General features: G+C 38.7%; 9 protein-coding genes across 26 annotated transcripts in view; 6 read left to right on the top strand and 3 right to left on the bottom strand.

Annotated features, from left to right (window-relative positions):
- Positions 1–25,851: 25,851 nt before the first annotated feature.
- On the top strand, positions 25,852–47,243 carry LOC125225617 (sodium/hydrogen exchanger 6). 9 transcript variants are annotated; one of them, XM_048129412.1, is made up of 17 exons: positions 25,852–26,326; positions 26,402–26,557; positions 26,781–26,941; positions 27,223–27,438; positions 27,876–27,949; positions 28,036–28,177; positions 29,200–29,305; positions 31,703–31,905; positions 32,588–32,699; positions 33,222–33,381; positions 34,178–34,229; positions 40,623–40,652; positions 41,999–42,073; positions 42,710–42,892; positions 43,648–43,707; positions 45,316–45,399; positions 45,713–47,243. In XM_048129412.1, exons 1-17 carry the CDS (start codon positions 26,101–26,103, stop codon positions 45,776–45,778), a joined length of 2,106 nt encoding a protein of 701 aa, XP_047985369.1. In that variant the 5' UTR covers positions 25,852–26,100; the 3' UTR covers positions 45,779–47,243. The 9 variants fall into 9 exon arrangements, with proteins under 9 accessions (XP_047985369.1, XP_047985371.1, XP_047985370.1 ...); XM_048129414.1 differs by having other exon boundaries at positions 45,571–47,243; XM_048129413.1 differs by lacking the exon at positions 41,999–42,073 and adding an exon at positions 41,371–41,439.
- A 2-nt stretch (positions 47,244–47,245) lies between these two features.
- LOC125225620 (metallo-beta-lactamase domain-containing protein 1) lies at positions 47,246–49,028 on the bottom strand. The gene is made up of 4 exons (XM_048129424.1): positions 48,799–49,028; positions 48,451–48,615; positions 48,216–48,329; positions 47,246–47,892 (listed from the first exon to the last, which is right to left on the bottom strand). The coding sequence occupies exons 1-4, from the start codon at positions 48,947–48,949 to the stop codon at positions 47,687–47,689; spliced, it is 636 nt and encodes a 211-aa protein (XP_047985381.1). The 5' UTR covers positions 48,950–49,028; the 3' UTR covers positions 47,246–47,686.
- Positions 49,029–49,301: 273 nt separating this feature from the next.
- LOC125225616 (aspartyl/asparaginyl beta-hydroxylase) lies at positions 49,302–69,063 on the top strand. Of its 9 annotated transcripts, none has more exons than XM_048129404.1 (20): positions 49,328–49,414; positions 49,541–49,646; positions 49,724–49,916; positions 51,543–51,652; positions 52,051–52,302; positions 52,602–52,967; positions 54,453–54,606; positions 54,942–55,126; positions 57,329–57,437; positions 59,748–59,825; positions 60,190–60,276; positions 60,358–60,467; positions 60,638–60,974; positions 62,563–62,660; positions 65,080–65,314; positions 65,600–65,705; positions 66,097–66,676; positions 66,958–67,088; positions 67,363–67,414; positions 67,550–69,063. In XM_048129404.1, exons 2-20 carry the CDS (start codon positions 49,599–49,601, stop codon positions 67,646–67,648), a joined length of 3,330 nt encoding a protein of 1,109 aa, XP_047985361.1. In that variant the 5' UTR covers positions 49,328–49,414; positions 49,541–49,598; the 3' UTR covers positions 67,649–69,063. The 9 variants fall into 9 exon arrangements, with proteins under 9 accessions (XP_047985360.1, XP_047985364.1, XP_047985361.1 ...); XM_048129408.1 differs by having other exon boundaries at positions 49,329–49,414; positions 52,602–52,722; positions 52,810–52,967; positions 67,363–69,063; XM_048129403.1 differs by having other exon boundaries at positions 49,302–49,410; positions 67,363–69,063.
- Positions 69,064–69,450: 387 nt separating this feature from the next.
- LOC125225619 lies at positions 69,451–73,779 on the bottom strand. Of its 2 annotated transcripts, XM_048129422.1 has the most exons (5): positions 73,534–73,779; positions 73,316–73,453; positions 72,948–73,028; positions 72,175–72,433; positions 69,451–71,965 (listed from the first exon to the last, which is right to left on the bottom strand). In XM_048129422.1, exons 1-5 carry the CDS (start codon positions 73,657–73,659, stop codon positions 71,307–71,309), a joined length of 1,263 nt encoding a protein of 420 aa, XP_047985379.1. In that variant the 5' UTR covers positions 73,660–73,779; the 3' UTR covers positions 69,451–71,306. The 2 variants fall into 2 exon arrangements, with proteins under 2 accessions (XP_047985379.1, XP_047985380.1); XM_048129423.1 differs by lacking the exons at positions 73,316–73,453; positions 73,534–73,779 and adding an exon at positions 73,123–73,238.
- A 1,386-nt stretch (positions 73,780–75,165) lies between these two features.
- LOC125225508 (ubiquitin carboxyl-terminal hydrolase isozyme L3) lies at positions 75,166–76,310 on the top strand. The gene is made up of 2 exons (XM_048129257.1): positions 75,166–75,322; positions 75,433–76,310. The coding sequence occupies exon 2, from the start codon at positions 75,444–75,446 to the stop codon at positions 76,134–76,136; it is 693 nt and encodes a 230-aa protein (XP_047985214.1). The 5' UTR covers positions 75,166–75,322; positions 75,433–75,443; the 3' UTR covers positions 76,137–76,310.
- A 1,263-nt stretch (positions 76,311–77,573) lies between these two features.
- LOC125225361 (major facilitator superfamily domain-containing protein 12-like) lies at positions 77,574–89,364 on the bottom strand. Its single transcript, XM_048129033.1, has 8 exons — positions 88,838–89,364; positions 88,542–88,749; positions 88,040–88,124; positions 87,564–87,764; positions 83,239–83,536; positions 82,260–82,410; positions 79,025–79,158; positions 77,574–77,744 (listed from the first exon to the last, which is right to left on the bottom strand). Exons 1-8 carry the CDS (start codon positions 89,115–89,117, stop codon positions 77,695–77,697), a joined length of 1,407 nt encoding a protein of 468 aa, XP_047984990.1. The 5' UTR covers positions 89,118–89,364; the 3' UTR covers positions 77,574–77,694.
- Positions 89,365–106,613: 17,249 nt separating this feature from the next.
- Positions 106,614–108,763, top strand: LOC125225377 (GPI transamidase component PIG-T). Its single transcript, XM_048129063.1, has 3 exons — positions 106,614–106,905; positions 106,995–108,284; positions 108,473–108,763. Exons 1-3 carry the CDS (start codon positions 106,740–106,742, stop codon positions 108,697–108,699), a joined length of 1,683 nt encoding a protein of 560 aa, XP_047985020.1. The 5' UTR covers positions 106,614–106,739; the 3' UTR covers positions 108,700–108,763.
- A 2,583-nt stretch (positions 108,764–111,346) lies between these two features.
- Positions 111,347–120,707, top strand: LOC125225235 (WD repeat-containing protein 87-like). Its single transcript, XM_048128843.1, has 6 exons — positions 111,347–111,370; positions 111,675–112,886; positions 118,326–118,433; positions 118,934–119,111; positions 119,531–119,669; positions 119,922–120,707. Exons 1-6 carry the CDS (start codon positions 111,347–111,349, stop codon positions 120,640–120,642), a joined length of 2,382 nt encoding a protein of 793 aa, XP_047984800.1. The 3' UTR covers positions 120,643–120,707.
- Positions 120,708–122,545: 1,838 nt separating this feature from the next.
- LOC125225805 (ras-related GTP-binding protein C) overlaps positions 122,546–124,763 on the top strand; it is a 6,373-nt gene continuing 4,155 nt past the window's right edge. Inside the window, exons 1-4 of the mRNA XM_048129658.1 lie at positions 122,546–122,707; positions 122,802–122,947; positions 123,026–123,254; positions 123,540–123,635. Coding sequence (XP_047985615.1) covers positions 122,705–122,707; positions 122,802–122,947; positions 123,026–123,254; positions 123,540–123,635 — 474 coding nt within the window. The 5' untranslated portion in view covers positions 122,546–122,704. The remainder of the gene's footprint in view (positions 122,708–122,801; positions 122,948–123,025; positions 123,255–123,539; positions 123,636–124,763) is intronic.

Here is a 124,763-nt window from a genome sequence, read left to right as displayed (position 1 = left end):
GGTTGCCACTCTGCCTACATACAACACTCACGACATCCGATGGTATGAGACGGGAAGTTTTCTCACGTTTACACTTGCTAATCACTGGATTCCACGAAGATGAAATCCCTTGCCCTTCATTTTTATTGAAATTACGATGTTTCCTGATTTCAATCGCTTCACGTACTTTCCTGCTATAGTAAAGACGTTCAGTTGAAAGGACTTTGGGATTATGCAGTTCAATCCAGTGGTTCGGTCCTGACTCTAGCAAATGCTCGGCAACCGCAGACTTATTTATTTGTCGTTTTTTGACCGCCGCGATATGTTCTTTGACCCTTTCCGCTATGGTGCGTTTGGTTTCTCCAATATAAGAACTAATAATATAAGGTGGCGGGGCAACTAAGGTCAGCAAAGGATGTTATTCCATATCAGACGCCAGGCGTTTATAAGATTGACTGTAGCTGTGGTAGTTCTTATATTGGAGAAACCAAACGCACCATAGCGGAAAGGGTCAAAGAACATATCGCGGCGGTCAAAAAACGACAAATAAATAAGTCTGCGGTTGCCGAGCATTTGCTAGAGTCAGGACCGAACCACTGGATTGAACTGCATAATCCCAAAGTCCTTTCAACTGAACGTCTTTACTATAGCAGGAAAGTACGTGAAGCGATTGAAATCAGGAAACATCGTAATTTCAATAAAAATGAAGGGCAAGGGATTTCATCTTCGTGGAATCCAGTGATTAGCAAGTGTAAACGTGAGAAAACTTCCCGTCTCATACCATCGGATGTCGTGAGTGTTGTATATAGGCAGAGTGGCAACCCTAGCGTAAAAGTAACTGATGACAATCAAGTGCGGGTAGTTCGAAAAACTCGTACAGCTAGAAGATGTTGATACAACTCCCAGCCAGTCTACCCGTGACCACGGACGTAATGTCATGTCCGAAACGTCGGGTTAAATATAAAACGTAAGTTTTACGCGATTAAGTCCCGTTTTAATTTAATAATATGAGTGAAGATCGTGTTAGTTTAAATCAATATATCATGGATTATCTTGTCAAAAAAGTGCAGGTTAATTTTTAGTCTTAGTTTCTATGGTAGCTATCTCTATCGTTCTTACGTATTGGCGCGACAGAGCCAGACAACCTTTCGCGGCGTTTCGTTTTCATTTCGCGTTACAGAAATGCCATTCGGCTACGGCACCTGTTATTTGTCATTTACAAGGTCGTGCAAAGTTCTTCAAAACCCTACATTAAATATGCCACGATAAGTCTATAGTTAATTTCCCAAATACGTATTGTGTTTTTGGATTTTAACGTACCTATGAAGGACATTACATTGTAAATTGTGATCAACTTATTTAGATAGTAGGAATGTACTATGTTAGCTACGCTTTATATAATTGTTCTGTTGTTGTCTGTTTCATTTTGGTGGTACAATAAAGTGTTTAATTCCATACTTATTTACTTAACAACCCAGGAACAAACATGTGAACCATAGACGTGTTTTTTCAAGCCGTCAAACTTTGTGTCAAAATGCAGGAGCAGTGTCGACTTCAAAGTTATTATAATCTAGTTTCCTAACCGGAGCTACAGTCCGGTGTGGCAGAAATAAACTAATTCGTGTTGCTATAATGGTCAATTATCTTATCTATTGATTAAAAAAGTAAAGATTACAATAAGTTTCATTTAGGTTCTTAATTTGTCAAATTGCATTAGGTACAGTTTGTTGGCAGCAAACAAGTTTACTCTCCCAAATACTCCTAAATACAATATCGGTAGTGGCAATTGGCGACTTTGATAGTGTGGGCCAAATGAGTACCTATATAATTATTTTGTTCGCCCTGCCTCTGCAATTTAAGGAATTGAATCGCATTTTGATGTTTAAATATCATTTTCATCGGCGAGGCTATCAAAATCGTTGCTAACTTACCTTGGACTGACTCTACCAACGCAGTTAAGTCAACAGCCAGCAAGAGTAGAAATTGAAAAATGGCAACATCGGTGTCGTCCCGTTTTCTTACTACTGATTTGAAATGGACGACACTATCATGTCGCCACATTTTAATATAACTTTTTTTGCCAACGTTTAATATCCATGCATGTTTGGATGTGATTCTTTCCTTCCTCAAACGTGACGTTAATTTTTGAAGAGAGAAGTCTACGAGTGGGTAGGTAATAAATACAATAAAATAAAGGCCCTCATTTTCAACAAACAGCGAACACAAGCAACAAACACGAACGTGTGGAATGTGTTTGTTGTTGTTTGTCGGTTTTTTTTTCATGAATGAAACTTGCACGTTCTCTAAGCGTGGAGAGTGAGGACGACGGTAATAAAATTATAAGGTAAAGTATTTACTTTACCTTATTAATTTTAATTGAATAGTGCAAGATTTTTTGTAAGTATTCAAAAAAATGCAGGTATCAAAACGAAATAGGTGTTATGGAACATAATGAGGAGGCACACTGACATTTTATCCCGCCAGGCGGCGCCTGTGCAAGTGTAGGCATGTCACTATCATTCATATGTGTAAGAGAGAAAAAACATAATATATCGTCTTATCGCTCTCTCGTATGGTACTATGGTGGTATGGTAGACAGAGACAGACATAGACTAAGGATTATTCTATTATTTTCGGACTAATACGGTGGCGCTATCTGTCATAAGGTAACTGTACCATATTACGGGAACTTAAGACGTTTCCTACTTTAAGTGAGGATTGAAACAAAAATGCGAGGTTTCTAGTGGTGTTAACTATTTTATTTTGACGATAAGTCTTCTACGGTTGATTTAAGACACTATTTTGCATCGTAACTTCTAATTTATAGAAATTACCGTTGTTTTACTAAACCCTTAGTTTGCCCATTATTCCGGGATACAATTTTGGTATGGCTTTAATTCCGGGAGTCGTTGTACATTATTACGGGATATCTTTAAAGTCCACTTTGTTGAAGCATAATGTAAAGAAACGAATTAAAAATATTGTTTACATAAATATATAATGCACATATCGTTTTGATAAATGCTTATACAGAGTGTATTTTTTATAATTGGCAATATTTTGGTGAGCTGGAATGGGAAGGGAAATATGATATTTTACGGTATAACGATTATATAATATAACGACAGGGTGTTATAAGTTTCACTGTCTGTCTGTCTAAGGCATCGCTTTCGAATGGATGAACCGATTTTGATTAGTTTTTTTCGTTTGAAAGAGCTGAATTAATCGAGAGTGTTCTTCTTAGCCATGTTTGATGAAATCGGTTTAAAGAGGTACTATTTTATATTTATATATGTCTATCCTATTATGTATTGTCCTCATGTAAATTTTAGCTTTCTAGTACTAATGATGATTGAGCTAAATCGTAGACGGACAGACTGACTGACGGACAAACCAATATGCGGTATAAAGATTTTTAGCTAACTAAGGAAGTTTAAAAACATAATATCCGGGTCTCTGTACCTTATTTTATGAGTTTATATATTTTAATATACTTTATATAAGTATACCAGAATAAGATACACTCATATAAAGTCGTGTACTTACTTAATTACGGCAGTCAAAAAAAACCGGCCAAGAGCGTGTCGGGCCACGCTCAGTGTAGGGTTCCGTAGTTTTCCGTATTTTTCTCAAAAACTACTGAACCTATCAAGTTCAAAACAATTTTCCTAGAAAGTCTTTATAAAGTTCTACTTTTGTGATTTTTTTCATATTTTTTAAACATATGGTTCAAAAGTTAGAGGGGGGACGCACTTTTTTTCCTTTAGGAGCGATTATTTCCGAAAATATTAATATTATCAAAAAATGATCTTAGTAAACCCTTATTCATTTTTAAATACCTATCCAACAATATATCACACGTTGGGGTTGGAATGAAAAAAATATCAGCCCCCACTTTACATGTAGGGGGTACCCTAATAAAACATTTTTTTCCATTTTTTATTTTTGCACTTTGTTGGCGTGATTGATATACATATTGGTACCAAATTTCAGCTTTCTAGTGCTTACGGTTACTGAGATTATCCGCGGACGGACGGACGGACGGACGGATGGACGGACGGACGGACGGACGGACGGACGGACGGACAGACAGACATGGCGAAACTATAAGGGTTCCTAGTTGACTACGGAACCCTAAAAAGGCTACATTAAAACAAACAAGATTTTTTTTCTTAGTATATGGGAAGATTATATAACAAATACACTCAAAACATTGAAATAAATAAACTTTGTGCTTTAATTTTATGAAATAAAACAAATTTAATGTTGATGCCACAGTCCAATATTTCGCACGTATTACTCATTGAGTATACATTTCGTATTCAATTATGAGATTAAAATCTAAAAAATATATGTACCGTAATTATGTCACTATAATCTGTAATCTTTACTTAATGTATTTACATCAAATATATAAATATACTTAACCGCAAATAGTAATAGGACACAAAAACATTACGGACTGTGTTTCCGTTATTCCGTGATACTCCCGCAATTATGTACACCTCGTCAAAATGGTGTACATTATTCCGGGAGCGGGCATTTTAATAAAAATATGTTTTAAATTAACTTGAAAAGATGATATAAATGTCTTTTAATAACTATAAGACAATTATGATACAAATTTAATATCAATAAACTTACCATCATCACAGCAAACCCTTACGAAGTTCCGCTGCCGCGTTAAGCTCACCGTCAAACACGCCCATAGAAACCACTGCGTGGTTGCGACTGACGCATTTGGAGGTACCTCATGGCTTCAAAAGATAAGATAGATATCCGAAAATCGACTTTTTCGGTTCTATTTGATCTATAGTTAATTAAATACTGCATTAACTTAAGATTTTACTGATAGTTTCCTTATTTTGCGACAAAAACCAAAGTATCCCGGAATAATGTACCACATTTTACTATCCCGGAATAGTGTACAGATACCTTAACCTTTGAGTGTGCCTCCTCATTGGCTAAACCTAAAGATTTTTGAAAATAGGCAAATCTGATATAATACGTTATAACGATTACGCAAAGGTGGCTCTTATATTTCGTATTATTTATTTATTATCTTTTTTAAGTAACTGAAATAAAATTAATAGCAGTTGAGGTGAAAATGCGTGAATGCCTTTGCTCGTGTTGAATTGTAACAAATTAGAAAAAAAAAAACACTAGTGACAAAGCTGTCAGTGATGTGATACTTAGCTCTAAGTGACACTGACAATTGACATCGCTTTTTTTTCTAATTTCATATAATATTGAGCACACGCAAAGGCATTGGTCACCTCATCTGCTATTAAATTTCGCAAAGGTCATTTCGGTCATGTAATAAGATAATAAATAAATGATACGAAATAATAATTTTATAAAAGAGCCACCTTTTCGTGATCGTTATAACGTTAAAAATATATTATTTGCCTATCTTCAAAAAAAATATCGGTAGTTAAATTTATAAACGTTAAAAAAACAGCTACATTTAAGTAGAGCTCTGATAGTTTGTCCCTTGTCTTAGTGCGTTTTCACATTATCCGTTTCAATATTGGATGTCGGACCAATATCCCATATATTTACGCCGCCATCTTTGATTTTTTTCCTTCGAAAACCTTCCTACATCCGATATCGGATCGGATAATGTAAAAACGCACTTACTCTCACCACTCAAAAATTCTAATTACATCGCTAACCTTTTTTCTGTTTTCATACTTTTTAAAGACCACGACAAGAAACAGGTTATATACCTATAATATACTGATTGATTTAATTGCCATCTATCGACATCTTAATAATTACCACGACAGAGTTGTGCATTTATACAATTTACTGCCATCTATTGACACGGGGTTATAACTTTTAGCACGGTATGTAACCTAAAAATTTAGGTCAAACCCATGGCCTTAAACTGACATGTTTTAAGTCTCAATCAGAGTCGCCATCTAGGTGAGCGCTCCCCAAAGGGTGTGGCGCCCTCTGGTTGAGCGTAGCTTTTAACCGGGGTACGTTTTTTTCTTAGACCTTGTACGTCTAGAAGCTATATAGGTCTTTGGTACAATCAACCAATTGGAACAAGCAGTAAGAGATTAATTTCACAATCTGATTTATAACATCACTATGACATAGTTCTGTTGACTGTACAGTCGCCATTAGATATACCAGGCCCCGTAGCCGAATGGCATTTCTCCGACGCGAAACGAAAACGAAACGCCGAGAAAGGTAGTCTGGCTCTTTCGCGCCAATACGCAAGAGCGATAGAGATAGATATCTACTAGCGTTTCGTTTCGTGAGCGTACACCCCTAACCACGGGACCACAGTCCACACACAAGCCAGCCAGCCTGGGCTGCCGGTCTCCAGTACCGCGGTACCGAGCCCGGTCCCGCTCAAACGGTATCGCCGAGCTCGGGATCGTAGGACTGGAACATGACCAGCAGTGGTAGGTCTGCGCCTCGCCTGGCACCCACCCCACTCGCGCCATCTACGACAAGGATGGCCCATCTCCGCACCCTTTTACGGGAGCGCGACCCACAGCCACCGCAGCGGAGACGCTTAAGTGGCCTTTCGCACCCAGATTCAAGCAGGCGGGTTCTGAGGTGTCGAACCATCCATTCTTTCTTCTTCGTAAGCGTTTCGTGGGCGTTTGTGCCATTCGGCTACGCACTCAGAGCGGGCAAGGTGCGTTTCTATGCATCTAACTCCACAATATTAGTACGATAAATGAGGAGTGTCTTTTCAAAAGGACTTATTTCTATAAATCAACAGAGGTTATTTTTATCTATGTCTTCCTAGAGAAATAAACCTTGTTGACTTATAGAAATAAGTCATTTTGAAAAGACACTCCTCAAATATTAAAGTAAGTAGAAAGAAATGGCACTACACCTACAGTTCCACTTTTTAATTTCTACTACACCGTTTTTTTCGCAAATAAATCACTTATGACTTCCTCTTTTTTTTTGGCAGGCGCTGTATGCAGACGTTGCAGACGTTGGTGAATATGTCAACTTGATACCTACCTAGGCCAAAATTACCTAACAAATGTACTTATATGATGGCTATTCACGTATACCACAATTTCCGTAGGATATCATGGAATGACAATATAATCACACATACATACGTGATAAATGTCTCGTATGATGTCTCACCTAGCTAGATTAACTGACCGCAAATAACTGGATTTTCCATAAGTAAGTATATTTTGTGAGAAATGTCAGTGGAGAAGGCAGTGTCATAAGAACCACGTTTTTGTAAGAAGCTCCTGCCACCCTTGATACATACATAGCTTTTAGAGTTCCGCAGTCAACTAGGAACCCGTATTTCACCATGTCCATCGGTTTTTCCGCGACTTTGCTTCGAGACCGAGACACGATTGTTTGCTTCGATTTGGACATACAAATACATACTAATTCAATTAAAAGCGTCTGAAAATAAGATAAAAACAAAACTAAACAGAAAAATAAAAAAAACATATTTTTCTTGTATGTATTGTACTTCCTGTGTGATAATCATACATATCGTAGTTTTTTGTTCTACTTCGTGTAACTTCGTCTTAGCAACAAGTTGGCCCTGTTCTTGAAAAGCTGCGGAAAACGCCTTGCACCATATTACGCAGTTTCAATAATAGTAAGGTCAGTAGTTCGACGGCTTTGACATACCTACCGTCTGCTGTTACTTTTAGGGTTCCGCATACATCAGAACTTCAAGGCAATTTTGATTAATTTATTTATCTCTGACATGCTCGGATGTGTTTATATTCGTGATGCTGTGAAACATTATGTCCAGGGTTCTCAATATTAAAGAATTGTTGTGCCAGCTGTATATTTTCGATTTGTACAGCATTTTTGCCTAGGCAGGGAAAGTGCCTTCAGTTCAGCGAACTGCTAGCCCTACAGCTACTTTATAGGTATATTTATTTATTAAATATTTCGGGTTATTTACTGTTATTCGGTTGGTAACAATAAGCTGCAATTGTTTCAGAGAGGCTCTACTCGTATTAATAGGTACCTCGCCCTCGGTGTAAATAACGGATTGCTACCCTTTTTCCCAGAAATCATCCGATTTTTAGGGAAAAGACAACTTCTGCGAAAATACTCAATAATTACCCGTGCCAGCATTGTCACCAGAAAATCCCTTTAGGAGTCCAATGTCAACTCCGTCAACTCGGTTCTCCATACAAATTTAATTATGCTCCACTTATTGACTGAATAAATATACCGTGTCCAATAAGTTCGAATACAGTACAAATATCGAATAAAACAAATAGTTACTACAGTTATAATTATATTTTATGAATGGTACGCTTATAAACTATATTCGCAACAAATGTTTTGTAATAACTCCAGCTTTAACTTTTTTACCAGCCTCAAACGCTTCTCGAACGGATCACACGCGGCACGCACCCTTTTTTAGGCATTTCGTCCCAAATGCCCTCGATAACCTTTTTGAAATGATCCAAGTTTATGATTTCATTCTCGATTGAAAATCAAGCATATATGACCAATAAAAAAAAATCTAATACACCTTATACGTATAAACCTGGCGAATTGGGTGGCCATTCATGTTTCGGCTAAAAAAACTGCCAAATTAGTCTGAAACCTCGCTGGAACGCCATTTGCCGTACCTATGTGCCGGAGCTGCGTCTTGTTGGAACACATTATATTCATTCCCAAGCATTCTTATTAACTTTGGGGCATTTTTTTCCTCCAAAACCTCAGTTTTATAGTAAGATACGTTAATTTTAAGGCTTTTATCTATAAGTACTGAAGATAGTCTACCTCGCTTACATACTGCATCCCACACCATGACCGATGGTGAGCTCTGGAACCTAGGAACACTTTTCTAGTTGCCCGGAATGTTTTCTATCTGTGGTGCCCACAACTGAACATTTTGGTTATTATGTGGCTGTTCTATCACACATAGTTTCTCGTTATAAAAAAAATAACTAGCAAATATTTTGTTGGCACTTTACACGGTACAATGGCATATTTAAAGTCTACCGAGTGTTGCTGTGAAGAACAATTAAGGGTGCTTTCGAGAAAAACGTCAAAATAATGTAAAATTGATAGTTTTAGTCGGTGAAATACTATACTTTCCGTTATCTAATAGATATATTTAATTCAAGTTTCAATTAGAGCATCTTATTATCTTGATACTTATAAGACTGGATTTTAGAAAACTAACTCTTCTTCTTCTTCCTCCTACCCTTATCCCACGTTATGTGGGGTCGGTACAACACGTCTTCCTCTTCCATTCTCCTCTATCTTTCGTCATCTCAACACTCACATCTTTCTTCCTCATATCCTCTTTCACACAATCCATCCAGCGTTGTTTGGGTTTACCCCTCCCTCTCCATCCATCAACCTTCATCTCCAACATTCTTTTGCCTATATGACATTCATCCCTCCTCATTACATGACCGAACCACGCCAACCTGCCACTCCTCATCTTTTCCGTTATAGGCGCAACTTTCAAACTTCCCCTAATATACTCATTCCTGATCCGATCCATTCTGGTCACTCCACACATCCATCTCAACATTCTCATTTCCGCTACGTGCACTCTCCTTTCATCCTCCACCTTTGTTGCCCAGCATTCAGATCCATACAATACAACAGGCCTCACAATCGTCTTGTAGATTTTCCCCTTAAGTTTAAGGGGCATCCGTCGATCGCATGTTGTCCCTGAGACCTGTCGCCATTTCATCCATCCCGCATTTATTCTATTTTTCACGTCACGGTCGATGCTTCCGTCATTTTGGAATAATGACCCAAGGTACCGGAAGTCGGAGCAGACTGGTAGGTATACACCATCTAAGGCAATAGGGGAAAAACTGGATAGACCACCGAAATCGCAGAACATATGTTCAGTTTTGGTTCTACTGATTTTCAGTCCCACACTTTCCAGTCTTTCTTGCCATTTTCCCAGTCTGCTCTGGACCTCAAGTGCATTTTCCCCAACAAGAACAATGTCATCGGCGAACAGCATACACCAGGGTGCTTCCTCCTGTATGTCCGATGTCAGAGCATCCATAACCAGGAGGAACAAATAAGGACTTAAAGCCGACCCCTGGTGTAGACCTACCGCCACATTGAACTTGTCGGTGACTCCAGCTTCAGACCTGACGTGAGTACTAGCTCTATCATACATCGCCTGAACAAGCCGCACATACTTCTCTGGCACTCCCTTCTCTCTCATACACCACCACAGAACCTTACGAGGAACTCTATCGTATGCCTTTTCCAGATCCACGAACACCATGTGCAAGTTCTTTTTTGCTTTTCTGTATTTTTCGCATAGTTGGCGAAGTGCAAATATGGCGTCCGTGGTTCCCCGGCCCGGCATAAACCCAAATTGGTTCTGTGTTATTTCACTCTCTTCTCTTATTCGTCTCGCTACCACTCTTTCCCATATCTTCATACTATGTGACATGAGCTTTATTCCCCGGTAGTTGTTGCAATCCTGTACATCACCCTTATTCTTAAAAATGGGCACAGAAAACTAACTCATTAAATTAATTATGAATTTTTCTCTGATGCACGTTTAGGAAAACCCGCGTATAGAGCTGGATTAGTCGATCTTATTTGTAAAATTTGGACAATTTGGAATACTGAAACTGGTAAATTTATAATACGTATATCCTGTACTACAAACTTCTCAGACTTCATTTTTATTATAAGTTTTTTAAAAAGAGTAAACAAGGCTAAGACGAATTCAATTTTTTTCAGAAATTACTAAAAATTATGTGACAATTTCTTTGAAAATCTACATCACATCGGAGTTATTTTCATACAAAATTAATCTACAACGTTTACTAAAATTACTCTTATGCCTTAGTGATTATAAATTTCTATTATATATTTTTGGCAATTTTTTGAAAACGAGCCTTCCCCGTCACAATTATTGCCACTTTTGGACATTTTCTCATATTTTGTTAGACCAAGTAGAAAAAGTCCTATAAATGTTATATTTGTAAACTACTCGGAAAGCTCTTTAATATGATACCACACACGGTATGAGTAAGCGCTTGGTTGCGATTTCACTATTTTTCCCATGAAAGCCCTCTTAAGTGTTGCTGTTAGTATGATAAAGTCCAGATATTGGGTCTTTGGGACCCAGCAAACTGAGCCTGAAAATATGTATGTACACCACTGGAACGGATCTCATGGAAAACGCTAAAAATCTAGCGAAAATGCTAAAATGGAAAGGAGCCCCGCCTTTCAATTTGGGAATTTTAGTTAAATATACTAGTGTTATTAACTAGATTTATCGAAAAAAAATTGTTCATTCAGAACAACTCAGTTAAAAGATTCGAGTCGAGGTTCCGCTCTCGACTGTTTCCTCCTTCAAAACTTAATCAATCGTAACGAAATTTGAGAATCCCAATAACAATTAAATTATCTGTGTCGGACCGTTTAGTTTTATTATTGGGTAATTGTTACCCATTTTGAATACCATGTCTTTTTTACGCCATAATCAATAAGGCCGTTTTTGGAATTTTTTAATGGGCTCTAGCGTCTTTAAAAATAAGAATATCAAAAAAATCTAAACGGTCCGACACAGATAAAAATAATAATAATCTGTGTTAAAAAAATCTGTGCTCTATCTTTAAAAACCAGGGAGGAAATAGTCGAGAGCGTTTGTATAGAGAATTGACCCCTCCTGTATCGTGTATGGTGGGTCACATGCGTCTTTTGAAGATATCTTCTAAATGGAAGAATTTAGAATTATTGCAACCCTGTACGTTCGTAGTTCTAATACTTATATTGCGTTTAGGAAATATCTTCAAAAGACACATTTATGTAAGTATCCCACCAGGAAATGTCTTCATGTATTGTATTACTGTAGACATATTGTGTTCAGGGTGGCTAGCCGAATGGCACAATCGCTCACGAAACGCTCACGAAACGAAGCGCTAGTAGATATCTATCTCTATCGCGCTTGCGTATTGGCGCGACAGAGCCAGCGGCGTATCGCTTTCGTTTGGCGTCGGAGAAATGCCATTCGGCTACGGGGCCTGTATGTTAGATGTGTCGCGGAACTTCAAACTCGGGTAAATCCATTCTACTATAAGGTTGATTCTTTTTCAGATTATATATATTTCTATACATAATCAACCTTAAAGCAGAATGGATTTACCAGAGTTTGAAGTTGACACAAATATAGTGCATAGTGTGCCAGTCTGTCTTTTTTAGGGTTCCGTAGTCAACTAGGAACCCTTATAGTTTCACCATGTCTAGACAGACATGGTGAAACTCCGTCCGTCCGTCCGTCCGTCCGTCCGTCCGAGGATAATCTCAGTAACCGTAAGCACTACAAAGCTGAAATTTAGTACCAATATGTATATCAGTCACGCCAACAAAGTGCAAAAATAAAAAATGTAAAAAAATGTTTTATTAGGGTACCCTCCCTACATGTAAAGTGGGGGCTGATTTTTTTTTTCATTCTAACCCCAACGTGTGATATATTGTTGGATAGGTATTTAAAAATGAATACGGGTTTACTAAGATCGTTTTTTGGTAATATTAATATTTTCGGAAATAATCGCTCCTAAAGGAAAAATAAGTCCCCCCCCCCCCTAACTTTTGAACCATATGTTTAAAAAACATGAAAAAAATCACAAAAGTAGAACTTTATAAAGACTTTCTGGGAAAATTGTTTTAAACTTGATAGGTTCAGTAGTTTTTGAGAAAAATACGGAAAACTACGGAACCCTATACTGAGCGTGGCCCGACACGCTCTTGGCCGGTTTTTTATATTTTTGTATAGAAATCTGGTAACAAAAAAAGTAAGTTTCATAGAACCTGCCTTGGATATTTTGGTAAAACTGGTAGATCTTGCTCAGCATCATATACTCCCAGCCTACAAATTTTTTGTCAATAACGAAGATATGACCCCAATACACAAACTTTTGGGAAATTGTCAAATTTAGTGGCTAGTTAGATTGCGATTGAATGCCATATATATTAACGACTTCCAGAGCGCATTTTTATTTAAACAGATTATATGATTACAAATACGTCGTGAGTCACGCAGAGATCAAAATCGATTATAGATGCCTACAATACCTATATCGGAAGGGAGCCTCTACCGTATGTTTTGGACGTTCTAGAAGACGTTACTCGATAGCGTAACGTTTAGAGTTGAGTTAGTAGAGTAGAATCGTAAAGAAAAAGTGAAAAGCTTCTCCCACAGATTTAAAGCTCGGCCACACATGCGCGTTTCGAGAGCGTAAGCGGAGCGTTAGCGGAGCGCAATGATAGCGGTGTTCCGGGCGAACGCAGCGCTGGCGTTGCGCCCAGCGGACGCCGGCGGGAACTAACGAGCGCGGATTGCGAGCGGAATGCGCGCGGATTGCGAGCGGAAAGCGCGCGGATTGCGAGCGGAAAGCGCGCGGATTGCGAGCGGAAAGCGCGCGGATTGCGAGCGGAACGCCAGCGTTCGTCCGGCGCACCGCTATCATTGCGCTCCGCTAACGCTATCAAAACGCTTTATGTGTGGCGGAGGCTTTAAGAAATGGTATAGTATTTTATGCTCTGAGGCTTCTCCACACGGTTCCAAAAATGCATAGGTGCGTTTTCCGTGACATTTAGACAATCGAATAACGCATAACAAAGAAAAAAAATACATAAAAGGAAAGTTTTAAGCAATCTAAAAATAACCTTAAGTATATAAATATCATCCTTTAAAGCCTGTACTGGGCAGAAATATATGACAACGCGCCATGTTGCGGAATTTCATTAGAACTATTTTCTTCATACTAAACTGAACCCCATACATCAGAACATTCAGAACAGCGCCCTCCTGACAAATAATCATATATTTCTGGTCTAAGTCTCATCTCATGTAGCATACCATATACCTACTGAAAGGGACAGATATAGCTAATAGCTACTGTATCTACTCAATCTCCGCACCGTGGACCCGATTTTTCTCTCAACAACAACAGAATATCATAATCATCGTCCATGCGTTATCCCGGCATTTGTCACGGCTCATGGGAGCCTGGGATCCGCTGTGACAACTAATCCCAAGATTTGGCGTAGGCACTAGTTATACGAAAGCGACTGCCATCTGACCTTCCAACCCAAAGTGTTAACTAGGCCTAGTCCGGTTACCTCACGATGTTTTCCATCGCCGAATATATTTATGATAATTTTTAAGAAAAAAAAACCGTCGCCTTTCGGGTTCTGGTGAAAGTTACTTGCGAATGTTGGATTATGTAGAAATGTGTAGGTATTTTTTAAAACTGCTTTTAATGCTTTAATTATTAGATGGCAACATAAATGAATATACGTATAACGTTAAGGTTTGAGGAGTTTCCTCAATTCCTCATGAATCCGATATTATATTATAAGAAATCGAAGCTTGACAAACTTTGACTTGAAAACTCAATATGCTTAACAAACATAACTAAATAAATAAATGTCACTGTTCTGAACTTAAATGCATGCTTTTCTTGCAAAAATAGTAAAAATACCAAAGTCACTTATGAGTGTGCCGTTCAGATTTGAGGAGTACGGTTCTGACTATCATCAGCAGTTCCACTGCACCAAATGTCACTGTTCTGGACGCAAGTGCATGCTGTTCTTATAAAAATACCAAAGTCACTATAAGCGTGCCGTTCAGATTTGAGGAGTTCGGTTCTGACCATCAGCAGTTCCACTGTACCAAATGTCACTGTTCTAGACGTAAGCGCATGCTGTTCTTATAAAAATGGCAAAGTCACTATAAGCGTGCCGTTCAGATTTGAGGAGTTCGGTTCTGACCATCATCAGCAATTCCGCTGCACCAAATGTCACTGTTCTGGATGAAAGTGCATGCTGTTCTTATAAAAATACCAAAGTCACTTTAAGCGTGCCGTTCAGATTTGAAGAGTTCTATTCTGGCCATCATCAGCAGTTCCACTGCACCAAATGTCACTGTTCCGTACCTAAATGCATGCTGTTCCTTTAAAAACACAAAAATCACTATATGTATGCCTTTCAGATTCGAGGAGTTCCCTCGATTTCTCCAGGATCCCATCATCAGAACTGGGTTCTGAGAAAAATGGGACCAATCTGTATGCATATACATTCAATTAAAAAAAAAAATTTCAAAATCGGTCCAGTAACGACGGAGATATCGAGGAACAAACATTAAAAAAAATAAAAAATAAAAAAAAAAAACATACAGACGACTTGATAACCGTCCTTCTTGAGATATGAGGCGACGGTTAAAAATTATAGGTACCGATGTTTGTTCACCAGCTGGACATGTACACCGGTCAAATCTTACATGAAAATCGGCTAAAAAAACAAAGTGTGATGTAAAGCTGGATTTTTGGTATGTTATTTAGAGTCCTTGGGGGAATGTAAGACTACATTTTGCAAGCAAAAAAAAGTGTGCTAACTTCGTAATTTAAAAAAAAAAGGAAAAAAATCGGACATTTTTTGATCTTTATTTTTTTATTAAAAAACTATGCGTTTTTGGTCAAAAGTTGCTTTGTAATGTTGAAAGCGCATTAAATTTCAAACAGTTTGACATCTTTTTTATCAATGTCCGTCAAATAGTTTTCGAGATATGAAGCGTCAAAAAAGGTTAATTTTTGACGCATTTATAAAATGTAGCGTTTTGCCAATATTTTTAAACAAATATCTGCAAAATACTTCATGATAATGATATATATTGCAATATAACATTGTATAAAATTTATTTTGCTTTAGTTTTAGTGCAAATAAAGGTCAGTAAGACGAATAGTTACTTTGGTAAACAAAAAAAAATCTATAAATAGAGAAGCCAAGAGTCTGGTAGATTGGTTAAGGTAAAATAGTTTACGCTAAAAGTTTTAGGTTGAAAGTGCTATCTATTCGATCTTACTTTCTTTGATATCCGTTTATCTGAAAAAATTGTCTAAGCTAACTTTGCATCGATTTGACTATTACTAATGAAGAAATAAAATACAGTAAAATTTTGAAGTTTAGTAAATTAGAAAAATAAAACAGAATTAGTTACATTTTACTTTTCCTTTTTGAGGGTCCTGGTTCTGCATCTTGATGGCACAACTCCTGTAGTGATAGAAAGTCCACTTGAGTTGTATTTGACCACCAATTGCTGTGGAATAAACTACGGGAACGGAAAGCGCCCACGCCAATTATTAAGATACTGGAGAAGTGGTATTCCCAGCAGAAGAACGTAGTAAGATGGAAGTCAACTCTGTCCACAGCCAGCGGGCTAAACTGTGGCGTGAGACAAGGAGGCAGTATGTCTCCGGCTCTCTTCAGCGTGTACATGGATGGGCTGTCGCAGGCTTTGACCAGTACCGAGGTTGGCTGCTCCATCAATGGACAAATGATAAATCACATCGCATATGCAGACGATATGGTCCTACTAGCACCATCTGTGGGAGCTATGCGTAAGTTACTTGCAGAATGCGAGAGATACGCCAGCCAGCATAACATGAGATACAATCCGGACAAGTCTGAATTTATGCTCATGGAGGCAGCACATATGCCCACACATGTACCACCTCTTTTGCTTGATGGAGTTCAATTGCGGAGAGTACACGAAGTCAAATATCTTGGCCACATCTTGTTGTCCAGTTTAAAAGACCAGGAGGACATAGAAAGGCAGAGGCGAGCCACCGCAGTAAGGGCAAACATGTTGGCTAGAAGATTCGCCAAATGTAGTGACAGCGTTAAAAGACAGCTGTTCCTCAGTTTTTGTACAAGCGTGTATACTGTCGAGTTATGGTCCGACTACACCTGCGCGGCTGTGAGAGATCTGCGCGTGCAATACAACACATACTATGTACTGATATTTCGTTAAACGGAGAATACTATGATTCGGGCACGTCCACGACAACGCTCGTGAGATTACATCGATGTTATTGACCCTCAGTGATATGCTTTAAAAACCAGTCCGTACAAGAACAATTTCGGAACAATCTGATTCAATTACTTAATGAGGGTTTTCTACTCGTAAATATTTTTTTCCGCCAAGCGGCGATCCTGAGGTCTTTCTGACCGTAAACTTAACTTACTAAATAAATGTTGATTTGATATACGCAAATATGTGTCCGAGTAATACTTGAACAGCTCCCAAATAATAATAATTCGTTCTCCGCTACGCCTCCTGTAAATATATGTAAACTATCCCATTTGGCCATTACCATCCACCGATTATTTCTGATCCAGTTATACTAGACTTATGATATAATCCTATTTTTTTAAATAACTGGCACTCTTTTGGTCTTAAATGAAAGCTAGTGAAATTTTCTACATCTTTATTTTACAATTTATGTAATAGACTGAGTTGTTTTGCTGATATCTGTCTCAAAATATTAGCAAAACGAATATTTTCATAGAAAGGGGAAAAATGCTCTTTTTTTGACGCTTCATATCTCAAAAAATTATTGACGGACATTGATAAAAAAGATGTCAAACTGTTTGGAATTTAATGCGCTTTCAACATTACACAGCAACTTTTGACCAAAAATGCATATTTTTTTAATAAAACGGCAAAAACCAAAAAAAGTCTGATTTTTTTACTTTTTTTTTTTAAATTACGAAGTTAGCACATCATTTTTTTGCTTGCAAAATATAGTCCTACATTCCCCCAAGGACCCCAAATAACATACCAAAAATGCAGCTTTACATCACACTTTGTTTTTTTATTTCTCTTTTTGACCAGTGTAATTAGATTTGTTTAGGGATTTGATAAAATCCCTGAACCACGTCAGTAAGTTGACGAAACGAGCTTATAAAGTCAACTAGTTTTATCATTTCGCTAAACAAGTTCAGTGAAAAGACAAAATGTTTTAATAAATATGAAAATAATTTAAAATGAAACATTTTTAGCTTTGTTTCTTCACTTATTCTATTTTTTTCTTATTTATAGAAAACCAAAAACTCTCAAAAAACCACTTCACTAATCTAGTTAAGGATTCAATCAAATCAAGTGACAAAGGCAAGAGTCTAATAAATCTAATTATTATATTAGATTATTGGTTTTGTCATTTCACGAAACCAGTTCAGACATTTGATCAAATCACCAGTTGAGACTTTATCATTTCCCTAAATTTGTTTAGGGAAATGTTAAAACTAGTTGACTTTTTGAGTTCGTTTCGTCAACTCACTGTCGTTGTTCAGGGATTTTATCAAATCCCTAAACAAATCTAGTGAAATGACAAAACGTGGCGTGTCTATTAGCCGATTTTGTGATATCACTAAACAGAGTCAGGGATTTAGTCAAATGACTGAAATTTTCTAGAGAAATGATGAAATGGATTCGCCATTTTGACATCCTGCGTGATTTGATCAAATCCCTTAGAGATTTGATCAAATCTCGGTTTTGGCCATTTCCCTGCGACATATACACTGATATATCATATATTATATATTATTTAGTATTTATGTAGTTTATTTACTTGTGGACATTATTTTGGTTTATTTCTGACCTTTATTGTACTTCTGTAAGTTTGTCTATCTTGCCTACTTTAATGTTCCTCTCATCTAATCTAAGGTTAGCTGGAAGAGATCCCTTATAGGGATAACTTCGCCTTTGTACCTCTGTTCCTGTAAACTGTATATGAATCTGTTGTACACAATAAAGTGATTACTACTACTATTATTGCAATGAGAAATCGACCTTGTTATCTCATGACGTTCAAACGAACCTCAACCGTAGGGTGGTAAACCACATTTTTGGTCGACTGTACCATAATGTCGCCTGTCTTTTTTTGTCTTCTAGGAGTTTCTAAAATATGTGGATTAAAGTATTTTTCAACTCATGGTAGCGGCTCTAATTGTCTTGTGATGCTGTTAATTGCTATTAACGCAGTTAAACAACAATAATGTAATTGTTACATAACTAAAACCAGTTAACATAATAGTCTAACTAATTAATATTTCAATGTAGAGCACCTAATGTTACGGTTGTTTACGCTGTATACTCCTATTAACTTGGAATCTAACAATAGATAAAGCACTTAGCTAAGTTCCCTCTTGCATTTAAGTTGTTTATTAATTGTATTATACATGGCAAGGATGATTTATTTATAGGACTGACTGACATACTAAGAATCGTACCTCAATAATTTTTTAGCACCACCTATTAAATGTGAGTGTGTTTAGTAAAACGTCCCACTTTGTCGGTTACCATTAAGGCGAGATTTACTTGTATCTTTATGTGAATAACCTGACAAAACGGCTTTATAGCAATCGACAAAGTGGGACGTTTTCCAGTGCACACTCACAAATACTGCCATAACTACACTGATGATGCCTACAAATTTCTTTTTTTCAAGATGTGTATTGACGAGGTTTCATGATAGGTATTAAAATAAAGAAATATGTCATTTGTTTATTTATTATTGAAATAATATTTATATATTATTTGTTTGTCCTTTCCAGTACTCGGTAGCGGGACCATGGGGTCCCGGACATTTGGGTTGGGAGGCATGTGTGGGGCCGAAGCCAATAGCACAGAGGCCCTTTCAGACAATTTACTCTAAATGTAATGTGACACTGACATATTTATTATTATCATTTATTTATCTTTTCTCTTGACATATTTATTTTTTATTATTTGAAGAACCGAGCGAACCGTTTTAAGGGCACTAACTAACTAGAAGCACTTCGTCCTTTATTTAATACTGGCAATATACTTATTTGCTTCCATCCCTCGAATATACAAGAGCGATAGAGAAAGCATAAAGTGGTTCGCGGTTAACCCTCTCATGCCACCGCATAAATGCATTATGCGGCGTGCCGGCCATGCGGTAAGTATGCGGATCGCCGTGACTCGCCGATCATGTGAACGCACTACCATAGCTGGGCATTAACTCGTTAATCCGTTAATTGTTAATTAACGAAGTTAACATTTCGATTAACGGATTAACTTTTAAGTTAACTTTAAAAAATGTTAACGGATTCGTTAACTTCCGTTAAATTTCATGGAGTCCGTTAATCGTTAATCCAGCACCCCAAGCGGCTCGCTGCGCCGCGAAAACCACGTTCTTACTGTTACTGTAAAAGCCCGTAGTACGGCAAAACCTAGGTTTTATCGGTAAAAGCAGATCCGTCGGTTATAAACAGTCTAAAGACCAATTGGCGACTTTGGATCACTTATTCGAGATCCTCTAAATCTTATTAGGCGTGCTAGATCGATCACTAACCTGGGAATAGAGTGCAATCATCAGGCATGACAGACAAATCGCGCAACCGACGCATCGAGTTAGAGTCCGGCGTGGACCTTAGATTACTTTACCAGCATGCTGTATTGTGCTGCATCGAGATGTCATCTCAAAACTCAATCTGAAGAACCGACGCACCACGATCGTGACCGCATGAATGACCCAATAATTACCACCCCGAAATAAAACCTAGGAATAAGGCAACCAACGGCGGTAAAAGCCCGAAGAGACCGTAATTATTACATTTCGGTTTTTTATCGATTGGCGTCACAGGTTTTAATGGTTTTTGGTGGATACTTAGTAAATAAAAATACATAATACCTAAAGTGGAGTCCTATTTTTATGACGTGTTAACGGATTATCGATTAACTTCAACTTCCGTTAAATCTACCGAAATGTATCGCTTTAACGATTAACGAAGTTAACTTTTTAAGTAACGGATTAACGATTATCGAAGTTAACTATCTGATTAACGGTGCCCAGCTATGCGCACTACATTAATTATAAACATTTTACAACTTTACGCCACCTTGGTAAATTTACAACACTGAGTAGATACAGATAGATAATGTTTAATTAAACTTTAATGCAAAACTGCTATTATCGATTCGTGACCTCCTCATTTGTATTAAATTAATTCACGTTTATTCAAGCTTTGCCAGAGACAGGTAAATATGAAAGACTTGATAGTATCAAAGACTGCATCTCTTCTAGTCCTAATCGTTTGGTACTGTGGCTGTGGCAGATATGTCGCTACCACAAACCTTTGTTGTGAATAACCTCGTATGCCTGTTTGCCACAGACGTGGTATAAAAAACCTATCCGTATGTATGAACGCTTTGATCTACAATGAAACGCTATTTTTAGTCTGTGGAGACTTCATAAAGTTTTGCAGAAAATATATGTACAGTCAAGTTCATAAATATGTGTACATTTCTTCACCTTAACTCTGTGCAATAAGGTGAAAAAATGTACACATATTTATGAACTCGACTGTACATAAAAAATAGACATTTGAATTGCTACTGTCACGTCAACAGCACGGGAGATATCACCATCAACTTCTTTATAAAATAAATCACGAATTTAGAGTCCTAGATAAAGGATTCGTGGATATGGATCGAGCATGTATAAACCGCTAAATATGTCAATAAATTATTAAGTTTATACCTCCAGTGTAGCCTACAAACACAAAGGCAGAACATAAATTAGTTAATTTGAGTTATTTTTAATGTTTAAAAAATTGCTACACCATCAGTAGGTAACTTACATTAGACAGCAGCTTTTACTGAGATATGTACTATCAGCTGCAAAAGTGCATGGCGAATTTATCAATGAATTCATTCATAATTTCTCCATACAATTTTGCAGCTGATAGTACATATATTTCAGGAGTTACCTTTACAGAGACGTTAATAGTAGGTAAAGCGTGAATGTAATTAGTTAATTACATTTGGATTTCGTCCTAGTAATGGTGAGAAATGCAACTTTATATTGATTGCTATTAGTCTTTATTAATTTTATTATATACTTGTCTCTGTTCCAAACGGATGTATAAATAAACACTTATTGCGAATATCACGGTGATTCAGTTCGTTAGCATGGTTCCGTAAACCTATTATTATACTCATACTCATACTCATACTCATATTTATTAATAATATCAATTACAGGTCAATCTTACATATTATATTACAATCACAGAACAATTCGTAAATTTACATAGGTATACATTTATTTATTTTGTTAATTATATTTCATATTATACATTCATATTTCGAGTTAAGTATTCCTCGACATTATAAAACGGCCGCTCAATGAGCCAATTTTTGAGTTTCACTTTGAAACTGACAAGAGAAGGTGCATCAGTTATAGATGCTGGTAAATTGTTGTATATAGCGGGGCCCATGACATGTATAGATTTGGCTGCCTTGGCCAGAGTACGTGGTACCGCCGCTAATTTATGTCCGTAGCGTGTAACGCGATCGCTTTTATCACCGCGCTTGGGATATTTATCCAAGTTCTCCCTCACGTAAACTGCTGTCTGCAGTATTAGGAGACCCGGCAATGTGATGACTCCTAGGGCGGTGAAATGCGGCTTCGCCGACTCATGCCATGGTACTCGAGCCATGGATCTTACAGCTCGTTTCTGAAGCCTGAAAACACGCTGCCAATCAGCTGCGCGTCCCCATAGTTCAAGTCCATATTGTAAGATGGACTGTACACTGGCGTAATAGCAGCTGCGAACTGCCTGACGCGTCAGGATTGTCGTTAGTCTGCCCAAGGCGAAACAAGCACTGCCCAGTTTTCCGCATATGGACTCAATGTGATTCTCCCACGTTAGGCTTTGGTCGATTTGAAAGCCTAAGAACGAGGTGCTTTTGACTTGTTCGACGACACCGCTGGCGAGTTCCACGTGCAGCGGGCGGCGCTTTCATCCGGACAAATCGAACTGGATGAACTGGGTTTTGGTCAAATTTAAAATGAGACCGTTATGTTCAAACCAGTCCGACAGTTCCCCCGCAACCGTATTCAGTTTCGTTTCCAGTTGGTCAATGTTTGGAGCGGTTACAACCGCCGCGACATCGTCCGCATACATGTAGACCTCGCCCCCATTCACCGCCATGGGTAGGTCGTTGAGCAGGATGGAGAAGGCCACATTAGATAGGGACGATCCCTGTGGGACACCGACGGTGGTCGACACTCCATCCGAGTTCAACCTGCCTCTTTGGCCAGTCACGTACTGTATCCGTTCGCTCATAAAATCCGACATAAGGTCTTTCGCTGGTCCGCGAACACCATAGTGGTAGAACTTTGAACAGAGCAAGTTGTGGTCTACTACGTCAAAAGCTTTCGATAGGTCGCAGAAAAGAACTGCGACCTCGTGCTTTCGTTCCCGCGCTTGAAGAATAAGACGCACCACTTCACGAGCCATCATCGTGGTAGATCGTCCGGACCTGTAAGCGTACTGACGTTCTGATACACAGTTATTGTTGAAAAGGAACCGAGTTAGCCTTGAGGTTAGTCCATTCTCAAAAACCTTCGCTACTACTGGTATAATACATATCGGACGATAACAACCAGGGTCTTCCTGCTTCCCCTTCCCTTTATACAGCGGGCTTACTCTTATTTCCTTAAGGGATTTCGGATATCTCCCAGTTCGTAAGCATTCGTTAAAGAGAGTAGCTAATGGATGACCGAGAGGAGCGGCCGAAAGTCTAATCATTTCTACCGATATACCATATAAATCTTGAGTTGGTTTATTTGCAATATGTTTTACTATAATTTTATAAACTTCTGCCGGTGTGAAATGCTCGAAGCGTAGCGAGCGGTCGGCAGCGGTATATGCGTGCGCGAGTGCGGCGAGGGCGCGCGCGGGCTGCGCGGGCGGGGCTCCGCAACGAGTCGCGGCCGACGCAAACTGTTCGTTCATAGCGTTTAATAAATCTAATTTGCTAGCATATTCGGAACCATCGGGTTTTTTTATTATATCTGTATAGTCAACAGTAGAAGATTTCGTTTTGTTTGTTTCTGTATTCACTATAAGCCACATAGCTTTAATTTTATTGTCGCTATTATTTATTTTAGTGGTGTAGAAATTCGATTTAATATCGCGCGTAAGCTTGTTGTACTTAGTATTAAGTTCGTCTATTTTATCATCTAACACTACTTCTTCGGGGAATTTATCTTTGAGGTCTACAAGGTCAAACAGCAATCGTTTCATGTTATGTACTTCCTCAGTGATCCAGGTAGTTTTTTTTGAGACGTTTGGTTTGATCTTGAACGGGAAGCAGATTTCTATTTTGTTAGTAATGGTATTCATTATGGCTAACGCGAGATCGTCAACGGTGGTTTTATTCTGATATAATTTGCCCCAATCCACACTGTCAACGGCACTAGTACACTAGTTTTGTCAATGGTGGCAAATCACCTAATTACTGATTTTTATTTCACTGGGCATGTCCAGATAGGTTTAAGGTGTAAATACTTACCGAGCATATTTCCCCATTTTCCCCCTGCCGTCCCCCCGTGTGGTGGTGGGTGAGCAATTTCAGCACCTCCTCCTGTAGATGCCATAGAAGTCGACTATGGGATATGGGTTCCATTTTCCATTGTGGCGTGGGCGATGGGCTGTCAACCTTTCACTGCAATATCATAATTTCGTTTGGGAACCCCGTTTGGGAATACAGGCTTACAACCGTGAATTTACTTATGTAGGTGAATCAACTTTTTCTTGCCTGTTATTGCCATGGGTACGGTCCCCTGAGTCACGCTGGTTTTATGCAAAATTATGCTACTGAAATTATGCTAGCCTGCATGTAGTCCATGTTTGTAGGTGGCAAATTAAGGAAAGGGCTTGTTAACACCAGAAAAATGCATGTTTGCATGCTTTAAATAGCGTAATTTTGCATAAAACCAGCGTGACTCAGGGGACCGTAACCATAGCAATAACAAGCAAGAAAAAGTTGATTCACCCTGTATGTATGTATGCGTATCTATAAAAGTCAAGAAAATTGTCTTCTAGCCTCAAATCCTTCACCTCGTCTGTCTAGGAGGCATTAAACTTTACTACCATGAGTACCATGTAATTCAATGTTTACTACCGATGTAGGTATACATTAGGTATATAATTATATTACGTATGAAAATCGGACATACAAAATCCGGCAGATGTCTCAGTTGGCAGAATTTCGGGGGTGCCCTGACCGCTTATAATTAGGTAATGTACCTACTTACTTAGGTACCTGATATATAGTACATTACATCAGAGGCCGGGAAAATGAGGATTTCCGGCCAAGTGGGTATATACGGCCGAGCGAGCGTGCGAGCGAGGCCGGATAGGGATACGAGGCCGGGAATCCGTTTTCACGCCGAGGCATGTATAGTGCTTTTCTCAAACATACAATGAAATAAATAAAAAATGCTCTAAAGGACAATATTTTATAAAAAAAAGATACTTTGTTGCGCCCAAAAAGCGATACTTCCCAGCCCATTTTAAGGAACGTAAAGACAATATTTCATTGCATGTTTGAGAAAAGATACATTGCATCAATTACATGTACCTTGTACCTACGCATAACATAATTAAAGCTCCTACAACGTGATGTTTCGAAGCCTTTTCAATATTCATGGATTAGAGATAGCCCCGATCCAGAACAGTTACGCGCATCATTGAAAAAATATAATGACGGTACCAACCCATTAGCATCTAAAACTGAGCCTCAGACCCCACATTTTACCCCGACTAGCTTCACTCTAATTGTTGGCAACTTGGCATTCAATAAAACGTATGTTTGCAACTTAGCATATCATAATAGCCATTACTTAATTCCTAACAAGCGACTTTGTTTCAATTAGATTCAAAAATATGATATTTTATTACATTTGTGCAAAACCTGACAATATCTAGCGACAACGACAAGCTTCAAATGTTGGCGCTACGGTCTACGGTAAATCAATAAAGCCCGTATTACACGTTCGCCGCCACGTCGCGTCGCTACCAAACACTACCAAAGCTAGAAGCCGGAGTGAACTTGCTCGTTTTGAAAACATGAAAACCTGTAAAAAGCTATCAAATTTTATATCTTAATAAAGAACATTTAATATTTGTTTAATATCGTTGAATAATGATCAAAATAATGATCAATCATTATCTGACATTCGTTTTATAAGCTAGCAACACTGTTAATTACTGCCGTCACTTCAGTCAACTGAAAAACGTCAGTTGGACGGACGAGTGAATTTTGCATAACAGACAAAAACAATATTTTTTTCTGATATCTGTAATTATAGTTTAGTGCATAGCATTAATTTAAACATCCGTAGTGAAATAGTGATCGGTTACTATATTTGTGTGTACAAATTCTATTTATAATCTTAGTGACACTTAGATACGTCGTGTAAAGTATTTAAGTTGCCATCGATTTCTGTAATCTGATATTTTTATAATAGTGCGTACTATCGCAACATGAATCTACTCGGTTGTTTGAGTTTCTTATTTTACCTGGTGGTGATATGCCGCGCTTCAGGCACCGACATCGCCTTGGACGCGAAGGCTACACTGCTTCACCGTATAGACAGCTTAAACTTGCTGATCTATACCTGTCTTTTGACTCTGACGGTGCTTACTATATGGGTGTTTAAGCATCGCCGAGTTAGCTGGCTGCACGAGACGGGGCTGGCCGTAATATACGGTAATAAGAGTGTGCTGATGAAATCAAGTCACATGATCAAACAAACATGACTAATCAGAGTATTTATTTACACAGGTCTAATTGTAGGCGCTATAATACGCTATGCGGGCAGTACCAATGCTGTTACATATCTGGATGCCCACCCTGAGCCTGATGCAAAGTACAACCTGTCTGTGCCACCAGACATGATACGATTTCACTTTCCAGATACTATACACATACCATCAGGAGGTTTGTTTCAACTTGTTTATAGGCCTCCAATTCTATCATATATAAGTAGGTACAATCCTCTTGATACAAGTACCCAGTAGTATTAAAATGTTAAGGTCAGTATACAAATAGTACCAGATTTAAAATATTTTACAAAAGTGTATTTGAATGTTTGACACAATTTATTCTAATGCTAACCTCATTTTCAGTATTATTAAATTACATACCCCTTATGTATTTTCAGATGTTCCAATACAAAATAAAACATATGCATATAGCTTTAGAGGTGAAATTGTAAATGTGGAACAAAACGAAATAGACTTAAAGGCAACATTTGACCCGGAAATCTTTTTTAACATTATTCTACCACCAATAATATTCCATGCAGGATATTGTTTAAAAAGGGTAAGTGTAACAATTAATTAATTAATTAAAATAACATTTATTAAAGTAAAGCAATGTAATTTTTTTACTAGCATTTGATATTATTATGTTGTAGTTTCGTTTTCATTCTACCCCTTTTTGCCAAGAGTGGCACTGAAACTTGAGTAGTTCATGTGCTTTGTCTACTCCTTTATGGGATACAGTTGTGATTGTATGTATGTAGTTTAAACATTTACCTAAAATTCAGATATACACATTTTGGTTAAGTCACAGTAATTCTAATCTATATTGATTTATTTCAGAAATATTTCTTCCGAAACTTGGGAGCCATATTGACATTTGCTATGGTGGGCACCGCCCTGTCAGCTCTAGTCATTGGTGCGCTGATGTACGGCTGTGTGCAACTGATGCCAGCATCTCTCGCTTCAAGCTTCACTTTTCTTGACACCCTGTACTTCGGTGCATTGATCTCTCCTACGGATCCTCTTACAGTGCTAGCTATATTTTCACAGTTGAAAGTAAGTTTAGTTTTAAATGTGAAGATAAAATATATTGCCTCATAATATTGTGATAGAAAATTACTGGTGTGAAACCTTTTAGGGTTACCATTCTGACATTTAAATTTGTATTATAAATATCAAAATCAGATTTAATGAGCATATTTTAAATAAATGCCCTATTTCAACTTGTTGTATTTTTAGGTAAATATTCATAGTTCAAATGCAAAGTCCCCAAATGAACTGAACTGTGGGCATTATTACCCAAGTCCTCTCATGCATGAGAGGAGGCCTGAGCCCAGCAGTGGAATGTATATATATAGTCTCAATTATTTTTATAATAGAAGCTCACATTGTAGACTGATAAACCTGTTCAATGTTTATTATTAGACATATTTGTAATTACTTTTGTGCCATCAGTAAATGAGGAAACTATTATATTTTCCTATTTGTTCTAGGTGGATGTGAACCTTTATGCTATGATATTTGGTGAGAGTGTCCTCAATGATGCGGTGGCTTTAGTACTTAGCGGGTAATTGTTTCATTTACTAATTATATAATTTATGTCTGGTGGATACAATGAATTTGGACAACTAAACTGAGCGTATTTTATTACAGAGCCATTCAAAATTACGAGAAGAGGTACTCAAATGATGGAGGATTTGAAATCACAGCATTTTTGGCGGCGATTGGTGACTTCATTGGGATCTTCAGTTTGTCTCTACTCGTCGGTGCTTTCATAGGATGCTTGACTGCATTGATATCCTTTTTAAATTATAACCAATTTTTCAGCACTGAGGTACGCCCGCGAGCCCCGCGAGACTACTTAAATACATATTGCGTTCAAAATAATATATTAACGTATTTGTTTTACCGCTGCCGCTCCGCGGGACGCTTGCGTCCAGGCCATGGTCTAGCTACCATGAGTCGCATATACGTACGAATATATCAGACCCCTCTCCCAAAATACTAATACAAGACTCATCTCATCTAACATCTCATGCGTATTCCGCGGACTTCGGCCTCCTTGAGTCATTCGCTAGAAACCGTGATATGCGACTCCACAGAGGCTCCACACTACATTTTAATTCATCCAGGTATTTACTCTCGTGAGTAGGTACTGGCTAAATCAGTTTTGTTTTTCGATGGAATGCAGTAGTGCGTGGCAGATAAGCGCAACTACAATCAATACATAATGTACCGTGTGCGTATGCTTTAATCTGAACTCGGTTGTTGAACAACATTTAGACACGATTTCTGACCGTTTGCTTTGTTGATACAACAACAAAAGCCGACGCGACGTCTAGAAAAAGAACTTTCTCTTTCGCCTGCGATTCAATGCGCGTAACCGTTTGTTTAAATTATACTTACCTAGTCTCCACTAGTGACCTCAAATTACATCGGTAAACATATCTAGATGTTTTTATAAATAATTTAATCACAATCAGGTACTTACTTATCAACCTATGATCTATATAAGTCCATGGCAAGCCATTATCGAAATATGGAATACACCCAAAGGTGTAAAGAGTTAAAAGTCCTACCTATGTTATGTATCCTAAAAATGTGCTATTAAGCATTAAGCACCATCATTCCCAAGGCACTGGAGGCCTTGGTCACTTTTTCTTTCGTAGGTATGCGTAATTTATTCGAAATTTGAATTATCAGTGTGACGTCAAACTTTACTACTGACTAAAAAGGTGTGCCATGTTGTGCCAAATGGTATTTTACTCTTTGTAATAATAAAATAACCAAGTAGCTATTTCCTTAACTCCCGCGCACATGACTAAGTTCACCCACGTGCGCGAGTGGCCGCTGCTGGAGTCTGCGCTGTTTGTCCTCATGTCCTACGCCGCTTTCCTCATCGCCGAAGTATGCGAGCTTACTGGTAAGTAGCTTTTATTTTATTTGCACTAAGATTTTAAAAATGATATTTATGAAAATTGGTATAATATAGTTTTCACTACCCCAACTGGTAAAGGCTCTCTTTGATATTCGAAAACAGATAGCAAAATTGCATTTTATCCACAAGAGTGCAAAGTAATTTCATACAAATTTTAACTTGATGTCTTAAGCAGGCTGGTAGATTTTGCTTATAAAATAAATGATGATTTTGAATCATAAATATTCAATAAATTGATGGATTTGATTTAGTCTGATGTTTTATAGTTAGTATTTTGTTCGTGTTGGTGTGGTGAAAAATGTTGTGTTTCACTCGGTGGCAAAGTTTGTTTAACCTTCGTGCCTTGAAACCCTCGCAACGCTCAAGATTCCACTTTTTAATATTGGCATCTTTCGCTTGCTCGGGTACCAATATTGGCACGTGCGGTTAAACAACAACTTTACCCCTGACTTCTGATTATATATTGTATAGATCCCAGACATCCTAAAACAGATAAACAGATGTTGTCAACCAGTTTTGTGGTCCCCCTTCCCCCACCCCGGCAATTAAAGATAGCATATAAAGATTTATAAAAAAATATCAAACCATGCCGTGTGGGGTACCAAATGAAAAGGCGTATTGAGTAGTTCACGAATATATAGCATACTATAAACATTTCTTACTTTTTCTCTAAAAAAATTTTAGAAAGTTTACGAAAATGCTTCATTTTTAGGGTTCCGTAGTCAACTAGGAACCCTTATAGTTTCGCCATGTCTGTCTGTCCGTCCGTCCGTCCGTCCGTCCGTCCGTCCGTCCGCGGATAATCTCAGTAACCGTTAGCACTAGAAAGCTGAAATTTGGTACCAATATGTACACCGTGTCCAATAAGTTTGAATACAGCACAAATAGCCAATAAAACAAAATGAACAAATAGTTACATTATTATTATATTTTATGAATGGCACTCTTATTTACTACATTCACAACAAATGTTTTGGAATAACTCCAGCATTAACTTGTTTACCAGCCTCAAACGCTTCTCAAACGGATCACACGCGGCACGCACCGTTTTCTTCACATTTCATCCCAAACACTCTCGATAACCTTTTTGAAATGATCTAGGTTTATGATTTTTTAGTCTTCAAAGCATGTATGACCATACAAAATAGTCTAATACGCTTAAACCTGGAGGCCTGGGTGGCCACTCATATTTCGGATAAAAAACTGCCAAATTAGTCTGAAACTACGCTAGAATACCATTTGCCGAATGTATTGGAGGTGCGTCTTGTTGGGACACATGATACTCATTCCCAAGCATTCTTTTTAACTTTAAGGCATTTTTTTCTCCAAAACCTTGGTTTTAAAGAAAAAAACGTTGATTTTAACGCTTTTATCTGTAAGTACTGAAGGTAGTTTACCTCGCTTACATACTGCATCCCACACCTGGGCCGATGGCGAGCTCTGGAACCTAGGCACATTTTTCTAGTTGCCCGGAACGTTATCTATCCTCGGTACCCATAATAGTTTATTTTGGACACGTGGCGTCTGTTTTATCACATACAGATTCTCCTTATAAAAAATAACTCGTCACCTGCGTGCCGAGCAAGTATTTTGTTGGCACTTTACCTCTTTGTTTTTCTTAGACACTTCGGAAATTTCATGTACTTTGTGCTTGTATTTTATTAAGAGGAATATACTCTTTAGTTTAAATAAGAATTTGATGGCCTGTGATCCCTATATCTTTAGAACTGAGGTAAAATGTGAGTATTCGGACTTATTGGACACGGTGTATGTCAATCACGCCAACAAAGTGCAAAAATAAAAAATGGAAAAAAATGTTTTATTAGGGTACCCCCCCTACATGTAAAGTGGGGGCTGACATTTTTTTTTCATTCCAACCCCAACGTGTGATATATTGTTGGATAGGTATTTAAAAATGAATAAGGGTTTACTAAGATCGTTTTTTGATAATATTAATATTTTTGGAAATAATCGCTCCTAAAGGAAAAAAAAGTGCGTGGCCCCCTCTAACTTTTGAACCATAAGTTTAAAAAATATGAAAAAAATCACAAATGTAGAACTTTATAAAGACTTCATAGGAAAATTGTTTTGAACTTGATAGGTTCGGTAGTTTTTGAGAAAAATACGGAAAACTACGGAACCCTACACTGAGCGTGGCCCGACACGCTCCTGGCCGGTTTTTTTGAGTTAACTTTAAGCCACCACCACATTTTTGGGTTATTTTTGCAAACGAACATCCCCCTGGAGCCTGCTCTATTACCACATTACGAAGTTCCACTTCTTCTGCGCGGAGGGACTCTACGCACTATTTTTATTGTGACATTGCTTAGTATTCAATTTTAAAAGTCAGTAGTTTTAATGTCATTCATAAATCCCCTACAGGTGTGGTGGCAGTATTATTCTGCGGCATTTGCCAAGCGCACTACACGTACAACAACCTGTCGTCTGACTCCCGCAACCGGACCAAACAGCTGTTCGAGCTGCTCAACTTCCTGGCTGAGAACTTCATATTCACGTACATCGGAGTCTCCATGTTTACCTTCCCGAAACACCACTTCGATCCGTGGTTTATTATTGCGGGATTTGTATCCTTTTTACGAATTTGACAAGTTTCAAGTGGACAGAAAAAAAGTAAGGCGGTTCCGCCAGGCAGTGTAGCAAGAGTTTCGTTCTCGAGCGCGATACCTTATTAAAGAAGTAGATAAAATACCTATGCTGGAGACGCGCGTGATAAACGCAACTCATACTAGCAGGTCAAAGGCGTATGGACGCGTCAATAGATGGAGGTACGATGAGTGAGAATGAATAAACAAAGTATTAGGTATTGGTTCTTATTAATGCACTCACGTAATTATTCTGGTGGTAACGAAGTCAACTTTCTCCAGTTGCCTATGTCAATGACTTTTGGCTACAGAAAGGATTAATTTAGGTAAGCTATCCTAAATCTGTGTTTGACCAATAAACTTTACAAAAACATGCCAAAAGTTGGTAGAAATTAACTAAGCGAATACTCCGTTAACCGTTATCGTACCCAGCCTATTTGTCGAGGGGGAAGATTCTACGCAACATATATACAAATAGATACGTACCTCGTATCGTATTTAATTTTATCGTTGTCGGGGAAAGTTTTTCTCCAAGTAATTAATGTAAATATGTTGGTTATAATATCTCGCAAGATAGTATTTATTCACGTATTAAATATCAGGTTGTTACAGACGTCAAAATATCAAAGAAAATGTGTTTATTTTCCTTAAACGTAATAATCAGATAACATCAACGCTGGGCCGAGCCGTGAACATTTACCCACTGTCCTTCATGCTGAATCTGGGCAGGAAGCCGCCCATACCCATGAACTTTCAACACATGCTGTTTTTCTCAGGTTGGTACATAATTAAAACCCATCTAGACTAAGTTTGCTCCGAATACATAAATATGACATTATTGACGCCCTGCAGAGCTTGGCCCAATCTAAGAATTAAAAAGTTATTTTTAAACATTAAAGCTCTCTGAAACGGAATAAAAATATATTTGACCTATACATATGACCTGACAATGAAACCGGCCATGATGCTCGTAATATCGATCGGAAAAGCCCAAGAGAATAATGTCAACGTAATATCTGGTTTAAATTGTCGTTTGGGATTATCCCCAGAAAGTCTTTATGGGGAAATTATATTCAATTTGAATGAATTGAAACTATTTAAAAGGTTTTACGATTTTGGTAATTTTGGTATAGCTCGAATCCTATCTTAGCAAAGATACCTGATTCCTATTTATACTTAAATAAAAATGTATTTTTTGTACCTATTTACTATATATAGATACGCAAGCGACGGCACGGCTCGGTATCAAACCTCACTTACAATCAAGCTTTTCCTTATACCCCTTTGTTTGCACCCAGGACTCCGTGGAGCGATGTCATTCGCTCTCGCCATCCGCAACACGGTGTCAGAGGCTCGACAAGCCATGCTGACGACTACGTCTCTGATCGTCATCGCTACAGTAGTTTTGCAAGGTGGAGCTGCTACACACGCCCTCGCCTACCTTAGGATACCTACCGGGTAACATAATCTACCTCAATAACGCTATGTAATTATCATGCAATAACACTGTGTCACAGGCTCGACTAGCCATGCTGACGACTACGTCTCTGATCGTCATCCCTACTGTAATGTAGTCTTGCAAGGTGAAGTTGCCACACGCGCTCTGGGCTACGTTATCCTACAATCTACCTCAGTACCTAAACGCAAGCCAGGGCGCCTAATACTTCAACCCTTTGCGTACATTTCTGTTCTGAGACAACACTCTCTCTGATCAACAACATAGAGGCTGACGACTGTGTCTCTCATCGTCATGGGTAAAGTATAGTCCTTCAGGGCGCGCTCTCGCCTACCTCAGGTCAGGATACCAACTTACTCAACTACTGCAGGATAGCTAATGAATAGTGATGTAATTACTAACACTAACCCCCTTATTCATAAACATCCACTAAAGTTATCAAGCCGATAAAGTTCGTTTGTCGAACTCCTATCACACCAATACGTCGGAAAGAGACAAACGAACTTTATTGGCTTGATAACTTTAGTGAACGTTTATGAATAAAGGGGTAACACTGTGTCAGACACTGTATCGATGACCGACTACGAGATAGATAGAGCTCAACGAGGGCACGAAATGTTACGGTGGGCATTCTTCTTACCATCAGGCGGGCCGTATACTTGTTTTCCACCGACGCAGTATAGAAAAATATAATGGCTAAAACCTGACATCTAATCCAACCAAATAATCGACAATTACGTTTGTGAAAAAACAGGATGTTATACCTCATTGCACAGCTATTTCATTATTTGCTTGCAGAGAAGGCCAGAATGACGAAAACGAAGCGCTGCCGTACCGCGACGTTAGAAGTGTAAGTATATTTTTTTGTATGTTGACTGAAGAAGGTTAATTTTAATCGCAAATTAATTCGAACAACAGCTTTTTTTTTAATAAACTAATGAATGTAATAAGCTCGTTCATAAATATCTATTAGTGCCACCCAGAAGGGCGCGCTCCACTTCTTGTCTTTCTACTAATTGCTCGAAAACGTAGTTAAAGATATTGTTGTTATGGGCGCGCCTTCGAAAATGGCACTATTACCTTTGAAAGGGTACATATTTTAAATAATGACTTATCCATGGACAAAAGAATACTAAAACGCGTGAAATAGTGCAAAATGTTGTTCCTGTAAATTGACCGCAGATGCTGTTTTGATAGATACGGCAATATTACAGCTTACAGACATACTAACATACACAATTGCTGTCAAACTTATGGTGCCGCACAGCCTTATATACATCAGGCCCCGTAGCCGAATGGCATTTCTGCGATGCGAAACGCCGCAGAAATGTAGTCTGGCTCTGTCGCGCTAATACGCAAGAGTGATAGAGATAGATAGCTACGAAAAAGATATTATCGTGAGCATTTGTGCATTCGGCTACGCACACTGGCTGACTTATTTGCGACTGCGATGTTTTGCGCTACTTTACGTCTAATGTATTTTTTTGCCTATGCTTAAAAATAAATAGTACCTGTGCGATACAAGCTTATTTAGCTATTATTATTATCATATCATGAAATTGACGCTTACATACATTTTGTATGATAGCCCCCCATTATTACTACAAAGCTATCACTATTTGTATTATAATCAAGATAATGTTCTGAATTGTACCATTGTCAATACACGTAGAGGATTAGGGCTATATCTCATCGTATAGATAAGCACTGCACATATTATTTGATATAAAAGTCGCTTAGATTAGCAATACACTTAGTATTATCATCCACATCCGTTGCAGTTTACATTAGATAGTATATGTACAGTTTAATTACCTACGCTTATTGACATCTTGCATTTGTGTTAATCCTAACATACTGGTTTAGGTAAAGCTAGGTATAGGGGCTTTTACAACCACTCTAGTGTAAGGGACCATCCACACACAGACGACGAATGTCCTGAAACGCGGAACGGACGTCAGCGCCGCGCCGCCCGAATGTAAATTTAAAAAACGTCTCCTCAGTATATTTTGTATAGGAAGGACTTAAGACCCCTTACTCCTTAGAGCGCTCATCAATTTCACGAAACGGCCATCGATAGATGGCGTTGGCGCTCGGTACGCGAGCACCGGCAACTCAACGCGCGTTTCAACGCAGACACGAATAATCTTGATAGTTTTGAATTAAATTGGTAATAACATAATTTTCAATTTTATATGGGCTCTTTATTTAATTTCATATTCATGGTATGGTAGTAGTAAATAAGGTATATGAATGTAGTAAAAGTATAGTATTAGTCTACATGTACATATATAAATTCAGGTTTCCTAATTGATTGATTCAACAACCAACACCGCTGAGCCGAAACTACGAAAGCTAGAAAGTCGAAATTTATATAGATTGCATTAACAAAATTTCGAAGAGATAAGAATCGATTATGAAAATTTACACCCCTAGTAGAGGGAAAAAGGGGGTGAAAGTTTGTAGCGGGATCAATTTGTTTTTTTTTTATTAGGAAAATTTTAGTTAGGAACTTGAAATTAGAGAATAGTTTAATAGTGATTTCTGTTTTTTAGGGTTCCGTAGTCAACTAGGAACTCTTATAGTTTCGCCATGTCTGTCTGTCCATCCGTCCGTCCGTCCGTCCGTCCGTCCGTCCGTCCGCGGATAATCTCAGTAACCGTAAGCACTAGAAAGCTGAAATTTAGTAACAATATGTATATCAATCACGTCAATAAAGTGCAAAAATAAAAAATAGAAAAAAATGTTTTATTAGGGTACCCCCCCCCCCCCCCCCCCTACATGTAAAGTGGAGCTGATTTTTTTTTCATTCCAACCCCAACGTGTGATATATTTTTGGATAGGTATTTAAAAATGAATAAGGGTTTACTAAGATCGTTTTTTGATAATATTAATATTTTCGGAAATTATCACAGTTATAGTGACTTTCATATTTTTATAAGAACAGCATGCACTTACGTCCAGAACAGTGACATTTGGTGCATTGGAACTGCTCATGATGTGTCACTTTTTAACCGTCGCCTCAAATCTGAGAGATTTGAGGCGAGGTTCTCAATTCGTCTGTATGTTTATTTATTTTTTTCATTTTATGTTTGTTCCTCGATATCTCCGTTGTTACTGGACCGATTAAAAAAAAAAATATTGAATGTATATGAATACAGATAAAAAAAAAGTAGTAGATAAAAAAAAATATCTGCCCCCTCTTTACATGTAGGGGTACCCTAATAAAACATTTATTACATATTATTAACGACCTTCCACATATTTATAATGAGCCCAAACATGATGGGGTTATGATGAGGAGAATAGCAGTTCTGTTGACCACCTCCTGACTCCATCATGAGAACTTGGACCTCGTCTAGTTCGATGGTGCTCGTCAGCCCAAATCTAATGAGCCCGAACATGATGGGGTTATGATGAGGAGAATAGCAGTTCTGTTGGCCACCTCCTGACTCCATCATGAGACCCTGGACCTCATCTAGTTCGATGGTGCTCGTCAGCCCAAATCTAATGAGCCCAAACATGATGGGGTTATGATGAGGAGAATAGCAGTTCTGTTGACCACCTCCTGACTCCATCATGAGACCTTGGACCTCATCTAGTTCGATGGTGCTCGTCAGCCCAAATCTAATGAGCCCGAACATGATGGGGTTATGATGAGGAGAATAGCAGTTCTGTTGGCCACCTCCTGACCCCGTCATGAGACCTTGGACCTCATCTAGTTCGATGGTGCTCGTCAGCCCAAATCTATTGAGCCCAAACATGATGGGGTTATGATGAGGAGAATAGCAGCAGTTCTGTTGACCACCTCCTGACTCCATCATGAGACCCTGGACCTCATCTAGTTCGATAGTGCTCGTCAGCCCAAATCTAATTAGCCCAAACATGATGGGGTTATGATGAGGAGAATAGCAGTCTGTTGACCACCTCCTGACTCCATCATGAGACCTTGGACCTCATCTAGTTCGATGGTGCTCGTCAGCCCAAATCTAATGAGCCCGAACATGATGGGGTTATGATGAGGAGAATAGCAGTTCTGTTGGCCACCTCCTGACCCCGTCATGAGACCTTGGACCTCATCTAGTTCGATGGTGCTCGTCAGCCCAAATCTAATGAGCCCAAACATGATGGGGTTATGATGAGGAGAATAGCAGTTCTGTTGACCACCTCCTGACTCCATCATGAGACCTTGGACCTCATCTAGATCGATGGTGCTCATCAGCCCAAATCTAATGAGCCCAAACATGGTGGAGTTATGATAAGTAGAATAGCAGTTCTGTTGAACATCTTCTGCCTGACTCCATCATCATGAGAACCAGAACCTCATCCTGGTCCCAAAATATAATAATAATTCAAACTCTCAACAAACTTCACGTATAACTTAAAATCCAAAATCATATGAAAAGCATGTCGAATGCTAAAATTGCATAAGGTGTAAAAAGGATCAAGATTTGTTTAGTCGCAGTTTACGGCACTTCTCGGAACTATCGCGCTGCTTACGAAAGCCAGGTGCGCCGGACGATCAAACGCAGGTCCGTTGTCTTCGAGCGCTCGGCGCAGACTGAGCGGGCTCGCGTTAGCACAGTGTCTTTTATTCGAATTTTAGGTGTTTTAAAAACATATCTATCGACAGAAAGGTATGTCTTATATGTATGATTTTTTTCTTATAGGTCAATAAGAAGTTCTAGTTTAGGATAATATTATTTAAGAGTTACAAAAAATGCAGGAATCGCAGGAAAAATACATAATGTAAACCTCTTTTTATCGAAAAAATGGGGAGGATACGGAAGGTTATTTATCCACCATTTCAAGTAAATCTTAAAATGTCAAAGTATTAGCTACCTCGTACAGGATATAACAAATAGGATTGTGATCATTTATTACCCCAAATAACATTTTTAACAGCACAATCACGATTCTAAACGAGCTATTCCACTACGAAATTTGAAAACGTCTTCCGAAAAAACTGATTTTTCGGAAGTATAAAAAGACATATTTTAAAGTAGTACCAATTGACTTTCTAGCTTAAGATATGTACTTTTAGGAACATTATCATTTTTTTAATAATCATTTAAAGTTTCTTTATAATTTTGAATGAAAAAGGTTCTATTTTGCAAAAAACGCTCGTCTTTAGGAATAAGGCCTCTTAAGATGCGCCCCCCAGGCGACGCGCCCCAACACAGAGAACCTCCTATACACCGTGTTTCACTTAACACTAAAAACCTGAAAACAGTTTGTTCAGAATCGAGAGTAGAATCGATTGAGCTATATCTTGATGGGGGTAATATTTTTATTTAAATTAGTATTATTAGTTATTTTTTACGTGCCCATTCTATTGTACTCGTAATACAACATTGTGTATATCGCACTGCTAGAGGTTGTTTGCCTTTTTTCAGTATTTAGGGGTATTAATACTGGCCGGTTACTTGGACGATTATTTTTTCCGCTACTAGTTTGACGTTGTTTGTCAGTTTAATCTTAATGTTTATCATAAGTCATAACAAATTGAACTCGTACCTAATTACAACCTTGTCATTTTGAATATTGAGTTCATTTGCTTACTGCGATTACCTGTCCAATTTGAAGTTTACTGTGACAAAGATTTAAAGTGTTTTACAGTGACATCTTAGCTGTCTATTGGTAAACCTTATGTCGTTGCAGTAACGTACACAAATAAATAGTCTTATGGTTTATGATGGTAGTTAGCAATTATTTTATTAAGTGTAGAGCTAAAAGTCAAGTAGAGCTGTACAGAAAATTAAAAATTCAATTAAAAAAAAAGTAACGATCAGATTAAAAGATGAATACTCTAGATGAGTTTAAAAAAATAAAAATCAGTTGGGGTGTCTGAGGTTTTGAGTGATACCGGAAACACCGTGTAGAGTGGCAGTCTTGTATATTTGGTTCGCGATACGAGTCACCAGTGTTTGGGGTGCGAGGAGCGGGCGGGGAATGTGTTAAGCGCGCTGTGATTGGCCGTTTCAAGGACGGCGGGCAGTCGCGCCAGATGAAAAGGGACAGAAGTATGACTGTCCCTCTACTGACGCGTAAGTGGCCAATGTAAGTTGACCTATGCCGGCTCTGAATAAATTATAAATATGACTTATTTGTGGAATGTAATGCCGTCTGTTTTTAAATTTGAGCTTCTTGTTACCTTTCCACACCATTTCACACTACAGGTGGACATCTTTAAGGCATCAAAATACCCTTTTCCAATTTTTTTGTGCGAAAAACACGCGCTGCTTTCGGGTCTGTTACTTGGTCGATACTGATCGGGCACGGCGAGCGCCCGCGCTTATATCAGTGCAAATACTAGGAAGGCTGGCCACCGCGAGTCGTCTTGTAATAGATGTCTATAGGGGTTGGTCTGTGCGCCCCAAGCGACGTCCCTTGCGCGTCCTTCCTATACAAAATGTACTGAGGAGACGTGTTTTAAATTACATTCAGGTGGCGCGGCGCTGACGTCCGTTTCGCGTCTCAGGACATGCGTCGCCTGTGTGTGGATGGCCCCTAAGACAATACCTTACTCCTGCCTCTAATAATAGTTCATTTTCCACCACATAGTATGGGTAGTTCTTGGATAGCACGCGATTTATTACGATTTTTTCATAGTAGATAGCTATTTCATTTTCTAGATCATGGCCATCATAAATGAGACTTATTGTTTGATAATGAGTTAATGACAATAATGACACTGATGTTTTATAAATAATATGATAATCAGTGGGATTAATCTTTCCTACGATTATGATAATAGAACGATTATGTTTCGTCTCGCCCGTTATGTGAGCACGAGTCAACAAATATTACTAGTATGAAGTTAAATTTTAACCTTTTACATAAAGAATAATTGACCCTGCTAGGTGTCTACCCTTTTACCTACTAGCTAGGTAGATTCGAGTAATGTACTCGTAAAAATATCCTGCTGTAGTCAGACAACCCACAGCGTAATAGCTACTTACATACTTAATAATGTCGGCATTCTAAAAATGCTGCCGTTATTTCATACAGTGGTATTTCTTTGTGACGTCAAAGCATATGATATAGGATGCCACATTTTTAAATTGTATAATAAAGTTGCTAGTGCCGATTGTGCAAACGATCACATACCTACAAGAATAACCAAAAAACAACTCAATCTAGTATTCCCCAAAAGACTCATCATCACTCATACCGCCATCAAAGCGGCACTAGACAAGCCTATACGGCCGGTGCTCTCATTAATAAGTCATTATTGTGGCAGCTGTACCAGGCCACGGAAACCGGAGGCTCGGTACGTATTATCATGTAGTTACATGGAGCCTACACAGTATATGAAGCCTTATATCTGCATTCGTAATACATATCTAACCTTCATCTGTTGATTGCAAAGTTACCTCAACTATTTGTAACCTTTGCGGGGGGATACCAGAGTCAAGAATAGAAATAACTATCGCGCACTGGTTATTATGAAATTACTTAATATCTGTAACAGTTGGTATCGGTACTATATTGTATTTCATTATTTTACTATAGGTACTACAAGTACCTAAACAATCGTACATATTACCTACCATACCAACTCTGGACATATACGTTGCAAACAAATGAGGTAAATTTGTAACGTATTTCATTGTTTAACTGTTGTCTATAATTCTAAGGTATTGTATTTATTTTTAAACGTCGTTAATTTGTTGGAAAATTTAAAGAAAATATTGTTGAAAATAATTCGTGAATGTTAAATAGCAATAACTTATATGTTGGGCGCCAGTTGACATACTTAGATCTTATTTAAAAAAATTGATAACTTAAAACAAATACAATACCTTTACAGATACTCGTACGAGTAGGTATTTACCACGTCAAGTAACATAAATGGTACACTTAAAAGTTCTTTGAGAAACCATTTGTTAACTTGCGCGTCACAATACATGTGTTCCCCTGGGGGTGTCCAAATCATAGCCTCCTCTGTACTGGCCCGGCGTCCTTCCTAAATGACATTTGTTATCCAGCCGGCGGACATAGGCTTCGGCCTTCGAAATCTGGACCCGACGCAACCGGCCAGTAGCGACCGGGCATCAGTAAGATTAATAGATACCTGCACGCTTTATCACTGCACTGCCAATGTTTACTAACCTTTACTAACGATGTATGTGCATGTTTCACGCTACAGATTATTTTTATGTTGTAGGTACATAAACAGATATTATACTAAATTGAGCAACGATGCGCGGATCGAAATAATAAACTTTACTAAATTACGACGTCTATGTTATGATTTTCAAACGTAAAAATTGGCACGAAGGTCTTATGATGATACTGTACTGTAAAACAGCTGTCTACATGAATAAAGCTACTTATGTAAAACAAATATCTTTGACTCAATGAAAGATCTGTTTTAAAATTATAAAAATAGTCTGAAGTCGTCTTTATCTTGAACTCGACACAAGATATAGTGACAATAATAATATACTTAATGTATACTCTCCGATTAAGAAGTAGGAATAACTTTACTAAATATAACTTATCAGTTGCATGTATCCCTTGCGTCTTACCTATATCTTGTATCGCGTTTCTTTATTTTATACAATGGCATGTTATAATTTCCATTTCATTTGGTTTGATTTCGTTCGTCTCTAGAGAGGCCGCATGGTAGTTAAGTGGGGCAATGGAGACAAAGGAGTGGTTATGCCTTGGCAACTTAACTATTACGAAGTATGTGGACTTATTTATTTTTATTTCTTTAAACATGCCGTTCTCAGCGAAATTATACCCATTACATTAAAAAACATTTAGAAGATACCGTTCTAAAAAGCCTCAGGTACATTTCACTGAGAATGTCACTTAATTTTTATTAAAAACTTTACATACAAATTAACAAACTCTTTACAATCTTATAGATTTTGGATTTATATTTACAATCATACAATTGCACTCAGTTTTTAAAGGTGGATGGAATGCTCACTGATCACTGACAAGGTACCTTTGTAATTACCTGTCTTATTAAATTTAGATGTTGTATGCAATGCAATCTTCATATCTTATATCCCTATACTTTATATTTGTTTCTATTAGATTGATATGCTGCAATATTTCAGTCATTGTTAGTGTTGGATCAAAGAGGGTGACATAGTCGTCTTTTAGCACTTTGAACCAATGCTAAAGACTATTCGGGCCCGAAAAATTTCAACACCAAAAACGCCTAAGTGCATTGGAATGTCATAAGTCATAACTCTTATTTTACTTGTAATAAAACTTGTGAGTTTGGATTTCGAATATGTTGAATGGCGTAGCACGTCATAGTCCATATAGCTTCTACCATAATTACTTAACGTATTATATGTGAATCAGGAAACATCTCGCGTCGAAGGTGGCAGCGAAAAGGCTCGCTTGGCCAAGATGTGGGGCGCGGTGGACTCACGGCTGCTCAAGCCACTGCTGACCCACGCTCGTCCGCCGCTGACTGAGACCTTGCCGACGTTCATGAGCCCCGTGGCGCGTTGGCTGACCACCACACACCAGTACACGCAGGGGGTAAGTTAGAACATACCTAGCGGTCTGTGGGGCCTGGTAACGGCTGCTCAAGCCTTTACCGAGACCAGAATCCTGAACCGCACAGGCCCGCCACTGACTGAGACATCGAAGTTCAAGAGTCATGTAATTCAAACATATAACTATCGGTCTGTGAGGCGTGGTGAAGTGACAGCTGCTAAAAGCCTTTACTGAGACAGGAATCCTGAACCACACAGGCCCGCCACCGACTGAGACTTTACTGATGTTCATGAGCCCTGGGGCCCGTTGACTCACTACTTCACACCTGTACACGTAGGGGGTAAGTCAAACACAAGACTATCCGTCTGTGGGGCACGCTTGTCAAGCCACTTCTGACTCGAGAGTTCTGATGATGTGGCGTGATAGCTCACCACTACATGCAGTGCAGATAGGTGAGTTATAGACCGCAAACATACGCGCGTACGCTCACTGATAATTTACTAACATTCTTAAGCTCTTTGGCGCGTTGACCACTACGTAAAAGTAGGTATACGCAAGGCGTGAGTATTACCTTTATACTTGGTGAACTCATATGGCTCAAAGTCATCAAAACATGCTTAAATGGTCCCACGTATGAGATGTCTATAATGATATTCGTAATTTCAATCAATTATAGAGATTCTAAAAAAATTATTATTCTCCCGGCATTTTTGAACCCCTCGTAACAATTCTGATTTTTATGTAAAGTAGTGTTGTGTGCTGACCCAGTTGTGTAGAACGTTTCTTTTTAATTGCAGTGTCTGTACAATTACAAATTTGTTGTACCCGAAGCGGATTCTGGTTTGGCTCGAAACCAGGTACTTAGTGCGCTTTATTAGCTCAACTTTCGTCACACGTATCAGACACGAACGAGAGTGGGTACTCATAGTAGATAGACTGTTACTAGGAAACAAAATAAAGTGGAAGTAAACCTTAAACGGAACTAAGGAATCGAGCGTATCTTAATGGGGCACTTTCGCGAGAAGAATCGCCAAAAAAATTTTTCTAAGGTAGGTAAATTTTATTTTTTTCCTATTTAGAATCACGAGCCCTTTCAACCTAGGACAAAAACCAAGAGACAAACAAAATGTCCCAAAATAAATTTTCTATTATTTTGCATACTTTCCACTTTGTAACCGCTGAACAAAGTGTTTGAAAAATGGTAACAAAGTGGAAAAATTAAATTTGGGACGCTTTTTTCCGCCTAGTAGAATGGAAAGGGCTCGTCGACGGTGAAGTACCATGAACTCCCAACTACTTAGTAGTTAAGGAGTTCATGGCATGGCACTTCGCCATCGTCGTGATTCTGAGTAGGAAAAACATTAAATTTACCTATATGAGAAAAAAAAGTTTTTGAATCTTTTTTCGCGAAAATGCCCAGTGTTGACTATTCGTTATATCACTATCAAACTGTTTTTCACATTTTTTTTTTTTTAATTCTGAAGCTGACGTTCATCCAAAGTTTTCAATTCTAACCTGTTCAGAATTCCGTCTGTCTAGATAACGTTTCTAAATAATATTAATATGAACAAGAAAATAACTGATAGGCCAGTGATAGCTTACTATTGCATACCTACATATCTAATAAAGGTCAATTGCGGCAAAAACCCGCCCATTTATCTTCTGCATTGTAGGGCCGTCATAAGACAAATTTCGTCTTTGTAAATGAACGTTAAGCGATTCGAGAGCTTGTTTATATGAACATTGTGAAGGGCATTTTCGTTCGTTGTTTGATACGTCTGACGAGATTTATCACTCATGGTCAATTTGTCTGATGTGAATCATTTTGAAGTCCCGTCCATTCTACTTGAACTAAAATAATTCCACACCCTCATTTGAGCCGTTTGACCTTTGTGTTTTATAGCAATTTAACCCATAGGGTGTTTTTCACTGCTGCCTTCACCCTTGCCCACAATGGTTTGAAAATAATTTTTGTGTTTGCGTGTTATGGATTAGGTTTTATTGTTCCTATTACCAGCTAATCATGTCTCCATTATATTTAAACGTAATATGACTCATATTGTAAAAACAGTGGGCACCACATTGGTCAGTCGACAACCAAAAGTCACTCATTGCAAAATGTAATAAAAATCAGCCCGGTTTCAATACCTACTACTACGGTTCACGGCGGCTCTGATTAGTGAATTTTGGCTGTCACCTAACCGTGTCCATTTTGGTAATGATGAAATAAACGAATATTTCTGTCTTAGCATTCTTAGCAGAACATTTTGACGTATTTACAAAACTTTCCTTTCATAAAAGTGGTTCCGTTATCACGTTATCAAGCTCAAAACGAAATTTTCGCATATGACATGATTGTTTCGCATATGATAATATACATACAACAAATTGCTGGATACCGGCGGCCTGATGGCTGATGCGTGATGAGATTACTGTCAACTACATTTTAGTCTAAAATTTTACAGGACAGTTCCCTGCGTCGAGCGGACTCTGACTCTGACTTGTGTATTGATGAACCGCAACCCGTGCCTACCACGATTGATCCCCAGGTAAAAAATAACTCATTCTTCTATTTATATATATTAAATTTTATATTTTATAAACCACAAATGGGTACTTAACTTTGTGGCCTTTTAAGTTTTATCGATTTATATTTATGTACATCTATGAATAAGCAATGAATATGATATGTATTAAGTTTTATTTCCTTTTGGTTGCAGCTATCAATTAATGTTCGGAACGGATTTGGGCATGTCTAAGCTTTGTTGCGTTCGTTAGTGACCTTCGGCTGTGATATAAAATGGTCTAGATTTAATAAAAATTTAAGTTAATAGGAAAAAAATGTTTAATTATTGCACGCAGCAAATGTGGCCCGGACTCGTCGAAACTCGGATCTCGGTGGAAGGTATCACGGGAAGCAACATTTGAGCAGGTTGATTATGTACAAGAATGTAAATGAGTGCCACAAGTGTAATTAATGTGATATCACTTTCAAGTTAAGATGAATTTTACTATTCGAAACTTTTTGCATGTATGAACCAATATGTATCAAACTGCTTAAGTTTGCTTAGTGTAATTGTAGTTTTCTATTTTACATTTATAAAATTTCTCGATAAGCGTAACAGAACTGAAGCCATGTATCGAAATCAATGCAAATGTTGTCTAAATGAATCCTCTCGCTAAATATTCTTGATTGTCGACCTTGCTTTCGCTAGCCACCTGCTGTGATGTTTCCGTTAGATATATAGGATTTTCTTGCAGGGTGCAATCTTATAGCTAGTTCAAATTTTAATTATAATTATATCGCCAGAATCTCGTAATGTTTGTAGTTTTTTCTGGCACTATTTCTTAGTGTAATCATGTGTTGACATTTGACTGATGTAAACCTTTGGACGATAAAACTACAGTGCAGAGAACATTAAAGCTTTTGCTCGAATCAGAGAAGCAGAGCTTTATTAACGTACCTTTGGGTTCTTAGTTTGCGTAGAAGGTAAACACATGCTTATTCCAGTTGCATTAACGACTGGTGTTTATGAAAAAGACCAAGCTCATGTATATGACAAAAAGCAAAGTTTTTTTTGTAATCTTGCCTGATCCGGACTATTGGTTTGAGGGATTTGCGACCAGGATACAGGTTTATTTTTTTGACGCAGGTATTTATGAACCCTAAAATGAATATGTTATTTTTGTTATTGGTTTCAACTGTTTAAAGGCATAGTTTGAAACAAATCCTTGTATTTTTAGATTCTTCTAACGATTCGCGTAACTACCTATGTATGTTGTATTGTAAATATTTTCTACTTAATAAACTTCTTGTTACGGTTTAAAAAACCAGTCTTAAAATATATAATTATTCTTTTTATACACTTTGAATTATTTTTATTGTGTTTTGTTTTCTGCTTGCAAGTGTGCAGTTCCGGTGTTAGGTATTAAAAATATCGTTTCTTGTAATTAAGGCATTTAAAGCTATCTGTAAGATGAATGTCATAACATTATGCAAATGGTAGTTTGATCAGTTGCACAGACATTACACCAATGGTATTATGAACACTTCATTATGATTAATTGATTAGTCATACAACGTAATTTTTGCTACTTTGTAAAATGTATATTTATTGTAATTATGTTCCCAATGCTTAAACCCACCAAATTGTATTACACTCACACATAGTGAGCTATATACAGTTTTATATCTAATTGTTTTTTTTTTTATATGTTATTTTATCTGGAATCAACCCTTTCACTGTCACATATTTGTGACAGTATAAAATAAACCTGAATGTATTGCTAAGATAAAATTGTAAAGACAGATAGATATTTGTGTCAGCTAAAGGGTATAAAAGTATTTCACTCCTTTATCATATTTATAGGTGTAATAAAAAGTGACTTGAGATTTGTTTGTTTTATTTATTGTCGTGATTTTTTCCAAACTTATTTACAATCATACACTGCTAAGAGTGACATCAATGAGGGGTAATATGAGATTTGTGTGTGGGAGGTGTTATGTAACCCCCTTATTCAATAACATACACTAAAGTTATCAAGCTGATAAAGTTTGTTTGTCCCTCTATCACACCAATACGTCGGAAAGGGACAAACAAACTTTATAGGCTTGATAACTTTAGTAAATGTTTATGAATAAGGGGGTAAGACTTGTGTATATGATGTGCTCCAGAATATTGACAATATTGTTACTAAGACTTATGTGTATGCAATGTTAGGCCAGATAACTCTAAGGACTCAAGGTTTTTTTATCATTCTGGCCAGTAAATGAGATTATTCCCCCACATAGCCACTGTAATTCCTACTTAATAGTAGCCAGGGTGAACATAAACTTTACACAGGTGCATTACCTGCCTGTTTTCGCAAAGAGTTCCTAATTTGATCAGTAATTTGAAACTTGGCCCCATGTCCAGGAATGATCCAATTGGCAACCTCAACAACTTTTAGCCTGTTCTTCATTTGTTGCACAGGGTCATCGCTGCCAGCCTCCAACCAAACATTTGGATTATCTATGTCCTCATAATTTTCAAACAGGTCACCTAAAAATTAAATCAGTTTTTAAACACTTATTTATTTTCATTATAACAAAATCTGAATCAGACTGCTCTCTAACAATTCAAAATAGGCCTCAAGATTTTAGCATAATAAAAACCTTCCTTGTGAATTATCTGAATGAATATAATAAAGTTCTCTGGAGTCCAAGAGAATACATTATTGAATACAAATCACAAGTGTAATATAAGGGATGTTTGAGATGCACAACTCTTTTTTGTATGTATCATAAATAACATGCATAACATAATTAGTATTTTCATATTACACACATATTTAGGACACAAGATAACAAATTAATATTACATACCACTGATTGCTATAACTCTTCCCTCGGCAGTTGTAACAAGGACTGTGACACATGACAATGTATGTCCAGGGGTGGGAATGACCTTCACACAATCATTTATAACATACTCTACCCCTGAAAACATCAAAATATTTAAGTTTCAATAGCAAAATAGTAGTAAAGCTCTTAAACAATCTTTAATCTGTAAACTAAAAAGCTCAAGGTAATAAACAAACGTTATTTTGTCTAACATTACCTTTATCAAAAGGATGCATATAGTATTGTTCTCTGAAAGACACACTGAAGCCAACTATGTGTTTTGCGTTCAGGAACAAATTGTTATTCCCTATGTGATCTGAGTGACCATGGGTGCTCACAACATAGTTTATATTCTCTGGAGACATGTTGTGTTTCTGTAAGGCTAAGGAAAACAAGAAACATAAGGTTTGAGTATGTTTGTTCAAAATTAAATTAATAGCAATAATCTTTCTATTCACTATCTGTATGTAGTAAAATAATCCAAGTAAGTAGTAATAGTTTTAGAAATGGTTAGGAATGGTACTAACGGGTATTATAAATAACAAGCATGAAATAATTAAATAACCAATGATAATTTTCTGAGTGTCCCAAGCGGTCATGGTATCAACAATAACATTGTGTGTGCCTGTGATTAATGTGCAGCTACAGTTGGCCGTCATTTGATCTTTGCCGGTCATTTTTGAATATCCTTCGTATAAAACAGTAACTTCACTCATTTTTCATAGAAATTACTTAATAAACAAATAAGATCTATTACCAACACTGATCAAGACAAGTGTAAATGAAATTTCTAAAATGTAACAAAACGAAATGTCATTCCTAGAACATTCATAGATATCCACATAAACAATAACATTATTAGATATTAATCATATTAATACCACCACCTAGTATTAGACATTAATACCATTTTATCTCAAAAACATAATTGGAGTAGCTATATTTAAAATAATTAACAGATATTTCAAATATTTTTATAATATTAGTGGAAACAAATATTAAGCAATAAATATTGCTTCTGAGCGCCCGTGACAGCCGTCATCAAATGTCAGTGTCAGTAGTCCGCCCGCCCCCCTTCCTGTACTGTATCCACCCGCGGCATATTCAGCTGTCTCCGCCGGTTATTTTTAGGTTAAATTCTAAAATAAATTCAAGAAAGCAGCGGAGGTACTCACATGTATGTAGGTTATTTTAAAATTTTCAACGTGCGCATATTATCTTTATTTAAGAAAATTGCGCATTTGGTAGTGTTATACGACTCGTGCCCCAAATTTATTTGTATGTATAAGTGTTCTTTGTTTACTCAGGGTTATGAAACAATAAGAGAGATTCTGTCGCCTGCTGAGCGCCAGATTAAACTGAACCATGTCAGGCGACGTACAACCAAGGAAGCGTAAGGATAAGAAGAGGAAAAAGGTGAGATTAAGGACACTTTAATCATATTGATGTTATACTGGCATCTTCTTGTTAATAGTTGTTTTATTTATATTAAAGATGATTTGGGAGTAGATGAGCCGCGCGGGACGGCGGCGGCGCTCGGCGAGGGGGACGTGTTTATTCACTCGCAGCATGACCACGGCACCGGAGGCCACTGGTGTGCCAAAATCATATTCTTCTCTCTCCTATTTGTGCTGATTGGGCTCATTGGACTTATTATACTCGAAAACCGTGGCCTATCTGAATGTAAGTAATATGATTCAAGTTGTATTCTTAAGTTTATTGTTTCTACTAAACTAATAAACCTGACAGGAATTTATTCCATTTAATATTTTCCTCTGCCAAATTCTTGTAAAATGTAGAAATTGGATAGTGTCTAAGGTGCTCACAACCATTGAAAGTTCACTGTATATTGACTAAAGAATTTTACACTTTTACTTTTGCAAGATTATTTGTTTAATCTTCATAATTTATGTTACATGTTATACATGTAATTTTTCAAAATTACATTTAAGTGCATTATTTAAATTATAAATTGGCATAATAAATATTGCAAAACTGTACAAAGTATGCTCAATAATTCATTCTTAGCCTGGATTTAAAACCTGTTTAGCGACTGTACAGTCAAGGTATTAAAATATAGATGCGGACAAAGTGGCAAAACTATGTATATGTCGCAGTAAGATAGATAAAACCGTTATATCGTTATAACCCTAGGAATATAATTATATGTCGTAACATAGTTAAACGAAAGCGATTAATTGCTATCTTACTAGGAATATAACTATAATACGTTACTAGTTTAGTCATATAGTTATATGACTGGATTCAGTCTAGTGAAATGATTGTAGGTAGGAGTGCGACGGTGCGACAGAGGTATAGTTATAACCCTAGGGATATAATTATATGCCGTAACATAGCTAAACAAAAGCGATTCATCACCATCTTACTAGGAATATAATTATAATACGGTAGGTACTAGTTTAGTTATATAATTATATCACTGGATTAAACTTAATTTAGGGATATAATTATAATACGTCTCTAAGTGGGACTGGAACCGGAAGTCCCGGTTCTTTATAGTTCTATACCAAAAAAAATCAAAAGGAACCCTTATGTTGCGACTCTGTCCATCCGTCTGTGTGTTTAGAGAGAATAAGCACATTGAATTGAAAATAATTAACAAATTCTTGCCCTAAACAATTCTTCACTGTGGTTTGTTTGTTTAACTCATATAATTATATCCCTAGGGTTATAACTATACCTCCGCCGCACCGCCACACTCCTGTCTACAATCATTTCACTAAACTGAATCCAGTCATATAATTATTTGACTAAACTAGTAACGTATTATAGTTATATTCCTAGTAAGATAGCAATAAATCGCTTTCGTTTAACTATGTTACGACATATAATTATATCCCTAGGGTTATAACTATATAACGGCTTTATCTATCTTACTGCGACATATACACGACTTTATTACATTTGCCCGTGTGGTGACGGGTTAAGAATTTCACCACCCCCTTTTTCCCATGGGTGTCATAGAAGGCGACTGTGGGATACCTATGGGTTAAATTGTGGCATAGGAGAGAGGCTGGCAACCTGTCACTGCAATGTCACAGTTTCGTTTTCTTTCAATCCCTTATTTGCCAAGAGTGGCACTGAAACGAGTAGTTTCATGTGCTCTGCCTACCCCTTCATGGGATACAGGCGTGATTGTATGTATGTATGTACATTAAGGTTGTAGATACATATTTTTGGCACTTTGTTCTCAACTTTAGTACATAAGTGATGTGTGGTGGAAGACAGTAGTATATCACCGGTTTTGTTACTTGTGTTGGTAATCAAGTAATACTTTATTTGATGCAGTGGAAGCAAACTCAGTACAGTCCCAATACTCTGGAGTGCTAGAGGGGTGGCTGGAAGACGCTCCAGACGATGATCACCATGATGAGCACACACTGGAACTGAAGCATCACGTAAGTATTGTAGTCATAAGATAAAAGTATTTAATGCAAGGGGCTCCTTATTTGTAGATTTTATAGATTAATGTAGTCTCATTTCAATATTATTTTTCTTGCATTTATCCTCATAAGACCCGGGTAAAATTTTCCGAATTTGAATTTGGAGCTTTTATTTCCGTAAGAGTTCAAACTCGAATATAATTTGTACAAGTAAGCCATTAATAAGATTTATAGTTTCCTGGGTTATATTTTATTTTAATGCAAATTAATCATTCATATGCAAACCCACGTTATATGTCATCAATACACCCAATTACGATCCAAAAAGGTAGTAACAACTTTAGACATACGAAACAGCTCAAACCATTTTAAGTTTCACAGTATTGTAATGTTTTGTATAAAAAATCAATTAGGATGATCATGACGAGGCAGAGCACAGTGAAGAAGCAGGTGATGATGAACATGACGATGATCACGATGATGATGAAGACCGTGGTGATGACGATGATGATGATGAAGATGAAAATCATGATGATAATGATGATGAAGGAAATGAGGAGGAACTTCAAGAGGATGAGAACGATGATGATCAAGGAAATCAAGATGACGATGAAGATCAAGACGATAACGACAGTGCTGAACAGGGTTTAGAAGATAATGATGAGGTGATTTGTTATTGATAATATGTCATATCATCACTACTTTTAAAAAAACTTGTATCTTCGTCTGCCAATGAAAAGAAAATTGTAGTAAGTATGTATGGAATGCACATAGACTTACTGCGTTTTAACTTTGAGGAACAGCGTGGAGATACGAGATTTTTTAAAAGTAGTGACGATATGTCATTTTTGAGTCTAAATCGTGTTTAAAAAATTGTAATCAACCATATTTTCTAAAAGTGATTGATGAAATTTTAGTCTTATGTGTCTCAAATAACTATCTCAAAATTAATCATAAACAACAGGATGAAGATCTCGTATATAGGAATTATTATCAAGAAGATGCGGCCGAACCTGATGACGATGATGATGACGATGATAACGCAGATGATGACAATGATGATGATGATGATTTAAAGAACGAAGATAATGATGAAGATGAACTACTTAGCAATGAAATCGAACAAAATGACGAAAATGACGATGGTGATGATGATGATTTAAAGAACGAAGATAATGATGAAGATGAACTACTTAGCAATGAAATCGAACAAAATGATGAAAATGACGATGGTGATGATGAAAATAATCAGAGTATCGAACAGGATGATGATAATGATGACCAGGACGAAAATCGTGATAACGGAGAAAGCAATGAACAAAACAATGAGGTGCAAAATGATTGCGAGTGGAAATTCTAGTTTGATATCTGTAACGTTTTTCGATTGGCACTAACAAAACTCAATGCTTTTTCTAAAACCGTAACTTTAAATACTTGTAATAAAAGTGTTACAGTATGTTTTGTGATACTGATCTATATTAAAATATAGAAATTAATGGTTTAACAGTCAGGCACTGCTTCTTTTGTAAAACTTCTGCTCCTACAATACAAAGTAGTGAACTTGTAATCTTTGTTTTTGAGCTTAATGTGTTTGGCTTTTTTTGTAAACGTAACTATGTATTATTTTAGCCTCAAAAATGTCTTGTGGATATTGATATTCATTTTTTTGTCCATGAAATGTCAATAGATATATTAATTTTTACGATTAAGCTTTGTGTCAGATTTCGTGAAAAAATGGTGGTGCTAAAGAGCTCATTCTGGTCGGAATTAATATGAAAACCAAATTTGGAATAGATTGGGACCCAAAGATATTGTAGAACGCACACTGTAAAATAGCGTTTTGTGTGAACAGAATACAGATGTGTAACCTGGCCCTTTAGCACAACTTGCCTTGTCGCGCGCGAGTCCATACATCAAGCGCGACTTCAAGTATGGACTCGCGCGCGACAAGGCAAGTTATGCTAGAGGGGCTGGTCTATCCACAAATAAATGAATTATTTTCTCCACACATTACTTCCGCCTGCAGGCATTTTGGCACCATATCTTTTGTAGCTTAATTTTTTTAACGGGTGTTTAGCTTTGAGCAAACCCGAGGTTTAACTTATATTTACCTACCCATAGTAAAGCCTCCCGGTAACAATAATTATTACCAAATACAAAAAAAAACATGTCGATAAAAACATGAAAAGAAATAAATAATAAATAAATATTGGGGGACACCTTAATACACAGATCAACCTAGCCCCAAACTAAGCAAAGCTTGTACTATGGGTGCTAGGCGATGATATACTTACTTACTTATATAGATAAATACATAAATATACATAGAAATCATCCATGACTCAGGAACAAATATCTGTGCTCATCACACAAATGTCCTTACCGGGATTCGTACCCGGGACCGCGGCTTAGCAGGCAGGGTCACTACGCGCTAGGCCAGACCGATCGTCATACAGACGATATATTTTTACAAGCTTTTATTCAACTTGCCTTGTTATTAGATGTTAGTTTAGTCAAAACGTAGAAGCTAAATTTGACCCACTTCTCGGTTTCCGATTGAGCTGAAATTTTGCACAGATATATATAAATCACGTGACGATGCAATATTTGGTATCATGGAGCTGATGATGATGGAGCAGAAAGGTGGTCATAGGAACTCTGTTATGAAACGTCGTATCCCCATCGAGTAAGGGGTTTTTAGAAACGTCTCGGAGAGCAGTAGATGACTGTTGAAAGAAAGGTACAGTCGGTGATAAAGCTTGTGACAAAAATGAATTTTTTGCAAAAAAACTTATTCAATTTATTAAAATTTTAGGATGAAGAAGAGCACGAGGAAGAAGAAGAAGAAGACCAGTCTCTAGAAGTAGAAAAGATAGAGAAGGAAGCTCCTGAGGACGAGGAGCCCATCGACGTGGAGCTGCCCGCCTTGCCCGAGGAGGATGATGATGATGATGATGATAAGGACCAAGGTACGTTGCCATATTATTGCACTATTAATATATATTCGAGCCACTTTCTTCGTAAATATCACCCTCGCTCGCGTTAAATTCAAAAATTGCGGAATATTTCATACAAACTTCCACCCCCCGCCCCCCTTTTAGTGAAGTGGGGGTTAGAGACAAAAAATAGCCTATGTCACTCTCCAAGTCTCCATCCCTTCAACTATCTCCACTTAAAAAATCACGTCAATTCGTCGCTCCGTTTTGCCTTGAAAGACGGACAAACAAACAGACACATACATGTTGTCATATTTATAATTAGTTCATGAGGAAAATTTTAGTTAAATAACAATTAATGATTACAGGATCCGTCGAAGACGCAGGCCAAGACGCCGACGACGGCAATGATGATGATGATGGCGATGATGTTGACAACGACGATAATGGTGATGACAACGCCAGCGAGCCCGACGATGACTTCCTAGAGGCTGATGATGATGAACCACCGGTGGAACGGATAACAGCACCGTCTGGGAAGCCTTTCGATGAGGTAAGTCACTGTAGTATAAAGTGTGAATGGAATTATACTGGTGACAACGATGATAATGACGATAAAGATGCCAGCGAGCCTGACGATGACTTCCTAGAGGCTGATGATGATGAACCACCGGTGGAACGGATAACAGCACCGTCTGGGAAGCCTTTCGATGAGGTAAGTCACTTTAGTATAAAGTGTGAATGGAATTATACTGGTGACAACGATGATAATGACGATAAAGATGCCAACGAGCCCGACGATGACTTCCTAGAGGCTGACGATGATGAACCACCGGTGGAACGGATAACAGCACCGTCTGGGAAGTGTAAGTAACTTTAGTATTTATACTAAAGTTACTTAGACTTCCAATTCCATAATACAATTCCATTCACTCTTTAGAGTGAATGGAATTATACTGGTGACAACGATGATAATGACGATAAAGATGCCAGCGAGCCTGACGATGATGAACCACCGGTGGAACGGATAACAGCACCGTCTGGGAAGCCTTTCGATGAGGTAAGTCACTTTAGTATAAAGTGTGAATGGAATTATACTAGTGACAACGATGATAATGACGATAAAGATGCCAGCGAGCCCGACGATGACTTCCTAGAGGCTGACGAGTGACGATAATGATCCACCGGTGGAACGGATAACAGCACCGTCTGGGAAGTCTAAGTAACTTTAGTATAAAGAGTGAATGGAATTATACTGGTGACAACGATGATAATGACGATAAAGATACCAGCGAGCCTGACGATGATGAACCACCGGTGGAACGGATAACAGCACCGTCTGGAAAGCCTTTCGATGAGGTAAGTCACTTTAGTATAAAGTGTGAATGGAATTATACTAGTGACAACGATGATAATGACGATAAAGATGCCAACGAGCCCGACGATGACTTCCTAGAAGCTGACGATGATGAACCACCGGTGGAACGGATAACAGCACCGTCTGGGAAGTCTAAGTAACTTTAGTATAAAGAGTGAATGGAATTATACTGGTGACAACGATGATAATGACGATAAAGATGCCAGCGAGCCTGACGATGATGAACCACCGGTGGAACGGATAACAGCACCGTCTGGGAAGCCTTTCGATGAGGTAAGTCACTTTAGTATAAAGTGTGAATGGAATTATACTAGTGACAACGATGATAATGACGATAAAGATGCCAGCGAGCCTGACGATGACTTTCTAGAGGCTGATGATGACGAACCACTGGTGGAAAAGATAACAGCACCGTCTGGGAAGCCTTTCAATGAGGTATGTCACAATTTAAAATGTGAATGATTAAATTCGGTCCACAGGGAGATTGCGAACAGTGCCGCGTCGCATGGCGCTTTCAGTAAAGAACCCGAGAGTGATTGGACCGACATACTACGAACGACTACCCGCGAAATTGCGAACAGAAACATCTGACGAAACTTTTGAACGCGAATTGAAAATCTTTTTATTGGAAAATCCATTATATTCTGTAAATGAGTATATGGAAATGACATGTAATATAAATTGACTGTAATCCACTACTACAACCATTATTGTATTTTAATTTTAGTTTGACGATCACTATGAGATACCTTGTTTTTTATTTTTTCCTTTTTATGTAAAAAATGACATTGTAATTACTTATAAATCATTATTGTTACTTTTTTTTTTATTTAAATATTAGTACAAATTATAAATTGTAATTGACTTTTCATTAAAAATCATACTCGACGATCATAATATAAATTCGTATAGATTAAGGTAGAATAATTTATAATGTAATTTTATATTATGAAATAAATAAATCTAAATCTAATCTAAATCTATATATGGTGATGATGATTACTGTGACAATGACGATGACGACGCCAACGAGCCTGACGATGACTTTCTAGAGTCTGACGATGACGAACCACCGGTGAAATGGATATCAGCACCTTTTGGGCAGCCTTTTGATAAGGTATGTAAAATTACGAGTACCTCTCGCCACGCTCATCTTTAGCGCTCAAACAACAGTCAATCAGATACAGTCGGTCAAACAAATTAGTGAATAGAAAAAAGGTGTGAAATTCAAATGTTCTATGGAGCAATTTTTTTTTTAAATTGTAATAAAATGCCTTGACAGGCGATACATACCTGCGAAAATTAAGTTAAAGAAAGCGACGAAATTAAACCTAGTTTCTGATGCTCGGTCCATTAACCACGTGTTTTCTGACACAGGTGGAGGACGAACCTTCCACTGAGAAGCCGACCGACACGCTAGAAGAGGAGGAAGAGTACGAGAAGCGCCAGGAGCAGCTTCGCAAGGAGGAAGCGGAGGCCTCGCATAGTGAGTTACTTTTTCTTTATGTTTTGTTCATGCTTTACTACCTCAGGCTTCGGAACACCACACGAGCTGTTTTTAGAAAATGAGCATTGTATCTATGGTGTCGAGATCAGCAAGTATTCCGAAACCATAGAGATGTGGCCTGTGACCATAAAACGTCCCTGAATTTTGTATACATTTAAATATATTTCTTATGTGGTGTTCCTTAGTTGGTTTGGCTGGATCTGTGGCCATTTAAACGTTGTGAGATTTTGCATTTCGTTACTTTACAGTACAAATATTAAATCGTTTTCGTTTCGTTTCCGACACTGTAACGATATTCTCATACAAGTTCTCACATCGTTTACCTGATAACACAATAAAGCTTGGTCGTTTTAATAAATTATCTAATATTTTCTAACCGATCTAGCTGCGTAGACAAGATGACAATCGTTAAAACACCGTAGCGAACTAGCGCACTAATGCGGAACAGAGACAGCTATGATAAACTACGGACCATGAAAGTCTCTTGTCTACGCGTCCCGATCTGATCAATGATAATTCCTCGAGTTACGATGAGCATGATAGGAATAGTTTTCACTTACCACTAACATTACATGTAATAAAATTAATGTAGTTACATCAATGCTACTAGAATTACGTAAAAAATAAATAAATGTTCATTATATTCTCATCTTTTATTTTGCCCCTTGCGCTTGTAAAACTGCAATATTAAAACTAGTTTGTAATACCAAACCACAAGTTTTTATACATAATTTGTAGGTATGCATAATGTGTAGCTTAAATAAAACGAAATATCAAAATCAAAAAGATTACTTTGCTAGTCTGCGAATTTACATAGCATTTCGCAAAGTAACACCTGATTCCATTGATTATTTTCCAAGGAAAATAATCAAAAAATGTATCTTTAATATTAGAACTATATTTCGTGTTTACAGATTTAATGCGATATTATGATTCATAATTTTTTTTTTGTATAAATTAAGTGCGTAAAAAGGTCTTCAAACTGACAAATTAGGGTTTTTGTTTCGAATAACGGAAACTTTGGACTCCACGGCGTTGCCGCCATATTTGATATTTAGGGTGCCAAGGAGCTGTAATTAAAATACTTTATCTATTTCAGTGTATTTTCGTTCACCGATAACACCTGTTGTATCTTTTTATTAAATGTTTAGACGTAATATAATATAAAAAATTAGATCTATGCTTTTCTAATCGAATGTATCACAAATGATAGAAATAAATAGGGGACCTCTTACACAGAGCAACCTAGCCAGAAACGGCCCAAACTAAACTTAGCTTTTACTATGGGTACATTGGGTACTATGACCTAATATCATACATATTCTTTGGTTGTGTATAGACTGTCGTAATGGGGTAGGATAAAAATGGATGTTTTCGGATTATTCGCATCTTGATGTTACTAAGTCAGTGTATGCTTATGATTGGCTTAATATTGCTCTAGTACTCTATCTGTTATACCGATTGCCGACTATTAACATCTAAAAAATGGCTTTTGTTTCATTGAAAGTGTAAGACATTCTTTTTATCTCTTATATTTTTCGTAGAATTTGTAAGACACCCTCTCTATCTGACTGTGAATTCCGCTTATAATCTTATTTCACATTTACACTGTATCAACAATTGACCGTATTAACTCAGTTATCAAAGATATAAATTGCCCCCTTTAGAGGAATGTTTTTGATCAGAATCGTATTTAATCTTCTTCATTGAATAATTATTCAACAACAAATATAGTAAACTGTCTCAAACGACTCTTGGTTTTTTAAGAATTGTACCTATGAACGCTAAATCATTTTTAGACATAGACATAGACATTTTATTAATAATATTATAAATATTACACGTTCATCAATAAAATTATTTAACAGCAATTAAATTAAGATTATTACAATTTCAGTCTAGTTATAATTTCGAATATTTAATATAAAGATGCATTCATTGATTATATTACATATGATATGTCATTTAGATTTGTTAATTACGGACTGTACTACTTTTTCCCGCGTTGGTCCTTATGGTCCGTACTGTCGAAAGTATTATCGTATGTTAAGCTTTCAACGGCCGAGCCGAGTGGGTAGCACCAAACTATCTGTCACCGTCAAAGCATCAGCATTGTATGGGTAATTTGAAATTGAGATTTCTTTATTGCCACAGAAAACGAATTAACAAGTACAGAAAAACTAAATTAAATTTGATAGTAAACCGCCGAGCCGCGCAGTGACGTAGATCATAGCGATCATACTGTCTAGTGCTGATAATACGGGCACTAAGTGTGGGGCGTTGTTGCAGTGTGGCTGAAGCTGAGCATTGGGGGCGCCCTGCTGGTGGCCACGCACGCGATCGTACGCCGCGCTACCGCTTCCAGTGGTGCGTACACATTTTAACTTACTACCACTAAATAGCTTTCTTTTTTGAACTCACTTTTGGATTCAAAATATTCTAATTTGATTCACATCTTGAAGTTTTTACTCTTGCACAATCATGCTACATAGACCTTACGATCGAACCTGCTTGAGGTCTTTAAATAGATCTCTTTTTAAAAATATTTTTCTCAATATTTAGTGCTAGGAATAAAAAAGTCGGAAAATGACCTTTTGGCCTATTTGGAGCATATATTTTTGAAGCTTGAGCATAACCCACTCGATCCTTCCAATTTGCTCTGAAGCATTCTCTAAACAGCATATTGGAATAGCTTATTTTTGTCCTGCTAAGACAACGTTTTGTACAACAGATGTGGCACCATCTGAAGACGCTAGAGAAGCGACGCCGTCTATAGACCGACGCATGACCCTCATTCCAGAGGAACCTTCTGAACCTGGTAGCCCAAATACGAATACTTTTTTAATTAAATAACTTTAATTACATCTATAAAGTTTTCAACTGTATTCTCTTTATGCAGTTCCGATAAAAAAGGTGTCGCAAGAAAGTTCTCGACCGATACCTTCTATAACAAGAAAATCGCCTACGTTTGAAGAAAGTGAGGAAGAGGAAGAACCTGTCACCTCTAAAGTAAGTTAATTTCTAAATGACATAACAAATTAGGAAAAAATTATTATATTTATCCATCTACGTCACGGCTCTAAAAGTATTACCTATTAAAAATGCTCTAAATGTCAGGATTCGTTTGAATCAGTGGTAATTTCGAAGCCAGAAGATTTTTGAACATAAACTATCTACAGGTTCAAACAATTAAAGAAGAAGAAAGAAGGGAACTTTACAGCGACGAAGAAGAAGAGGAGGAAGAAGAAGAACCAATCATTCAAAAGAAAGTAGCTCCCGCTGCTTCTAAACCAAAAGAACCAACCCGACCATCTAAAGAACCAACCCCACCATCTAAAGAGGCAACCCCAGAAGAAGACGTCCCAGACGACGTGGAGATAATCGACGACGAGCAAATCGAGGAGGAAGAGGAAGTGGACGAGGAGGAAATATCGGACGTGGACGACGAGGAGCTGCTGACGCGGCTCGAGGCCAAATACGGACGGCTGCCGGAGCCCGAGCGGCCCGCGAGACGCAGTAAACACGTTGTGACGTGGTTGATCTGTAACGGAATGGTGTTAACTTGTCTAACTGCATGACTAACCTTATGTGAGTGCATCTTTGTGAATTTTAACATAGTAGAGTGCATTGGGGTAATTTCGAAAGTCAGATAAAAATCACCATTATTTCCATCACATCAAGATTCCCCTTTCGAAATTACCCGAGTATTTCTGTGCTTTGAAATTACCTCAAAGCGCCCTAATTGTTTAAAAATAATGTATCGTCTAATGATTTGTAAGCAACTGTCAAAAGATCGCCGATCAAATTTTTAGGACATAAATAATTTACAAGTAACATTACTTGTATATTTTTTGCTAATAATTTTATACAGTAAATTAAAAACCGGCCAAGAGCGTGTCGGGCCATGCTCAGTGTAGGGTTCCGTAGTTTTCCGTATTTTTCTCAAAAACTACTAAACCTATCAAGTTGAAAATAATTTTCCTAGAAAGTCTTTATAAAGTTCTACTTTTGTGATTTTTTTCATATTTTTTAAACATATGGTTCAAAAGTTAGGGGGGGGGGACCCACTTTTTTTTCCTTTAGGAGCGATTATTTCCGAAAATATTAATATTATTAAAAAACGATTTTAGTAAACCCTTATTCATTTTTAAATACCTATCCAACAATATATCACACGTTAGGGTTGGAATGAAAAAAAAATCAATCCCCACTTTACATGTAGGGGGGTACCCTAACAAAACATTTTTTTTCACTTTTTGTTTTACCACTTTGCCGGCGTGATTGATATATATATTGGTACCAAATTTCAGCTTTCTAGTGCTAACGGTCACTGAGATTATCCGCGGACGGACGGACAGACAGACATGGCGAAACTATAAGGGTTCCTAGTTGACTACGGAACCCTAAAAACTCTATACCTAAATTAATTTTAAACTAAACTAGAATAACGTTTATTTTTATAAAATTTATTCCGAGTCACTCCAGATGCAAAGGTCAAATCTTGTTAACCAACTACACTTATTCATAAACCTTAGCATCAGGAACGGCCCGGATCATTTGCTTGACTAAAGATATTTTAAAAACAAATTAGATAGTTCTTGATCACTAAGCTAGAGCGCTAAGCTAGAGACGCAATGTTGGCCCTTCTCTCAATTCCCCTTATCGTTCATTATCTTTTGAGTTTTGCTCTCTTAAGTCCTTACGAACCAGAATACGCATCTTCGCAAATGAAAAGAAATATATCATGTGATAATCGCGACCATGTAACGGCTAAACTAGCCCTTACCGGGATTCGAACTCAGAAGCATCATACATACATACATACATACAATCACGCCTGTATCCCATGAAGGGGTAGGCAGAGCACATGAAACTACTCAAGTTTCAGTGCCACTCTTGGCAAATAATGGGTTGAAAGAAAACGAAACTGTGACATTGCAGTGACATGTTGCCAGCCTCTCGCCTACGCCACAATTTAACCCATCCCACAGTCGCCTTCTACGACACCCACGGGAAGAAAGGGGGTGGTGAAATTCTTAACCAGAAGCATCAACATATAAATATGCTTGTTACTTGTGTTATATTACAATGTTTTATTTTTCAGAGGACGGTGGGAACAGTTTAGAGGAGGGATGGCCGGGCGAGCCCGCCGACGCCTACTGGCGCCAGCACCTCGAGGACGCTGAGCGAGAGTTCAACCAGGTACGATGACTAAACGGACTCTTGTGTACCTACCTGGGGGGTTACCATGACGTACTAAAGACGTTCAGTTTAGGTTGAGAGAAAGGGACACAGCTATAGCAGTTACATAGCTCCGTCCCTCTCTCTCAACCTAAATTGAACGGCTTTAGCACTTCATGGTAGCCCCCCTGCACTGGTCCCACCGCGAGCTAGTAAGCTATGAGCTATCGGCTATAAAAACGAACAAAAGATAAGCACCCCCGTGCAAATAAAAGAGACACGGCGATTTTAATAGCTCACCGCTGGGCGAATAACTATAAACATCGCCGTGTCTCTTTTATTTGCACGAGAGTGATTATCTTTTGTTCGTTCTTATAGCCGATAGCTCATAGCTTACTAGCTCGCGGTGAGACCAGTGCCTTAACTTATAGCATGTCAAAAAACAGTGGAAATTAAAAAGTAGCAACATCGTCGTGTCATGCCTTCAATAAATGTGTCTGAGAAAAAGGGACGACACTACATTGCGTTGTTGCCTCTTTTTAATTTCTACTCTTTTTTGCCAGACTATATAGGTAGAATAACAGCTCAGCCACGACATTGGTCTAAGCGCGACAGCGGTGAGCGGTGGCCATACATCGGAGCGATACACAGCGATGGGACTTTTCATTCGCACATATGGCTGCCGCTCACCGCTGTCGCGCTTAGACCAATGTCGTGGCTGGGCCGTAAGGTGCACGAACGGTTAATACAATTTTAAGCGATGCATCTACTGGGCGACGTTACAAAAGTGCAATTAGGATCATTTTATCTCAAATTCTAACAACTCTGATACTATCCTTATTGATCTTGAACCACTTGACCATTTTGTGTCATAAATGCAAACAACAAAACAGCAAAGGGAATGTACAAGTTTCTAATGGGGTGGCAACGCGCATGTGACACTGTTTGAGTTGCAGGCGTCCATAGGTTACGGTGACCGCTTTACATCAGGCGGGCCGTATACTTGTTTGCCACCGACGTAGTATATAAAAAAAATGTAACGATACTTCGTAAAATCGCTTGCCATGTATGTAATGTATGTATGTTGGATCAAACCTTGTTAGATCTACTTTCCAATATTCGAATGAGCTGAAACTCCACTTGCATAATGTAAGTTAGTTGATAGTGCATTAATCCACATTAACCCATCGAGCTGATATGATGTTGGACACAGGAAATGTTCAAAGGAACTTGTGGTAAAACAATACAGGCTAATAACTGTTTAGGTATGTCGATTAAAAATATATTATTCGTTTTCTGATAAAAGAAAATTACAACACGAAATGCAATTTTTAAAACCTATGGAATATATTAAAATTATGGTTGGTGTATACCTTTGAAATAGTAGGTAGTCTAACTGTTTTTGCGCATGGAGTATGACCACTTACAATTTGTTACTTCATTAGTTGCATGAAATCACAAGGATACACCAACTTAGTCAACACATATGGCAAAAACCGGCCAAGAGCGTGTCGGGCCACGCTCAGTGTAGGGTTCCGTAGTTTTCCGTATTTTTCTCAAAAACTACTGAACCTATCAAGTTCAAAACAATTTTCCTAGAAAGTCTTTATAAAGTTCTACATTTGTGATTTTTTTCATATTTTTTAAACATATGGTTCAAAAGTTAGAGGGGGGGGGACGCACTTTTTTTTCCTTTAGGAGCGATTATTTCCGAAAATATTAACATTATCAAAAAACGATCTTAGGAAACCCTTATTCATTTTTAAATACCAATCTAACAATATATCACACGTTGGGGTTATAATGAAAAAAAATATCAGCCCCCACTTTACATGTAGGAATAAAACATTTTTTTCCATTTTATATTTTTGCACTTTGTTGGCGTGATTGATATACATATTGGTACCAAATTTCAGCTTTCTAGTGCTAACGGTTACTGAGATTATCCGCGGACGGACGGACGGACAGACAGACATGGCGAAACTATAAGGGTTCCTAGTTGACTACGGAACCCTAAAAAAGGCCAAAAAGCCCGTCTCCTTGAGGGGTACAACATAAAGCCCCCACAAAAAAAATACAATTATGCTCATGAAAAACTCAATTAAATTCCAGGACTGGCTGGACTAACTGAATGCATCTTTAACTTAAACTTTGTTCGTTGTGCCATTTACCCACGCTCCCTGCGAGCGACCCGGGACCACCGCGCCCGCACCCCGCGCGACCCCCGGCTCGCAAGCAGGGACCTAACCATAGATTATAGAGTTTGAGTGTTAGTGTTGCCAGCATATAATGTACCCGATAAAATGTCAGGCTATATAGCCTTGATTAAAAATAAAGGTTTCTCTGGACACAAAAAGAAACGAAACCTTACATGGCGACCCTGAGTGTGAACAATTAATATTACTAGTCCCCTTAAGTGTGTTGTGTTACTAATATGGAGGGCGCTCTGATGGCGGCGGCGGATCGTGCAAGCTCGGCGCAACTCAAAACTAGCGCCCGCGCCCGTTGGATAGTGGCCAAATCCTTGGATGCCGCGGCGGAGAGGAAAAGAGACAACGCGCTACTTGGACGAGCGATAGCAGCGTACCTTGAGTTGCTTAAGATGAATGAACGGCTATCGGATAAGAAATTAATTGAGATTGCAGAGAGAACTATTAACAGGATACAGTTTAGAGGTAAGGACTACGGATGAATAATTATTATTTTATCAACCTACCTTGATATAAAAGACAAGAGAAATATTGCGACGGCTCCATGCAATTCTGTATTCACTGCTAAGCCGAATTTAGTAAATTAGTAAACACCTACTTTTTCCAAAATCACGTAATATGAAATTAAGTCCTAACTAATTATTTTCATATGTATTTGATTTAATTTATTGTGTATTTATATCATTTTTCCTTTTCCATCCGGTACATGTCTAACCTAACACCTAAATACTAATCAGTTATTTCCGTTAGGTACCTACCTCAGTGCGGAGCCGGTCTATCGCCTGCTCATCCGCCGGTTCCCGGATGAGCCTTCCCACAGGACCAATTTAACTGTCATGTTCCTGATGGCCAATAGGTAAGACATTTTCTATTCATTGTATTAGGATTTAGGACACTTTTCACATTATACCCTGAACCCTGATAGTAACTCCAGAGATTACTCGCGCGTTTTGTGTCCCAGCACTCCGCAGCACCGCACCCTCGACACACCTCGGACACTGGCGATCAAATATATGAAAGAGGCGCGTTCCTAGCACACATTCTAAGCTCGTGTAGGTGCTTGTATGAGTGAGATATGACAGGTCGACTGTTTGCGTTTTTGACAGGCGGTAACTGTGAGGTAACCGAGAGGGGGTGGGCGGCACTTTCAGCGGGGAGCTATACTGTACGATAAGTACTCTTTATTATCTCTTCGACGAACTCTTGAGCTCAAATGATAAATTAAGTTTTTTTTTTTCTTCTTTCAGAGGCGACCTAGCCGAAGAAGTGCTCAAAGAGACCCTCAAACGCTGGCCCAATGACCGCCTCGCCCTCGCCCAATACGGCTTCATCCTCAAAACCCAGCACAACCGCCTCGAGGAAGCCTTACACCACTTACAAAAGGCTTTAGAAGGTGACACCGGCCCCGCCACCGAACCTAGATTCTACTACCATTTGGGAGATACCTTATTATTGCTAGGGCGGTTCGAAGAAGCCCACGAGGTTCACAAAAGAGGCGCAGCACACGGGCATTTCCTTTCACCCGCACAGCGCTCTCTATATAACGTCCCTAGGCTAAAAGGCCGACCCTGGTGGAACATAGAAGACACACCTTACATCAAACTAGCGCGCGACTTAGAGAAACACTGGAAGGAGATCTTAAAAGAAGGAGAAGCCGCGAAAGCTTTATATGAGCAGGAGAAGGAAGGTCTGAAAGAGAGGGGAGAGTGGTCGCAGTTAGATTTGTTCGTGAGAGGGAGGGAGATAGACGGTCGGTGCGCGCGCGCGCCTGTTACGTGCGCAGTGGTGCGGCGGGAGGTAGCGGCGGCTGGCTGTCGGCGCGGACAGGTGAGTCCTACGTGTATTTTCTTCAGATTATTTTGTATCATTACATCAGAGCAATTCTTTGTCAGATAATTATTAAATAATGATTATCAGAAGATACTGTAATGTTTACAGCGAAAAAGTTTATTTCTCATATAATCCTTTAGTTTTTTATAATTTTTCTTTTATTGTTCTTATATGACCACGAGTGCTGTAAAGAGTTCGAATCGTCGGGATGAATTGTAAATTCATTATACGCGACATAATCCGTTTCCATAGTTTTCAATTTTTCTTTTACTTGACAGATAAAATTCAGCTCTATGCGCGCCGGCACGCACGTGAGGCCTCACGTCGGTCCCACCAACTGCCGGCTCAGGATGCACCTGGGCCTCAGCAATACCAAAGATACCTTTATACGCGTTCATAAGGAGACAAGGTAATAAAGAATGCTGTATGTAACAATCCAACTGCAAAATATTGAAATTGTATGTATGTTATGTAATGGATTACCTCTAACCAGGATATACCGAGTATTTCTAAAACCAACGCCAAAACGAAAAGGGGAATAGGACATCTCAATATAGCTATCACATTATGCGAATTCGACCTTAATGAAAATGACACATGATTTTCGAGATATTATCACTTTTTTTTTCTTTACGTTTTATAAATTAAACGGCCAAAATAATGTTATTTTTCTCTTTTCACAGGCAGTGGCAGACAGGCAAGGTGTTCATGTTCGACGACAGCTTCGAGCATGAGGTGTGGCACAACGGCACCGGCTCGCGACTTGTACTCATAGTCGACGTGTGGCACCCCGAGCTCACAGCCGCCGAGCGGAGACAACTGCCGGCCATATAGACTCAACCTAGCCGAGTATGAGACTGTGAGCACGAGGTGTGGCACAACGGCACCGGCTCGCGACTTGTACTCATAGTGGACGTGTGGCACCCCGAGCTCACAGCCGCCGAGCGGAGACAACTGCCGGCCATATAGACTCAACCTAGCTAAGTACGAGACTGTGAGCATGAGGTGTGACACAACGGCACCGGCTCGCGACTTGTACTCATAGTGGACGTGTGGCACCCCGAGCTCACAGCCGCCGAGCGGAGACAACTGCCGGCCATATAGACTCTACCTAGCTAAGTATGAGACTGTGAGCACGAGGTGTGACACAACGGCACCGGCTCGCGACTTGTACTCATAGTGGACGTGTGGCACCCCGAGCTCACAGCCGCCGAGCGGAGACAACTGCCGGCCATATAGACTCAACCTAGCCGAGTACGAGACTGTGAGCACGAGGTGTGGCACAACGGCACCGGCTCGCGACTTGTACTCATAGTCGATGTGTGGCACCCCGAGCTCACAGCCACCGAGCGGAGACAACTGCCGGCCATATAGACTCAACCTAGCCGAGTATGAGACTGTGAGCACGAGGTGTGGCACAACGGCACCGGCTCGCGACTTGTACTCATAGTCGACGTGTGGCACCCCGAGCTCACAGCCGCCGAGCGGAGACAACTGCCGGCCATATAGACTCAACCTAGCTAAGTACGAGACTGTGAGCACGAGGTGTGGCACAACGGCACCGGGTCGCGACTTGTACTCATAGTGGACGTGTGGCACCCCGAGCTCACAGCCGCCGAGCGGAGACAACTGCCGGCCATATAGACTCAACCTAGCCGAGTATGAGACTGTGAGCACGAGGTGTGGCACAACGGCACCGGCTCGCGACTTGTACTCATAGTCGACGTGTGGCACCCCGAGCTCACAGCCGCCGAGCGGAGACAACTGCCGGCCATATAGACTCAACCTAGCTAAGTACGAGACTGTGAGCATGAGGTGTGACACAACGGCACCGGCTCGCGACTTGTACTCATAGTGGACGTGTGGCACCCCGAGCTCACAGCCGCCGAGCGGAGACAACTGCCGGCCATATAGACTCTACCTAGCTAAGTATGAGACTGTGAGCACGAGGTGTGACACAACGGCACCGGCTCGCGACTTGTACTCATAGTGGACGTGTGGCACCCCGAGCTCACAGCCGCCGAGCGGAGACAACTGCCGGCCATATAGACTCAACCTAGCCGAGTACGAGACTGTGAGCACGAGGTGTGGCACAACGGCACCGGCTCGCGACTTGTACTCATAGTCGATGTGTGGCACCCCGAGCTCACAGCCACCGAGCGGAGACAACTGCCGGCCATATAGACTCAACCTAGCCGAGTATGAGACTGTGAGCACGAGGTGTGGCACAACGGCACCGGCTCGCGACTTGTACTCATAGTCGACGTGTGGCACCCCGAGCTCACAGCCGCCGAGCGGAGACAACTGCCGGCCATATAGACTCAACCTAGCCGAGTACGAGACTGTGAGCACGAGGTGTGGCACAACGGCACCGGCTCGCGACTTTGCGACAAGGTTTTCTATTTATTTGAAATAACTCATAAAATTGAATCTGAGATTAAACATTGAAATTAGAAGGACCAACTGCGAATAAACTCAAATTATTATTAGAAAACAATTGATATGATGTGTTGGGCCGGTTTGTATTATTTAGGTACTCCTTCAGAGCTAGTATTTCTAATATAGCGCTCAATCGCACTTGTGAGTGAAAATATTTGTTGTAAAAGTACACACTCCAGCACGGGAAGCATGGTCGCGCGATAGACGATAAAATATCAGGCCGTCCCTATCGCACTATTAGTAAGTGCGATAGGGACGGCCAGATGTTTTATCATTTATCGCGCGACCATGCTTCCCGTGCTGTTCTAAAGAACCAATGGGTTCTAATTATAAGTTGGCCTAATGTTGATGATTGTGTGGTTGAATGTAAAAAAATAGATTGTGTAAGTTCCCTGTATAAGTATTTTTTAAATCTCTAAAACCAAATCTCATTTGTTATGGTTAGCAATATTTGCATTTGTCTTTGAAAGACGTCGATTGTATGGAATGTAATGTGATATGATTGTTGCGCAGCCTTGTTAGTATATTTTAAGGTAATTTAAGATTTATTTATTAATAAAAGTGAATAAATTTCAATGCTCGATTACAAATTGTATTTAATTGAAATCTCGACCCATCTCAAGATTGATAGATTTCTATCGGGCTATCAATGTAACCTGTAATGTGTATGGCAAGGCTTACACGTAAGCGAGTGTGACATGAATCTCATGCTTTACGTAAGCGACGTTTTACCCATGTGAAAGCATATAATATAATATATTAGCTCCATAGCTGTACCCCGGTCCCGGTACAAAAAAGAATAGACATTAAAGTGACAATATCGTGGTATCGTCTCTTTTATAACATAACAATCAATCAATGTATCATGTGGCTGCCTCCTACACCTAGGCACCTACCTACAGATCGTACACATTGTAGTGATTAATTATTTTTGAACAGGTAGAACATAATTATTAAATTTATAGGTTTCTAAATAAATAACATCATTTTTATCCATAAGTGTGTATTTGGTATAAAATTACCTGGAAAGTTTTCTTTAAAATAAACTAAAAAATAATTACTTGACTTAAAACTAATAAAGCTCATTTTTCTAGTAATTAAATATTGGACCACATTTAACATGTCGATTCACAACAATAGGACGCTTAGAGTAAAATTACCTTAGTTGTTTGAACTACGAACTTGCAATACAGATCTAACATTTATATCTTGTCATATATATTGCTTTAATGTTACTTGGACGGACAACATTACAATACAAAGGACACTTGGCAAGATTACATTAACTATTATTTGTATTGGTAAAGATATGTAAGAGATTAACCCCCTTATTCATAAACGTACTCTAAAGTTATCTTACCGACTTCCGACGTATTGGTGTGATAGAAAAGGACAAACGAACTTTATCGGCTTGATAAGTTTAGAGTACGTACGTTTATGAATAAGGGGGTAAGAATGTATACGAATATTGAGATTCAATCAGCGATACAGCGCAAAAAATAAGATTCGATCTGTAGATTTATCTTACTTTTTAAAGTGTGTACAAAATGTAACTTACAATTGTATGTAAGTTACATTTTGTTACGGTTGGAATGATTTTGATACACTAGGTATTATTCTATTCATGGCAGCAATATCGTTGTTGATTTTGCTATTACGAGTATAACAGTGAGAACATTAGAACGGAATGTAATATAACTTGTAACACATATTGATAAAATGTATTGTGTACTCTGTCAAATGTTTAAATCTGTGTATTTTTTATAAAATAACATTTAACTCGTGCTAAGTACAAATTCGATCATTAAAACACTTCTTACATTCAACAGTAAAAATAACAGGCGTCACAATCTTAAACCTAACAAAGAATAAAGGGAATGTATTTTATACATCACAACAAAGAGATTCTTATTAGTACAGAAAGTCTTAAGTAAACAATACTTTAGGAAAATGCAAATACGTCTAAGAAGCATCAGACGATCACAACGGACGCATCGCCGACATCACAAAAAGACAATAAAATTGAGCTAGAGAACAGTCACTGGAAAAAGGCACATAGTAATCATTACAAGTCAGCCGCATCTACCTGTACGTGAGCAACTTTAAGGTAAAATTATCACTTTTTGAAGCAAAAAGTATCGCAACCGTGTGAGATTAGTAGGCGTAAATACAAATAGAAAAGTAGTAACTAGGGCATCATGTTGTAGTCGTTCTGCTGGTAGGCGGGCGGGCCGGGCGCCTGCGGCGTGGCGCGCGCGCTGTAGGGCGGCGCGGGCGGCGGCAGCGCCTCCCAGCCGTCCGCCGAGTGCCCGCCTCCGCGCCCGTACGGCGACTCGCACGGCATCTCCGCCCGGCCCTCGTAGTGCGCAGAGTACTGCACGTTGCCGTACGTCGGGTTCGACTCGTAGTGGCGGTGGTCGTACTGGGCCCGGTCGTAGGGTCCGGCGACGTCGTAGCCGGCGCCGGGCCCGCGGATCGTGTCGTACCGCTGCGTGACGGTGACCGCCTCGGTCGGGGGCGGCGGCTCGTACACGTCGCGGGGGCGGCTCGCCTCCGGCTCGGGCGCGTGGTAGGACGCCGGACGCGCGGCGTGGAAATTAGAATAGGAGGAATGCGCTGACGTGGGGCGAGAACGCGGTTCGCGGGGCAGCGAGGCGGTGGACGCGAGGTAGCCGTTGTTCCGGTACGATCGTCGGGATCTTCGGACGGACGAGTTGGTGCCCCGCGAGCCGGACCTGCGCTTGACTCGACGCGGCGTCATCGGTTTTAGAGAACTTTCGCTTACGTTCGTTTCGGTGGGGCTGAGCTCTATCGTGTAGACTGGCCGCCGCGGTAGGGTGCCTTTTACTGTAACGAAATAACATGACACATCACCTAAGAAACCTTTTCAAAAACTTTTGGGGAAAATAAACTAAGAAAAAGGACCTCATCAGGAATCATGTTAAATTAAGAGAAATGCAGGTTCGCCTTAACTTTTAAAACAAAAGGAGTCTTTTGTGACTCAGAAGTAAACATAGTAATTGCCATATGCAATTTGTTATAAGTATACCATTTACCTGATGTCCCTGATGGTTTTCTTCTCTTATATGACTGAATAGTCAAAAGGATGGAGAGTGGCAATGCAGCAATTGTGAGAACAGCTGCTACAGCGGACTGTGTAAGCTCCACATGGTGCCACGGGAGGAAACAGCCGTCCACACGAGTGGGCCTCAGTGAGCCAGGGCCATCTTCCTCGCTCCATACTGTCTGGCAGCCCCAGCCGTTTCCTTCCCACCAGCTAACACTGCCGGTCCCAAAGGATAGAAGGCCACTTTCCTGGATAAAAAGAAACCGACTGTAAAGAAGTGGCTAGTTTGATGTGCTTGGGCGCACTGCCTTGGCTGAGGCATGTCTGGATTATCCAACTGCTGCACTAGGACACGGGCATGCTCTGTTTGGACATTCCTATTTAATATGTCATAACATAACCTGTTAATAGCACTGATGGTGCCACACAGCATGATCCCTATCAATTGTTAAGGACCATAAGCCAAATGATACTGCCCCCAGCAAACATTTCATTTCATTATAAAATCATCCCGTAAACTCTCACATAGTTAAAAGAAAAATAATACAAAATATGATATTGAATATCAGTCCCAATCCCTGCTTCACTCCCTATGCTTTATAGGTATCTGGTTACTTGGTAATTCCTATAAGATTATTTAATTAGAAATTTACTCATTCACACTTTGGCACTTCACATTCACACAAATAAGGGAGATATAATCATTTTATTACAAATATAAATATTTTGTGTAAGTAATAATTATGTGTTTGAAAAACATACCCTATTCAATGATCCAAGATTAAGATAGTAGCATATTAAAAATATATTCCATGTTAGCCACATGAAACTCCATATTGCATACTGAAAAAGACAAACAGTACCTTAGTAGAATAGCAATAGCATAACAAATTTTTTACATCCAAACGTAACATGATGATAAAGTGGACCTACTAACATTATCAATATTATCATATAAATGATTTTGCAGCAATGTATAAATACAAGCAATATGTGCTGCACAATAGCAAATTAATAATATTTAAATAACAGTGCAGTTAAAATAGGTCAGCACAGTCACAGCAATTATTTATGAATCATTATAATTATGTACATAAACAATAGTCAAGAAAATGAGTCATGTTACTTACCGCTACGAGGTACTTCGTGATGTACTGAACTGCTCCAAAAGAACCAAATATTATTAGCAGAATATTCACGAAGTTAGCAATTATGGGTACCCACATGAAACCTAAGAAGTCAAACACTTGTCGTTGTACGGTGATGATCTGCAAAGGTAAAATAATGTTATAAATTTAAATAAAATTACAACTTATCATATCAATGTTGAATTACAAAATATACATACCAATTCGATAATACAAACGGTCAATAACAACCCTCTCAATTCGCAAATAGCCATTGTATATAAAATCAGGTACGCTTTTACTATTTTCCATAAAAGTTTAGTTGTTCTTTGTTGTAATATATACATGTAAAAATAAACGAAGCCATACTCTGTTCAAAACAATTTCAGTAAAGGACAAATTATACATAGAAATAAATTAAAACAAGAATTATGAATAGGTAACATAACGAAACTAGCAAAGTAGTAGAAATCATAGATTGCGCAGGTTTTTTTTTAAAGAAAGTGACAGTTATTACATAGACAAAAATAGACACATTTGTTTTCTTTTTTGTCAAATAGTATTAATAGACGGGCGTACCGCCTCCATAGATTTACATATTGACGTGATAACGTCTAATAACTCGTTACTACGGGCAGCACGCACGAAAAAGATGACGTCATTGTCCCGTTTCCCAAGAGAGCGAGAGCGCCATCTATTGGCGCGCGTAGGAACTAAGCGGCTGATCGATGCGCTCGGTATGGTTGTAACGGCGCGGGGTGCGCGCTGCGCGCGAGCGTGTGACCTGAGTAAAGCACCACAGCTGCGACAGATGGCGCGCCCGTGGTCGTTCGGTGTTGTTCTCGTTACAAAATTAATTATTTTAATTTATACGACTTTTTGACAGAACATATCCCGTCTGAACTCATCATAGATTTAGAATTATTAAACTAAATTGTGTAGTTAGGTCAAAAAGTGTGTCCACGTGTGTTAAGTTCGAAACGAGTGGCGATAAATTAAAACACGACCTACGAATTTCCTTTTCGCACGTGTATCGTACTTTGGAGGGCCATCTGTACTGAAAAACGTCGTTCGATACACGTGCGATAAGGAAATTCGTAACTCGTGTCGATTTAAAACACTCCCTTCGGTCGTGTTTTAATTTATCGCCACTCGTTTCGAACTTCCTTTTTTACGCACTTGTATCGTAATGTACTATAATGCCTCAATAAGTGTAGTACGGCCTTTATAACTTCTTAAGGGCTCATCCATAAATTACGTCACATGTTAAGGGGGAGAGAAGGGTGGAGAAGGGGTCGACGAAGTGTGACAAGGGGGCGGGTTCAGTTCCGATGATTCAGGAAACCATGTAATTTTTATTTTATTTTATTCCCTGTTTATTGGAACATCTTTAACTTAGTTTTTTTCTAACTCGTCACTACGGGCTGCATGCCCGAAAAAGATGACGTCATTGTCCCGTTCCGCAAGCGAGAGCGCGGCACGAACGAGAGAGAGGCATGATCGGCTCATTTCGGTTCGTGCTGCATCTATCTCCCTTCCACTCGATCAGCCTAGCATAAAAGATACACGTGAACTTAAATATTTATAAAGTGAAGTGAAATGTTATTGTGATTTTCATGTGTGTTCAATACAATTGCGGCAATATAGAGGTAGGTAAGTAATTCTTGCATTTGAAAATCTCATCTTTTAATCTATATTGAATCTATACTACGGTAATGTTTGACGTTATCACGTCAAACCACGTCAAACTACCGTCCGTAAACGGACTTTACAGACAACCAATTTTTTGGTTTAATCATTTGCCAGGTGTGGAGCTTCCTTTATCGTTCTGATACCATAGACCATGACTAAGCTCAAAATTTGACAGATTTACGTATATTATCATCTGTGGCTTTAGCATTGACAAAATAAAGTTACTTTGAGGGTGTATTTTATTGATCCATCTTCTTTTATAGCATTAGAGAAGAATCTTACGGGAGAACGGACTCGCTGTTGAGTAAATTATAATCGGTATGTGTTTTTGTTACACTTTTGGATTAAATACACCAAAATACATAAGATTCAAATCGTTATTTTAGAACAAACAAAAGACGCCGGTAACCTTACATATGTATTTTCAGAATAAGAGAAAATGGCAACCGAAGCTCTCATTCCGTTGGAATCTAACCCGGAGGTTATGAACAAATTCCTTCAGAAACTGGGTGTGCCGAGCAGCTGGTCGATTGTTGATGTTATGGGGCTGGACTCCGAAATGCTCTCCTGGGTGCCTCGCCCTGTACTTGCCGTGATGCTGCTTTTCCCGATATCTGAGAAATACGAGCAGCACAAACAGGATGAGGAAAGTGATATTTTATCTAAAGGGCAGGAAGTTTCTAGCAATATTTTTTATATGAAGCAGAATCTAAGCAATGCTTGTGGTACTATTGCCTTGGTACATAGCGTTGCTAATAATACTGATAAGATCCAGCTGAACGATGGTGTAATGAAAAAGTTCCTAGATGAATCTAAAGGACTGGATGCAGCGGCTCGTGGTGCTTTGCTGGAGAAGACTGAAGGTATTATCAATGCTCATAAGGAATTGGCACAGGAGGGACAAACAAACACTCCTGGTGCTGAAGATCCTGTCAATCATCATTTTATTACATTTGTACACAAAGATGGTGCATTATATGAACTGGATGGGCGTAAGGCTTTCCCAGTTAACCATGGACCAACAACTGCTGATAGTCTACTAGATGATGCAGCTAAAGTTTGCAAGGAGTTCATTGCCAGAGACCCTGAAGAGGTCCGCTTTACGGTGGTTGCTTTAACTGCTACTGACTGAACATTTTTAACTTTTTACCTAATTTCTACCAAAATTGTAAAGACTGTAGGTCATTTTCAAGCAATGTGCTTCAAATGTTAAGCTTATAAAGTATTCTTGTAATAGATTTAATAAAAAAAACTGCAATGCAAGGCAAGGCAAGCTTTTGTGATACCAATTAAATATTTATTTAGACATTATTGTTTCATTTCTTCCTCCTGACCTGACTGTTACTAGTAAAAAATAGTAGTACCAAGTTAATAGTAAAAGGATCAATTATCTTGAAATCATCAGACAAATAAGACCTCAATATAAATTACATACAAGCAATAATTTCAATTACATTTATTTAAAATTCTTAATTTTACACTTTTCATTCTGTACTATTTTACAAATATATATTTTTCTATACACAAACATGAATTCAACATTAATATCCAGTCATTTTAGAGTATATATTAAAATGGTGAAATTGATATAATTTATTTGTATACTTACTAATTAATGTATTGGATAAATAATTCCTATTTTGACCGATTGACTGCAGTATATTTGGGACTCCACAATCTGAATACAGATGGACGTCCAGCAAATCGAGAACTAATCACAGTATCAGTAGCTACCTGATAGTAACAGAATTATTTTTCCATGTTACCAAATTTTAATAGAAAATAACAATGATTAAAATATACATACTATAACAACACATTTTATTTAAATCATTTTGTAATAGTGGGTAATTATTAATGCTATGGAATGTATGAATTAAAACTCTATAATTCATAATTCGCTTGCACTTATCCCATTCAAGACATTGGTCTAAGATGTTAACAACAAGCTGCTGCCATAGGTACGAATGAAAGATCCCATCCCATAGCTGTGTCTCGCTCTAACATATAGCCGTCAATCTCTGTTGTCACCTTAGACCTATGTTTGTGACTGGGCTGTCACGTGGGTTCAGTACAGCATTTCTCTCCCATGCTCTCTGTCACCCATCATCCCATCACTCACTGGCATTCATTTTATATCAGCTCTCACACAGTCCAAGTCATCCATGTCACTTGCATCACATCACTTTTATAAAAATCTTAACTACCTATTTAGGTATTTCATCGAATGGTAATAATGGAACTTACCCTACTGCGGTAAACTTAACATTTTGAACGCCAGATGGCGTAGTAAGTAATACGCAGTGCCACAGTCGATTGCGACCTCCTGACCATAAGAAAACATCACATAAGTACTTAAACATAAATTTGATTGTAATTAAATATTATATAGATGAATTTAAATTAATTGTACTAAGAGTTTTGAATGATTCACGGTTATTTTCATTAGACTTATATTGACCGGGATATAGACCGTGATTACCTTTTTGATTTTTGTCGAGCTCCCGATATTTCGACGCAGTCAAAAAGGTAATCACGGTCTATATCCCGGTCAATATAAGTTTAATTGTACTGTTTATAAGGAGCGTAGGACATTGTTAAATTATATCACATGATGAGATTATTGTGCTATAAAATTTGCTAGACATAATTGTGCTAAATACTGGTATAAGGTACACTAGATCATATCTTCACTCTAATGGTGCTGTGGTTGAATCTTCTGACACATTTTCAATGTTTTCTGAAAAAAGGAAAAATATCTCAAATAAATGTCTTGTATCTTAATTTATTTTTGTAATTTCTTTAGGGCGGTTTCCTATTTTTTGTTCACCTATACAAGACTAATTGGCAATGGGGGGTCAACGTGACCCCCTCCCTGGAGCTTGGACTGGGCACACACACTGACCACGTGATCCCCTGCCCCCTGAGTACGAAGCTGGATCCGCCCTTCCCCACCGCACCGCACACCTACGTAATTTTGTAGCAGTAGCCTCAACTCCTTCCATTATCTAGTTATAAGAGACCTACACAAGTACACACCATACAGTCTAGTTGTAAGAGAGTATCGACACCTACCGCAGGCCCCCGTCACTCGCTCGCGGTCGCTCGTTAAGTACCTACACGCTAGCCGTTCCGCCGGCGTAACAAGTGGCAGAGGGCCACGAAACGCCCGCCTGTGTAGTCGCGCGGCGCGTATTACTTTTCTGAGTATTACGTAGTAATTTATTTATTAGTACTAGTGATCTTTTTTTTTCTGTTTTATAATATAGGTAGCGGTGGATATTAGTGAAAACATACATACTACATATAATCGCGCCTATATCCCTTGCGGGGTAGACAGAGCTTGCATTGATATGAATACAAAGTACGTTCACGTATATGTAGACAAATAGATACTTATTAATTTGAATAAAAATAATTGTACTTGTACGTAAAAAGTAACTGAATAAACAATCTGCATATTACTTCCAAGCCTACACATAAATACAAAGAATATACCTATGATTAGAATTAGAATACGTTGCAGATTATTCTGATTCTTACTTTGCAAATTGCAATAAGTTAATTTTATAATTAAGGTTCTATATATTTACCTATGCTAGAAACTGTGAAGTATCTGTTACGTTAGTAACTTATTATTAATCTGTGCCTACCGTCACTAGTTAGCTAGAGGCGTCAAGTCGGCCGTGAGCCGCGACAGCAGCAGTGTGAGCGTCAAGCCGGTGAGCGCAGCCCCGCCGCACACCGTAGTATGACGAGTCTGTTCCTTCCGTCATATTATTTATAATATAAGTGACTTACACACCATATAGTCTAGTTGTAAGAGAGTAGCGACACCTACCGTCACTAGCTAGAGGCGTCAAGTCGGCCGTGAGCCGCGGCAGCAGCAGTGTGAGCGTCAAGCCGGTGAGCGCAGCCCCGCCGCACACCGTAGTATGACGAGTCTGTTCCTTCCGTCATATTATTTTTAAGTGACTTACACACCATATAGTCTAGTTGTAAGAGAGTAGCGACACCTACCGTCACTAGCTAGAGGCGTCAAGTCGGCCGTGAGCCGCGGCAGCAGCAGTGTGAGCGTCAAGCCCGTGAGCGCTGCCCCGCCGCACACCCACGCCATTACGTAGCGATAGTAGGACGAGTCGGCGCCTTCCGCGCTGAAAATAATAATCTAATTAAGTTCGCTCAATTGTTAATCAACCTTTTACTCGTAGCAAAGAGGATCGAGTATTATAGACAGTTACTGTCAAAGTAATGTGTAATCACAGTGCATAGACAGCCATCTCTCGACACAAGCTTAAAACTTTTGAACCTCAGTTTTGACAAATGGCCCATATTCTTAGCTTGATATGTGTTAAAATGTCAAATATTAATATTAGCGCCATCTAGCCGAGCGTTCCCCAAAGGTGTAACGCCATCTAGGCCACCGTACCTATTTCTATATGGTTCTGAGGTACGTTTTTTTCTTAGACTGTAGCTGTCTGTGTCTATACAGAGTTACATGTCTTTGACTCGTAGAAACATTAAAGTTAGTACTAATACTTTGATACCTACTGTATTCGTGTGTTGTCTGTATTTTTGACGAATTAAATTTTGATTGTAAATGATAAATAAATACATTTAAGATTATTAGATTAGATTTCTACTAGATACTCCAGTTAATTCATTTGCTACGACAGTGGTTGTTCATAGTTTTATGATACTAATTTGTAAAAAAATTAAAATTTTGAAAAAACCCCCGACCGCGACATAGTGGACCGATTTTCATAAAACATGGCTAAGAACACTCCCGACTAACTCAGCTTTCCAACAAAAAAAACTAAATCGAAATCGGTTCATCCGTTCGGGAGCTACGATGCCACAGACAGACACACACACAGACAGACAGACAGACGGACAGACAGACAGACAGACACACACACAGACAGACACGTCAAACTTATAACACTCCGTCGTTTTTGCGTCGGGGGTTAAAAAATGACAACAATGAGTGGGTTGTGACAATCTAACGACATGTAGTGTAGCATTAGTTTACTATACAGGGTGGAAAAATCGAATGCCACATTGATGGCAACTACCTTAAATATTGTAAATAGCACATTTTGTGTAAGGGAGACTTTTTTTTGTTTTTAATAACCTAACCACAAAATTAAAATTTTGAAAAAACCTCCGACCGCGACCTAGTGGACCGATTTTCATGAAACATGGCTAAGAACACTCCCGACTAACTCAGCTTTCAGATAAAAAAAACTAAATCAAAATCGGTTCATCCGTTCGAGCGCTACGATGCCACAGACAGACACACACACAAACAGACAGACAAACAGACAGACATACACACAGACAGACACGTCAAACTTATAACACCCCTTCGTTTTTGCGTCGGGGGTTAAAAACAAAAGAAAGTCTCCCTTACACAAAATGTGCTATTTACAATATTTAAGGTAGTTGCCATCCATGTGGCATTCGATTTTTCCACCCTGTATATTTAGTGAAGTATTTTAGAGGCTAAAATATTTTTTTACTATAACAGTAGGTCCCTACATAGGTACTTACGTAGATAAGTTTGTAGGTAATTCAATTCAAGGTAAAATACGTTAATGTTATGTTGATGTTGTTATGATTAGCAGTCCTATTTCTTATCTATTTACTATTATGTAATAGATATCTACCTGATAATACAATAACCTTCAGATAGGTACCTACTTATTGCAGTCACATTCCATAGAAGTGTTACAGCCACAGTAACATTTATAGATCACATACATAATACTTTCGCATTGTAAAGAATATGTGTCACAGCAACAATTCTGAACATGTGCGTACTGATAACGTGGAGTAGATACCTACTTGCATATCTAGAGTATCTAGAGCATAATGTATACCTCCTAACTTAATCATATGTATTTGTACAAGTGTTAGTACTTGTGGGGCACACGACCTCTTTGTAGTCTTTGTGTCTAAGTAACATAAGAAGAGAAAAGAGTAAAATAATAGACGACGGGAAACAAAGGGTTAGCAATCCTAGATTGCAGGCTGGTTTTACGATTGCCAGCAACCTCGTTTCTATAATCTGTATCTTTAGGTATTTAAATAAATTTAAACAAAATCTACCCTCAAAAGGCTCCTTATTCCTTATGCCAGTTGAGGGTAAATGAAAAAATAGTCACTCAGTGACAGATCCACTTGGGATTTACATTTGGTTGGTTATTTTTAGGGTTCCGTAGTCAACTAGGAACCGTTATAGTTTCGCCATGTCTGTCTGTCCGTCCGTCCGTCCGTCCGTCCGCGGATAATCTCAGTAACCGTTAGCACTAGAAAGCTGAAATTTGGTACCAATATGTATATCAATCACGCCAACAAAGTGCAAAAATAAAAAATGGAAAAAAATGTTTTATTAGGGTACCCCCCCTATATGTAAAGTGGGGGCTGATATTTTTTTTTCATTCCAACCCCAACGTGTGATATATTGTTGGATAGGTAATAAAAAATGAATAAGGGTTTACTAAGATCGTTTTTTGATAATATTAATATTTTCGGAAATAATCGCTCCTAAAGGAAAAAAAAGTGCGTCCCCCCCCCCTCTAACTTTTGAACCATATGTTTAAAAAATATGAAAAAATCACAAAAGTAGAACTTTATAAAGACTTTCTAGGAAAATTGTTTTGAACTTGATAGGTTCAGTAGTTTTTGAGAAAAATACGGAAAACTACGGAACCCTACACTGAGCGTGGCCCGAAACGCTCTTGGCCGGTTTTTTATTTATTTATTCAGAGCATTGGCAACACGGCCATCAGCTCAAACAGAGACATACAACGATACAAAAAATACATAAACAACAACAAACAAATTAGTAATTTACAATAGGCCGAAGGTATGCTTGGCAAACTCAAAAATTACTCTATACAAATCATAATGCTTTAGAAGTTCCTGTACGGAAGTATTTAAGTATTTGGTTGGTTAACCGATAAATGTTGTAACTACCCGAAAATGTCCAAATTACCTATTTGTTTACATTCTTTTAAATGCCTTTCAAGCTACCATCCACACTCATAAGACGCATGTCTCGCGGTGCGCAACGGACGTCTCCGCCACACCGCCGAATTACATTCAGGCGGCGTGGCGGAGACGTCCGTTGCGCGCCGCGAGACACGCGACGCCTAAGTGGGGACGCTGCCTAAAAGAACAGAGTATAGGCGATATTGGTATGCTTCTCTCAATCATAAAATTGTAGTTAGCTCAGATTGTTGTAACTCACAAGTTTTGTATGAGGACGATGGCGAGGCCGCAGGCCAGCTTGTCCGTGAAGCTCATGAGGCCGTACACGAAGGCCGAGGCCTCCGTCTGAGCGCCCACCAGGTCCGCCGTTAGCGCTAGACTGGTCACAAGCATGATAGCACCGCCGAACCCTGGAAAAAGTGTTCAAGTTAGGGTTTAGAAATAATAATCATTCGAGCTACAGAGTTACCTAATTTAAATTAGAGATGGTCTTAAATGTACACTCCCCCCCGAACCCGCGTGTCCTCTCGCCGCGATCCCGGGTTCGAATTCTGGTAAGGGCATTTAAGGTATTTGTGTGATGAGCACAGATATTTGTTCCTGAGTCATGGATGTTTTCTATGTATATAAGTATTTGTATATTAAATATATCGTTGTCTGAGTACCCACAACACAAGCCTTCTTGAGCTTACCGTGGGACTCAGTCCATCTTTGTAAGAATGTCTTATAATATTTATTTATTTATTTTACACTCTTTGCGTATAGTAAGGAAGCGTAGGATTTATTGATATCGAGATTGTTGAGATACTGTTGTCGGATAAGGTAAGGGTCATGGCAGTGTACAGTGGTGGTAGTTGTATAGTCATAACCGGTTCTATAGCCATAACAGTTTCCAACCTGATCGCAGGTATCGTAAAACTGAGATGTGTCCAAAAATTCGTTTCGTAGATGTTTTTCCTATAAGGTAAATGGTAAAATGATGCAAACAAATTAAATATGCAAACTTAAACCGAGAAGTATAACGGCAGGTTTTCCTTATAAATACAACAATTCCTCCACCTTAGCTCATTCCACACAATAACAGCCTGGTAAAAAAAAAAAGTGGCAATATCATCGTTTCGTCTCGTTTACTCACACATATTGAAAGGGATGACAGGACAATGTTGGTACTCTTTAATCTTTACTTTTTTGCAAGCTGTACTTATTTAAAGGATTTTTTAAATAAATAGTTAACTCACCTATTAAAACAGCCACTACATAAATAAAGTAAGTCTTAAAATCTTCATCAAGCTCAAAGTATATCCACAAAAATCCAGTCATAGCACACGCCGTCCCAAAAACATAGTACATTTTTCTAGTAATGGATCTTGGCGCTATCCTTTGGACGCCCGCAGCCGCCAAGCTACCCAGGTACATGGCTAAAGGTATCACGGCTAGCGCCCTGGCCGCCAGGCCTAGTGTTAGGTGGAGATACAAAGGCACTAAAACTTGAGCTACGTTTACCACTAGTCTAGTGCTCATGTATATGCCAGCTACCTGAAAAAAAAGGTAATTAGGTTAGGGACCGTCCCCACTCAAGAGACGCATGTCCCGAGGCGGTGCGGCGCTACGTCCTTCCTATACAAAATGTACTGAGGAGATGTTTTTTGAATTACATTCAGGCGGCGTGGCGGAGACGTCCGTTCCGCGCCGCGAGACATGCGTCGCTTGAGTGGGGACGCTGCCTTAGGTATGTCAAGATTTTTTTTAATCTACAGGACCTTGAAAAGGAATAGTATTTTTGTATGCCCAGTATTTTTGTATGGCAAATATTTCTATCAAGTGTATCCCATTTTTTTTAGTTTCGATCTAAATATTGATGAAATTAGGGATTTGGTAGAAAAAAATAGGTATTATAATTTATCTTTAGAAATAATTACATAAATTATATACAAATTAAATACTATATTTATTTTTTATTAAATACTATATTATAAGAGATTACTAGTACATAAGTACAGTTAAGTTAACATTGTTACATAAGGCTTAGATAAATAGATACCTATGGGTAATTTACTCATATAGTATGCCAAATATAGTATGTGGGATGTGATGACTCAAGTTTGAGCATACATAATAAATTATGCATGTTTGTAGTTATTCTGATAAATAGCATAATGAATTGATGAGTATATTACTTAATGTTACAATAACATAGTTAATGACTCATTAGATAAAAAGCCAAAACAAGGTTTAAGTAATAAGTATTGTTACTCAGTTGGACGTAACACAATGAAGTTAGTCATGTTGATAGATGTAGCACACCAGTAAATTAAACAGCATTTTAAATTATCAATTAGTAATAGTAGTAAACAACAATTATGCTTTGTTATGAGAGTGGTGCCTACAAAGTAGGTCCTAGGTTCAAATCCCATAAAGGGTGTGTACAGTCAACCAATTGGAACCCTAGGCCACTGTAGAACTTTGTCATTTAGTGACGTTATAAATCAGATTGTAAGAAAACTAAGAAATCTCTTACTGCTTGTCATTTTGACATGGTTGCAGAGTGGCTAGGGTTCCAATTGGTTGACTGTACAGCCTGCCAAAAAAGAGTAGAAAAAAATTCCATTTAATAATTTTCTTTTGGCATTTTATTATTTAATAATAGTGGCGCCACCGTCTACGTAAACCGTTTTGCATGTGGCAACTATTGAGTCACTTTTGTATGAGAAAAGTAAGTGTTGCTTATGAGAAAAAAATTAGTTCCATTTCTAGTCTTTTTTACCAAGTGAATTACTTTTAAATGTTTATTTGTGACTTATACGTGTCATATGTATAAGATTACTTAAGTCAGTATAATGTAATCTAGTACCCTTAGGACAAACTTTGCTTCTGTTTGATCCACCTTTTACATTTAGGGCCGGTTGCATAAAACCATTTGTCATCGTTAAAGCGTTCGTTATAGTATTTTTTCTACTCCCGTACTGTTATTCGTGAGTTACAAGGTCGTGCATAGAAATTTAAAACCCTACATAAAAGATGTCAGGACAAGTCTATCTAGTCTATACCCTGAAAACATTTAGTAGCAGTAGCACGATATAGCTGTTACAGTTCAGTAAATACATTGCTACCAACTTAACAAACCAATTCGCAGAGTCGAGACTCCTTCGCGTTCATTGGCGACGCGTCGAATCGCATTCAAATGTATGAGAACTCGATTCAACTCGGCTCGATTCGTCTTAGTGGCCAGGCTTCAAAGAACCATACCATAGACAGTTTTATTTTCATGTTTGCACTCAAACTGCATATTCAAAATGGTAGGCGGTCCACTAGATAACTAAGATGACTGAAAGTAGGTATTTGTTGATTTATAATTTTCTTTCAAAATAAGTGCTTGGTCGTAGAAAAAGTATTGTATGCAACGGTGTTTAACTGAGTCAAAAAATGCTCGTGGCGTCTTTATTAACAATTTTCGGCTTCGCCTCAAATTGTTACCCACGCCACTCACCTTTTTTGACCTCTTTTAACCACCAGTTGCATAAGCTATTATGCAACTGTTGGTTAAAAGAGGTCAAAAAAGGTGAGTGGCGTGGGTAACAATTTGAGGCGAAGCCGAAAATTGTTAATAAAGACGCCACGAGCATTTTTTGACTCAGTTAAACACCGTTGCATACAATACTTTTTCTACGTATGTTATTCATAATAAGACTACTGGGAGGTATCCACATAAATTATACGTTCCTAGACATAGATTAAGCATATATAGTAAAAATGTATATATTATGGCAATCAAATTGTATAACAAGATTCCTAAAGACATTGCATCAATAACAGATTTAAATAACTTCCAGAGGAAAATGTTTGGCTGGTTACTAGACATGTGTTTTTACTCAATTAACGAGTTCCTTAGTTATTAATAAATTGTAATATTTCTACGCCGATATAGGCAGAATATGTCGCACCAATTGTAACTTGACCATCTCTGTATGTACCATATTCTAAGAAATAAAGATTTCTATTCTATTCTATTCTATTCTATACGACCAAGCACTTATTTTGAAAGAAAATTATAAATCAACAAATACCTACTTTCAGTCATCTTAGTTATCTAGTGGACCGCCTACCATTTTGAATATGCAGTTTGAGTGCAAACATGAAAATAAAACTGTCTATGGTATGGGAAGCCTGGCCACTAAGACGAATCGAGCCGAGTTGAATCGAGTTCTCATACATTTGAATGCGATTCGACGCGTCGCCAATGAACGCAGCAGAAAACGAAGGAGTCTCGACTCTGCGAATTGGTTTGTTAAGTTGGTAGCAATGTATTTACTGAACTGTACACAGAGAACCTCCTATAGAGTGGCAGTCTTGTCATATTTGGTTCGCGATACGAGTCACCAGTGTTTGGGGTGCGAGGAGCGGGCGGGGAATGTGTTAAGCGCGCTGTGATTGGCCGTTTCAAGGACGGCGGGCAGTCGCGCCAGATGAAAAGGGACAGAAGTATGACTGTCCCTCTACTGACGCGTAAGTGGCCAATGTAAGTTGACCTATGCCGGCTCTGAATAAATTATAAATATGACTTATTTGTGGAATGTAATGCCGTCTGTTTTTAAATTTGAGCTTCTTGTTACCTTTCCACACCATTTCACACTACAGGTGGACATCTTTAAGGCATCAAAATACCCTTTTCCAATTTTTTTGTGCGAAAAACACGCGCTGCTTTCGGGTCTGTTACTTGGTCGATACTGATCGGGCACGGCGAGCGCCCGCGCTTATATCAGTGCAAATACTAGGAAGGCTGGCCACAGCGAGTCGTCTTGTAATAGATGTCTATAGGGGTTGGTCTGTGGAACTGTAACAGCTATATCGTGCTACTGCTACTAAATGTTTTCAGGGTATAGACTAGATAGACTTGTCCTGACATCTTTTATGTAGGGTTTTAAAGTTCTATGCACGACCTTGTAACTCACGAATAACAGTACGGGAGTAGAAAAAATGTTTATTGTATGCGATGTTCCATAGACGTCTGCTGCGTGACGATGATGTGTCTGTCAAACGTAGTTGATGCAACTGGCCCTTAGGCTATTATCCTAACTAATGTTATAAATGGGAAAGTGTGTGTGTGTCTGTTTGTTTGTCCATCTTTCGCGGAAAACGGAGTGGCGAGTTGACGTGATTTTTTAGGTGGAGATAGTTGAAGGGATGGAGAGTGACATAGACTACTTTTTGTTTCTTTTATAACCCCCCTTCCCTAAAATGGGGAGTGGAAATTTGTATGGAACATGCAACAATCAGTGTGATACTAATTCTAAAATTAAAAGTTTTTTACAAGTATTTTTAAATTAAAGGGAAAAATTCACACCTCCGGCAGGACTCGAGCAGGCCTCCGTGGCGCAGTTGGAAGCGCGATGGCCCCGGCAAGGCCAAAGGTCGCAGGTTCGAGTCCTGCCGGAGGTGTGAATTTTTCCATTTTTTCCTTTAATTTAAAAATATGTAATATCGCTCGCAGACGTTTCTGCTTGATAAAAAACAAAAAAGTTTTTTACAAGACCAATTTTACGAAAAGATATAGGTTCAATTTTACCTGATACATGACAGGCTTTTTCAAAAAGCTGATATGTGTGTGAGGGTGCTCTCGACTGCCTTGCTCCAGCAGTTGCTCCTGTCGCCTGTAGATTGTCTTCTCCCTCACATTTAAGTGGAACAAGAGGGATGCCAATACTCCTACACTCATCACTATGTACACTATGTGCCGGAACTTCCAAGCATCAGCGGGGCCTACTTGCTGGAATTTAAAAATAATAAAAATGTACTTTGTCTTAAAAGATAATATTTTGTAAATTTATAAGCATATTTTATGAAAAGGAATAATACCAATATACCTTACAAATAGCATTAACTTTGCCTTTTGTACATTAAGTTATTCTTTTGTGAAAGGTGCTGCAACTTAGGTGCAACTCTGTCCATCTGTCACATTACTATTTAAATAAATGTTCACTCCTTGAAATAATCTAGTTCCAGTTAAAACAGTCATATAAATTAATGTAAAAGAAGACATACCTGTGTATCACATTTTCCAGTCATATGTAGCACCACCCATGTCACCATATACACAAACAAGTTTGAAAATACTGTGAATCCATACCTGGAAGGAAACTCTGTTTATTATAAACTGCAAAAATTATAAAGCATCATTATAAGGCTAACACATATCAAATTGAATTTGACAAATTCCAACAACACTATACTGTCACTTGCAATGTGATTGCAAGCAGAGCTAATCTAGGTAAAAGGCAAGCCGGGGCATATGCCTCAGGTGTCAAGTCTGGGGGGGGGGTGCTTAATTTCAACATTGTCAAACCCAAGAGGTGCCAATTTTTTTCGTTTTATCTGGTTGCAAGTGCTAAAGAACTATTATAATATCAGTTTCAAATTATTTCACTCTCAAGTCAACTGGACAATAGAATATCAGTTTAGAACTTTCATAGGCTAGGTGCAGTTTATTTTTACTACATTGTGAATACTAATTCATATTATGTGCAGAATATTTTATAAATAATACCTGACAGCAGTAAGATGTGTTCTGGTATGTTCACTGTCAGCCAATTCCGGTATCAAGCTCAAATGTGAAATCTGAACAGCTGCCCATCCAATTTGAAATATCATAATAAACGCGGCAAAATAAAACATCTGTGCCCACTTGTGGGCCGTACTGCACCCAATACACTCAGAAAATATAAATGGAAATGATCCCAATACACAAGCTGTCCCTGTAAAGAAAAAATATACAAGATTAACTATAAAAATAATTAAATTCGCAAGTAAGATTATTATTATTGATAAGAAATATCCACCCACCAAATAAATGCCAGAGTTTTCTTCTGCCATATCTAATGCTAAAAGTGTTGTCTGTGCGGTCAGAACAGTATCCGACGAATGGAGTAGACACAGCGTCTACTATTTGTCCTATCAACATTAACTTTCCCGCCTGAGACGGACTAAATTCTAGTACTAAATGAAAAAATACTAAAAAGTATGTGAACCACAAACTAGCACACACATCGTTTAGAACGTGTCCGATACCGTAACCGATTTGCAAACGAAGACTCGTAGATATATCTAGGAATTCGTTATCCATTTCGTATAATTGAGAACCTGAATATAATTTATATTTGTGTAATCATTTAGTGCCGATTGTCGATTCGAGTAATACGCCTCAATATAAAAATAAATATCAATTAGCAATGTCTTTTCTTGGTTCACTGATCACAATGGTGCAATATTTATCTATTTTCTGTATTATAACTTAATAATGCGCACGACACCTATTTTCGTCAATTTTTTACGTGAGCGCGAGACGTCCGCACTCAATCGTTTGTTGCCGTATCATATCATGAAAAACGTCAAACGTCAATGTCAGTCTGACTATAATTTTTTTTTACAAATGTCTAAAAGTATTTAGGAATGAGTAAAAAACGCATTAAAAGAAGAAAGATGCTCTCAAACATAACATGGACTCCACGCAACAACAAATCCAAATCCCATACGATATCTAAAGGTAAACACGACCGCTCCGCACCACAACCATGAACTTTACGTAAGAGAAAAAAAAAACTCTTTCTCGCTCTCACTTACAGCGTTGATGCGCTACGTTTTTAGGGTTCCGTAGTCAACTAGGAACCCTTATAGTTTCGCCTTCGCCATGTCTGTGTCCGTCCCAGGGACCGGCCCGCTATCCCTTATACGGGGTTTTGTATGGGTATTTCGTTAGGCTTAACTTACCCTACCCTTTTGACGCGATACCCTTTCATTTTGCTTGTAAAGCCCTAACGAAAGCGCTTAGCTAAAATAGCCCAATACCCTTTCAAAACCCTTATCATCGGCTCAGACTAACGCCATAAGGGTAAGCCTTATATTGGGTTTTATTTGCTTTCCCTTATAGCATATCGTGCGAGTTCAAATCCTGTATCTCGCTCATAAAGCACACATTACTCCGAACGAAATAACATACGATCGTTACCTACGGCGGCACTGTGTGTGATATTTGCGCGTTTCTGTTTGATGGAAACGGCTGTAGATAAAATAAGGTTCAATTTTCAATACCAAATACTTATAGTTATGATAGGCTCCTTCTTTGCTCAGGTGTAACACAGGCAAACGCTGCTTTTTAGGGTTCCGTAGTCAACTAGGAACCCTTATAGTTTCGCCATGTCTGTCTGTCCGTCCGTCCGTCCGTCCGCGGATAATCTCAGTAACCGTTAGCACTAGAAAGCTGAAATTTGGTCCCAATATGTATATCAATCACGCCAACAGAGTGCAAAAATAAAAAATGGAAAAAAATTTTTTATTAGGGTACCCCCCCTACATATGTAAAGTGGGGGCTGATAATATTTTTCAATCCAACCCCAACGTGTGATATATTGTTGGATAGGTATTTAAGAATAAATAAAGGGTTTACTAAGATTGCTTTTTGATAATATTAATATTTTCGGAAATAATCGCTCCTAAAGGAAAAAAAAAGTGCGTCCCCCCCCCCTCTAACTTTTGAACCACAAGTTTAAAAAATATGAAAAAAATCACAAAAGTAGAACTTTGTAAAGACTTTCTAGGAAAATTGTTTTGAACTTGATAGGTTCAGTAGTTTTTGAGAAAAATATGGAAAACTTCGGAACCCTACACTGAGCGTGGCCCGACACGCTCTTGGCCGGTTTTTTTTTTTCGGACCTGTCTTGATGAGTACCCGAAGTCTAGCTGATGCTGAACCCTGGCTGCACCTAGGGGAACTCGGGTTTAGTGTAATACAGGCAAACGCTGTTTTCGTCATCGGACTTGTCTTGATGAGTACTCGAGTGAGCAGTACCCGAAGTCCAGCTGATGCTGAACCCTGGCTGTACCTAGGGGAACTCGGGTTTAGTGTAACACAGGCAAACGCTGGTTTCGACATCGGACTTGTCTTGATGAGTGAGTACTCGAGTGAGAGTACCCGAAGTCCAGCTGATGCTGAACCCTGGCTGCACCTAGGGGAACTCGGGTTTAGTGTAACACAGGCAAACGCTGTTTTCGTCATCGGACTTGTCTTGATCAGTACTCGAGTGAGCAATACCCAAAGTCCAGCTGATGCTGAACCCTGGCTGCACCTAGGGGAACTCGGGTTTAGTGTAACACAGGCAAACGCTGTTTTCGTCATCGGACTTGTCTTGATGAGTACTCGAGTGAGCAGTACCCGAAGTCCAGCTGATGCTGAACCTTGGCTGCACCTAGGGGAACTCGGGTTTAGTGAAACACAGGCAAACGCTGTTTTCGTCATCGGACTTGTCTTGATCAGTACTCGAGTGAGCAATACCCAAAGTCCAGCTGATGCTGAACCCTGGCTGCACCTAGGGGAACTCGGGTTTAGTGTAACACAGGCAAACGCTGTTTTCGTCATCGGACTTGTCTTGATGACTACTCCAGTGAGCAATACCCAAAGTCCAGCTGATGCTAAACCCTGGCTGCACCTAGGGGAACTCGGGTTTAGTGTAACACAGGCAAACGCTGTTTTCGTCATCGGACTTGTCTTGATGAGTACTCGAGTGAGCAGTACCCGAAATCCAGCTGATGCTGCACCTAGGGGAACTCGGGTTTAGTGTAACACAGGCAAACGCTGTATTCGTCATCGGACTTGTCTTGATGAGTACTTGAGTGAGCAGTACCCGAAGTGTAGCTGATGCTGAACTCTGTTTGCACCTAGGGGAACTCGGGTTTAGTGTAACACAGGCAAACGCTGTTTTCGTCATTGGACTTGTCTTAATGAGTATTTGGGTGAGCTGTACCCGAGATAGAGCTGATGCTGAAACCTGGCTGTACCTAGGGGAACTCGGGTTTGGTGTAACATAGGCAAACTCTGTTTGCGTCATCGGACTTGTCTTGACGAGGACTTGGGTGCGCAATAGCCAAGATAGCGATGTAGCTGAGCCCTGGCGGTATCTAGGGCAACTCTGGTTTCGGTGCATTATAATATAGAAATATTTCATGCAATGTCAAGTTAGGCATAAAACATAATATTAACTGAACAAAAATCCTACCAGAAGTGAATATTAATATCAAGTAGTTAGAACAAATTTATTAATTTGCCATACATAAAACACTTTATTTATGTCTAAAAAAATACGTATGTATATCCATTTGAATATAAAAATTAAGTACAGTCGATTTCACTAATAGTAACACAGGGAATAAAGAGAATACTGGAGTTCCAAGCGTCCATAGACTGCGGTAACTATTTACTATCAGACGGGCTGTATGCTTGATTGCCACCAGAAAAGTATTTCTGTTTCAAACGATCTTCATAGAATTCACAACAATCAACAGAAATAGTTTGACAGATTCTATAGTACTACTCAACTCAACCAAGTACCAGTCATAAAGACGAGTCTAAGATATTTCACACGAAACATACTATGAACAGAAAACAGCGTTTATTTATATTGCACCGAACCTGAGTTCCCCCAGGTACCACCAGGTCTCAGCTACAGCACTGGCTTGGGTACTGCGCACCCAAGTCCTCATAAAGGCAGGGCCTATAACGAAAACCGGGTTTGTCTATGTTGCTCCAAATCTAAGTTCCCCTAGGTACAGCCAGAGTTCAATATCAGCTTTACCAGTACTCATCAAGACAAGTCCGATGACAAAAACAGCGTTTACCTATGTTGCACGAAACCCGAGTTCCCCTAGGAATAGCCAGGGTTCAGCATCAGCTCTACCTTGGTTACTGCTCACTCAAGTACTCTTCAAGACAAATCCGATGAAGAAAACAGCGTTTGCCTATGTTGCACGAAACCCGAGTTCCCCTAGGAATAGCCAGGGTTCAGCATCAGCTCTACCCTGGTTACTGCTCACTCAAGTACTCACCAAAAGAAGTCCGATGACGAAAACAGCGCTTGCCTATGTTACACCAAACCCGCGTTCCCCTGGGAAAAGCCAGGGTTCAGCATCAGCTCTACCTTGGTTACTGCTCACTCAAGTACTCATCAAGACAAGTCCGATAACGAAAACAGCGCTTGCCTATGTTGCACGAAACCCGAGTTCCCTTAGGAATAGCCAGGGTTCAGCATCAGCTCTACCTTGGTTACTGCTCACTCAAGTACTCATCAAGACAAGTCCGATGACGAAAACAGCGCTTACCTATGTTACTCCAAACCCGCTTTCCCCTAGGAATAGCCAGGGTTCAGCATCAGCTCTACCTTGGTTGCTGCTCACACAAGTACTCACCAAGACAAGTAAGGTGAAGAAAACAGCGCTTGCCTATGTTACTCCAAACCCGCGTTCCCCTAGTAGACGGAGAGCTGGCAGGATTTTGGAGTAGGTCCTTGAGGCAACCTGGAAAGGTGCTCAGATGCTTCTCTGATCATAGCCAACATCAGGTCTGCAAGTCTGGCAGCTGGGGAGCGGGGCTTTATCGAGCTATGAATTTTTAAAGATTTAATTTTTTGAGGCCCAAAAAAGGTGTTTGAGGCAACCTGGAATTATTAAAAAGTGAAAATAGAGTTCCTCAGAAGTCGCATAGTATTTATGCCAGATCATTTGGCCGGGTCCTTCACCGTGCCAGAACGGTACAAAGTGGTAAAAAAAAAAATTCCAAAAAAGGTTCTTGAGGCAGTCTGTCATTTTTACCAGTGAAAGATGAGGGTCTAAATAGCCATGGAAAAATAATGCCATGACATGAGGTGGGGTCCGTACCCTGCCATTCGATCTTGAAAGTCATTTTTTTAGTTTTTCGTAAATAACTCGTAAACGGTGGCCCACAGCAAAAAAATATGTTAAACAGAAAATATCTACATAAAATTTCCTACAAGAAAGGTTATGTACGTTTTTTCGATAGGATCAATATATAAATGGATAATTTAGTAAGAAAGTTTTTTTTAATCGATTACATGCTCCGTTTTTCGTCAATACCTCGTAAACGGTGGCCCACAGCAAAAAATTATGTTTAACAGAAAATATCTACATAAAATTTCCTATAAGAAAGGTTATATAACTTTTTTCGCTAGGATCAATTTTTTAGTTGGAAAGTATTTTTAAATAGATATTTGAGCCGTTTTTTGTTGATAACTCAAAAACGGTGGCTCACAGTCAATAATAATGTTAGACAGAATTAATCTACATAATATTTTCTACAAGAAAGGTTCTATAAGATTTTTCGCTAGGATCAATATTTTAGTTGGAACGTATTTTTGAATAGATTTCATGGGCCGTTTTTTGTTAATAACTCTAAATCGGTGGCTCACAGCCAAAACTAATGTTTCACAGAATTAATCTTCATAATATTTCCTACAAGAGAGATTCTATAATATTTTTCGCTAGGATCAATATTTTAGTTGGAAAGTATTTTTCGAACTTCCCGGACCGCCGGCGAGTCGATCAGGGACGCTCCGGGCCTTAGGCCCTACGCGGAGCTCGGCCTTCGGCCTTCGCTCGGCTCCGAAGCTCCACCGTCGGGCCTTCGGCCCGCCGGTTACGCTTGTTTAAGACACTTTTGTAAGGAAATTGTATGGGAGCACTTTATGCCCGCAGTGAAATTACTTGGATTTGGCCCGGGTGGGAGCCTAAAGGTGAGCTCCGTTCCTGCGGCCCTCCGCGGTCGGCCTTCGGCCTCCCACCCTGAAGCTCGCCCTTCGGGCTCGCGAAAATACTTGAAAAATTTATTTTGCCATAACGGCGGCCATCTTGGATTTTCGAAAATTTTTTTTTTGACATTTGTATTCTAGGGGCTCATACCTCTCCGCATGCAAAATTTCAGCGCGCTCGGACCAACTTGAAAAAAAAAAAGTCGGCCATTTTGAATTTTTTTGATGCAACTTTTTTCTACTCGGGCTCCTGTATGACATTTGATCGAGCACCCCCCGGCTATCTCTTACGGTTTAAAAGTTGCCAAAAAAAGTGGAATTTTTTTTCACATTTGTAGCATTTTTCAAAAAAAATTTATATCATTCTAATCTAGACCCTAGAGAGATTCTATGACCAAAATCTGAGCACTCTAGGAGGATAAACTTGAAAAATCGACAAAAAAAAAGTCGGCCATTTTGAAAAAAAAATGGCGGCTTCAAAAACTACCCAGGGTCCTCTATGACATTTGGTCGAGCACCCCCCCAATATCTCCCCCCGTTTAGCCAGGCCGTCCAACATTTTTTGACCCAAGAGTCGCAGACCAGATTCCATATTTTTCCCACACGTCTCCCCGCTCCCTCTATACAAAGACACTTCGACCGTCGAAATCGGTTTAGCCGTTCTCCAGATATAGGGAGAGGTTAGAAATCAGTGGGGTTGCAGCTATATATATAAGACCGTATGCCTGTTTGCCACCCACGGGATCAAGATTTGTTAAGTCGCAGTATACAGCATTTCTCGGAACTATCTAGCTACTTACGAAAGCAAGGAGCGCCGGACGATCGAACGCAAGTACGTTGTCTACGAGCGCTCGGCGCAGACTGAGCGGGCCCGTATCAACAGTGTATTTGATTCGAATTTTAGGTGCTTTAAAAAAATGTCTGTCGACAGAAAGGTATGTCCTATATGTATAATTTTTTTCTTATATGTCAACAAGAAGTTCTAGTTTAGGATAATATTATTTAAGAGTTACAATAAATGCAGGAATCGCAGGAAAAATACATAATTTAAACCTCTTTTTATCGAAAAAATGGGGAAGATACGGAAGGTTATTTATCCACCATTTCAAATAAATCTTAAAATGTCAAACTATGATTACCTCGTACAGCACGGGGAGCATGGTCGCGCGATAGACGATAAAATAGCAGGCCGTCCATCGCACTATTTGTAAATGCGATATCCGGACGGCCTGATATTTTTTCGTCTATCGCGCGACCATGCTTCCCGTGCTGGATATAAGAAATAGGATTGTGATTTGTGATCATTTATTACCCCAAATAACATATTTAACAGCACAATCACGATTCTAAACGAGTGATCCCACTACAAAATTTGAAAACGTCTACCGAAAAAACTGATTTGTTTTAAGTATAAAAAGACATATTTTAAAATATTATATTATGATTAACTAGCTTAAGATATGTTCTTTTAGAAACATTATCAGTTTTTTAATAATCACTTAAGTATAGTTTCATTATAGTTTTGAATGAAAAATGTTACATTTTGCAAAAAACGCTCTTCTTTAGGAATAAGGCCTCTTAACCTTGGTTGATTCCGTTTCGCGCTACTTAGATAGAGGGATGCAGGTGGACGTGCTGTACTTTGATTTCAAAAAAGCCTTTGATCGCGTAGATAACGACGTACTCTTAAGCAAATTATGCAGCATTGGTTTCTCGCCTAAACTGCTTTGCCTTTTTGCTAGTTATCTACGTGATAGACGGCAATATGTGCAGCACGGATGCTTTGTGTCGAGTGCCTACCCCACCCGTTCCGGGGTCAGTCAGGGCTCTATTCTGGGTCCTCTGCTCTTTGGTGTTATGGTCAATGATCTGGCCTTGGTGCCTAAGCATGCGCAATGCCTACTCTATGCTGACGACCTGAAACTAATTTACAGGGTCCAGGAAGATTCTGACTTACAATATTTACAAAGTGATATTGATCGGGTTTATGAATTGAGTCTTGTAAACAAACTTCTGAAACTTCAGTTCAATGTTGACAACTGTGCGGTTATGTTTTAGATTCCCACCTTAACTTTCATGAGCACATGACAATGCTTGCTGCAGACTGTTACCGCAGGCTTGGGTTTGTTGTCCGCAACGCCAAAGAATTTGACAATCCCAGGGACATAAAGCTTCTTTATACTGCCCTGGTGAGAAGTAAGCTTGAGACAGCCTCAGCCGTTTGGAATCCCCATGAAGCGCCCTACATCCTGCTGCTCGAAAAGGTCCAAAAAACATTTTTGCGTTTCTTTTATAAAAAAATGTACGGGTATTACCGATTCTTGTACCCAACAAAATTCCTTTTGGGGACGTTGGGTTTCTTCTCGTTAGAAGTTAGGCGTAATGTCGTGCTGATGTCTGTTGCATGTGGTATTTTGAAGGGGGAGTCAGATTGCCCGGTTTTAGTATCCCAGCTGGTCCGTCTATTTGTTCTCTCTGTGACGAAATATGCTTTTCGTGAATGTAGGCAGTGTAGGAACGCCAGAAAGATGGTAGCTCGCTGTGATCGGGTTTTTTGACCTAGTAAATGTGATGGCTTTACATTTCTTAGCGTTAAGCTCCAGCTTGTTCTTAGCGCTCCACCGTGACACTGTATCCACCATCTGCTGGAGAAAGTCGCAGTCCAAGGAATCTATTGGCAACATTAACTTGAGATCGTCAGCAAAGAGGAGAAAATGCGCCCCTACAATACTACTGCAAAGGTCGTTTACCATAATAAGAAACTGTGTCGGACCCAAGTTGCTCCCCTGGCTAACTCCCGAACGCGTATAATATTCTCAAGACCGGAAGTTCGACATTTGCACGTATTGGCTACGATCTTTCAAGTAATTAGCAAAAAACGACAAGAGCTTTGGGGTGAAACCGAGTGCTGCAAATTTCTGCAGTAGTACGTCATTGTCGACCAAGTCGAATGCCTTTTTGAAATCAAAGTATATCGCATCTACTTGGTGGTGCGAGTCCATCTTTTCCAACATGTAATCAAAAAAACAGATATGGTTCGTGGCAGTAGACCGGGCTATACGAGCGACATGTTTTGATTTTGCTGTTTATTTAATATTTAATTTTGTGTTACTTGTTGTAATGTTTATTTAAAATTCACGGTGCTTTAGTTTTGTATACTGTCATACTGTGTAATTTTCTTTGTGTAAATAAATAAATAAACTAGTTTTTTAAAGGTGCGCGGGGCCCGAGGGCCCCGCGGTGTTCTTTTGTGCTTTGCTTTTTGTGCTTTGCTTATGCTTTTGCTTTTTGTTTTTGAGCTATGCTTATGCTTTTTGTTTTTGAGCTATGCTTTTTTGTTTTTTTGCTTTGCTTGTTTGATTAATTGCTTGGGAGCACTCTCTGCCCGCAGCTCGGCCTGCGGCCTCGCGTGCTTGGGAGCCTATCAGACACGCTCCGGGCCTTCGGCCCTCCGCGTAGTTACTGTGGGGTTGTAGGGAAGTTGGAGCTTAAACACGACCCAATAGTAAAAGTGTCTTGAGAAGCTCACGACGGGCCTACGGCCTGCGGCCTCCGGCCCGTCGTTTCGCTTCCCTAAGACACTTTTACTATTGGGTCGTGTTTAAGCTCCAACTTCCCGGTCCGCCGGCGAGCCGATCAGGGACGCTCCGGGCCTTCGGCCCTACGCGGAGCTCGGCCTTCGGCCTTCGCTCGGTTCCGAAGCTCCGCGTCGGGCCTTCGGCCCGCCGCTACGCTTATTATGACACTTATAATTATTGTTCTGCTTGGGAGCACAGTCTGTACGCAGCTCGGCCTGCGGCCTTCGCGTGCTTGGGAGCCTCTCAGACACGCTCCGGGCCTTCGGCCCTCCGCGTAGTTACTGTGGGGGTTGTAGGGAAGTTGGAGCTTAAACACGACCCAATAGTAAAAGTGTCTTGAGAAGCTCACGACGGGCCTACGGCCTGCGGCCTCCGGCCCGTCGTTTCGCTTCTCTAAGACACTTTTACTATTGGGTCGTGTTTAAGCTCCAACTTCCCGGTCCGCTGGCGAGCCGATCAGGGACGCTCCGGGCCTTCGGCCCTACGCGGAGCTCGGCCTTCGGCCTTCGCTTGGTTTCGAAGCTCCGCGTCGGGCCTTCGGCCCGCCGCTTCGCTTATTTAGATACTTTTTGTTATTGTTTTGTTTGGGAGCACAGTCTGTACGCAGTTCGGCCTGCAGCCTTCGCGTGCTTGGGAGCACTCTGCCCGCAGCTCGGCCTGCGGCCTTCGCGTGCTTGGGAGCCTCTCAGACACGCTCCGGGCCTTCGGCCCTCCGCGTAGTTTCTGTGGGGGTTTTAGGTAAGTTGGAGCTTAAACACTACCCAATATTAAAAGTGTCTTGAGAAGCTCACGACGGGCCTACGGCCTGCAGCCTCCGGCCCGTCGTTTCGCTTCTCTAAGACACTTTTACTATTGGGTCGTGTTTAAGCTCCAACTTCCCGGTCCGCCGGCGAGCCGATCAGGGACGCTCCGGGCCTTCGGCCCTACGCGGAGCTCGGCCTTCGGCCTTCGCTGGGTTTCGAAGCTCCGCGTCGGGCCTTTGGCCCGCCGCTTCGCTTATTTAGATACTTTTTGTTATTGTTTTCTTGGGAGCACAGTCTGCACGCAGCTCGGCCTGCGACCTTCGCGTGCTTGGGAGCACTCTGCCCGCAGCTCGGCCTGCGGCCTTCGCGTACTTGGCAGCCTGTCAGACACGCTCCGGGCCTTCGGTCCTCCGCGTAGTTACTGTGGGGATTGTAGGATTTGTAGGGAAATTGGACCTCCGGCCTGCGGCCTCCGGCCCGCCGCGTCGCTTTTTAGACACTTTTTACTTATATTTTCTTGCTTGGGAGCACTGTCTGTACGCAGCTCGGAACTTGGACCGGAGCAATGACCGTCGGGCTGTAGAACGCTCCCTCAGGCTGGTAGGGAAATTTGACTTTGTCCCCTCTCGCCGCCGTTTTTGACTTTTCCAAAAAATTTTTTTTCTCATTTCTATTTTTGGCCCCCGCTCTTACCACGTGCCAAATTTGAACGCGCTCCGACCGAAAATAAAAAAAAAAAATTTCAAAGTCGGCCATTTTGAAATTTTGTAAATGCCATTCGATGGACCTCAGATAACTGTACAACATTAGTTTAAGCACTATTAACCTTTTTCCTACCGTTACGGAGCTATGGGGATTTAAAAAAAAACCTCCATACAAACTGGTAGGGAAATTTGACTTTGTCCCCTCTCGCCACCGTTTTTGACTTTTCCAAATTTTTTTTTTCTCATTTCTATTTTTGGCCCCCGTTCTTACCACGTGCCAAATTTGAACGCGCTCGGACCGAAAATAAAAAAAAAATTTTCAAAGTCGGCCATTTTGAAATTTTGTAAATGCCATTCGATGGACCTCAGATAACTGTACAACATTAGTTCAAGTACTATTAACCTTTTCCCTACCGTTACGGAGCTATGGGGATTTAAAAAAAGGACCTCCATACAAATTTCAATTGGCCTTCAAAGGGCGCCATTTTGAATTTTTCAAAATTTTCTTTTTGTATACTAATCTTGGGGTGGCTGTCTACCCGTTTGCAAAATTTCAGCGCGCTCGGACCATTTTGAAATTTTTCAAAAAAAAAGTCGGCCATTTTGATTTTTTTTTTAATGCCATTCGATGGACCTCTGGTGACTGTATAACATTTGTTTGAGCACTTTTCACTTCTTTGTACCGTTACGGAGCTATGGTAATTAAAAGAAAAACCTCCATTCAAATTTCAATTGGCCCTCGAAGGCCGCCATTTTGAATTTTTCAAAATTTTCTTTTTGAATACTAATCTTAGCGCAACCGTCCACCCGTGTGCCAAATCTCAGCGCGCTAGGACCATTTTGAAATTTTTCAAAAAAAAAGTCGGCCATTTTGATTTTTTTTTAATGCAACTTTTTTCTACTCGGATACCTGTATGACATTTGGTCGAGCACCCCCCGGCTATCTCTTACGGTTTAAAAGTTGCCATACAAAATATAAGTGGCCAGTTTTCCCACATTTGTAGCACTTTTCAATTTTTTTTTATTTCATTCGAATCAAGGCCACTTGGAGATTCTATGACCAAAATTTGAGATCTCTACGACAAACTTGAAAAATCGTCAAAAAAAAAAGTCGGCCATTTTGAAAAAAAAAATGGCGGCGTCAAAAACTGCCCAGGGTTTTCTATGACATTTGGTCGAGCACCACCCGGCTATCTCCCGCCGTTTGACCAGGCCGTCCAACATTTTTTTACCCGGAACCGGTAGACCGACGGTCTGATCTATCCGGGGTCGCAGGACCAACCTCTATACGGCAACACCAAACACTGCCACCTACAAATCCCCCTTCTGGCTATTTTTTGAAAAATGTCAGTCGGGTTGTAGCTTTATATTATATAGATATATTTAAATATTATTGATCCTAGCGAAAAAACGTACAAAACTTTTATTGTAGAAAATTTTATGTTTGTTATTCCCGTTGAAGATTGATTTAGCTGTGGACCACCGTTTTCGAGTTATTTGCAAAAAACGGCTCGTGTAATCTATTTAAAATACTGTCCTACTAAAATATTGATCCTAACGAAAAATCTTACATAACGTTTCTTGTAGCAAATATTATATAGATTATTTCTGTTTAATATTATTTCTGGTAATGGGGCACCGTTTTTGATGTTATTAACAAAAAGCGGCCCATGTAATCTATTTCAAAATACTTTCCAACTAAAATATTGATCCTAGCGAAAAAACGTATAGAACCTTTCTTATAGGAAATTTTATGTAGATTTTATTCTCGTGAACATTTTATTTAGCTGTGGACCACCGTTTACGAGGTATTTACAAAAAACGGCCCATGAAATCTATTTAAAAATATTTTCCAACTAAAATATTGATCCTAGCGAAAAATCTTATAGAACCTTTCTTGTAGGAAATATTATGACGATTAATTCTGTATACCGTTATTTTTTGCTGTGAGCCACCGTTTTTGAGTTATCAACAAAAAGCGGCCCATTTTAAAATACTTCCAACTAAAATATTGATTCTAGCGAAAAAACGTATACTTAGAACCTTTCTTGTAGGAAATCTTATGTAGATTTTTTTCTCGTGAACATTTTGTTTAGCTATAGGCCACCTTTTACGAGGTATTTACAAAAAACGGCCCATGAAATCTATTTAAAAATACTTCCCAACTAAAATATTGATCTTAGCGAAAAATATTATAGAACCTTTCTTGTAGGAAATATTATGAAGATTAATTCTGTGTAACATTAGTTTTGGCTGTGAGCCACCGATTTCGAGTTATTAACAAAAAACGGCCCATGAAATTTATTTAAAAATAATTTCCGACTAAAATGTTGATTCTAGCGAAAAATGTTATAGAACCCTTCTTGTAGGAAATATTATGTAGATTAATTTTGTGTAACATTAGTTTTGGCTGTGAGCCACCGATTTCGAGTTATTAACAAAAAACGGCCCATGTAATCTATTTAAAAATACTTTCCAACTAAAATATTGATTCTAGCGAAAAATGTTATAGAACCATTCTTGTGGGAAATATTATGTAGATTAATTCTGTATAACATTATTTTTGGCTGTGAGCCACCGATATAGAGTTATTAACAAAAAACTGCCCATGAAATGTATTTAAAAATACTTTTCAACTTAAATATTGATTCTAGCGAAAAAACGTATAGAACCTTTCTTGTAGGAAATATTATGTAGATTAATTCTGTCTAACATTATTTTTGGCTGTGAGCCACCGTTTTTGAGTTATCAACAAAAAACGGCCCAAATATCTATTTAAAAATACTTTCCAACTAAAAAATTGATCCTAGCGAAAAAGTTATATAACCTTTCTTATAGGAAATTTTATGTAGATATTTTCTGTTAAACATAATTTTTTGCTGTGGGCCACCGTTTACGAGGTATTGACGAAAAACGGAGCATGTAATCGATTAAAAAAAACTTTCTTACTAAATTATCCATTTATATATTGATCCTATCGAAAAAACGTACATAACCTTTCTTGTAGGAAATTTTATGTAGATATTTTCTGTTTAACATATTTTTTTGCTGTGGGCCACCGTTTACGAGTTATTTACGAAAAACTAAAAAATTGACTTTCAAGAGCGAATGGCAGGGTACGGACCCCACCTCATGTCATGGCCTTATTTTTCCATGGCTATTTAGACCCTCATCCTTCACTGGTAAAAATGACAGACTGCCTCAAGAACCTTTTTTGGAATTTTTTTTTTTACCACTTTGTACCGTTCTGGCACGGTGAAGGACCCGGCCAAATGATCTGGCATAAATACTATGCGACTTCTGAGGAACTCTATTTTCACTTTTTAATAATTCCAGGTTGCCTCAAACACCTTTTTTGGGCCTCAAAAAATTAAATCTTTAAAAATTCATAGCTCGATAAAGCCCCGCTCCCCAGCTGCCAGACTTGCAGACCTGATGTTGGCTATGATCAGAGAAGCATCTGAGCACCTTTCCAGGTTGCCTCAAGGACCTACTCCAAAATCCTGCCAGCTCTTGGACCATAGGAATAGCCAGGGTTCAGCATCAGCTCTACCTTGGTTACTGCTCACACAAGTACTCACCAAGACAAGTCCGGTGAAGAAAACAGCGCTTGCCTATGTTACTCCAAACCCGCGTTCCCCTGGGAAAAGCCAGGATTCAGCATCAGCTCTACCTTGGTTACTGCTCACTCAAGTACTCATCAAGACAAGTCCGATGACGAAAACAGCGCTTGCCTATGTTACTCCAAACCCGCGTTCCCTAGGAATAGCCAGGGTTCAACATCAGCTCTACCTTGGTTACTGCTCACACAAGTACTCACCAAGACAAGTCCGGTGAAGAAAACAGCGCTTGCCTATGTTACTCCAAACCCGCGTTCCCCTAGGAATAGCCAGGGTTCAGCATCAGCTCTACCTTGGTTACTGCTCACACAAGTACTCACCAAGACAAGTCCGGTGAAGAAAACAGCGCTTGCCTATGTTACTCCAAACCCGCGTTCCCCTGGGAAAAGCCAGGGTTCAGCATCAGCTCTACCTTGGTTACTGCTCACTCAAGTACTCATCAATACAAGTCCGATGACGAAAACAGCGTTTGCCCATGTTGCACGAAACCCGAGTTCCCCTAGGAATAGCCAGGGTTCAGCATCAGCTCTACCTTGGTTACTGCTCACTCAAGTACTCATCAAAACAAGTCCGATGACGAAAACAGCGCTTGCCTATGTTAAACCAAACCCGCGTTCCCCTGGGAAAAGCCAGGGTTCAGCATCAGCTCTATCTTAGGAACTGCAGCTCACCCAATTAACTCATCAAGGCGAGTTGGATGACGAAAACGGCTTGTTTTTATGTTGGCAATTAACGTTTTCAATGTGTAATGTTAATGGTTAATTGTATTGATTTTCGGCCAACACTGTATATTTACATGCATACATACATATTTACATAATTATATTCATACATACATATCTACATACATTCATACATACCTACATACATTCATACGTACGAACATACATACTGATCTATGGGCGACGATGATCATTTACCATCAGGCGATCCATCAGGTCCTTGTCTCCCAGTTCATTAAAAATAATTTCTAGCCGTGTTCTATTTTTATCCAACGAAAACATGTTTCGTTGCAAAATTAAAAATGGGGCGCATAGTGCGGAGTGGCAACTGCGCATTTTCCTTTCTGTTCTTACAATAGCTTAGATTCATAATCCTGTCTCTTTTACGCAAGGCTCGACTACGCTTTAACAAAAGGGAAAGCCTTATAAATAGCGCTTAAAATAAGGGTAACCCTTATTAAAGGATTGCAAGCCGTATCGGATAGCGCTAAGCCAATGCACAGGGCTAGCTTTATTGTTTTGCTTAGTTTTTTGTAAGGGCTAGTCAAATGAATGGGCTTGCAGTTCGAAAGGGAGAGTCTCTCGATTGGGTCGTCCTTACGTTAGGGATTCCCAATGAAAGGCTTGTAGCGCGGAAGGGGTTGTCCGGTCCCTGGTCCGTCCGTCCGTCCGTCCGTCCGCGGATAATCTCAAGCTAGGAACATACTACGCGGACGTCCGTCGTAAAACGACCACGACCGCGACCTATCAGTGTGCACGGAACAAAACATCCAGAGAGCCAGATTTCGATCGGACGTCCGTGCGCTCAAGGCCACGTCCGCGTCCGTCGACCGATAGTTTGCACGGTTATGTGTATTTCCATTGTCCAGATCCCCGTCCGCGGTCGATTCACGACGGACGTCCGCGTAGTGTGTTCCTTGCTTCAGTAACCGTTAGCACTAGAAAGCTGAAATTTGGTACCAATATGTATATCAATCACGCCGACAAAGTGCAAAAATAAAAAATGGAAAAAAATGTTTTATTAGGGTACCCCCCTACATGTAAAGTGGGGGCTGATATTTTTTTTCATTCCAACCCCAACGTGTGATGTATTGTTGGATAGGTATTTAAAAATGAATAAGGGTTTACTAAGATCGTTTTTTGATAATATTGATATTTTCGGAAATAATCACTTCTAAAGGAAAAAAAAGTGCGTCCCCCCCCTGTAACTTTTGAACCATATGGTTAAAAAATATGAAAAAAATCACAAAAGTAGAACTTTATAAAGACTTTCTAGGAAAATTGTTTTGAACTTGATAGGTTCAGTAGTTTTTGAGAAAAATACGGAAAACTACGGAACCCTACACTGAGCGTGGCCCGACACGCTCTTGGCCGGTTTTTTGTTTCTCGCTCTCAAATGGAAAAAAAATTGGTTGTCTGTAAAGTCGGTTTACGGACGGTAGTTTGACGTGATAACGTCAAACATTACAGTAGTATAGACAGGGGCGGATCACTCCGCGATTCTATCGCCGCGCTACAAAGTACATGCTGGCAGCCGCGAGTTCGCGGCCTAATCAGGGGTGGCGCGCGGCGCGTTTTCACGGAACTCACGTTCCCACTTTCTATTGTTACTTTACGTCGCGAGTTTTTTTAAGCTAAATAATTACAATGTAATTATTTTGATGCCAATAAATCAAAGATTTGTATAATTAAAAACCGGCCAAGTGCGAGTCGGACTCGCGCACCGAGGGTTCCGTACAAACCTGCAAGGTTTACAATTATTAAAAAAAAATATATTATGTGATGTAACTAAAAATTTATGGTTTTCGTAATTTTTCCTTTATCTATGCTATAAGACGTTGCTTCGTACCAAATTTCAAGATTCTGAGTTCACGGGAAGCACCCTGTAGGTTTTGATTCCCTTGCAAGTGTCGAAAATTTGCGGCATAAACGGCTGTATCTTTTGATTGCGTTGGCTTAGAAGTTTGATTTTTTCACAGCTTCAAGGGACAGTAGACCTGAGTAATTGATATAAATTTCAGCTTCATACCTCCACGCGTTCCTGAGAAAAAGGGTCTTGACAGACGGACGGACGGACAGACGGACAACAAAGTGATCCTATAAGGGTTCCGTTTTTCCCTTTTGAGGTACGGAACCCTAAAAACGACGTTCACTGAATAATGTTGACATTATCAGTAAGTGCGAGAGGGACACCAGACCAGCCCAAACAATGACCTCTCATGTGGACACACTTTTTGACCTAACTGTAACTACACAATCTAGTTTTATAATTCTAAATCTATGCTGAGTTCAGGCGGTATATGTTCTGTCAAAAAGTCGTATAAATTAAAATAATTAATTTTCTTTTTATTTAACGTAGGAAATAAGAACACGTTCATATTGGAAGCCATCTTTTTATTGGCAGCATACACAAAGATGGTCCATACACAAACCACTTGCTTTTGCTTGGTGGCCTTGAGGAACGGGACAATGACGTCATCTTTTTCGTGCATGCAGCCCGTAGTAACGAGTTATTAGACGTTATCACGTCAAAAATCCAGGGTTGTGATTTGGTTGTGATCGTGTAATTAGCAACTTAGCGATACATTGTTGGGAGGTCTGTAGAAATATTTTCTTGACACAAGAAAACATGACATGACATTGACACTATTGAATTGACAGTTCAATTTAGGAAGAAAGAAACGACGCCGATAAATACGTTTTGTCAGTGAATTTAGGATTGGTTGATAAGGAAAATTTATAATAGGGTGATGGGAAATACTTAGATAAACTATTTAATATTTCAATAATGAAAATGCCTCTAGCAAGACTTTTGTTTTATATAACCTTTGTGGCAGCGGCTGCTCAAGTGTTTGGAGACGACTTTAAAGAAGAATTATTCATTAAACCCCTGTTACCGTCACACGTTTACACGTATTTCCAATTCATAACTCAAATTAAGGATGAATCTTCCTGTAAGTATAAAGATCTTTAATATTTCACGCTAAATAAAGTGTAACTGTAAAACAATAATGTCAATAATTATTAAATGTTTTTTTTTTAGTTGAACATTCCCATTTGTCTCCACGATCTCTTGGTGAGATAATATCACGTTTTCATGTGGAGGAGTTGCACCTTACACTGACAGAGGGCCAATGGAGGCATAACCAGTGGGGTTATCCAGTGCAGGATGCTGCTCCTGGTGCCGAACTATACGCCTGGTTCTCCCATGATGTTGTTGATATAGATAAACAATGGCGGGAGCTAAGCTCGACCCTCGCAGGTCTCTTCTGTGCTTCTTTAAACTTTATACAAAACTACAACACTGTCACACCACAAATGGTCCTATGGCCCTCAGGTGCATTTAAAACTAACCAAAATGTCACCTCACAACTGAGATATGCATCTCTGCCTAGAGAAATAGTTTGTACAGAAAATTTGACACCATGGAAAAAACTTTTGCCCTGTGAGTCAAGCCGTGGATTTGCATCTTTACTCAATTCAAGAATGATCCACAACACTAATTATCATTCCATGGGAGTGCACTTCAGGAAAATGTGCTCTACAAAAGACTGCATGCAGACCCACTTAGAAATCAAACAGACGGTTGCTCTAGTGTATGACTACAATATATTAAAAAGCAGTGATTGGTCATTCAGAAAACTGTTTGGAAAGGGCTTGCCGGGAGCTTGTCCATTATCCACAAAAAGTACTGTATATGTGGATGTATCTTCAAATGACACACAGTCTTTCCAGTTGCTGAGCCCACCAGACAAGATGGAATATTCCCACAGAGGTGGAAGTGATGTGAAGCTTGCAGTTTACGATATAGAGGCCAATGGGCAGATGATCAACATTGGTGTTAAGCATAATTCTAATAGCAAATTACTTTTGCCTGTTCCGCCTCCCTTAACTTTTACGCGCTATGTGCTCGGATATGGAAAAGAATTTGGTGGTATTGTGACAGAGTTCACCAACAACTACTGGTCGCCAATAAACATAGTACTACTAGAAAATGCGCCGTGGTGGCTGCCAATCCAGCTGAGTACACTGAGAGTTAATGGGGAAGCAGAAAGTAAGCTAGTCAAGTCACAATATTACTCTCCAGGCCGCAGCAGGCAGAAGCCATACCACCTGGAACTACTGCTAACACTGCCTCCCAGGTCAACTACAACCATCACTATTGATTTTGAGTTTGTCTTCCTTAAGTGGCAAGAATATCCTCCTGACGCAAACCATGGGTTCTACATTGGATCTGCTCTTGTATCTGCCAACCTACCAACAGCTAAGAATTACACCAGCCTACCCATCACTGGAAGCACATTTGATTCTATCATTAATGCTACACAATCATGTAAGTATGCCCAGTTCTAATTCCATATTATATGTATATTTAAAGTAATATTTTATTCTGTATCTATCTATGATGGTTAAGGTTCTGAAAAATAACACACATTAAATCAATAACCTACCATACCATACCCCATTAGTGTCTTAGCAGTTAAGTAGTTGAAAAAGTTTAAGAACACTTTCATCTTTCAGGGTACCCCATTGTGTTCCGGACCAATGGTGCCATGGTGTCCCTCCCAACACCTGACTTCAGTATGCCCTACAATGTCATCTGCCTGGCCTGCACTGTGGTTGCGCTGGCCTTTGGCCCCCTCCATAACATATCCACAAAAGAGCTGGTCCTCAAACCTGTGACTGCACCCATGTCTATAGCTCAGAAGATCATGAGCTTGCTTAAAATGCAAGTTCAAACAGAGTAGCTTAAAATTTTTGTTTATTTATTTTTGTATAGACTGATTAATAAATAATGTTTTGAAAACACCATTTCATTTGTTATACATTACCTTGCTATTCAACTCGAAAAAAATCTATAGGAAGTTGATGGGAAGTAGGTACATAATAATGTCATGGACGGATCCTATTCGCAATTCCGCGCCTACATTTTTATTTGATTTCTTTTGGATTTCTTTTTGGATTGACAAAGGAGTATGTCATAAATTAAGTCTTAGCAAAAAGGATAGCACCTATTTGTATGTACTCTATGAGTTTGTGGCGTCAGGAACCAAAGAGAATACGGCCGTCGTATTTGATTGGTATTTGACGTTTGAAGTTTAGATATTTTTAATCATGTGGTACTTTGGTTACATATATTTTGTGTTATTTTGTTCTAATAATCAGTTGTGATTATTTTTTTTTAATTTTGTATTCATAGTGACAATGAGATCAAACGGGTAAATACCTTCAAAATAATATAAGCATTATTTTTCTAAAAATTACAAAAATTAGTAGAATTTCCGCGAGTTTTTGTGAGCGCGGCTAGTCATGTTATAAGTAATTAATTGACTAAAATATGTGTAAGTACGCAAGGTACCTTATTTATGTCGGATAGTTAGATATTGCTTTGTTCACCAGGAGTTTGAAGCTATTCTTTACTTAGCCTCGATTAGGTTCACGTTAGGAGCTAGCGTTCGCAAATTTTTTTGTATGGGAACTTCTATAGACTTCTGTTACGTGACGTTGATGTGTCTGTTAACGTTGCTTGATGCAACTGGCCCTTACTCTGTAGGTATTCAACCGATAGAGAGGTGTAGTAGGTAGGTGCACCTCTTGATCGGCTGAATATTAAAGAGGTTTCTCACGAGCTTAAGGTAGATGCTGCTGTAGCTACTTATACTCAATAACTATGTAAAATTCTGAAATTCATCTAAACTACAGACGACAAACGTGCGATTGCTGTGGAAATTTCGGGAATGCAGAGTTTAAAAAAGTCACGGAATTCAAAGACGCTGGTATCGCTCTTTACCGATATTCACCACAAGCAGACGATGTAAGTATAACACAATATTATTTTAAGATACCTACAACGCATGCAATACGTGACAATAAGAAGCTCTTTTAAAAAGCTTCTTCATGTTTCCTATTATATCGCGGAAATATCGCCGAAATTCGGGAGAGCACATGTGATTGCGTACCTGACAAATCCAGACTGGTTTTGTTGCAGTACCCTCGTATTTCAATACACTACATTTCCCATTAAGTAATTCGTTTTGAGGTATTACAGTACAGGCGCTCTAATAACTAATTTATTGATATGGAGCTTGTGTTGTATTGCATATGCATAATATGCTGGAATTTGTTAAGTAGTTTTAATTGCAGGATACACAAACAGTCACTGAAACTGGAGAAGTTCTTATTCTTAGAAATACTCGTGACGGTGACTTGAAAAGAGGAGAATCAACTGCGGAAGCAGGTAAATTGATAATTTAACGATATCAAAAAAATAAGTACCTAATTAATAGGTTAAATGCCTTCATATTACGTCATTCTTGGGATCTTGGGTAAGTACCTAAGTACTTCAAATATTTAAAGCATCTAATCTGTGTTTTTTATGTATTGCGGCAGGGAGGAAAACAATTAGCTGCCCGCGGTGTATTAAAATGATTGAACGTGCAAAAAGTTTGTACAAAGATCTTCCACCATCGAAAATTCGAGACGTAGCAGGCATCTGCGACCATTGTTATCAAAAAGAATTATTGTCATGTCCCTGTTGCGATAAAATAGTCAGTAAATTTATAAAGTTCTGTTTAGAAGAGGAACGTAAAACAGAAGAGTATAAGAAACAATATAAGGCATGGCTTTCTAAAACTCAAGTATCGTTTAAACAATCTGTTTCGATATTAAAAGATAGTAAGCTAGAACCTGAAACACCTGTGTCCCGATATATTCCCAGTACTCCCACAATGAAGCCAGGTCACGAACCTGCCCCTTTTTCAATATACGATAGAAAGCAGCAAGGTACGGACAAGCCTACAAGAGTCCTTTCTTTTCTTGACTTTTCCGAAGAAGAAAAAAGGAGCCAAGGGCAAAACTGAACTTGATGTGAACGAACGTCTAGCCGAAGAATATGCAACGAAAACATTAAGATTAGTGTCGTTCGAAGATTTGCCTGAAACATATTTGAAACCACCAATTGATAAAGATAAACAATATACACCCATAATGGAAAAACATACCAAATCCCAATCTTCGCCCACAACGGAAAAACATATCAAATACCCATCTACACCCACAATCGAAAAACAGGTTAAAATTATATCCACGCCCACAATGGATGATCATAACAAACCTCATCTTACAATGGAACAAGATATTAAACCTACAACATTGACGCAAAAAGATGTTATACCCAAACAAACAATAGAAAAAGATGTGCCAACTCCACTACTGACTGAAAAGTATACCAAACCCTTATCAACAAAGGACAAAGCAGTCAAACTTAAGTCAATATTGAAGAGAGGGGGTTTTAAAAAACCAACCCATGAAGTCTTTTCGGCGGATGACACAACGCCCCGGGGTAAAAGAAAACGACAAGGTTTTCCAGCGACAAGACCCTCTTTTGGATCAATTATGAAAAGTTTAAGTGAACCAAATGTTAGTGACTTTAGTTATACTTTTCCTGTTGACAAAATTGTAACCAAGGAACAATTGAAGGGTCGTGTTAGTTCCTCAGAATTAATTAAAAGTACACAAAACATGCTTGATGAGCGAAAAGAGACTGCAAGAAAGAAAAAGGAAGAAACAAAGAGAAAGCGAGAAGAAGAAAAGAGAGAAAAAGCTGCAGAAAAGACTAGGTTATTAGAAGAAGAAAATAAAAAACGAGAAGAGGAAAGGTTAATAGAGGAAGATAGAAAAAAACGAGGGAAGGGAGGAGTAGATCCGAGGAATTAATTGACAGAGAGTCAGAGCTGTCAGCAAAAAGAAGAAAAAAGATGGTACGGAAGCAATAGATAACCTAGAACAAGGACTTTCTAAACACGAAAAGGAATTATCAGAAGCAGAAGGAAAAACAAGGCAACAAGAAAAAGATCTCCTTAAAGAAGGACTTTCTAAACAAGAAAAGGAACTATCAGAAGCAGAAAGAAAAAGAAAGCAACAAGAAAAAGATACAGCTTTTGCAGATAAAAAGGCCAGGGATGCTGAAAAGGCAATAGATGAAACGCGGCAACTCACAACAGATAAGAAAACAAAACACCCAGAAGCTAGACCTGATGATGGTGAAGATAGAGTAAGAAAAGGCGACAGCGATAAAAAAACGGATCAAGACCTCGAGAAAGCTAAACAAAGAGAAGGCAAGCAACATGATGCTGATGCAACGTCAGCGTTGAAAGATCATGTAGCTAAACAAGCGAAAGATAAATCGGAAGAAGAAAAACTGAAGAAGCAACAGGAAAAGGATGTAGCACTAGGAGAAAAAAGAGCCAAAGACGCCGAAAAAGCACTAGAAGCCACACAAAAAGAGTTAACAACAGAAAAGAAACAACCGAAACGACTAAGCGAATTAACAGTGCCTGATGGTGATAAAAAGGTAAGTGATAAAGAGGACGCAGGCAAAGATGAAAACACAGAAAAACCCGCTAAAGACCAAAAACCGAAAGGTGACGACATGGCAGCACTTTTGAGAGAACAGCTTATGAAGCAAAAGCAGCAGGAATTGGAAAAAGAAAAGGCCCGAATAGCACAAGAAAAAGAAAAAGAGCTCCTTGCTAAGAAACTCAAAGAATTAGAAAGTAAGAAAGAAGCGAAAGAGTCAGCAGTTAAAGCCCCTGTTCTGCATACTGAACATGAAGAGTCGGTTGATGAAATAATTCCTGACTTGGAGATACCAAAAGAGGATGAAGTAACGGATATTATTTTAGGTCAGAAAATATATAAGGTAAAGTCTGCTAAGAAAACCGAAGATATGACACCGATCTCAGAATCCAAAAAACAACCTCGGAAATCGGGGCAGCATTTAAAACAAGTAAATGTTAAAGGGGAACTTGAATCGCATAAACAGTCTGAATTACCACCTGAACCACAACAAGCATTTGCTCAGCAAAAACCTGGGCAGCCAGCGCTTCCGCAATCCCAACAGAAGTCACCGGCAAGTGGAGATAAGAAATCCAAGGTGAGATTTCTTTTGCATTTATATAGGTACTAGCCGGGTTACCCTCATCTGGCAGAATAATTTTAGTCCGAAACACACTTCGCATAACATGTTTCGCAGAAACACTTTCAGTCGAATGGTAATTTTGCAGAAAACTTAGTTGGCATTATCACTACTACGCATAAGACACATTTGGCAGAATATTGTTTTACAGAACATTACTTTGGTCGACTTTGATTTAGCATAATTGTATGTACCATAATAATCTTATAGCATAATATAACATTAGCAGAATTATTACGCGCTATCAAAAAAGAAAAACTGCCCCAGAGTCACCGTTAGGTACGACGACGAGCGAAGCGAGGAGGAGTGTTAGGTATCTTGCATCCCCAACACATCCAACTCACTATCAAATAGCAAATTGCAACTTTATGCCGCATAAATATTATCTGCAAAAGTATTTTTCGACTAGAAGACTATTATGCTCATCAAGATTATGACAACAGACGATTCGGTATTACAAAAATCTGCGAAATGATTTATGCCAAAGCATATTCTGCGTAAGGTGTTTCTGCCAAACGTGACTTCTGCCAAGAACTATTATACGAATCAAATATATGCGTAAAAAGTTTCTGCCAGATAATAGTGAACCGTACTAGCCACTGCCCGCGGCTTCGCTCGCGTTAAATTCGAAAATTGCTGAATGCTCTATATAAACACGTGGTCTATTTGTATGGCCAACTTAGGCTCCAGCTCCCCCCCTGGATCCGCACATGAGAACACTCCATTAATAATAATTTCAAGAGCGCTGGTTAGTGACCCTGCCTGCTAATGCTTTAAACCGCGTTCCGGGGTTCGATCCTGGTAAGAACATTAGTGTGATGAGCACAACTATTTGTTTCTTGAGTCATGGTTGTTTTAGGTATCGTTATTTGGGTACCTACAATACAAGCCTTTAGCTTACCGTGGGGTTTAGTCAATCTAAGTAAGAATGTCTGAACGTCTGTATTTATATTGTGGTGGTGCGTCTATGCTGTCTGCTGCGCCTCCTGCGACTGTTGGGATTGTTGTTCTCTCTTAAAAATTTAAATCTACGTTCGACGGACAGTAAAACTATTAGATCAAGAGCCCAGGCCCGCCAGACCTTCCTCAAATTCTCAAGGATGAAACTTTGGGACAATGTAGATTTCACATCGGCGTTTAATGTGTGCATATTTTCTAGTTCGGCCCATCGGCCAATTTTTTGCTATCAAGTGATGAAGGTGAAAAAAAAAAGTGCTTACTTTCCTTAAATTCTCAAGGCTGATTTTTATATATGTGTTAGAGCACGTTGTTAGAAATTGGTTATCATCAATGCCAGACCGTTTCCGCCGGCCATAACTTTTGCCAGACGCGACAAAGTTGGCAAAAAACGACTCTAACTTACCTCATTTTCTCAAGCCTGATTTTGATATATGATACGCAGGGACCTATAACTAGACCGTTTGTAAGCAGCCAGACCAATCGGATGGACCCAACCATCCGCCAGACCGACTTAAAGTTTCGATATGAGCATTAGTAGAATTGAAATATTCCGGGTCTATAAAAGCTAAAAACTTGAATTTTCTACATTAAGCTACGTGTATATTGTATACTTGACGTTATAAGCGACTTTTAAAAATTTTACTTCTAAGGAAATAAAAAAATGAAGGTTTATATGTGGTGCAAGATTAATTTTAAGCTATGAATTTTATTTACACTGCGTAAGTACATGTGTATTTTATTATAAATATAACTTTTACCAGACGCGACAAAGTTGGCAAAAAACGACTCTAACTTACCTCATTTTCTCAAGCCTGATTTTGGTATATGATACGCAGGGACCTGTAACCAGACCGTTTGTAAGCAGCCAGACCAATCGGATGGACCCAACCATCCGCCAGACCGACTTAAAGTTTCGATATGAGCATTAGTAGAATTGAAATATTCCGGGTCTATAAAAGCTAAAAACTTGAATAACGAATTGAATTTTATATTATAAATAAAGATCGTTATCAAGGTGCACTTTTCGTGGCAGATGGTACGGTTGGCAAAAAAAAACAAATACATTTAAATATTAACTTTGTTCTTTAACTACAAAATAAATACTTACCTTCTTAGGATTACACCTCTACGGTACAAAGCCTTTTCCGACCAACTATATATTTTTAAAACAATAAACGTCAAATGACATTAATTATGTATGTCATAAAAATACATTACGCGAAGTGTATATTATTTTAATCCAAATAATCAAATGCACTCTAAATACGACTAATTATCTAGAATTGTTATTCAAGTAGTTCAAGTCAAAAGCAGTGCACGGAGGAGTGTAATAAAGTGCACGAATAATCCCAGTATGGATATGACACAATACCTAGATTTTATAACAACCTTCCTGTAACTTCTGTCAACGTAGAAAGGTCATTTAGTTATTTAAAATGGATTTTTTCTAATTGACGTGAACGTCTGACAGCCAAATCTATTGAACAAATTTTAGTTATTTATTCAATGTAATTTGGATAAGTAATTATAAATATGTATATATTTCATAATTTTTTAAGTATATGTAATGTTTTAAATACTTGTGTATTTGTTTTTTTGGCAACCATACTCTGCCACCAATACAGCACGCTGATAACGATCTTTAATTATAAATAACGTAAACAAGGAAAAAACAAATTGGTGCAGTGCATTATAAATTAAATATTCAATTCAAAGAAGTAAACAATGTTACAACGGTATATAACTAAACGAATTTCCTTTCTCCTACAAAACATGGTAACATACCTAAGTGACGAACTTTAGAATTACAAGTTTAGGAAGTTTAAACATTTGTACTCAATACAAACATCATCAACCCCGTTATAACCCATGTCGGAGATGCTGAATTTTCAGACACGAATAAATTTTTGGCATTCTTCAAATACATGTATGCCGTTATAAAAAGTTTAGAATACTTTACGTGTGTACTTATACTTTCCACCTCATTTTAACTGAACTTATATAAATGCTTAAATAACTTTTGTAGTATGCGAGGGATTTGACATTATATGCAACATACACATAGTGCCTTTATACATAGTGTGAGGTCCCTCGCCCACAAATTAAAAAGGATCGATCTTAAAACTAATTTTAAACCACCTTGTTCGACGACCGAAAAAAAAGTTTAATTTACTTTTCTTCTTTAAATTTATAATAAAATACACATGTACTTACGCAGTGTAAATAACATTCATAGCTTAAAATTAATCTTGCACCACATATAAACTTTGATTTTTTTATTTCCTTAGAAGTAAAATTTTTGAAAGTCGCTTATTACGTCAAGTATACAATATACACGTAGCTTAATGTAGAAAATTCAAGTTTTTAGCTTTTATAGACCCGGAATATTTCAATTCTACTAATGCTCATATCGAAACTTTAAGTCGGTCTGGCGGATGGTTGGGTCCATCCGATTGGTCTGGCTGCTTACAAATGGTCTAGTTACAGGTCCCTGCGTATCATATATCAAAATCAGGCTTGAGAAAATGAGGTAAGTTAGAGTCGTTTTTTACCAACTTTGTCGCGTCTGGTAAAAGTTATATTTATAATAAAATACACATGTACTTACGCAGTGTAAATAAAATTCATAGCTTAAAATTAATCTTGCACCACATATAAACTTTCATTTTTTTATTTCCTTAGAAGTAAAATTTTTTAAAGTCGCTTATTACGTCAAGTATATAATATACACGTAGCTTAATGTAGAAAATTCAAGTTTTTAGCTTTTATAGACCCGGAATATTTCAATTCTACTAATGCTCATATCGAAACTTTAAGTCGGTCTGGCGGATGGTTGGGTCCATCCGATTGGTCTGGCTGCTTACAAACGGTCTGGTTACAGGTCCCTGCGTATCATATACCAAAATCAGGCTTGAGAAAATGAGGTAAGTTAGAGTCGTTTTTTGCCAACTTTGTCGCGTCTGGTAAAAGTTATATTTATAATAAAATACACATGTACTTACGCAGTGTAAATAAAATTCATAGCTTAAAATTAATCTTGCACCACATATAAACCTTCATTTTTTTATTTCCTTAGAAGTAAAATTTTTAAAAGTCGCTTATAACGTCAAGTATACAATATACACGTAGCTTAATGTAGAAAATTCAAGTTTTTAGCTTTTATAGACCCGGAATATTTCAATTCTACTAATGCTCATATCGAAACTTTAAGTCGGTCTGGCGGATGGTTGGGTCCATCCGATTGGTCTGGCTGCTTACAAACGGTCTGGTTACAGGTCCCTGCGTATCATATACCAAAATCAGGCTTGAGAAAATGAGGTAAGTTAGAGTCGTTTTTTGCCAACTTTGTCGCGTCTGGTAAAAGTTATATTTATAATAAAATACACATGTACTTACGCAGTGTAAATAAAATTCATAGCTTAGAATTAATCTTGCACCACATATAAACTTTCATTTTTTTATTTCCTTAGAAGTAAAATTTTTAAAAGTCGCTTATAACGTCAAGTATACAATATACACGTAGCTTAATGTAGAAAATTCAAGTTTTTAGCTTTTATAGACCCGGAATATTTCAATTCTACTAATGCTCATATCGAAACTTTAAGTCGGTCTGGCGGATGGTTGGGTCCATCCGATTGGTCTGGCTGCTTACAAACGGTCTAGTTATAGGTCCCTGCGTATCATATATCAAAATCAGGCTTGAGAAAATGAGGTAAGTTAGAGTCGTTTTTTGCCAACTTTGTCGCGTCTGGCAAAAGTTATGGCCGGCGGAAACGGTCTGGCATTGATGATAACCAATTTCTAACAACGTGCTCTAACACATATATAAAAATCAGCCTTGAGAATTTAAGGAAAGTAAGCACTTTTTTTTTTCACCTTCATCACTTGATAGCAAAAAATTGGCCGATGGGCCGAACTAGAAAATATGCACACATTAACCGCCGATATGAACTCTACATTGTCCCAAAGTTTCATCCTTGAGAATTTGAGGAAGGTCTGGCGGGCCTGGGCTCTGGGTCTATATTGTGTATGTTATGTATGTACCTTAAGTACCTATACAAACCTTAACCGTAATATTCGATATACAAACTTTTGGGATGTCTATGATGTTGACAATTTTGATTAAGTCATAAAAAAGAAATAAAATATACAAACATGACTTTGTCTAATGGCAATGTAAGTACTTTTTACAAATGTAGACACATTTTATAAGTTTTTTTATTTTAATATTTTGTGAGCGGTATAATGTCGAAAAGCAAGAAATCCACCGTTAGTATCATTACCATGTTTAAGATAAGATAAAATTAAATAAATAATGCGATATCAAAGAGGGCCACACATTTTGACTATTTCCGCAGGCAGGCATCAATGAGAAGAACCTTAATATATTAAACTTTAATTTTAAACCTTACTATATTTACCTGTTACGTTTTTCAGACGTCCGAAACCGAAACTGGTAAAGGTGTAATAAGGTATACTTTATCCGATCGAACATTCATAGAAAAAGGCTGGACGATGCTACCTACGGAGAAAGTAGTTAGAAAGGTAAGCTTAAGAAGGACTCGCTCATCTTACCAAGTAGTAGGTATTGGACTTGATACGTACATACCCGGCCAAGTCACCCAGTTACAGGACTAGGGCAGATTAACCTGAATACTTAACCCTGCCGGCGTATCATGCTGCCAATTTTATCACTTATCCACGTGGATAAGACATCTGTCACTCTCACACTGACATACTTGCTAAAGCGTGACGGATGCTTTATCCACGTGGATAAGTGATAAAATTGGCAGCATGATACGCCGGCTGAACTCATGTCGCGGCATCGGCATCCGCAGTCCGTCTCGTTTCGCGTCCGTAAAAGCTCTTCATTCATTCATGATTTATATCCAGTCTCCCTCCCTGCATTGCTGTCTGTCTTGTAGCTAGTTAGCTACTTAGCTTTCCGGGTCCAACTATAGATTTGATGCCATGTATATAGTCACCGTTAAATTTTGTACTTTTTATCTCCTGATTTTCCATTGACCCTCTAAATATACGTTTAGATGAACGTTTACCGCATGAGGCCAGCGAAACCTGAGTTCGACTGGTTTGAGCACAATAAAAACAAAGGAGAGCTGACATACGACACCGGAGAAAAGTTAGCAGAGTTTGACGACAACGGGCGCGGTCGCTGGTACTACAGGACAGGCGAATTAGCGCTCGATTATTACGACGCAGAAGGTTAACTATATTATTATTATATTATTAAATAATATACATGGTAAATGTCTGATCTGATGATAGTCACCGTCTTATCGTCCAATGGTCAAATATTGTTCATAGGGGTCTAAAGATTTCCTTGCCTGAAAAGAAACGTCTGCATATCTATGTTAGAAATATTCGCTGTGTTGTGTGGCATAATGATAGCTCAGGTGAAAGAGCACTTGAACCCGCAACTAGATCGCTTACTTTTGGGTTCAAGTCTCACCTAAGACGGTGGATTTTTCTGCTTAATGTATACCCTTACTTCCTTCTGTTCCTGCACTTGGTTGCGCCCTACACCTAACTATAGCAATTGTCAGGCCAATCAATGAACGAAGAGTCATCTAAATGGACGTTAAGAGGCGAGTATCTTAGGTATATACATACTGTACTTTCAGAAACTAATGCTGGCCAGAGATTTGTTGTCTACAGCACCGGCCAGCCCGATGAGCGGGGTCGAGCCAGACCAAGGACTCTTCTGGCAACCTTCGACTACTCGGGGAATGGCATCGTATTTGACCACACCGGCAAGATACGGTAGTTACCTACTCCATTGAAACTTATTACTTTAGCTATACCTACCTACTATTTTTCGTGCCAGTTACGGATTTATAAACTCTAAGAACAAATACAATCATTTTAATTAAACATATTTTAATTTGTAGGTATTGTTTAACAGTCCCACTAATTTTAGACTACAAACTGAAATAAATATCATGTAAAAAAAAACTTTGTCCACAAATATTAAATCACCATATCAATTTTTTATAAAAACGTCATTGGTTTCAGGTTAAAATTTAACCAAACAGAAGGAGTAGTACTCGACCGCACCATAGGTCCCGTGTCTCATTGGAAGTGGCATACCCTGAACGACCCACCAGTCTTGCAGCAAGTCATGATCGACACCCAAATGCCGTATAAAGATCCCATCATCTTAAAAATGGGTGACAAAAATGCTGACGCCAAGCGACCAGACAATGAGGAAATGTTAGCCATAGAGTTCGAAAACTTTCTCAAGGAAAAGCGTCAAAAGCTAACGCAATCTTTCAAGCCGTTTCAAATTAAAATGAAAGCTATGAAGATAAATGAATATTTTTCGCTTCGAGTTTTAGATCAAGCATCGATATATTTGTTGTACAGGGACGGCACGACAAATTTGAAGTTGAATATCGGTATGGTGTTGGATCACAAGGAGATCGTGGATACGGATACGGCGGAGATAGGCGAAGTGTCGAACACGTTGGATAAGTTGCCGGCTTGTACCGACAGTATAGCGGGGCTGCAGAAGGCCGTGGCGAAGGCGCAGGCGCAGGAGCGGCTCCGCGTGCGCCACGAGGTGCGCCTGAAGCCGCCGCAGCCGACCGCCAGCGCAGACGCGCTGCGCACCGGCTGCTCGCGCCCCTTGCGCCCGCCCGTGCAAGCTTCCATATCCTCATGCGACAAAATGACCCCTAAACGCTTTAAGCCGTCGTCGAGTTGCAATTTGTATTACAGTACACAACTTTTTTAATGTATGTATGTTGGTTATTTATTTTTAATTTAGTTATATTTAAACTAATTATATACATAATCCTACTAACGAGTTTTAATGCATATTACATTATAATTTTCGTAACACTGATTTAAATTTTCACGATTATTACACATAATTATTTTTAAAATCGGGACTTAATCGCCTATAACTACATATTAAACTGACCTCCAACGTTTCAAGGACGGCGTTGTCCCCGTGGTCTCGGAGAAGACTGGCTTGAAATGACATCAACACCTTCTGACAGCCGCGCGAGTTTTTCGAACTACCCGCACTTGGTTTTGATTATCAACTTGGAACTGTTTGCGCACTAGGGATGTTAATTACTCTGTCGACATACAACACTGACGATATTCGATTTAACGACTGTCGATATTATTTTCGGCTTACACTTATTAATGACGTAATTACACTCATTAATGGTTTGAGCCCAATAAAATAAACAAATGTACGATAGAAAATATATAAATAATTATGTACTTATTTTACATGCAAATATATATTTTAAATGGCATGCAAAAATATAAATACCTATTTTTATATAGCGCATGGTGGCATATATACATACGGCCTGATGGTTACCAGACACCGTGTAGCCTATGGACGCTTGTAACTTAAGGTGTTACTTGCGCGGTGCTGACCCTGGAAATCTGTATATATAGGTACACTCCTTTTTTGAAGAATTTGATTCATAGCAAAACAGAAAACACTCCATACATACGTGTCACTTCCGTGTCACGTGGTAGCAAAAATTTGCACCATGGGCGTTAATACTTGAATCCCTCTACACTCGGGATTCCATTATACAATATTTCGCTTCGTTCAGAATTCAATGAACGCCCTTGTCATAATTATATTATATTGCTCTCTTATAGCACGTACAATCTAAAATAGTGTTTTCATCACACCAACTGGTAAAATGGTAAAGACATGATTCTTCGAAAAGGGTGCAAATTACCATTGAAATTACCTAATTTAATTTCATACAAATTTTAACTTCATGCACAGACTACTAAGAAGATACTACTTCATGAGATGGTGTCCTGGCTGGTAGAATTCACATATAAATGATGATTTTGAATCATACATATTGAATATGACATACAATTTGATGAAAATTTTGTATTTCACTCGGTGGCAAAGTTTGTTAACTCCGTGCTTTGAAACCCTCGCAACGCTCAAGTCTACTTTTTTAATCACTCGCTACGCTCGCGGTTCAATATTAGAATCCTTATCAATATTGGCACGTGCGATTAAACGACTTCGGCATAATCTCACTTTCAATATTATCAAATACTTTATATACGTGCAGCTTCTGACGTTTCCCATACAATTGAGCGGCAACAATTTTACTAGCGCCATCTAGCGGTTCGAGTTGATCAAAGTAGTTGTTCAGACTTTTATTTGAGTAAATTAAAATAGGAAATGCTATTACTTGATCTACTTTAACATTTTTAGACGGAATAAAACAAAAAAATAAGAATTTGTAATTTTTTTTAATTTTATGCTGTATGAAACTAAACTATTTTGATCAACTCATGCCGCTAGGAGCGCTAGTGTGCATGTTGCCAACTTTGGCACCTAGCTGCACGTATTAACTCGTAGAGTTTACATAGTATTTGATATTATTACTGGCGCCGTGTGCAAGCGCCATTAATCTTAAGAACATTTTCTGGATTTCCAGAAGGTTTCTTTTATGAGCTTTTTATTATAATTTCAGTCGTTTTAGATCTTGCGATCGAAAGATTGGAAAGCCACGTTTATGCTGATATTTAAATAGATGGTGCTAAACTGTCAAAATATTGCGTAAAAAGAAACGTAAGAAAACGCCTCTAATGTCATCTGTCTATTCTCCAACCCACTTCTGTCATATCATGTCTAGCTGAAAGGACTTTGATGAGTTTGGTCGAATCGCAATATCTTCCTTTTTGTTTTTCTTTTTTATTAGTTGATTGTGTACAATATCTGTAATAACATCTTAAAATGTGTTAATACATTATTTATTTGGTATTACAATACATGTCTCACGATATCCGTCATCATGGTAAGTTAAAAGGTTTTTGGGAAGTACTTACGTTTATCATACAAGCATATTCCTCCTACCTGTTTGTGTGTTACCAATTTTTTTTATAATTTAGAGTTATCAAGATGAGCCCAGTGGTTACGATGTGGGATCATTTCCCAAGGATTTTAGCTACGGGCCCTTCGAACAGAATGGTGAAGGAGACAACACGTCATTACAGGAGGATCATAAGCCACGGATTTTACTCATGGGTTTAAGAAGGTATACTTGTTATTAAAATGAAAAACAAACTCGTATTATTAAAATCATATTCATAAAATTTGTTACTAATTGTTATAGGTCAGGGAAATCATCAATTCAGAAAGTAGTTTTTCACAAGATGTCCCCAAATGAAACACTGTTTTTGGAATCCACAAACAAAATAGTGAAAGATGACATAAATAACAGCAGCTTTGTTCAGTTTCAAATTTGGGACTTCCCGGGTCAAATTGATTTTTTTGATCCCACTTTTGATTCTGACACTATTTTTGGTGGGTGTGGGGCTCTCGTGTTTGTTATTGATGCACAGGTGAGTTTTGATAAATATTGATCTAATATTTCTTAATAGATTGTTGACTACTGATGTTGAATGAACTTATTAGTCTACAGTAGTGACCTAGTTTTTGTAATCTATTAATTATACTTGTAACTTTTAGATCATCATAACCTTCAAATCATGTTAATTCATATAACACCCTAAAAATAGCTCATGAGAATAGCATTAAGAAGTTAAATCAATGAGTGTTCTAAACTTTTAATGAGTATTTCTTGTTAGAATCATATAATAATTTTAAACAATGTTTTTTGATTCCAGGATGATTATGGAGATGCTTTAAATAAGTTGCAGCTTACAGTCACTAAAGCATACAGAGTCAATAGTAACATTAAGTTTGAAGTGTTTATCCACAAAGTAAGTACTTTCCTATATACAACCACTAGCTTTTGCCCGCGGCTTTGCTTGCGTTAGAAAGAGACAAAAAGTAGCCTATGTCACTCCCATCCCTTCAAATCTCCACTTGAAAAATCACATCAATTTGTCACTCCGTTTTGTAAAAGACGGACAAACAAACAGACACACACACTTTCCCATTTATAATATTAATCAGCAGTTCTCGAAAAGTTTGTACAAAAATTAAGGAAAAAGTTAAATTTGTTTTTATTATTCCTATTTTGTTACCAAGATTTTTTTGATGAATTGAGATTTTAGTAAGTTTTATTTCGTCATTAAGGTTCTCTAGTATCTATATTTTCTTAATTATAACAATTATCCTGTATATATCTTACGAAAGTCGACTTATATTACTAAATGTTGGTAACAAAATAGGATCAATTAAAATTTGCTGCTGTGGCTACGTACAAAATTGACGGGAACTGCTCTAGTATGGATTATATTTATTACAATGTATTTTGTTTAGATAATGAAAGTACTCCAGCCTGCTGGGTTATCATTGTATGATTCAATAACAAATAAATAAATAATTATATATGAGGTATTTGTAAGTCGGAACCAAATCCGTAGCTTCAATAAGTCATGACAGATATTAACTGACTGTAATGAAAACAGTACATAATTTAATATAATGAATTTCTCATTATTATGATACCAACAACAACAACAATACCAGTGTATTTAAATAAAAGGCTATTTTCAAGACATTTTTACTCAAATATACTTGATTGAAATTAATTAGTATTACAAATTATGGTAATTATACACCGTGTTTCACTTAACACTAAAAACCTGAAAACAGTTTGTTCAGAATCGAGAGTAGAATCGATTGAGCTATATCTTGATGGGGGTAATATTTTTATTTAAATTAGTATTATTAGTTATTTTTTACGTGCCCATTCTATTGCACTCGTAATACAACATTGTGTATATCGCATTGCTAGAGGTTCTATACCTTTTTTCAGTATTTAGGGGTATTAATACTGGCCGGTTACTTGGACGAACCGCTACTAGTTTGACGTTGTTTGTCAGTTTAATCTTAATGTTTATCATAAGTCATAACAAATTGAACTCGTATCTAATTACAAC

This window comes from Leguminivora glycinivorella, chromosome 4 (genome assembly GCF_023078275.1).
Source record: "Leguminivora glycinivorella isolate SPB_JAAS2020 chromosome 4, LegGlyc_1.1, whole genome shotgun sequence".
Classification (NCBI taxonomy): Eukaryota; Metazoa; Arthropoda; class Insecta; order Lepidoptera; family Tortricidae; genus Leguminivora; species Leguminivora glycinivorella.
The sequence above is the reverse complement of the archived record's forward strand: the minus strand, read 5'-3'. Positions and strand labels throughout refer to the sequence as shown.

What these genes read in the sequence shown, in the direction of transcription:
- LOC125225617 (XM_048129412.1), top strand. Translation starts at nt 26,101, where the DNA reads ATGAATCTACTCGGTTGTTTGAGTTTCTTATTTTACCTGGTGGTGATA. An exon ending in CGAAGTATGCGAGCTTACTG is followed by an intron (nt 29,306 to 31,702) that starts GTAAGTAGCTTT and finishes AATCCCCTACAG; the next exon opens with GTGTGGTGGCAGTATTATTC. An exon ending in GGTTTATTATTGCGGGATTT is followed by an intron (nt 31,906 to 32,587) that starts GTATCCTTTTTA and finishes CGTAATAATCAG; the next exon opens with ATAACATCAACGCTGGGCCG.
- LOC125225620 (XM_048129424.1), bottom strand. Translation starts at nt 48,949, where the DNA reads ATGAGTGAAGTTACTGTTTTATACGAAGGATATTCAAAAATGACCGGC. An exon ending in TATGCATCCTTTTGATAAAG is followed by an intron (nt 48,330 to 48,450) that starts GTAATGTTAGAC and finishes TGATGTTTTCAG; the next exon opens with GGGTAGAGTATGTTATAAAT. An exon ending in AAGAGTTATAGCAATCAGTG is followed by an intron (nt 47,893 to 48,215) that starts GTATGTAATATT and finishes TTTAATTTTTAG; the next exon opens with GTGACCTGTTTGAAAATTAT.
- LOC125225616 (XM_048129403.1), top strand. Translation starts at nt 49,599, where the DNA reads ATGTCAGGCGACGTACAACCAAGGAAGCGTAAGGATAAGAAGAGGAAA. An exon ending in CCGCGCTACCGCTTCCAGTG is followed by an intron (nt 59,826 to 60,189) that starts GTGCGTACACAT and finishes TTTGTACAACAG; the next exon opens with ATGTGGCACCATCTGAAGAC. An exon ending in CTGGCTGTCGGCGCGGACAG is followed by an intron (nt 66,677 to 66,957) that starts GTGAGTCCTACG and finishes TTTACTTGACAG; the next exon opens with ATAAAATTCAGCTCTATGCG.
- LOC125225619 (XM_048129422.1), bottom strand. Translation starts at nt 73,659, where the DNA reads ATGTATATATTACAACAAAGAACAACTAAACTTTTATGGAAAATAGTA. An exon ending in TCACGAAGTACCTCGTAGCG is followed by an intron (nt 73,029 to 73,315) that starts GTAAGTAACATG and finishes TGTCTTTTTCAG; the next exon opens with TATGCAATATGGAGTTTCAT. An exon ending in ATCTTGGATCATTGAATAGG is followed by an intron (nt 72,434 to 72,947) that starts GTATGTTTTTCA and finishes CTTTTTATCCAG; the next exon opens with GAAAGTGGCCTTCTATCCTT.
- LOC125225508 (XM_048129257.1), top strand. Translation starts at nt 75,444, where the DNA reads ATGGCAACCGAAGCTCTCATTCCGTTGGAATCTAACCCGGAGGTTATG.
- LOC125225361 (XM_048129033.1), bottom strand. Translation starts at nt 89,117, where the DNA reads ATGGATAACGAATTCCTAGATATATCTACGAGTCTTCGTTTGCAAATC. An exon ending in ACACATCTTACTGCTGTCAG is followed by an intron (nt 88,125 to 88,541) that starts GTATTATTTATA and finishes GTTTCCTTCCAG; the next exon opens with GTATGGATTCACAGTATTTT. An exon ending in CTGGAAAATGTGATACACAG is followed by an intron (nt 87,765 to 88,039) that starts GTATGTCTTCTT and finishes TTTAAATTCCAG; the next exon opens with CAAGTAGGCCCCGCTGATGC.
- LOC125225377 (XM_048129063.1), top strand. Translation starts at nt 106,740, where the DNA reads ATGAAAATGCCTCTAGCAAGACTTTTGTTTTATATAACCTTTGTGGCA. An exon ending in AATTAAGGATGAATCTTCCT is followed by an intron (nt 106,906 to 106,994) that starts GTAAGTATAAAG and finishes TTTTTTTTTTAG; the next exon opens with TTGAACATTCCCATTTGTCT. An exon ending in CATTAATGCTACACAATCAT is followed by an intron (nt 108,285 to 108,472) that starts GTAAGTATGCCC and finishes TTCATCTTTCAG; the next exon opens with GGTACCCCATTGTGTTCCGG.
- LOC125225235 (XM_048128843.1), top strand. Translation starts at nt 111,347, where the DNA reads ATGAAAAGTTTAAGTGAACCAAAT. An exon ending in CGATTATTACGACGCAGAAG is followed by an intron (nt 119,112 to 119,530) that starts GTTAACTATATT and finishes CTGTACTTTCAG; the next exon opens with AAACTAATGCTGGCCAGAGA. An exon ending in GACCACACCGGCAAGATACG is followed by an intron (nt 119,670 to 119,921) that starts GTAGTTACCTAC and finishes CATTGGTTTCAG; the next exon opens with GTTAAAATTTAACCAAACAG.